The sequence below is a fragment of the Phragmites australis genome, chromosome 5 (genome assembly GCF_958298935.1).
Source record: "Phragmites australis chromosome 5, lpPhrAust1.1, whole genome shotgun sequence".
In the NCBI taxonomy this organism is placed as follows: Eukaryota; Viridiplantae; Streptophyta; class Magnoliopsida; order Poales; family Poaceae; genus Phragmites; species Phragmites australis.
The window spans coordinates 578,636-719,059 of record NC_084925.1 but is presented as its reverse complement, the minus strand read 5'-3'; the positions used below and the strand labels follow the sequence as shown (position 1 = coordinate 719,059).

At 47.1% G+C, this 140,424-nt stretch overlaps 13 protein-coding genes, 2 non-coding genes and 1 pseudogene across 24 annotated transcripts; 10 read left to right on the top strand and 6 right to left on the bottom strand.

Moving 5' to 3' along the window:
• Positions 1-8,465: 8,465 nt before the first annotated feature.
• LOC133917346 (high-affinity nitrate transporter 2.1) lies at positions 8,466-10,516 on the top strand. The gene is made up of 2 exons (XM_062361252.1): positions 8,466-9,145; positions 9,224-10,516. Exons 1-2 carry the CDS (start codon positions 8,682-8,684, stop codon positions 10,329-10,331), a joined length of 1,572 nt encoding a protein of 523 aa, XP_062217236.1. The 5' UTR covers positions 8,466-8,681; the 3' UTR covers positions 10,332-10,516.
• A 7,558-nt stretch (positions 10,517-18,074) lies between these two features.
• On the bottom strand, positions 18,075-19,955 carry LOC133918206 (high-affinity nitrate transporter 2.1-like). Its single transcript, XM_062361958.1, has 2 exons — positions 19,407-19,955; positions 18,075-19,328 (listed from the first exon to the last, which is right to left on the bottom strand). Exons 1-2 carry the CDS (start codon positions 19,868-19,870, stop codon positions 18,221-18,223), a joined length of 1,572 nt encoding a protein of 523 aa, XP_062217942.1. The 5' UTR covers positions 19,871-19,955; the 3' UTR covers positions 18,075-18,220.
• A 9,732-nt stretch (positions 19,956-29,687) lies between these two features.
• LOC133917345 (uncharacterized) lies at positions 29,688-30,995 on the top strand. 2 transcript variants are annotated; one of them, XM_062361251.1, is made up of 3 exons: positions 29,689-30,213; positions 30,349-30,700; positions 30,784-30,995. In XM_062361251.1, exons 1-3 carry the CDS (start codon positions 29,974-29,976, stop codon positions 30,801-30,803), a joined length of 612 nt encoding a protein of 203 aa, XP_062217235.1. In that variant the 5' UTR covers positions 29,689-29,973; the 3' UTR covers positions 30,804-30,995. The 2 variants fall into 2 exon arrangements, with proteins under 2 accessions (XP_062217234.1, XP_062217235.1); XM_062361250.1 differs by having other exon boundaries at positions 29,688-30,213; positions 30,349-30,995.
• A 14,282-nt stretch (positions 30,996-45,277) lies between these two features.
• LOC133917285 (CASP-like protein 4A2) lies at positions 45,278-45,955 on the top strand. The gene has a single exon (XM_062361197.1). The coding sequence runs from the start codon at positions 45,278-45,280 to the stop codon at positions 45,953-45,955; it is 678 nt and encodes a 225-aa protein (XP_062217181.1).
• A 10,934-nt stretch (positions 45,956-56,889) lies between these two features.
• On the bottom strand, positions 56,890-59,118 carry LOC133918205 (high-affinity nitrate transporter 2.1-like). Its single transcript, XM_062361957.1, has 2 exons — positions 58,543-59,118; positions 56,890-58,412 (listed from the first exon to the last, which is right to left on the bottom strand). Exons 1-2 carry the CDS (start codon positions 59,007-59,009, stop codon positions 57,293-57,295), a joined length of 1,587 nt encoding a protein of 528 aa, XP_062217941.1. The 5' UTR covers positions 59,010-59,118; the 3' UTR covers positions 56,890-57,292.
• Positions 59,119-81,523: 22,405 nt separating this feature from the next.
• On the top strand, positions 81,524-87,355 carry LOC133918202 (MDIS1-interacting receptor like kinase 1-like). Its single transcript, XM_062361955.1, has 2 exons — positions 81,524-86,628; positions 86,733-87,355. The coding sequence occupies exons 1-2, from the start codon at positions 83,961-83,963 to the stop codon at positions 87,164-87,166; spliced, it is 3,102 nt and encodes a 1,033-aa protein (XP_062217939.1). The 5' UTR covers positions 81,524-83,960; the 3' UTR covers positions 87,167-87,355.
• A 1,438-nt stretch (positions 87,356-88,793) lies between these two features.
• On the bottom strand, positions 88,794-90,708 carry LOC133918204 (large ribosomal subunit protein eL37z-like). The gene is made up of 4 exons (XM_062361956.1): positions 90,584-90,708; positions 90,329-90,464; positions 89,118-89,219; positions 88,794-88,998 (listed from the first exon to the last, which is right to left on the bottom strand). The coding sequence occupies exons 1-4, from the start codon at positions 90,584-90,586 to the stop codon at positions 88,955-88,957; spliced, it is 285 nt and encodes a 94-aa protein (XP_062217940.1). The 5' UTR covers positions 90,587-90,708; the 3' UTR covers positions 88,794-88,954.
• Positions 89,626-89,706, bottom strand: LOC133920236 (small nucleolar RNA Z199). Its single transcript, XR_009910050.1, has one exon. It is a non-coding gene; the product is annotated as a small nucleolar RNA Z199 (small nucleolar RNA).
• On the bottom strand, positions 89,913-90,004 carry LOC133920258 (small nucleolar RNA R64/Z200 family). The gene has a single exon (XR_009910072.1). It is a non-coding gene; the product is annotated as a small nucleolar RNA R64/Z200 family (small nucleolar RNA).
• An 8,125-nt stretch (positions 90,709-98,833) lies between the features above and the next one.
• Positions 98,834-107,715, top strand: LOC133918201 (receptor-like serine/threonine-protein kinase NCRK). 8 transcript variants are annotated; one of them, XM_062361952.1, is made up of 11 exons: positions 98,836-99,108; positions 102,051-102,627; positions 104,562-104,691; positions 104,825-104,950; positions 105,034-105,153; positions 105,261-105,518; positions 105,690-105,931; positions 106,131-106,430; positions 106,526-106,765; positions 106,848-107,093; positions 107,177-107,715. In XM_062361952.1, the coding sequence occupies exons 3-11, from the start codon at positions 104,622-104,624 to the stop codon at positions 107,474-107,476; spliced, it is 1,902 nt and encodes a 633-aa protein (XP_062217936.1). In that variant the 5' UTR covers positions 98,836-99,108; positions 102,051-102,627; positions 104,562-104,621; the 3' UTR covers positions 107,477-107,715. The 8 variants fall into 8 exon arrangements, with proteins under 8 accessions (XP_062217931.1, XP_062217936.1, XP_062217933.1 ...); XM_062361947.1 differs by lacking the exon at positions 102,051-102,627 and having other exon boundaries at positions 98,834-99,108; positions 104,619-104,691; XM_062361949.1 differs by lacking the exon at positions 102,051-102,627.
• Positions 107,716-108,634: 919 nt separating this feature from the next.
• LOC133918199 (large ribosomal subunit protein mL102 (rPPR5)-like) lies at positions 108,635-111,189 on the top strand. Its single transcript, XM_062361944.1, has one exon. The coding sequence runs from the start codon at positions 108,728-108,730 to the stop codon at positions 110,957-110,959; it is 2,232 nt and encodes a 743-aa protein (XP_062217928.1). The 5' UTR covers positions 108,635-108,727; the 3' UTR covers positions 110,960-111,189.
• A 1,654-nt stretch (positions 111,190-112,843) lies between these two features.
• LOC133918200 (probable inactive linolenate hydroperoxide lyase) lies at positions 112,844-114,581 on the bottom strand. The gene has a single exon (XM_062361945.1). It carries the CDS (start codon positions 114,415-114,417, stop codon positions 112,951-112,953), a length of 1,467 nt encoding a protein of 488 aa, XP_062217929.1. The 5' UTR covers positions 114,418-114,581; the 3' UTR covers positions 112,844-112,950.
• Positions 114,582-120,915: 6,334 nt separating this feature from the next.
• LOC133917344 (putative zinc finger protein CONSTANS-LIKE 11) lies at positions 120,916-121,582 on the top strand. Its single transcript, XM_062361249.1, has one exon. The coding sequence runs from the start codon at positions 121,060-121,062 to the stop codon at positions 121,567-121,569; it is 510 nt and encodes a 169-aa protein (XP_062217233.1). The 5' UTR covers positions 120,916-121,059; the 3' UTR covers positions 121,570-121,582.
• A 78-nt stretch (positions 121,583-121,660) lies between these two features.
• Positions 121,661-123,427, top strand: LOC133917343 (zinc finger protein CONSTANS-LIKE 3-like). 2 transcript variants are annotated; one of them, XM_062361247.1, is made up of 3 exons: positions 121,661-121,957; positions 122,296-122,624; positions 122,895-123,427. In XM_062361247.1, exons 1-3 carry the CDS (start codon positions 121,799-121,801, stop codon positions 123,016-123,018), a joined length of 612 nt encoding a protein of 203 aa, XP_062217231.1. In that variant the 5' UTR covers positions 121,661-121,798; the 3' UTR covers positions 123,019-123,427. The 2 variants fall into 2 exon arrangements, with proteins under 2 accessions (XP_062217231.1, XP_062217232.1); XM_062361248.1 differs by having other exon boundaries at positions 121,706-121,957; positions 122,394-122,624.
• Positions 123,428-123,959: 532 nt separating this feature from the next.
• Positions 123,960-128,164, top strand: LOC133917284 (GDSL esterase/lipase At5g45950-like; annotated as a pseudogene).
• Positions 128,165-130,275: 2,111 nt separating this feature from the next.
• LOC133918198 (protein KINESIN LIGHT CHAIN-RELATED 1-like) lies at positions 130,276-133,631 on the top strand. Its single transcript, XM_062361943.1, has 3 exons — positions 130,276-131,166; positions 131,423-132,331; positions 133,122-133,631. Exons 1-3 carry the CDS (start codon positions 130,532-130,534, stop codon positions 133,354-133,356), a joined length of 1,779 nt encoding a protein of 592 aa, XP_062217927.1. The 5' UTR covers positions 130,276-130,531; the 3' UTR covers positions 133,357-133,631.
• The last annotated feature ends 6,793 nt before the right edge of the window (positions 133,632-140,424 follow it).

The following is a 140,424-nucleotide window of genomic DNA, read 5'->3' as shown; positions in this document are numbered from 1 at the left end:
AGCTTATAAAGGTCTCAAGCCTTTCTGAACATCCATCTTATGGGTTGATATTGTCATTCATGTGGTTCATTTCTTTGTGAAACTGCACAAGCAAGATATCAATATTGTACAAATAGATCAAATCACCCTATTTTTGTACTTCCATGTGGCTGCGATTCCCATAATATATAACAATATATCAAATGTTCTACCACGTAATAACATAGCACAGTAGATTCCTATACTACATATATACATCTCATTATCTTTTTTATCTTCTTTCTGAGATTGATACGCATTCTATTGCCACATATATATATTCTAAGCTTCCGAAATGTCAATTTGGGCTAGTTAATGGATTGTTAGCAGATTTTTACTAAGTTCAAAAAATCTGAATTAGTAAATGAGCATATTTGTAATAAGTTCATGGATTGTTAGATGATTTGAGCTAATTGGCAATCTTTCAACCATATTGAATCAAAAGCTAATTGGCAGGAACTTTTTTTTTCACAACATCTTCTACCATTATAACAAATTTCTAATAAACATGTGACTTTTCCTATTTTGAAGATAGCGTGTGGAGATGAACTTGAACTGTCTCAGACCTCTTCTCCTCAACAACAAGAGGGGGTCACTTTTCAACAAGATGTGGAGGCCACTTCTCAGGAGCAAACATAAGAAACTCAGGCACATAAGCGAAAGCAAGGTGACGGAAGCAAAAACCAAATGCCCATGGGTCACTACACCATAACTCACGTCAATGAGGCAGGCGTGCCAACACAGCCTTAGCAAGCTCAGGAGACATTCCATAGAGCATGCACCTCACTTGGAAGGACAAGGGTCAGGATAACCTATCCAAACTGGAAGGTCGAGCTGCAGAGCGACAAAAACTTCTTATGGGAGACAATTAAAATCCAATTTGACTTCCCTGAAGGATGCTCCTTGAAGGACGTGGGAAGACAGGCAATAGACAAGATGGGCAAGGCGTGGAATTCCTTAAAGAGCGAGCTGTATAATATATATGTGAAACAAGATCTCGTCCCCAATAATATTTCACAGTGATGGATCAATGGTCAGAGTTTGTGGCGAGGTGCCAGTCTAAGGAATTTCAGCAGCAGACTTAGGCTAACAAGACACGCCAGTCACGCAACATGCACCCCCACAGGCTCGACACCGATGGGTACGCACGCAAAGAGTTGGACTGGGACAAGGAGGATAAGCAGGCAGCTCAGGAGAACCGCTCCACATTATTTTCCCAGATCTCAGAGAGGTGGGCCTAGAACTAGTTTTGAGGAAAGGCCGTACGCTCGACCGATGGTTCTGGCACCTTCAGGAAGCCAGAAACCAACAAGTGGCTCAAAGGATCCTATAACTTCTGAAAGAATCCACTTAAGGATCATTTCAGCTATCTCGGGAAGAAGACATACTAACCTCGGCTCTGGGGAACAAAGAGCACCCAGGTCGCACGCGTGGCATAGGTGTTTCTGTTCCATGTAAGTTAGGATTCTCTTACAGCACCGATTCATATAGGAGCCGAAGGAGAAACAAAGCTGAGCGCGAAGCAGCCGAATGTGAATGGAGATTGTCGCTAAGGTTGAAGCAAGGATGAAAGAATAGATGGATATGCTTGCAGAAAGAATAGAACAACAGGTCGAGGAGTGGGTACGGGCTATGGGGTAGCAGCAGCCACAACACTTGAATCTCCACCGGCTCGACACCGGAGCAACTACACATCTACACCAAATAATGCTCCAGAAAACATGCTCGATCAACATGACTTCCCTATCGGCGGATTTGAAGGTGACCCCCCATTGATGACATTTCAAAAGAGGTCCCTGACGAGAGATACCTCATCGATGACATAGAGGCAACCACCAAGGGCAAGCTCGTACTGCTCACCACTGTTGGCTTCGATAACATCATTGAGATTGGCACAGGCTTGGCATTCCCATGTGGTGGGGAATAGACAATTCACGGAGTCTTGCTACAGCCTGGTTACGCTAGGGTGTTAATGGACATGGTATATAGGAATTGCACATTCCTCTCACTTTCTATTCCCTCAGAGGGCGACACCAGGACATTTGGGGGGGGGGGGGGTCGTCTACTCCTTCATCCAGTGGCTGAAGAAGTTCATAACACTGGTTGCCCCTCCACTGCGTCCACAGCCTCTGTCTCCAGTACGTCACGGTAGCGACTTCTCTTTACATCATGCTCCACTGAAGGTCAAATATCCTTCTACACCACATGAGCAACAACAATTGTCCAGCAAAATTGACCAATAGTCCGCTAATATGGCACCTCCTAAGAAGCGCAGAGCCATCAAACAGATGGACAAGAGCAAGGAGGTAGACGAAGAACCTCTGTCAAACACCTATGTGGCAGACCAACCATCACTGAGCAAGAAAGCGTTAGAGCAATTGAGTTAGGCAAGTATGATTCTGCAAGACCTATACATGGAGAGGATCCATGAGGAGAAACATCTTTCTCCTTATTTCAGCGCCAAGCACCAGTGGCAACATTTCTTGAAACCAGCTGGAACCTTCCTCGTGATATTCAAGGATTTATTCCTCCTCTACTATCATGACAAGCTAGATGTTGGTCTAATGAGATGTTGGACACTATAAGGGTTATTAATCGTGGTCTATGCTTAATGAACTATCTAACTCATTGATACACTCATTCATCTACATTACTCTTATGTGTAGACTTATGTTTCAAGAAGCCATGAGAGAGAATCCGAGAATTGGATTCCTCGACCCAACAGGTCGTATGTGGGTAAAGGACCACTTGGTCTCTAGGGGAGGTCGAGAAATACATCATTGAAGCCATGGTCACTCTCTATGGATCAAAGGACCTTATTATTCTATTGTACAACTACCAAGACCAGTGGATGCTAGTTTGTATCTATACACACAATCAACACTGCATATATCTTGACTTGATGTACTACGACGCAGAGAGGTATTCAGATCTGACAGACTTGTTGACAAGGGCGTTCGCGAAGTATGTTTCGATGAGCGGGATTGTACAGAGAGATGAACCCTTAGCGACCCACCAACATTAGTTCCCAATAATAATTCCTCTATTGCGCATCAATTTACCGTTACAATATGCATTTCATAGAACTAAATGTACCGGGCATAAATTTCTGCAGTGTCACAGACAGCTGTAAGGCACCAACCTCTGTGGGTTCTATGTTGCCCAGTATATGCTGCAAATTGTTGGCTCTAGTCCACCATTATATCCGTCGGTTAGTGTAATTATAGTATATTAAAATATATTTTTCATTGTTGTGCCTAACTATTTTAATTTTCTTCTACATGCATATAAATTTCCTATAAATAATCTCGTGAAGTACATCCTCATTTATGTTCAAAAATGGCTCATCCATTTCATAGATGTGGAGATCATAAAGGAGAGCGACGAATTTCATGATCGTGACAACTTTAGGAGCCAAGGTTTGTAATATCAACAAAAGCTGGTCATTTCAATATATTGAAAATACTTGCATCTTGTAGTCTATTGATGCATTAAACCTTTATGGCTAATGATATAGCAAATGAAGGAAATGAACTCATTACTTTCTTTTAATTTAGTGTGCTAAAGCTAATTTGTTGGTTTATATAGTTAGGCACGGGGTTGACTCAACAATGAAGAATGAAGAATGCTTTGAAAATGTTGTGAGGCTTTGTAATATTGACATTTTACTTCTGTTTATGTGTATGACTTTGCATGATATGTGTGACTTTGTGACATTGAATGAAGATGTTCGATTTACTGTGTGCATGACCTATTGTGTCCATGGAGTTTGAATGAAAATGATATGTTGTGTGTATGACATTTTGCTGCTGTGTGTATGATATGTTGGTGATCTATTAGTTTACATTCGTTAAAATATGAATTCATACAGACGGTTCTAGGCCTACAACCATTGTACGAATGCACAATAGACAGACGGCTCATATCTAGACCCGTCTGTACTGCCCCATAGTACAGACATTGGAGCCGTTTGTACTGTCCTATAGTATAGATGACTTGTTATTGGAGCCATCTGTACTGTTATTATAATACAGATGGCTCAAAACTTCGAGCCGTCTGTGATATTCTATAGTATAGATGACTCGTTATTGGAGCTATCTATAAAATCTTTTGTACAGACGGTTCAAAACCTATATGTACAAATCTGATTTGTACATACTCTTTTCCACACACGGTTAAAAAAATCATCCCGCATGGGGGTTCCGAACAGTCTGTGCAAATGTTTTCTCTAGTAGTATTGTTGGACCGAGAAAGACGACTAGTGAGGGGGGAGGGTAAATAGGTATCTTACCAATTTCTTACGAAATAGATGACCTTCTCCTTTTATCACCCAACACACCTCAAAAACCAATAGCGGAAGTAAAACTGGAGAGAGTCACGTTGCTAAGAAAATATCCAGAAAAATATATGGCTCTTGTGGATGTATATGAACCCTAGGTTTTATTGAAACTCATCTCACGAGTCGTTGCCACAAAGCATAGCAACTTGAGGAAAGAAACCTTCGAAGCAAAGAAATGCGTGTAGAAGAAATTCTCCAAATTTATTATCTAAAGGCAAGAGAATTTAAGACCCATTTGTATACATATGTATGTTAATCTCATACCTCTAGTAATAAGAAGACTAACTTCCCAAGGTGGAAAAATTTCAGCCTAAAAACCAAAATAAAAATCTCATCCAAAAAGAAATGCACACAATGAAGCAAGGATCCAATAGAAGGAGACTACAAGGAGGTGAACATGATCACATGAAAAAAAAACAAACCTCATTACTAGCAGAGGTCAACCCTATTTTATGTGGATTACAAAGATTTTTCACTCTCAAGGCTCTCACCTATATATAGGCCAAGCACTCATCTCTCCTCCTCAAAAAACTCAACCACACAACTCTCTAATGGCTGACTCAAGGCTCTCCTATAACTCTACCTCTCTATTTATAGGCCTAGGTAGGTACCTTAGCTCTTAAGTTTCCTTGTTCCCAAAATACCCCTCGTTTACAGTGGTCTACTACCGACCACCAGAGTATTTTTGTCTATTTTCTGCTCCATCTATCAAACAGCCGTGACACCTTCACAACTTAGCTTTGCCTTGATGCTAGCTTCACGATAATGTCACATGCACTCCATCCCTCCAAGGTTTTGAGGTCAAACCGTCTCACATGCTTCTCAAAGCATGACTCACTGTTGCTTGCTTTGACCCCAAGCAAGCATCCTGATATCGACACGTGTACTCCATCTTGCGATCTTAATCATCGGTAAGTCTCTCCCGCTCCTAATCCCTCGAACCATCTTGTCACTTGCGCCGGTATCCCCTTTACTTGACTTTGTCACCACGTCGTCTTCATCCTTCCTTTCTTGCTTTGCTTGACCTCCATGGACACAACTAGGATCACCATTTACTCCGCTCAACCTCCTTGATCATTCGGCACCAAACTCCCCGTTTGGCTCTAATCATTTCGCTGTTGATCGCTAAGTTGCATCTATCACCTACATATCATGAGACAAGTAAACATGCATCTTCAACAATATATAACTCCACCTACAGTTAGTCCAAATCGTATACTCTGCAGAAATAGCACATCTCAAAAAAATCGTGAACACCGGATGTTCCGGTGTGTACCCATCTTTGAACACTGGATTATCCATTGCGTGTAATGATTTCTCCGCTGAAACATCTTCTGGAAAACCCTTCGGTGAAGCCTCCGGTGTGTACCAAGCCCATCACCGGATTATCCGCTGAATACATCTGCATCAGACCCCATTCTGCAACCTCTCTGATAAATGGCCCGGTGTATCCTCTGGTGTTCACTCTGCTTATCGCCGGACTATCCGGTGTGCATCTTCTCTTTGGCACCAAAAACAAATTTCTCTGGAAAATTGCCCGGTGTGTACTGAGCTCTATCGCCAGACCATCCGGTGGGTTGACTCTACCTGGCACACAAAACATACCTTTCTGGAAAATGCTCATGTGTTTATATCCCTTGAACACTGAGCCATCCGGTACATAGTCCAAGTTTTGCCTCTGTATAGAAAAAACTCTGGTGTACACTGCCTCTGAACATCGGACTATCCAGTGTGTAGAATTTTCTATGCACCGGACCATCCGGTGAGTACAATTTTTATGGATTCAAACAAAAAAACATATACTCCATTTTCTTTTCACTTTTGATCAGATATGATTATATTTGCAACATATAGACATGCTCATGTAATTCAAAACTCATCAAACAAGACTACAATCTTGTCGATCACTCATCACAAATAAACCAAAGCACATTTTTACTTGGTTCCTCAGTAACTTCTTCCTTCCTAATGCAAGTCTAATTTCCCACACAATAAATAATATAAAAAGAGAGTAACATGATAATATTATCTTTCATCTTAATATTTATGCTCAGCTTTAAAATGTTATCTATTTTGAGATGGATGAAGTATAAACTAGCAAGGTGACCGGAGCAATTTGCAATGTCGAGACCGTGTCACCGCATCGCATCACCAATGATCAAGACGAAGAATGTCGATGCAGCAAAAGACTAGATAAATATGGCCTACCGGAGGGAGTTAATTCTACTCTTTTTTCTTTATTTTTCACCTATACTCGACTCCGTTAATTATATTATATGAAGAAAATGAATTAGTCCACGCCGTGATTCGGGACCTCAAGAGGTCTAATGGTCATCTGTCAGTGTCGTTGACATACATATGAACCTCTGCAGGTGGTTCAAGTTGCAGATGAAGTCGATCGTCAGACATGTTTCTCAAAAAAAAAAAAAAAAAAAAAAAGAGGGAGTCGACCAACATAATGCAGTGCATGCATGCGTAAGCCTATGTTGTTCTGGCCGGCCGTTCGGTTGCTGCAAAAGATGCAAGCACGTACTCTTGGTGAAGGCACCACGTCGTATCCTTCACATCAGATGTTGTTGCTTTCCCTGCCTTCCTAGCTACCTTCCGTCTCAAATTAATTAAACCTGCTTAACTAGGTGAAAAAAATAAGCAACACATCAAATATTAACAAGGTCAAGTAATTGGCTAGTCAGATAATGTTAGTACACAGATGGAGTACAAGTCTACAACAAGATGACTACTCCTGTATATCTCTCTGCTTGCTGCATGATATATATAGAGTGCCGACTTCGAAGCTTCATGTCTTTCACACAATCACGTACATACATATATGCGCTACATTGTCTTCATACTGTAAGTAACAAAAGAATAATTTTTTTCGAAGAATCAACGACAAGAGTAAATGTGAGAGAGAAAATGACTAGTTATCTGAAGTGAAACTGCGAGCAGTGCAATGTTAGACCAGAATTATATTATCTCTACTACTTAAAAAGAAAGTAGTGCTACTTTCACGCAGTTTGCCTCCACGTCCTGCAGACTAGTCTTAAATTTTACAGAAATTGCTCATCTCATACCACTCGATAAATACTCGATTTCCTTCACCCGTTCGGCCCTGCGTCCCCCTCATCGCCTGGGCCATCACCACGCTCGCCTTTGGGCTGCCGTGCAAGGAGATCCACATCGACGAGCACCACGGGGGTGGTAAGGACGAGAACGCCCAATAACCTATATTATTTGCTGTAAATGTTATGCTCCTGTTGCAACTCACGTACATTGAACTAGTAGCAAACAGACTTACGTACGGGCAGCAAACATATTAATATAGGTGAGTGAACCATGTGTAGCGTCTTTAGAGTTAAACTGTTTCGATCTACTCACACGTCGGCATTTACACAATATCCCGTTTATATATTTGTTCTCGCTTCGTGCAAAAAGTTTGAATTGATAAGCTATTTAAATTGGTTTAACTCTTCTTCAACTTACGGATTAAAATCGTGACACCACAGTGTCACGATGCATGCTAAAGTACTCTCGCGCGGCACAACCCGCTCGGCCACTCTATATGTTAGGCTGGGATATCACACCATGCATAGGCAAGTTAATTTTTGTTTTGTCATCATAAGAAAAACAAAGGATTGCTGATTTGCAGCAAATTAAACACTGCAGAATGAGGATAGTTTCATCGAAAGAGAAGACTTTAGGAGCTTACCTTACAGTTGCTGGTACAGATGAATGAAACTTGGCAAGTTTTTCTCGTCCCCTACATCGGGAGAGGGAAAAAACAACAAACAAGAATGCAGCGGCGTTTGCAGCATGTAGGGCCAAATTTTTTTTCTGCCTTCTGCCAAGGGCATCTGCTGCTCGACGATTCTGGACAGACGCCCTGTGGGCCCCGCAGATTGTGATCCTTGGCTGATCCCATGGGGCAAAGGTCATTCCAGTTCCAGTGATGCGGCGCCGAGGAATCCAATTTTCTGCTCATTCTTTTTGCCATTCTCCTCCTTGAGCTTTCCTCAGATGATCGAGCTGACTTCAGAGTTTTAGACTACTCTTCCTTTCTTAACTAATGAATCCGGCCACGATTCCGTCAGATCCAATAATCGACTGACCGTTTAATTGTGGCGGCACGAATTTTCATAGTTGCGTTGCTCCAGCACGAATTTTCAGACGTCAAACTCCATCCCCTGGCTCGCTATAAATACCCCACGGATGTGGGATCCCAAGCACAACAGCTCAGATCAAGCACCTGCATTTGCATAAGAGCTAGCAAGCAAGTTCAAGAAGCTAGCTAGCTTGTATCAGATCGAGACTCGAGAGGCCAGCTATGGAGGTCGGCGCGCCGGGGAGCTCGCTGCACGGCGTCACGGGGCGCGAGCCGGCGTTCGCCTTCTCGACGTCTGCGGTGCCCGACGATGTTGCAGCGAGCAAGTTCGACCTGCCGGTGGACTCGGAGCACAAGGCCAAGAGCATCCGGCTCTTCTCCTTCGCCAACCCGCACATGCGCACCTTCCATCTCTCGTGGATCTCCTTCTTCACCTGCTTCGTCTCCACCTTCGCCGCCGCGCCGCTCGTCCCCATCATCCGCGACAACCTCAACCTCACCAAGGCCGACATCGGCAACGCCGGCGTGGCCTCCGTCTCGGGATCCATCTTCTCCCGTCTCGCCATGGGCGCCATCTGCGACCTCCTCGGCCCGCGCTACGGCTGCGCCTTCCTCATCATGCTCACGGCGCCCACCGTCTTCTGCATGTCCCTCATCGACGACGCAGCCGGCTACATCGTCGTCAGGTACGTCTCATGTGCCCGATGAAATATGTACATTGCAACATAATTACTGAACGTTGCCGCCATGTTGCATGCATGCAGGTTCTTGATCGGCTTCTCTCTGGCCACGTTCGTGTCGTGCCAGTACTGGATGAGCACCATGTTCAATAGCAAGATCATCGGGACGGTGAACGGGCTGGCGGCCGGGTGGGGGAACATGGGCGGCGGCGCCACGCAGCTCCTCATGCCGCTCGTCTACGACGTCATCCGCAAGTGCGGCGCGACGCCCTTCACGGCGTGGCGCATCGCCTACTTCGTGCCGGGGCTAATGCACGTGGTGATGGGCATCCTGGTGCTCACGCTGGGGCAGGACCTCCCCGACGGCAACCTCAGGAGCCTCCAGAAGAAGGGCGACGCCAACAAGGACAAGTTCTCCAAGGTGCTCTGGTACGCCGTCACCAACTATCGCACCTGGATCTTCGTGCTGCTCTACGGCTACTGCATGGGCGTGGAGCTGACCACCGACAACGTCATCGCCGAGTACTACTACGACCACTTCGACCTAGACCTCCGCGTCGCCGGCATCATCGCCGCTTGCTTCGGAATGGCCAACATCGTGGCACGGCCCTTGGGCGGCATCCTCTCCGACATCGGCGCGCGCTACTGGGGCATGCGCGCGCGCCTCTGGAACATCTGGATCCTCCAGACTGCTGGCGGCGCCTTCTGCCTCTGGCTCGGCCGCGCCAGCACGCTTCCTGCCTCCATTACCGCCATGGTGCTCTTCTCCTTCTGCGCCCAGGCCGCCTGCGGCGCCATTTTCGGCGTCACCCCTTTCGTCACCCGCCGCTCCCTCGGCATCATGTCCGGGATGACGGGGGCTGGCGGCAACTTCGGCGCGGGGCTCACGCAGCTGCTCTTCTTCACCTCGTCCAAGTACTCCACGGGCACGGGGCTGGAGTACATGGGCATCATGATCATGGCGTGCACGCTGCCCGTGGTGTTCGTGCACTTCCCGCAGTGGGGATCCATGCTCCTCCCGCCCAGCGCCGACGCCGTCGAGGAGCACTACTACAGCTCGGAGTGGAGTGAGGAGGAGAAGAGCAAGGGGCTCCACAGCGCCAGCCTCAAGTTTTCAGAGAACTGCCGTTCAGAGCGCGGCAACCGCAACGTCATCCTCGCGGCACCAAACAGCACGCCCGAGCACGTATAAGACGCACGTATATGTCCGCATTCGTACCCCTGTGCGCGTATACGCATACGCCAGCGGTTTGTTTAATAAGGTGCGCATATATATATATGTAACTAGCTATAATGCGTATCACCGTTATGCGCACGCACACGAAATATATATAATTCAATGTTGACGTATATATATATATGCGCTTGCATATGCATGGCAACTGCATCTCCTTTAATTGTATGATCGACCATTGATAGTCTGATACTATACATACGTACGCAATAATCCAAGTGCACATTAATTTAATCTGGTCCTCTTGGTTAGTCTTTCTCTCACTAAACTTAACAAAGTAGCAAGTACATAATAAAAAACTTAAAAATCGAATATAAAGTAAAACTCATTATGTATGAACTGATAAGAGTATAAGATAACCATCTGATGATCATGGATAAGGTTTATGCGCTGTATGAACTGATAAGAGTATAAGACTACCGTATAAATACCAGTTGCAATTGGGAGCTGCTAATTTCCTCTACAACTTGCAGAAACAAAACTTTTCTTGTACTCGATTATCAAAATCCATGTTAAACAAGCATTTGCTACCATCTCTTGATTATTTTTTATACCGTTATGGGAAAAAAATAAGTCTTTTTTATACCGTTATGGGAAAAAAATAAGTCTCTTGTGTATAAACACGGCCACGTACCAGTGCTCCCCATACGGATGAGGCATCTACTTACTAAGGTCTCTCCCAGTCTCTAGCGTGGCTGATTTCTTAGATATTAATTAGATATATAGGTAAGTAAAAAACAAAGCGGCAAGCTATTTAAAGAAGAGATAAGTGAGCTGGTTTCTTATGCAAAGCAATTCTACATAGGAGACATCATAATGTGAGACAATTAATTGTCTTGAAAGACCTCAAGGAACTAATAGCACACATGTATTCATTGGAAGAGACGCATTGGCACCGGGGAGGTGGCAGCATGGTGAGGAGGAGGCGGGTCGGAGTCATGGATGGTGACGGGGCGAGAGGGGCGTGTGGAAATAGCTAAGTGTGGAAGGATCATTGTCGGTTTTAGGGATGCTAGGGATGGCAACTGGGTGGGGCCGGGAGGGGGTGCCTCTGTCCCCGTCCTCACCCCTCGAACTCTAAGCCTTGCTCCGACCTTGAAACGCCTATAGGGGTAAAATCCGGCCCTGTCGGATCCCTAAACTCCGCCGGGGCCCGTGGGTGAGTCTGGCGGTAGAGAACGATGGGTTGACGGCCAAGGCTTTGGCTTCAGTGGGGGCAGACCGAGGCGGTCATCGGCGTCGCAGAGGTCAGTGGGGACAGGCTGATGTTGCAGCTTCGGTGGGAGTGAGGCAGAGACAGAGGTGGTGGCGGAGGCTGCGACTTCGGTGGGGGTAAACGGAGGTGGTCGGCGGCATTGCAGAGGTTGACGGGGCTAGACAGATGTTGCGGCTTCTGTGGGCGCGAGGCTGCGGCTGACTGCTTCGCCCTCAGATCCACGATCGCCACCATGGTCATCGTCAACCCGCAGTCTTCCACGGCGGCAAGGAAACTCAAGGCCCCATGGAGCCCCACGGGGGATAAATCGTCCCCATCCCCGCCCTGACCTCAACTCGGGGTGCTGCTCCTTGGACCCCGTGGGGGAAAATTGTCCCCATCCCTACCCTGTTCGGGGCGGATCCCCTCCTCCACGGGAAAACTGTCAACCCTAATCGGTTCACCATTACAACCAGTTGTGATAGTATATCACTACCGGGCACCTGATAGTGATATACTATCATTGTCGGTTCTAATTGTGAATGGACAACGATCCTTGGACCATCACTGTTGATTCTTTGTCCTATTTGACAATGATAAAGTTTCTCTATTTTCTGTTAACATTAAATTATTTACAGTACATTATTGATAATATATTCATAAGTACAATGTCTTGGAGCTAAATCCTTCTCTTTTGTTATGTCAAAAGCTATCTTATTACTCTGTGTCGAGACTAGACAAAGAAACAATCTAATCCCTACTATGTGCTAAACTCATGAATCAATCCCAACACATAGTGACTTTATTCATGATAACATAACAATATCAAACTTAATCGAATTAAATCGTCTTACAAAAGAGACCTTCGAGGGTCAAAGAATCAAATAAACTGCAGCGGATCTGAGCATAGTCTTTATTCCTCTTCATGACTCCAATAAATTGATAGATATCCGCCTTAGAATGCACCATCTTCCATAAACTCCACAAGGTCTTCTCCAACTGAGTGAGTTTGGGTATAGCAAGTGTGAGCACATATCGTACTCCGCAAGTTGTGAGGAAAATTATGTATACGAAGGCTTAACAAGAATAAAGATTGACATGACATGTTTTGCATAAAATATCATTTACTTTTAAAATAGTTAACTGCGAGGAAGTAATCAAGTGGATCACAGAAGCAAACATCAACCTCAGGATTCAAACCATCTTTACTTTGCCAAAGATTCGAACACCTCAACCAAGGTTCTCACCACCAATGTTTACCAAAACCAACACCTTAATCACAGTCCCCACCACCGTGATTGACTAAATCATCCAAACCATCAAGTTGTTTCTAATCATGTATGGCTTTCTTCGCTGCTCTTGACTATGAGCATGTACAACCGAGTAACTAGTTTTACACTCTACAGGAGTTATACACTTTACCCACAAGACATGTCATCCATTTATGTTGGGTATACGTTAGCCAACGAAAAACTCTTACACATTTTCAAGGTGTGCACTAGGAATACATTGCAAAACTTTTACAAAGCGTTTCCCAACATATACACGCCCACTAAATTTTCACTGGTGTGGGAGTACACCCTCCACTATGGTAGCCACCTCTTGCGCCAAATAGTTTCAGGAGGTACACCCTACCGTCCCTATACCACCAACTGGCCTACACTAGAAAAACAACTGTTAATTAAAATTGGCTAGGCATATCCCATACCGGACTTTTGGTTATACTATAAAGCTCAGTCTAAATGCATCACAAACCGGTCCTTATGATTTGAGCAAGACTACCAACAACCCATCCATGCAACTTGCACATGTCTTATCCAAACCACTTTCTCAAATTATAATATCATGTTACTAACAAAATATTATTCTCTCACTTTTATGATAGTTGTATAAGACTATTAGCCAGTATAGTTGAACAATTATCATTATCACCATCTCAAAGCAAGGCTAAACATGAACTACCCTTCCATAAACCAACCAAAAACTATTGTGACAAGTATGTTAAAGGAAAACTAGGGTATAGCCTAACTTATGATTCCCAGCAGTATTATTAGCATGCAATTTTGTAAAACAAAATATTTGAAGACATAGGATCAATATGGTCATGGACATAACTTGCCTTCCTAATACTTAGTTGTATCTTCAAAGTCTTGGTACTACAATCCTTCTTGCTCCTCTAAAACGTTGGTGTCTACTCGTGAAAGCAAGTGAAAAAGGCAACAAATAAACGCCAGGAACCAAAGAGCACACAACAAGCAACTTAACTAGATGGATTAGGATTTTCTAAGAATTTTGGCAAAAGAACAGATCAAATCAGAGCTACGATTGACAATTTAAGCTTTCCAAAAGATTGAAACAAGACTTAAAGATTAATTACATGTGAAATTAAGTGATTAGGAATTTTCTAGAATTTTTCGGAGTGATCTAAGATTTTGTAGGATTTTTCTAGGATTATTAGAATTATTCTTCTAAAGAAAAACATGAAATGTAATTATTAAATATTTATTTACTGAAGGAAACATTATTAAAATATTATTAGATTAAAACTAATTGAAGGAATCATTTTTAAACTAAAAATTGTATTTATTGCATCATATTCACTTATTATAACAAAAGGAAAAGAAAAAGAAAAGTTTATTGTACTTTCTACTAGGCTTGTCATGTCAGCAACTATGCTGATGTGGCTCCGAGGTGGTGGTGACGTGGTGTTGGTAGGACTACGAGGTGACATGCTGACTAAGAGATGGCGGGGCGATACGTATTCTCTAGGGCTAATGTGGCAGATGACATGAATGACCATGTGGCATGTTGTGGCTTCAATAAATCTAGACCATTAGATGAATCTACAACTGTGATCTAATCTAGGCAAAAGGGTATTTCATGATCTAATCCTAGTCCTTGGTGACAGATCGAACGACACATAGCTTACCTCCTTGAACTCTGATCGGACAAAGATGATGGCGATCTTCTCCATGACGGCCCTCCACTGGAGACCCATCGAAATCACGTTGTGCCTCACGATCTGCTCCCATGAGTGGCAAACATGATCAACAGTTGATGGCAGACTCAACTGAGAAACAAGTTGATGATGACAAGGTTCGATGAAGGATAACGATGATGAGTGGTGGCGAAATCCTTCGGAGCTTGGTGTAGATGGGTCTTCAAGGTCGTTATCGCTTCAATGAGTTGGGCAGAAGATGCGGGGTGCTCTGGGGTGGGCGTAGGGCTAGGTATATATACCCAAGGAGTTGTATAGGGGCGAGATCAAATCGGTTATGGTTCAGCAGAGCCCAGTGGTAGTACGACTCAATCCTAAGCTCATGTCCAATTTGAAGCGTGCTTAGTTAGAGATAAGATGGGCAAAAGGGTCATGGGGATCACACGAACTTGCCTAGTAACCTTCTAGACGATTTCTCTCATTGATTCGCTTGGATTTGATCCAATTTGGCACGACCGACAAAGTCATCCCGAGTTTATCCTCCACATTTGAATCACGCTCATATGAAGAGAAGGCAGGTTATCCCTTGCGGAGATCATGTGGAGCCAGTTTGAACAACTTCTATAAAATCCATGGCTCGATACACTCGAATTTGTACACATAAGATCTTGTTGCAGAGGGCATCAATAGAAGGTAGGAGATGAAGACATAGTTGGTTGTGACGCATTGAGAGATGGGCCGAGGATGGCGTCATGGCCCAAAACGAGAGCGAGTGCGGCCAGAGAGGAGAAGAGAGAGATAGAGCAGGTCAGTTGGGTTGAGAAGGAAAAGAGAGGGAGAGAGTGATTTAGCCCAGAAGGTAATTAGGATTTTCTCTTTTTATTTTCTAACCTATTTTTCTATTTCTTTTCATTTCTCTTTTCTCTTTTCTCTAATATTATGTATTTATATAATATTTATCAATTAACAAAAAATCAAACAGCACACTAGCCAAACATTTAGCAAATAATTTAGGAAATTTTAAATTTGAAATTTTTATTTGGTTCATTTTATTTAATTTCCTTTGCAACATTTAATTCCTAGGGTTTCTAGATTTGGGTGTTACACTCAGGAATGGGTGATTCTTGCAAAGAAACCTATGGTGATGCATGCACGCCATTTTTGGCAGTTCTTTAACCACATGCTTGTTATTTCATCCAAGCACTGGACGTAGGCTTTGCCTCCTATAGTCTGTCCCGATAGGTTACCAAGGACATGTCAGTCATTGATAGTTATGAAGAACATTGCATGTAGGATGTAGTTCCCTTGTTTGTACTCATTAAATACTTGTATACCATCGTTCCACATCATTACAAGATTTTACACCAATTGTTTGAGGTACACATCAATATCATTGCCAAGTTGTGGATACATAGAGTCACATGCCAAGTGCTATGATGACTGCTCATATTGCCAAAAGGATTAATCCTATGTATACTCAACCCAAACCTTATATTCCTAATATCATATGCAAAGCGTTTCATGTATTTCTATTGATGCTCCACTAAGACCCATCAACAAGGTGTCTTAGTGTTCCATCTCTTTTACGCTCTTCGGCATGACAACACATCATTTTGACATGCCTTTTGTTCACAAGTAAACACTTCAACTAGGGGATTATAGGAAAATATCACACCACCTTAGATTAGGGTCGTTTCTTATTACGCTTCACCGTGACATCATTGTTGTGCTTATATTGTGATGTTTTGCACACCTGACACACATCCAAGTCCGAATACTCTTTTTGATACATGATACAATCATTTTTACATGCATGTGATTTTTGTAATTCCAATCTCAATAGGCAAACAATCTGCTTGGCTTAGTACATGGTTTTAGACAACATATTCCTCTTTGAAAGCACGTCCCATAAGAGATATAACAACTATGTGAAGCTCCTACCAGACTAACCATTGCTTGCCATCAATTCCAGTAGTGAAAGCATTGTATATACTATCACAACCGGTTGTAATGGTGAACCGATTAGGGTTGACAGTTTTCCCGTGGAGGCGGGGATCCGCCCCGAACAGGGTAGGGATGGGGACAATTTTCCCCCACGGGGTCCAAGGAGCAGCACCCCGAGTTGAGGTCAGGGCGGGGATGGGGACGATTTATCCCCCGTGGGGCTCCATGGGGCCTTGAGTTTCCTTGCCGCCGTGGAAGACTGCGGGTTGACGATGACCATGGTGGCGATCGTGGATCTGAGGGCGAAGCAGTCAGCCGCAGCCTCGCGCCCACAGAAGCCGCAACATCTGTCTAGCCCCGCCAACCTCTGCAATGCCGCCGACCACCTCCGTTTACCCCCACCGAAGTCGCAGCCTCCGCCACCACCTCTGTCTCTGCCTCACTCCCACCGAAGCTGCAACATCAGCCTGTCCCCACTGACCTCTGCGACGCCGATGACCGCCTCGGTCTGCCCCCACTGAAGCCAAAGCCTTGGCCGTCAACCCATCGTTCTCTACCGCCAGACTCACCCACGGGCCCCGGCGGAGTTTAGGGATCCGACAGGGCCGGATTTTACCCCTATAGGCGTTTCAAGGTCGGAGCAAGGCTTAGAGTTCGAGGGGTGAGGACGGGGACAGAGGCACCCCCTCCCGGCCCCACCCAGTTGCCATCCCTAGCATCCCTAAAACCGACAATGATCCTTCCACACTTAGCTATTTCCACACGCCCCTCTCGCCCCGTCACCATCCATGACTCCGACCCGCCTCCTCCTCACCATGCTGCCACCTCCCCGGTGCCAATGCGTCTCTTCCAATGAATACATGTGTGCTATTAGTTCCTTGAGGTCTTTCAAGACAATTAATTGTCTCACATTATGATGTCTCCTATGTAGAATTGCTTTGCATAAGAAACCAGCTCACTTATCTCTTCTTTAAATAGCTTGCCGCTTTGTTTTTTACTTACCTATATATCTAATTAATATCTAAGAAATCAGCCACGCTAGAGACTGGGAGAGACCTTAGTAAGTAGATGCCTCATCCGTATGGGGAGCACTGGTACGTGGCCGTGTTTATACACAAGAGACTTATTTTTTTCCCATAACGGTATAAAAAAGACTTATTTTTTTCCCATAACGGTATAAAAAATAATCAAGAGATGGTAGCAAATGCTTGTTTAACATGGATTTTGATAATCGAGTACAAGAAAAGTTTTGTTTCTGCAAGTTGTAGAGGAAATTAGCAGCTCCCAATTGCAACTGGTATTTATACGGTAGTCTTATACTCTTATCAGTTCATACAGCGCATAAACCTTATCCATGATCATCAGATGGTTGTCTTATACTCTTATCAGTTCATACATAATGAGTTTTACTTTATATTCGATTTTTAAGTTTTTTATTATGTACTTGCTACTTTGTTAAGTTTAGTGAGAGAAAGACTAACCAAGAGGACCAGATTAAATTAATGTGCACTTGGATTATTGCGTACGTATGTATAGTATCAGACTATCAATGGTCGATCATACAATTAAAGGAGATGCAGTTGCCATGCATATGCAAGCGCATATATATATATACGTCAACATTGAATTATATATATTTCGTGTGCGTGCGCATAACGGTGATACGCATTATAGCTAGTTACATATATATATATGCGCACCTTATTAAACAAACCGCTGGCGTATGCGTATACGCGCACAGGGGTACGAATGCGGACATATACGTGCGTCTTATACGTGCTCGGGCGTGCTGTTTGGTGCCGCGAGGATGACGTTGCGGTTGCCGCGCTCTGAACGGCAGTTCTCTGAAAACTTGAGGCTGGCGCTGTGGAGCCCCTTGCTCTTCTCCTCCTCACTCCACTCCGAGCTGTAGTAGTGCTCCTCGACGGCGTCGGCGCTGGGCGGGAGGAGCATGGATCCCCACTGCGGGAAGTGCACGAACACCACGGGCAGCGTGCACGCCATGATCATGATGCCCATGTACTCCAGCCCCGTGCCCGTGGAGTACTTGGACGAGGTGAAGAAGAGCAGCTGCGTGAGCCCCGCGCCGAAGTTGCCGCCAGCCCCCGTCATCCCGGACATGATGCCGAGGGAGCGGCGGGTGACGAAAGGGGTGACGCCGAAAATGGCGCCGCAGGCGGCCTGGGCGCAGAAGGAGAAGAGCACCATGGCGGTAATGGAGGCAGGAAGCGTGCTGGCGCGGCCGAGCCAGAGGCAGAAGGCGCCGCCAGCAGTCTGGAGGATCCAGATGTTCCAGAGGCGCGCGCGCATGCCCCAGTAGCGCGCGCCGATGTCGGAGAGGATGCCGCCCAAGGGCCGTGCCACGATGTTGGCCATTCCGAAGCAAGCGGCGATGATGCCGGCGACGCGGAGGTCTAGGTCGAAGTGGTCGTAGTAGTACTCGGCGATGACGTTGTCGGTGGTCAGCTCCACGCCCATGCAGTAGCCGTAGAGCAGCACGAAGATCCAGGTGCGATAGTTGGTGACGGCGTACCAGAGCACCTTGGAGAACTTGTCCTTGTTGGCGTCGCCCTTCTTCTGGAGGCTCCTGAGGTTGCCGTCGGGGAGGTCCTGCCCCAGCGTGAGCACCAGGATGCCCATCACCACGTGCATTAGCCCCGGCACGAAGTAGGCGATGCGCCACGCCGTGAAGGGCGTCGCGCCGCACTTGCGGATGACGTCGTAGACGAGCGGCATGAGGAGCTGCGTGGCGCCGCCGCCCATGTTTCCCCACCCGGCCGCCAGCCCGTTCACCGTCCCGATGATCTTGCTATTGAACATGGTGCTCATCCAGTACTGGCACGACACGAACGTGGCCAGAGAGAAGCCGATCAAGAACCTGCATGCATGCAGCATGGCGGCAGCGTTCAGTAATTATGTTGCAATGTACATATTTCATCGGGCACGTGAGACGTACCTGACGACGATGTAGCCGGCTGCGTCGTCGATGAGGGACATGCAGAAGACGGTGGGCGCCGTGAGCATGATGAGGAAGGCGCAGCCGTAGCGCGGGCCGAGGAGGTCGCAGATGGCGCCCATGGCGAGACGGGAGAAGATGGATCCCGAGACGGAGGCCACGCCGGCGTTGCCGATGTCGGCCTTGGTGAGGTTGAGGTTGTCGCGGATGATGGGAACGAGCGGCGCGGCGGCGAAGGTGGAGACGAAGCAGGTGAAGAAGGAGATCCACGAGAGATGGAAGGTGCGCATGTGCGGGTTGGCGAAGGAGAAGAGCCGGATGCTCTTGGCCTTGTGCTCCGAGTCCACCGGCAGGTCGAACTTGCTCGCTGCATCGTCGTCGGGCACCGCAGACGTCGAGAAGGCGAACGCCGGCTCGCGCCCCGTGACGCCGTGCAGCGAGCTCCCCGGCGCGCCAACCTCCATAGCTGGCCTCTCAGTCTCGATCTGATACAAGCTAGCTAGCTTCTTTCTTCAACTTGCTTGCTAGCTCTTATGCAAATGCAGGTGCTTGATCTGAGCTGTTGTGCTTGGGATCCCACATCCGTGGGGTATTTATAGCGAGCCAGGGGATGGAGTTTGAGCATCCCAACGCCTGAAAATTCGTGCTGGAGCAACGCAACTATGATCGGCTTTGGAGTTTTGTGTAATTAACTTGGTCGATTATTGGATCTGACGGAATCGTGGCGGGATTCATTAGTTAAGAAACTAAGGGAAGAGTAGTCTGAAACTCTGAAGTCAGCTCGATCATCTGAGGAAAGCTCAAGGAGGAGAATGGCAAAAAGAATGAGCAGAAAATTGGATTCCTCGGCGCCGCATCCCTGGAACTGGAATGACCTTTGCCCCATGGGATCAGCCAAGGATCACAATCTGCGGGGCCCACAGGGCGTTTGTCCAGAATCGTCGAGCAGCAGATGCCCTTGGCAGAAGGCAGAAAATTTTTTTGGCCCTACATGCTGCAAACGCCGCCTCCATTCTTGTTTGTTGTTTTTTCCCTCTCCCGATGGAGGTGACGAGAAAAACTTGCCCAAGTTTCGTTCATCTGTACCAGCAACTCTAAGGTAAGCTCCTAAAGTCTTCTCTTTCGATGAAACTATCCTTATTCTGCAGTGTTTAATTTGCTGCAAATCAGCAATCCTTTGTTTTTCTTATGATGACAAAACAAAAATTAACTTGCCTATGCATGGTGTGATATCCCAGCCTAACATATAGAGTGGCCGAGCGGGTTGTGCCGCGCGAGAGTACTTTAGCATGCATCGTGACACTGTTGTGTCACGATTTTAATCCGTAAGTTGAAGAAGAGTTAAACCAATTTAAATAGCTTATCAATTCAAACTTTTTGCACGAAGCGAGAACAAATATATAAACGGGATATTGTGTAAATGCCGACGTGTGAGTAGATCGAAACAGTTTAACTCTAAAGACGCTACACATGGTTCACTCACCTATATTAATATGTTTGCTGCCCGTATGTAAGTCTGTTTGCTACTAGTTCAATGTACGTGAGTTGCAACAGGAGCATAACATTTACAGCAAATAATATAGGTTATTGGGCGTTCTCGTCCTTACCACCCCCGTGGTGCTCGTCGATGTGGATCTCCTTGCACGGCAGCCCAAAGGCGAGCGTGGTGATGGCCCAGGCGATGAGGGGGACGCAGGGCCGAACGGGTGAAGGAAATCGAGTATTTATCGAGTGGTATGAGATGAGTAATTTCTGTAAAATTTAAGACTAGTCTGCAGGACGTGGAGGCAAACTGCGTGAAAGTAGCACTACTTTCTTTTTAAGTAGTAGAGATAATATAATTCTGGTCTAACATTGCACTGCTCGCAGTTTCACTTCAGATAACTAGTCATTTTCTCTCTCACATTTACTCTTGTCGTTGATTCTTCGAAAAAAATTATTCTTTTGTTACTTACAGTATGAAGACAATGTAGCGCATATATGTATGTACGTGATTGTGTGAAAGACATGAAGCTTCGAAGTCGGCACTCTATATATATCATGCAGCAAGCAGAGAGATATACAGGAGTAGTCATCTTGTTGTAGACTTGTACTCCATCTGTGTACTAACATTATCTGACTAGCCAATTACTTGACCTTGTTAATATTTGATGTGTTGCTTATTTTTTTCACCTAGTTAAGCAGGTTTAATTAATTTGAGACGGAAGGTAGCTAGGAAGGCAGGGAAAGCAACAACATCTGATGTGAAGGATACGACGTGGTGCCTTCACCAAGAGTACGTGCTTGCATCTTTTGCAGCAACCGAACGGCCGGCCAGAACAACATAGGCTTACGCATGCATGCACTGCATTATGTTGGTCGACTCCCTCTTTTTTTTTTTTTTTTTTTTTTTTGAGAAACATGTCTGACGATCGACTTCATCTGCAACTTGAACCACCTGCAGAGGTTCATATGTATGTCAACGACACTGACAGATGACCATTAGACCTTTTGAGGTCCCGAATCACGGTGTGGACTAATTCATTTTCTTGATATAATATAATTAACGGAGTCGAGTATACGTGTTTCAGCGGAGAAATCATTACACTTTGGATGATTCAGTGTTCAGAGATAGATACACACTGGAATATTCGGTGTTCACGATTTTTTTAGATGTGCTATTTTTGCAAAGTATTCGATTTGGACTAACTACGTGTGGAGTTATATATTGTTGGAGATGCATGTTTATTTGTCTCATAATATGTAGCTGATAGATGCAACTTAGCGATCAACAGCGGGATGATTAGGGCCAAACGGGAAGTTTGGTGCCGAATGATGAAGGAGGCCGAGCAGAGTCAAGGGTGATCCTAGTTGTATATATGGGCGTCAAGCAAAGCATGAAAAGAAGCATGAAGACGACATGGTGATAAAGTCAAACGAAGAGGATGCCGGCGCAAGTGACAAGATGGTCCAAGGGATTAGAAGCGGGAGAGACTTGTCGACGATTAAGATCGCAAAATGAAGTACACATGTCCACATCGGGATGTTTGCTTGGGGTCAAAGCAAGCGGCAGTGAGTTACGCTTTGAGAAGCATGTGAGACGGTTTGGCCTCAAAACTATGGAGGGATGGAGTGCATGTGATATTATCGCGAAGCTAGCATCGATGCAATGCTAAGTCGTGATACACGCTTTTCTTTGCTTCGAAGGTTTCTTTTCTCAAGTTGCTATGCTTTGTGGCGATGACTCGTGAGATGAGTTTCAATAAAACCTAGGGTTCATATACATCCACTAGAGCCATATGTTTTTCTGGATATTTTCTTAGCAACATGACTCTCTCCAGTTTTACTTCCGCTATTAGTTTTTGGGGTGTGTTGGGTGATAAAATGAGAAGGTCATCCATTTCGTAAGAAATTGGTAAGATACCTATTTACCCTCCCCCTTCACTAGTCGCCTTTCTCAGTCCAATAATCACTACTAGAGAAAACATTTGTATAGATGGTTCAGAACCCCCGTACGGGATGCTTTTTTGAACCGTGTGTGGAAAAGTCTGTACAAATCATATTTGTACAGACGGGTTTTGAACCGTCTATAAATTTTTTTTTGTAAAGATAGCTCTAATAACGAGCCATCTATACTATGGATTATCACAGATGGCTCAAAGTTTTGAATCATCTGTGATATAATAATAGTATAGATACCTCCAATAATGAGCCATCTGTACTATAGGATAGTACAGATGGCTCCAATGTCTGTACTGTGGGACAGTAAATGGCTATACAATACATATTTCATTTTTTTTAAGACTTGGCAAGATTTAGGTCATTTCGACCTGTATTTTTTCCCTTTATCATTAGGCATAGATGGCATTTCGAGGCACTAGCTGGTATGGACATGTCCATGAAAAATGCAAAGAAGCTCGGATGTGCATGGTTCAAACCTCAGAGACAAGGAAAAACATGCAACTGATGTTGGTGCGCATGTCTGGTAGGAACGAGATTGGCAACTAAAGGGGGTGAATATATGTCTCAACAATTTTTTATGAAATTGATGGCTTTCTCTTATTTAGATCATCCAACGTACCTCAAAACTCAAGCGAAAGTAAAAATAGAGAAAATTTTTAACAAGAGACAATCTAGGCAAAACGACTCCACGGATGGTATAGGAACCATATGTTTCATTTAAGATCAATCCATGTGCCTTAGCACTTGAAAGGTCATAACTAGCAAACAAACAAAAAAAAAATTGAACACTGAATAACGAAACTCTCCAAGTTGATTATCTAGAGAAAAGAGAATTCAAGACCCCATCACATAAGTGTGTATGTAAATTTTATGCCTCTAGCAAAAAGAAGAATGACCTCACAAGGTGCTAAAATTTTAGCCCAAAAACTAAAATGAAAATCAAATCCGGAAAGGAAAAAACTTACACACAAGGCAAGAGAACTAAGAGAGGAAACTAGAAGGAGGGGAATTTAAGCATATGAAACAAAGTAAACTTCATTACCCAAAGTGGTTAGTTCTATTTTAGGCGGATTACAAATATTTTCCTCTAAAACACTCTCACATATTACATAGTCTAAGCACTCATCCTCATCTGCTTTAAAATCCTAGTACAATACTCTTATATGGGTGACACAAGGGGCTCAAAATGTTGGTTTATCCTCTCCCATAGCTCTATCCCTCTATTTATAGACTAGAAAACTTAACCCTTAAGTTTCATAGCTTTTTCCCAAAGTACCACTCTCTTATAGTATACTCGTACCTACCACTGAAGGTATTGTGATCTATTTTTTCTTCATTCATTAAATGACTGTACGCCTTTACGACTTAGCTTCGTCTCGATACAAGCTTCGCGATGGTGCCACGTACTCCTCCAGTCCTCCCACGATTTTTAAGCCAAACCGCGAAATCCTAGCATGCTTCTCAAACCATGACTAACCACCACTTGCTTCCACCTGAAGCAAGTGCTTCGATGATGATGCGTATCCTCCGTCTTGTGATCTTGACCATCGACAAATCTCTCCCGTTTCCGATCTCTCGGGTCACCTTGCTACTTGCACTGGCATCCCCTTCGCTTGACTTTGTCAACACGCCATCTTTATCCTCCATTTCATGCTTTGTTTGGCCTTCATATGTACAACGATGATCAACCTTTACTCCGGCCGACCCTCCTTGATCGTTCGGCACCAAGCATGCGCTTAGCCCCGATCACCCGTCGTCGATCGTCAAGTTGCATCCATCACCTACACACCTTGAAACAAGCAAACACATTTCTTCACACTCCAAAACATCTCCAGGTTAGCACAAAATCAAAAACTTCAACTCAGAGCACATACTGCAAAAAAAACATGAATACCGGATGTTCCGGTGTGTTCTGCTCTTTAACACCAGACCATCAAGTGAGTGTAACACTATCTGTTCTAGGAAAATTTTGCTCTCTAACAAAAAGGTCCGGTGAAAGATTTCGATGATCTCATGTCCATCACGGGATAATCCAGTGTGTGCTAATCCACCGAACCACACTTCTGCAACCTCTCTGCAACAAAAGATCTAGTGCATTCTCCGGTGTTCACAATCTCAGCACCAGACTATTCGACGTACGTAATCAAACTTGGCACCAAAAATCTCCTCTCTGCATAAAATACTTCGGCGCTCTCAAAGTCTATCACCAAACCATCCGGTGTTTGCTTTTATTTTTGCTTTAGCACTGAAAATGCTCCAGTGATACCCTCTGATGTAGCCATCACACTCATTAGACCTTCCGGTGCATTGATCTCTAATTTCGTTCAAAAAATTGCTCTCTAAAAGAAACAATCCGGCGAGTATACACTGCCCACACCGGAACTTTTGGTGAACACTAGAACATTCGATGTTAACACTGGAACTTCTGATATGTGTAATTTTTCTGCGTACAGAAGAATTCATCAATTCCAAACACTGCTAAATCGAGTTAGTCATAAATAAGAACAAGCATCCACAAATACGTGTTAACCAAGTTCAAGATAAATTAATTATTATTAATATTTCATCATATACAAATTAAGACACTTCTTCACTTGGTTTTTCAATCTTATTTGTTTAACCCATACAGCACACCGACTCATCGTCGTTGTAATCAACGAGCGCGTGCAGACGTATTGTGAGGCGTAGAAAAACATCTTTTGCAGCAATCAATCGAACGGCCGCGATAAGTAATAACGACAACAGCAGCAACAAGATGACGACGACGAAGGAGATGGTGATGGTGATGGTGATGCTTGCAATATTGGTCTGACTTTGCACGCAGTTCTGATCGATATGCATTGCGGGTGCAGAGCCTATCCAACATACACACATAGCGCCGTGCCTGCATTGCATGCGCGACAAGTGATATCTAGCACATAGCAATGCAAGCTGCTACTACGCATACATAGTTAACTCGTTTAATTTGTTCCGAGCCTTGTGTGACGACAGGAAGGGAAGAACAAACAAGAAGCTAGCTGCAGCAGTTGGTCTCGGAGATCTATCAGTTGGTGAGCTTCAAGAATGAGTGATTTTTCATAGTAACCAATTGCAGCAGCATCAGGCCCGGGAAAAGAACATCCATCGATCCATCCAGTTCTCTCCATTGAAAAATTCAAAGGGGACATACAAAACAAGATGTGGCCCTTAGAACTTATCAGGGCTGCTGACCCTGCCATTTGCATAATGACTTATGCTAATTAAGATAGTCAAAAGTACACGGAAGATTACAGATCGATAGCTTTTCAGGTCTGGCGCTTCAGTCCGAATTCTTGCTCTCAACATCATATCCACGCATATACACGTATACTCTTGCTTGTATATTAATCTGAATTGGGAGTAGGTCTTTGACTTAAGCGAACAAATAATTGCATCTAATTAAACAAATTCGTCTGATACAGTTGCTACAGCAGCCGTACATGGACCCACGATATGCAAAAGTCTGCTTAATCATCTTTTAAAAGTTTGATTCAAGGAAGCTTTTTTTTTCCTCCATTGTACGGTCATCAGCTTGATTGATCTTTGGTTCCTACTACCAGACTAGCAGCAATGCCCAAATCAACGGAGGGCAAAGCGTGTTGGAATCAGCAGCTCACGTAGTCGCGCGGAGCTTGCAATCGCTCGGTCTTGCTTCTGACGAAAAACAGCGAGTTGCCGGAAATGCTACAGTTTCTGACGAAACTGAAGGAGTTTTTCAGGCAGTGAAGCTATTGGTTTTGGTGCTGCAATGATCGCAGCTTTAATTTTCGATATTCTCCTGACCCTTTTATTAAAAAAATAGATGAAGGTGCTAGACCACATCCCGGTGTCCTCGTGCCATCCCACGAGCAAAGATCGTGCGCACATCCAAGGCGCATAACCTAGCCCACACGTCACAGTTTATGCTCAACGTGCATAACAAATTCTGAAACTGAAAGAACTGAACTAATAGACTGAACCGAAACAACCTGAACACTAATGCTATCATAACAAAGTAACCGATTAAACCGAGCAGCAGACTTGATTATATTTCAACAAAGCGACCACCTGAAGGTCAGGTCGTGTTAATTAAGCCCGAGCGGGGCGAGCTTTGGACATGTGTGGAGCAAGTGCGAGTGAGACCAAGCGAGCAAGGGGCTGGCGTCAAGATTCCCCAGAGACGGAGGTGTCTGTGGAGAAGGGGCAAGGAGCCCCCTTGTGTCCAAACGGTCACCGTCCAGATCACCTAGAGGAGGAGGGGAACAGTGTGGCATAGGCCCATGTATGTTTTGTTTTAAACGAACTAGCAGAAAAGCTGCCAATTGTATTAATAAGAAAAAAGCACGACGGGCCGAGTTGCTCGGTTAATTAAGAGAAAACCGAGCAAAAACCATAAACACAACGAGCAAAACTACCTAGCTAGAACTAGGTCTAGAGCATCGCAAAAACGACCCAGACCCATGTATGTAGCCTGCTTAAAATAAAATCTGGTGACCCACACCCGCGCTATGGCCGGCATTTGGAACCAAAGATGAGATGCCCTCACCGGCGACTGACCGTGCCCTGAACAACAAACTTTCAGTTGTGTGAAGCTAGAGCTAAACGCTCACGTTGTCCTCAGTCCGTGCAGCCACTAAAACATACTTGTGCTATCGAACACAAGGAGAAAGACAAACAGCTTCATATGAACAGGAAGAAGGATAGGCGGCCAGCAGGCCACGCCGGTCGCCAGTGATGGGGGCGGCGCTCCGGCGAGGCAGCGACCCTGGCCTGGTCGGGAAACTCTAATCCCACAATTTCAGGAGCCATTGTTCTGATGCAGTTGCATTGTACTGTACTGTGCAGTCGTGAAGTTTCAAGTTTGCGTTGTCAAATATTTTCGACGCGTGTCCATGTATCAGTCAAAATTACCACTGAAACGTAGTATGTACTATGTAAGCAAAAAAACCTTGGGAGGTCTTGGAATTTCGGAGCTACATAAAATTTGCGAGAGCATTACCCTTACAGTGGCTGTGGTACAAATGGAAAGATGAAGAACAACTATGTACAGAGATGACAATACCTTGCGATCAAGGAGATCGAGACCTTTTCAATGCTTCAACTATGGTGACCTTAGGGGTTGGAAGAAAGGCCTCCTTCTGGCACTCTAGCTGATTGCATGGTCAGGCCCAGAAACATTGCGCCAGCCCTATATCAAAAGGCTCGCAGGAAAAATCAAAGTCTTGCCAAATCATAGTTGGATCAACAGTCTGGGAAAATAAGGACACGTCAAGAGTTAGACTAACTCATGAGATTATAGGAAGAGCTGCAGGAGTCCTCTTTGAATCCAAACACCCAGGACACTATTACTTGGCGCTCGACAACCAATGAGGAATACACCACAGTCTCCATACCGTGTAGAATTTAAAGGAACAGTTAAATGCCACAATATGAAGCTTGTTTGGACTGCAAAAACTGAACCCAAATGTAAATTCTTCACTTGGCTGCTCCTGCAAAACAAGATCCTGACTGCCGATAACCTTGCACGGCACTGTTGACCCAATCATCAAACATGCAAGATCTATTGTCAGACGGATGACACGCCGACCCATCTTTGCAAGGACCGCGGCTTCACATCTGATGTATGGAACGAGATTGTTAATTGGCTTCACATTACAGGGCTCCCAAGCTTGAGGGATCATTCAACGATTAAGAGATGGTGGCAGGCCGCAAACAAAGAGGTTCACAAGAACATGTGAAAAGAATTCAACGGAACAGCGATCTACTTTTAGTGGAATGTTTGGAAGGAGCGCAACCATAGGGTCTTCCTAAATGGAACTTTGTCACCCACACAAGTAGCGATCAAAATCAAGGAGGACATCGACCAAAAAAGAAGAGCTTTCGGCGAGGATTTGGGGTTCACGTTGGTGAGAGCACCAACGATGTTTTGGGCTCTTAGAGGGTTTAGTAGTTTTAGTTTTTTATCCCCTGCTTGTTAGTGCTTCCCTATTTTCTTTTTCACCTTTCAGCAATGGGGCTAGCTAATTCACTGAACCTAAGAGGGTAGTTGTCTGGTGCCAGAGCACTCTCGTTCTAGTTTTCGTTTTTGAAAAAACTCTGACTGAAACTTTCGAACATTCATCGATCAGCATCAGTGTTCGCTAAGTCTGCTAACACACCCTCCTCATCTGCTTACTGCTTCAGTTCATGACGATTTGATTGCTTTAAAAAATTCCAAACCTCGAAAAAGATTACAAATCTGCATGTTGAGCTTGAATTGCGAGTGTACATGTTTATCCCATCTGTGGCAAGGCCCGATCCAACCCAACGCTTTCTTTTTTTTTTACATTACCCAGAATGGCTCAAAAGTCATCAGCAAGCTGGACCTGCAGTCCTTTCAGCCCACTACCACGGTCCTTTCAAGCAGGAAACTCCTGTTAGTTGTCAGACGAGAATTCGACGTCTCGTGCAACGTCTTCCACCTCCCACTTGTCTTCCACCTTGCGATTCTATTTCCTTCTCTCGATGTCGCATAACAGGCGCCCTCCGCTACCTTCTCCGGCGGCTGGTACCGCCAGAACTGCACCCACGGACCCCGCCACGCTAACCACCCTAGCTATTTTCGATTAGTAGCTTGACGTGTATTACCAACTTAAGATTCCTACTCGATTAAGCTCGCTCGCAAGCAGATGGAACATGGGTGCAAATGATGGATGCATCGCCCTCACATGCAGCGATCCATCTATCTTGATGTGGTGGCGCCAAGTGTAAACTGTGCCATATATAGATTCCTGCTTAGCTAGCAAGATCCTTATCCCTCCAAGTTGGCATCGCTTTTATTTATATATAGAGAGAGAGGAATCATCCATCTCGTCGTCGGCGGTGTTCCGAAAAATAATTTATTTTTTTTCTGTTTCATCACATATAATTTCTTTTGTTTTTATCATAAATTTTATGATAATTTTTACCATGTGTCATACTATAAATTAGCTCCATACCCTAAATATATTAGACAAGGTCCTATATGATTATTTCCCATGGCGTTCGTGGCTCTAGTGTGCAGAGTTGCATGCATGCATGTGTTATCTTGAAACATTGCTTGGACCATTTGCCTTTTCATTCAGAGATCAGTAGTTAAGGATCGATCAGTATGGGGCACAGCAGTGGCGCTGTTGAGTCTGCTGCGTGCAGAGTTCTTGCCGCCATCGATGAGGATCCGGAGGCGGAGGGCTCGGGCTCGGGCTCGGGCTCGCCGGAGACGACGAGGATGGCGGAGCGCAGGAAGGCCATTGTGTCCAGGATGCGGGAGCTCCTCCAGCGGGCTGCCGCCGCGCAGTCAGCTCACTCCAAGCTCCGCCGCTCCACCGTGGCCACCGCCAAGAAATGGAAGGTACAGTATATATTGATCGAAATTCAGACGCCTGCGCACAATCGTCTGAATCATATCCTGCGTGTTACTCTAGTGAATTAGTTGCATCGTTCCTGCTCGCTCACTCACGCTAGCTCCTGTTTCCATGTTAATCAGAGGGTGGTGGGCCGGATCCAGAACAGGGGAGCAAGCGCAACAGCCTGCAAGGATCATCAGCGAACAACTCTGCAGGACCAGGGCGACGGCATGATGATGAGCTCCTCGTCGTCCTTCTCCAGCAACAGCAGCTTCAGCTGGGACGCCGCTGCAGAGAGCAGCTGCCCGTCGGCGATGTCGCCTGCCAGTTACTCACCCGTGCTATGGCCAGCATTTGGAACCAAAGATCAGATGCCCTCGCCTGCGACGACCGTGCTCCGGCTCTCCTGTACCAGCAGCAACCGGAGCTCGGTGTTTGAAGGCGAGATGGAGATGGTCAGAATGGCTCAGTGGATTACCACGGATTCAGACTGTGAGTTATCCAGCCCTCATCACTGCTCCATGCACAAATCTGAAGAAACATATAACATCTGGTTCTGAACAACAAACTTTCAGTTGTCGTGTTGGAGCTCTAGCTAGCGAGATGACGGATCGAGGCAGCACACCAAGATGATTTCCCCGGAAACTTGTGCGTGTGTGTTGGACTATAGAGAACTACATGGGCCGGAATCAAGAAAGCCATCGTCTCATCTGGGCCGGCAACGTTGGAGCAAGTGGGCTGGTTGCCTTTTCCGGCCATCTGTGTGCGGATTTTTTTTTCTTTTAACCTTTTTATTCTAATATTTTATATTAATCATTGCGAGACTATATTTTCAAGAACTAATCCTTTTAGTAGCGTTAGTCACAGTGATGTGACAAATATCTATTTTCACGTCATCCATTCAAAAGATCTGCTCGTCACGCCACCCTGATGGCATGACAAAGTTGTCTTATCGTAACAGAAATGTGTCGTGTCGTGTTTTTCTCTAGCGAGACAATATTATGTTGTCACACCAACCATGATGACATGATCAAAGGTTGGTTCATCCAAAGTTATCCCGCGCTGTAAACGAGTGATTGACTTGGGTCACGCACGAATGGTTCCCACCACAGCACCTCCCAACCTCGTTCGTCTGAAATCTGTAGCTTGCCACCTCTCGCCAGCGAGCGTCTCCCATGGAATACAAGTTCCAAAGGACTGTGGGCTCCTGTCAGATCTGGGCGAGCAGGACGGCGGCGGGAACCTGTCGGAGACAGGCATGGTGACGAGAGGAAGACGATCGAGCTGAACAAGGACTCGTGGCCCGCGAATAGGAAAGAAAAAGGCCCAACTCGCTACAGAGAAGAATCTCGTGGTAGACTCATAATGCAGTCTTTTCGGATTTGTTGTAACTTTGGACTGACCTTAAAGCGTAGCTTGACGTCGTGAGAGTGACTGATCTTATACTACTTAAGACTCCATCCTAGTCCAAAGACGAGCTGAACAAGGACTGATCTTATACTACTGAAGATTTCATCTCCTTTTCGCCACGAACAGAAGAGGTAGCTAGAGACGACCCAAGCAATAGCGAGCGGGAGATGAAGGCAACAAGGAGGATGCATGGCAATCCTCTCGCCCCGGTCAAGCTCCAACAAGTCCTTCAACTCCCTCCCCCTCCTGTGGGTGCTGGATCGCAGAGAGGAAGAACTAATTTGTTTTCCAAGACGAGTCACACTTGGACTTAGGAGGTGATGGAGATTGCCCTGGAATTAGAGTGCGCCTGTATGTAAGCCCACGGGCGATATCATCTGCTTCCGAATTACTCCACCTAGCTAATGATCGACTGAAGCATATACATTATGCTGCCAAGCAAAGAATTCATATTATTAAGGTAAACTATGTACACATACCTCAACAAGTGTGAGGCCTCAAACTCTGCCATCTAAATTATTCAATTTTTCACAAGCAAAATTTGTGCGCTGGGTTAATCAGTGCCATTGTTCAGAGCCAAAACCAGAGCGTACTGCTTTCCAGCTGACAGATGCCAGGCCATTATTAGAGAACCTTTACAGTACACCATGATACTAGATGATGGAGAGTATTATTGTTGTGATCCAACCGTCCATTTTAGTATGTATTATTGTAATTATCTTGATACCCTTAGGGGTAATTACATCATTGACTGACCGGACTTCGGACTTTCGCCATTCATCATCGACCGACCGACGGAGGGTGGAAACCCTAATAAATGAAATGAACATAATAAGTGAAAGTTTATCCGAAGAATAAATTAACATTTTGATCTTCCCTAATTTAACATATAATTTACAAGTTTATCATAGTTTTTTTTTCCAATCCTACTTTTATGATACCTATGATACTCTTTAATGATACCCATAATACTGATGGGCGATAGAGTATCATTGGACCAATCTAAACCATCGGATGAAGAAAATAAACGGTATACACTCATTTAGGTGTACTGTAAAAGTCCTCTATTATTATACTATGCAAGATAGATGAAGCAAACATCAAACAAAATTATAAGGTAGATGAAGATGTTACAACAGAAATTTTGTTACAACAAACTTTTTAGCAAAGGCAAGGCAAGCTAGGTGCACCATTTTACTTGACAAGTGAATCTAGTGGTGTGGTTGACCTGGTTGCTTAAAATAAGAGAAGAGCACTGATTTTCCGTTCTTCTATATATGATGTACTAACTGTTGTTATACTACTTGCTCTTGGTGAAGCTGTTGTGCCTACTGCCTACTGCCAAAATTTAATTCCTTCTCAAGGCAAGCCGCGAAGGATCCGATATATGCGCCGAAAAATACCATGACCCCTGGATGAATGTGGACGGGATACAGGCCATGCGTGTATATTACAACAAGCCCTAAACACACCAGCCCATGCACGCTCTCTGCGCACGCCATGTGTCCCCACACACCCTAACGCTCGCCTGCTAGCACAATAGTTAGGATCTATTTGGCAGAGCTCTCAAACAATTTTCCAGCTAGAATCAGTGGAGCTCTGCCAAACAGCAGCTTTCAGCTTTTAACTCCTTAAGTGGAATCCGTGGGAGTGATTCTCTGAAATGAACTAAAAGTTAAGAAGCTGAAAAAAGCAATTTCCCCTAATTCACTTTCCACAGAGAATCAATTCCTCTATATATTTTATTTTAGAGAATCACTTTCAGCCACAGAATCATTTCCTCCAGAGAATCACTCCCCGTAGAGAATTTGAATTAGAGAGTGCTCTACCAAACGGGCCCTTATTCAATAGTTTTCATTCAGTAATTCTTGAAAAAAATGGAAAAATATATAATTTTGTGAAGTAACATTAGGATGATACAAATTTGAATTTATTAAATAATAATAGTTGTGAAGTACAATTATTATATAATTCGATACAGAGGTTACATATAATAATTAACAAATATTGGTATGTATGGTACGCCTAATGACTAACTTAATAGCGCATCGTCGCTAAACCTAATATGCCTTAAGAAATAAAAATAGACCGAGTTATCTCAAATGGCACGATAGGTAGGTTTGTGTAAAAAATAGTTTCATAATAATATACTTTTACTATATTTTATTAATATATTATATAAAAAATAGTAGTCAAAGTTATATTTTGAAAACTATATCGATAACCAAAATAATATTTATTTTGAACATAAATAAGTATATGGATATGACAGATAGTTTTAATTAGTTTTCTCGATCCGCTGCTTCAGCCCGAATATCCGTTCTCAACGTCCACGCGTAGGCATTGCGTGTTTATTAAGTATTGTTGAGTGCTCCTGCTCCTTGACTTGAGCAGGCAAATAAATGCTTCTGATGAAAGTCGCATTTCTATTGGGTCCCATTGTTTCATACGGCCAAAGCGCTTTCGTCCATCAACGCTACATACATGATACTACCTCCTGAATCAATAACTACATAACAATTAAAAGTGTGTCTAGGGCCTTACACAAGAGTAACACGCTGCCCTTCTCTTCAAGTTCAATATCTCAAAAGCGTTTGACTTGGTGCCCTCACCAATACAGGGTTCCATAAAAAATGGAGGCAGGCCCGATCCTGACATTTCAGTGGATCGGGGTGAGATTAAAAATGGAGCCCTATTATTAAATATAAATCAACCAGATCTAATTTTTTCAGTTTACTTTTGGATCGATATACACAGTATACATATACATATGAGATCTTTAGATTTTGGGGACTCGGGGCGGTCGCACCGCTCGACCCCCCCCCCCCCTCCGGACCGGCCCTGGATGGAGGGACTTTATCTCCGCCTTTCTTGCCACTTCAAATTCCAGAATTTTGCTAAATGGTGTCCCTTACGAGCTGATCTTCTATGACAGATCTTCTATGACAGGGGCACCAAGTCAAACACTTTTGAGAGGGTCCTATACTACTTCAGAGGTTTAATAGATGCATAAAGGATAACTAAAGATAAGACTTTATAGTTTAGTTTTAATCGTAAAGCAGTTTATACGGATATCCATTTATATTATCTATTGTTAACTTTGAAACAGATTAAATGAGGTAACAAGGTATATCTAAGGTTTCTGATCCTTAGAGGGGCTATACCACACTCCGTAGTCCCTATAAACATGTCTAATGTACATACAATATCACTCAGCTCCTAACAGATCGAGCCAGCAACCTCAATCATATGGACATCTAGTACACACTCACCCGTTAAGGATACACACACCCCGAGCCTAACCAAATGAGGTTATTGCTTTGCATGTCCATGATCATGGACACAGCTATTTGAATAGATTTACACTCTGCAAAGATTATACATTGTACCAAACAATATACTCAGCCTTCAACCGTTGCAAGCGGAGGAGCGAATCATACTAAGACTCTTCAATCAACCTTCTTTACCAAACTATACTACAAGACAACCCATTGAACAGTACTCTGCGGGTCCCACTGGTTCAAGCTGGGCTGGACTATACAGGGTTTGGGCCTAGGCTATTACAGAAATGGCCCATGGTTAATGTGGATGGACTGAGTTAAGGCATATGGTCTGTTTAGGCTTGGCCCAAGAAGGAAATAGGCTTGGGCTTGGTTTTTGCTTGGGGTGCAGGAACAAAAGATAGGTCAGTCCGTCAACAACTTGGCCTGGCCTTGCCAACGTGGCTAGAGGCCACGCGGGGCTCGACCAACCGGAGGAGGGAGGTGCACAGAGCTCTCGGCCTGCTCACGGCGGCGCTATGCTAGAGCTTCGCCAGAACGGCGAAAGGGGCAACGATTGGGTCATGAAATAGGTGTCCAGGATCTATGCTTTACGACGAATCCATTTTGCTTGCTCACGATGTTGGCTGGCTGTCAAAGCGAGTGCAGACCAGCACTAGAGGTCATGGTGGTGGCACGGAATTTTCGCAACATTTTTCTTAGGCTAGAGGCTTTGGATACCTGCAACAAAAGAGGCCTAGCACCTCCTTGAGGATCTCGGCTAGAAGACTGGCACACAGGAGGGGCAAGGGCGGCAGACGGCGAGCTCATTGTCCCCGCGGAGGCCTTCTGCACATATACAGAGCAACGAGCATGCGGGCATGCTCCGACTAACACAAAGCACAGATGAGAGGTGGGATGGAGAAGCGGTCGGGGCTTATTGGTGTTCTGCAGGGACAGATCGAGATGACTGGCAACGACCGTGTTCCTCAAGATCCACGGTGTCAGCGATTCTAGGGAAGTGCTGGGGATGGGGTGGCGATGAAGTTCTCAGGCGACGACAATGAGCTCTCCGTGGTGCGGTGATAGCGAGGGCAACAAAAGCGGCAACACTATAGGATTTGGTGGGCAGATTTGGGGGGAAAGGGAATAGAGCTCCAGTGGTTTGAGCGAGGAGCAAGGAGAAAGATGAGGGGTTTTGGGGTCCTCTTAGTAGAGCGGTCAAGCGCTTCGTCGACTTGAGGCAGCGTGGCCACGGTCAAGCCTGATGTCCAATAGTCGACACCATATGACACTCCTATTTAACAAATTTCCGATCCGACCACAGCCTCCACGAACGATCTGATTCAATGAACAAGCTATCATTCTATCAACACACGGATCATCATCCGAGGTCTAGTCAGCGGGAAGGATGTCGTCATTGTCAATGCCCTTCGATCTCAAAGGTTCCTCCTCAATGGGCACACTGCTATTGTCGGCCAAACCAACTTGGTTGCCCACGACACCAACCCGCATAGCATCCCCAACTTGGAAAACAAGCTGCTCCAAGTCCGCTGCAATGGACTCGACCTCCAGAAGTGCTCTGTTGAACTCCGCGGCAGCAGGGGTGCTGTCCAGACTCAAGTTGTCGTTGGCCACCTTCTTCAACGCGGATGCCGCCTCCGGCACATGGTCATGTAGGTTAGACACAAACGCGGCAAGCATGGTGGCGTCCATCTACAACCACGGAGGAGGGAGTCTATGAGCACGCAAGTCGCCAGAAGCCCTACCGAGGCCGACGTCGCACTGTGACGATGCAGATCCAGCCACCCAGTGCCGCCCAACCGGCCCTACCTGTAACACCCTGTGTTTAGCATGTTGTATAATTACAGAATTAGCTCCAAATTAAAACTTTTTAAGGATGACTAAGTAAGCTAGTACATGTACAGGGATGTGTATGTATGTCAGTGCATACACCTTCATACATGTTGGAGGTATTGAGTTGACTAGTTGTTCCAAAGTTTACCAGTGCAAATTCTAGTATGATCACTGCATTAGGTTGACTGTCATGCATTATTGGATTTTATGATTCTTTGTGTGGAGGTTTGAATTAAATGTCTCTCAATTCAAACCTACTCTTAGACTCTAATCAGCTTAAATCAAATTATCTCCAAGCTCAGAGATCCAGATTAAATCAACTCCAAATAAATAATTGAAGTTGATCTTAATCCAAAGTCAAGTTCCAAATTCAAATTTCCAAATTGAATTATTCCAAAGATATGTTTGATTCTCTTTCTCTTTTTCTCTCTTTCTTTTTCTCCTCCAAATTCTCAGTGGGCCGGTTCTCTTTTCTTTCTTTCCACAGCCTAAACCGGCCTCTTTTCCTCTTTCTTTTGGGTGCGGCCCACGCCGGCGCCCGCGGCCCACCCGACCGCCCTCCTCCCCTCCCGCGCACCTGGGCCGTCTCACGGCCCAGCTTCGCGCGCGCCCAGCCGAAGGCGCCTCTGGCCATGCCGCCTTCTCTGATGCCGACCCCGCTGCCGCGCGTCAATCATCGCCGCACGCCCCTCTTCCCTCTCCTCTCTCCCTTCTCTCCCCGCCAATGCTGCAGGCCACGTCGCCGGCCGCCGCTCTTCGCGGGACAGCTCCGCCCCGAGCCCATGCCTCTCCCTTCTCTCTGCCCCTGCCCCGGCCACTGCGCTGGCGCCGCAGTACGCGTGCTGGCGGTAGCCTGCCGCGCGTCGGCCGACCACAGGCCACCGCCACCGCGTCGCGTGCCTCGCTGCACTCCACTGCTCGCCGTCGACCCACGGTGGACACCCGCGCCCGCTCACATGTCCCTCGCCCTCGCCTTAGTGCCGCCTCCCCTCCCAGCTATAAATAGCAGGCCAGCGCTCCCTCCTTATCCCTTTCACCACAATCGCCACCGCCGCCCCGTTTCTCACCTCGCCACTGCTCTCCGTCGACCATACGCCATCGCCGACGAGCTGCCGAGGAGGACCTTAAGCCGACGCTGCCCGTGTGCCACCATCCGTTGGCCCGGAAAGCTCGACGGGAGCTGCCTTCGCGCGAAGCCCGAGCCGCCGTCATTCGTCGTCCCCACCGCCGACCGCAGCCGCCGCTTGCCGCCGTCCGACCTCACTGGTGAGCCCCCTAGCCTCCCTAGAGTCCCTAGGCTAGCTAAGTAGGTCACCCCATGCGCCAATTTGGCTGATAGCCGCACGCCGACGCGTTTGTGGTTCCGCCACCGCGTCTGGTCGCCGCCGGCGCGTGCGTATGAGTAGTGTGGTCACCGACCATCGTGCCGTGTGTTAAAGAGGCTCCATGCCTCTTTTTCTTGCAGGTTGGCCCCTTTCCCGTACAGGGGAGGTGCCGCCCGTTTCTCTGCTTGTGGCTTGGGTAGTCTAAGCGTCGTGTTCGCACCCTCGCTGCTTGTGGCTTGGGTCCTTTTTCCGCTGTGCTTTTCATGAAGGCCGCTAGGCCATATTTGTAAGAGATAATATGGTTTGTAGCTTAAAGTACACTGTACGTTAATGTATTGTGCGAAGTTTGACTGTGATACTACAACTGTTGTACTGTGCGTATCAGCTACGTAATCCAGGGACTGATACAGGAGGCACAGGAGATCCCGGCAACACGGGTCTTACAGGAGTGGTATCAGAGCCACGCTTGGCTGTAGGATGTGACCTTAGGATAGTCTTGCCGTGTCGGTGTGCTTGTCAAAAACTATGTTATAAAACTTCCTTCTCCGATACTTTCTGGCTGTTTAGTTGGAGTTGTTATTCTGGTTCTGATCTGCCCTTTTTCCTGGCAGATGGAGGACGAGGACTGGACGACAGTCCGTTGTGAGCGGGTGCCGTACTTCCCCAAGATGTTGTGGGAAGCCTGCATGCGCTTGGGGTACACCAAACACCCCGAGTACACTGGGCGCGAGTACGAGGAGTGTGGCTCCCAGATGTGTGAGGTGTACCTACAGGTGTTCGACTGCTCGAGAGACGTCAGTTTGCAGCCGTGGCGCGTCCACACCGTAGGCGTCCGGTTCACTGACACCTACCAGTTGGCGGCCAGTCAGGCCCTTCAGCACCTTTGTGGGATTCACGTGCGGGAGGTGACTCGCGGACCTATGAGGCACCTTCCAGCGAGTGCTGGCCAGTACGCTGCCTGGTGCGCGCGTATGTCAGCGATGGAGGACTCCGGACGTGGAGACGTTGAGGACGACACCACTACAGTAGTTACAGCCCAGTACGTCCACGCTCAGGAGCACCTGTACGACGACTACTACCGGCTGTTTGAGAGGGCCCGTCAGAGGGCAGTGGAGTCAGAGATACGGGAGCGAGCTCTCCGTATCTTGCTAGACGAGGCCAGAGTCCAGGCAGCCACCGCAGAGGACACCGTAGTGAGATACCGCGAGGGTTGGCAGAGAGCAGTGAGGACCCACACACGGGACCTCAACAGAGGGCACGCCATGAGTGGCTCCCGGACCAGGACTACCGCAAGGAAGAGTACCTACCGTCTACCGGTGAGTCGGACTCAGGACGTCTTCATCACAGGTGTTCCCCTCTTACCGGCTCGCATAGCAGAGGCCATAGCAGATGGCCGGGTCGGACCCTTCCCAGTCCCAGCAGCCACTGGAGGTTTAGCGCCTGCAGAGCCGATCCAGGATGGTGACGTAGAGTTACCAGTCGACGGCTCCGAGGAGGAGGACCCCAGCGAGCGTGAGCTCGTTGATGACGACTTCGACATAGACGGGGGCACCGGCCTTGCCACCACTCCGACACCAGCCAGGACTTACTCACCTACTGAGTCAGCCGTCGGCAGTACCGCTGACAGGTCCCCAAGCGACACTTGAGGACGTCGCATAACGTGTAGCTAGCAGTAGGAATAGGCCCTGATATAGCTTTTGTTGTAGATAACCATGTAGTCAGATGCTCTGCGAAGCACGCTTTTACCGTTGTAGATCAAGAGCTTTTGTACTAGGGACCTAGTTGAGATGGTCCTAGGTTTGTTTAGAACATGTTGCTTGTATATGATATATGGTGTTGCTTCTTGTTGTATCTTTGATTGTGTGATTAGCAAGGATGTCCTTGCTACTACCTTACTTGCCCCTACCTTATAGCTGTATCTCAGCTTTTGCTCCCTCTCTTATCACAGAAACAGATGGACTCGTCTGAGGGATCTGCCCGTCATCGTGCGGAGCGCCAGATAGTACCTGTTGGTGAAGTCCATAGGAGAGGGTCTCGCTCGGGTAGTACTGATGGATCCCAAGGGAGGAATTCAGGAGAACAGTACAGAAGGAGAGATAGGAGTGCTGGTCCACAGCCCAGTCATGAAGTTCTCCAGAGCCACCACAGCAGTCAGAGGACCCAGCTGCCCCCACCACCGGAGAATGATCTGGTGGCAGTAATGGCAAATCAGACCCGTCTGATGGAGGCAATCGCGCAAGCGGGATTCAATAACAGAGGTTATGGACCTCAGAGTAAGATAGGAGAATTCATGAGAGTTAGACCTCCAAGCTTCGACAGTACTGATGATCCCCTTGAGGCTGATGATTGGCTCAGGGCAATCACTAGGAAGCTGCAGGTTATCAATTGTGAAGGCCAGGACAGAGTGAAGCTTGCCGCTCACCAACTCATTGGGTCAGCAGCAGAATGGTGGGAAAATTACTGCGAGGCATCAGCAGATGCCGAGGCCATCACTTGGGAGGAATTCTGTGAGGAGTTCAGGAGGTATCATGTGCCAACTGGGATTATGGAGATGAAGGCTAACGAGTTCCGTGAGCTGAAACAAGGGCCAATGACTGTCAATCAGTATATTCGGAAGTTCATCCGCCTTTCCCGATATGCGCCGGAGGAGATATCGACTGATAAGAAGAAACAAGATCGGTTCAAAAAGGGGTTGCGGCACAGCTTGTATGTGCAGCTTTTGCCAATGTTCTATACTGACTTTAATGCATTAATGAACAAAGCTCTCCTATTAGAGGAGGCTTGCGCGCCTCTCGAGGCGGAAAAGAAGAGAAAGTTTGCTGACCGGAAACAACAGGGCAATAAATCCCAAGGAACCAAATTTGGCCAGAGGCAGAGAGTCCAGTATCAACAACAGCCGACCATGCAGTATCCAGCTTCAGGATCCATATCCCGTACAGCAGCATCAGGTTCTCGCAGCTCCAATACAGGAAGGTCTCAACAGAGCAGTGCTCAGACGCCAGCGGCTACGCAGAGGACTTGTTTCATCTGCCACCAGCCAGGGCACTATATGAGGGACTGCCCCCAGGCTAACCCGAACAATGCACCAGCCCGTTCAGCCCCAGCAGCAGGAGCAGGACGAGGAGGAAATCGATCAGCGGGTCAATCCAGGAATGTTGGACAAGGCCGCGTCAATCATATTGACGCTCGAGAAGCTCAGGAAGCACCGGAAGTTGTACTCGGTGAGTTTCCCATTAACTCAACCCTTGCAACGGTTTTGTTTGATTCTGGGGCTTCGCATTCGTTTGTCTCTTCAAAGTTTGCTACACTGCATAAGTTGCCTACTGTGGTTCTTAAGAACCCTAAGATGGTTCAATCCCCTACGGGAAATATCCTGTGTCGTTTCGGATGCCCCCGGGTTAGACTCCAGTTAAGTGGGGTAGAGTTTCTAGCAAACCTGGTAATTCTAGATTCAAGTGGAATAGATGTCATTATGGGAATGAATTGGTTGACCAAGCACCAGGGCAATATAGCCTGTGCAAGCAGAAAGGTTACACTGGTCAATCACAAAGGGGTCAAAGTAGAGTTTGAGCCCAAGAATCCCCGGACTGATCCAATGGCATACAGTATGGCCGAGCAGTTAATTGAAGATGTGCCAGTAATATGCGAGTATCTAGATGTGTTTCCTGATGAATTACCTGGTATGCCACCGGATCGAGAGGTGGAGTTTGTGATTGATCTCTTACCAGGGACAGCCCCAATTGCCAAGAGACCTTATAGGATGCCAGTTAATGAACTGGAGTTGTTGAAGGAACAGATTAGAGAGTTGCTAGCAATTGGCTTCATTAGACCAAGTTCTTCACCTTGGGGTTCACCAGTTCTTTTCGTAGAAAAGAAGGATGGGAGTCAAAGGATGTGTGTGGATTATCGCTCCCTGAATGAAGTAACCATCAAGAATAAATATCCACTCCCAAGAATTGATGATCTATTTGATCAGCTCCGAGGAGCTATATATTTCTCGAACATAGATTTGAGATCTGGGTACTATCAAATGAAGATCAGGAAAAGTGATATCCAGAAAACCGCCTTTGTGACGAGGTATGGATTATATGAGTTTACAGTTATGTCGTTTGGACTAACCAATGCCCCGGCATATTTCATGAATCTGATGAATAAAGTATTCATGGATGAATTGGATAACTTCGTAATAGTATTCATTGATGATATTCTGATCTATTCAAGGAGTGCAGAGGAGCACAAAAAACATCTGAGAGTGGTTATGGAAAGACTAAGAGCACACCAACTTTATGCCAAATCCAGTAAATGTAAGTTCTGGCTTCAAGAAGTGGCATTTCTCGGACATGTTTTGACGGCTCAAGGAGTCTCAGTGGATCCTTCCAAGGTTGAGACAGTAGTTGACTGGATTCAACCAATCAATGTCTCGGAAATTAGAAGCTTCTTAGGAATGGCAGGTTATTACCGCAAGTTCATTGAGGGATTCTCGAAGATAGCCAAACCAATGACGAAGCTTCTCCAAAAAGATGCCACATTTGAATGGGATGAAGCCTGTGAAGAAAGTTTCCAAGAGCTCAAGATGAGGCTGACTACAGCCCCAGTATTGAAGTTACCGGATATCCAGAGGGATTTTGTGGTCTATTGTGATGCCTCACGCCAAGGACTGGGTTGTGTGCTGATGCAAGACGGCAAGGTTGTGGCTTATGCCTCTAGACAGCTAAAGACGCATGAAGAAAATTACCCAACCCATGACTTGGAATTGGCAGCAGTAGTACATGCACTTAAGATATGGAGACATTACCTTCTCGGGAATAAGTGCGAGATCTATACTGATCACAAGAGCCTAAAGTACATTTTCACTCAGTCAGAGTTAAATCTGAGGCAACGGAGGTGGTTGGAGTTGATAAAGGATTACGATCTAAGTATCCAATATCATCCAGGCAAGGCTAATGTGGTGGCTGATGCCTTAAGTAGGAAAGTCTATAGTCATGGCCTACAAATGCAGGAGATAAGGCCAGAGCTTTTTGCGGAAATTCAGCATTTAGATCTACATATAGTACAAGGGCAAGCCCACACTCTAGTGGTGCGTCCAACATTAGAGGAAAAGATTCGTGAAGCTCAAATAGGAGATAGTGAAATTCTGAAGGTCAAGAAGAATCTTGGGTTGAATAAAGCACCTGGTTTCAGAATAGATCGACAAGGTACTGTTTGGTACAAAGATAGGATATGTGTGCCAGATAAAGATGATCTTAGGGAGTTGATTATGGATGAAGCCCACAACTCTCCCTATTCCATTCATCCCGGATGCACCAAAATGTTCACAGATTTGAGAGTCAAGTATTGGTGGACAGGGATGAAGTTTGATATAGCAGGGTTCGTTGCTCGGTGTGACACCTGTCAAAGGGTCAAGGCAGAACACCAAAGGCCGGCAGGATTACTGCAACCACTACAGGTTCCGATATGGAAATGGGATGAAATCGGCATGGATTTCATAGTCGGGTTACCCCGAACTCATAAGGGTAATGATTCTATATGGGTTATCGTGGATCGTCTGACTAAAGTGGCCCACTTTATACCCGTCAAGACAACCTATAGTGGAGACAAGTTGGCACATTTGTATATTGATAATATCCTGAGGCTACATGGGATACCAAGCAGGATCGTTTCTGATAGGGGTCCCCAATTTACATCAAGATTCTGGAAGAGTCTGCATTCTGCCTTGGGAACTAAATTGGACTTTAGTTCTGCCTACCACCCACAGACTGACGGTCAGACAGAAAGAGTAAACCAAATCTTGGAAGATTTTCTGAGAGCTTGTGTAATCACCTATGGCAAGGACTGGGAGAAAAGCCTGTCATATGCAGAGTTCTCATACAATAACAGTTATCAAGCCAGTTTGAAGATGTCACCCTTTGAGGCATTATATGGGAGGAAGTGCCGAACACCCCTTCTGTGGTCAGAAGTAGGAGAGCGTTCACTCTTCGGACCTGCATTAATTAAGGATGCTAAAGAACAGGTTGCCAAGGTCAGGGAGAATCTTAAGACGGCTCAAAACAGACAGAAAGGTTATGCAGACAACCGAAGGAGGGACCTGACCTTCGAAGTAGGAGACTACGTCTACCTCAAGGTGTCCCCGATAAGAGGTACTCGGAGGTTCCAAGTTCATGGTAAACTAGCACCGCGATATGTGGGACCCTATAAGATACTGAGTAGGGTTGGTACAGTGGCTTACAAGTTGGCACTTCCTGCAGAAATGTCAGATATACATGACATATTTCATATTTCACAGTTAAGGAAATGCTTGAGAGTACCAGAAGAACAGATTCCCTTGGAAGTTGAGGGTCTCCAGCAAAATCTCCAATATAAGGAAAAACCCATCCGAATCTTGGATGTGACAACCCGTCAAACCAGGAGGACAGCTGTCAGGTTCTGTAGAGTACAATGGAGTAATCATACAGAAGCTGAGGCAACTTGGGAACGTGAAGATGAACTGAAGAAGGAGTTCCCGGATCTATTTAAGGGACTTTCTGAATCTCGGGGTCGAGATTCCATTTAAGTGGGGTAGATCTGTAACACCCTGTGTTTAGCATGTTGTATAATTACAGAATTAGCTCCAAATTAAAACTTTTTAAGGATGACTAAGTAAGCTAGTACATGTACAGGGATGTGTATGTATGCCAGTGCATACACCTTCATACATGTTGGAGGTATTGAGTTGACTAGTTGTTCCAAAGTTTACCAGTGCAAATTCTAGTATGATCACTGCATTAGGTTGACTGTCATGCATTATTGGATTTTATGATTCTTTGTGTGGAGGTTTGAATTAAATGTCTCTCAATTCAAACCTACTCTTAGACTCTAATCAGCTTAAATCAAATTATCTCCAAGCTCAGAGATCCAGATTAAATCAACTCCAAATAAATAATTGAAGTTGATCTTAATCCAAAGTCAAGTTCCAAATTCAAATTTCCAAATTGAATTATTCCAAAGATATGTTTGATTCTCTTTCTCTTTTTCTCTCTTTCTTTTTCTCCTCCAAATTCTCAGTGGGCCGGTTCTCTTTTCTTTCTTTCCACAGCCTAAACCGGCCTCTTTTCCTCTTTCTTTTGGGTGCGGCCCACGCCGGCGCCCACGGCCCACCCGACCGCCCTCCTCCCCTCCCGCGCACCTGGGCCGTCTCACGGCCCAGCTTCGCGCGCGCCCAGCCGAAGGCGCCTCTGGCCATGCCGCCTTCTCTGATGCCGACCCCGCTGCCGCGCGTCGATCATCGCCGCACGCCCCTCTTCCCTCTCCTCTCTCCCTTCTCTCCCCGCCAACGCTGCAGGCCACGTCGCCGGCCGCCGCTCTTCGCGGGACAGCTCCGCCCCGAGCCCATGCCTCTCCCTTCTCTCTGCCCCTGCCCCGGCCACTGCGCTGGCGCCGCAGTACGCGTGCTGGCGGTAGCCTGCCGCGCGTCGGCCGACCACAGGCCACCGCCACCGCGTCGCGTGCCTCGCTGCACTCCACTGCTCGCCGTCGACCCACGGTGGACACCCGCGCCTGCTCACATGTCCCTCGCCCTCGCCTTAGTGCCGCCTCCCCTCCCAGCTATAAATAGCAGGCCAGCGCTCCCTCCTTATCCCTTTCACCACAATCGCCACCGCCGCCCCGTTTCTCACCTCGCCACTGCTCGCCGTCGACCATACGCCATCGCCGACGAGCTGCCGAGGAGGACCTTAAGCCGACGCTGCCCGTGTGCCACCATCCGTTGGCCCGGAAAGCTCGACGGGAGCTGCCTTCGCGCGAAGCCCGAGCCGCCGTCATTCGTCGTCCCCACCGCCGACCGCAGCCGCCGCTTGCCGCCGTCCGACCTCACTGGTGAGCCCCCTAGCCTCCCTAGAGTCCCTAGGCTAGCTAAGTAGGTCACCCCATGCGCCAATTTGGCTGATAGCCGCACGCCGACGCGTTTGTGGTTCCGCCACCGCGTCTGGTCGCCGCCGGCGCGTGCGTATGAGTAGTGTGGTCACCGGCCATCGTGCCGTGTGTTAAAGAGGCTCCATGCCTCTTTTTCTTGCAGGTTGGCCCCTTTCCCGTACAGGGGAGGTGCCGCCCGTTTCTCTCCGCGTCTTGTTCCCCCTCCGGCGACGAACTGGCGTCGTTTCCGCCACCGGCTGCCGTCGAGGTGCCCCCTGCCGAGTCCGCCAGTTCTCAAGGTTGGCCGGCGTGCCTTCGTCGTCGTGAAGCTTTGGCCGAAACACTTTTCCGGTGAGCTCTCTGGTGCGCACCGCCGCAAGATTTCTCGCCGCCGGCCAAACTTCTCCCTCTCCACCGTCCGCTCGCGTAGGCACGCGCGCACGCCCGCGCGCCCGCCAAACTGGCCAACGGGCCGTGGCCTGGCTTGGCCAGACCGGCCTCGGCTCGGCCCAACGGCCGTCTCGGCCCGTGCACCGCTAGCTCGGCCCAAGCAGCCAACCGCCAGCGGGCCAGGCCTCAGCAGGCCGGCCCAGCTCCAGTAGCCCATTCAGCAGCCAGCCCAAATACTATGTAGGCCGCACTGTGCAAGCCCATTACTGTAGATCCAGGCCCGACCCATCCAGGCCCAGGTGGAGCCCAAGTGGGCCCCACCTGGTCACTGTTCATATGGGCCCCTTTCAATGTTCGGTGGGCCCCACCCATGAATAGTGTATTTCCATATTTTTTTTAGATTTAAATATTCTCAGAACCGTAACTTCTCCGTTCTGGCTCCGATTTCGGCGATTCTTTCGCCGAAATTCATCAAAAATCAAGATCTACTCATTGGTCACCTCGTGGTGTTCGTTAAGACTTGTTTGGCTTTTCAATGGGTGTTGATCGGTTTTTCTTTAGTTTAGCCGTATTGATAGTAGTTGTGAATTACAGAGGAGCAAGAGCAAGAACAAGGACATTTGTTTTGCGAGATCTGTGCTGGGATTATTCGGGCTGAGGAGGATCCTGACTTTGACCAAAATCAAGAGGAGAACTCCGGAGAAGGCAAGTCCTATTTTCCTTGATCATATTGAACCTATGTTTTCCGATAATCTACATGCTCAACTAAAACTGGGAATACTACTGCATGTGCTATGTATTACGCTTTTTGCAAATATTGTAGTAGTTAATCCTATAAACACTTGCCATGCCATAACTAACTTCACCCAGAATACATATCACCCTAGGATTACCTATTGTTATCTATATTAACGATGGAAAACGTCTTGACATCTAGCATGCTTAGGATTGAATACGTCTCCTCAGAGGCGTTGCTTTTAAACTGCATCTCCTCGGAGGTGACAAATTACCATTATCCAGTATTAAAGTCATATGCCATGAATCTTGATGGATATGAATTCTGTGACAGATGTGAGATCCTTGATAGTGTGTGGGATACGGTGGGAGATGTGTGAAAACTGGTGAAAACTGTTTTGGCAGGGGCAGGTAGAGTAGTCCTCTGTGGGAGGGGATGCTCTTGGGGGCATGTGGTATTGTAGGAATACTCGTGCTGGGAGATGCCCACCCCGGCCGCTTAAGGACCGAGTCATTGCGGCCCGTCTAGCCTAGCCACTACGTACAACCATGCGTCCTGTATGGGCAGGACTTGACTTTCCTTTCACTGGACTGGGTCGGACATCATACCAGGAGGCTGAGAGCAACGAGCAGGCAAGTACTATCCTGTCCCGCATGCTTGGGGGTTTCTAGTACCGGCCAAGGCTTAAAAAGAGATGCTGGCCTTCGGAAGCATGCAGCTCTGGTACTTGGGCGTGTCTAGTGGAAAAGCCCGGCAGGAAAGGTGTTATGGAGGGTCTCGGTATGATTCGCTCCCCTGCATGCAACAGTGGGAGGCTGAGCATATCGCATGGGTAAAGTTGTGCAACCTCTGCAGAGTGTAAAACTATTCGAATAGCCGTGTCCACGGTCATGGACATGCGAAAGCAGCAATCGCGTTGACTAGACTCAAGGTGCGTGTGTCTTGATGAGTGAGTGTGTGGACTAGATGTCCGTATGTTAATGTTCCTGGCTCGATTCCGCCAGAAGCTGTGTGGTACTAGAGGTACACCAGTTGTGATAAAAGGGACTGCGGAGTGAGGTATAGCCCCTCTCAGGACCGAAAACCCCCAGATAAAGCTTGTTACTGGTTTTGAACTATTAAAACAGTTTTAAAGATAATCATTGATGATACAACTAATACCTGCATAGATTGCTTTACGCTAAAACTATTCCGTAAAGCCTTATCCTTGAAATACTTCATTATGCATCTATGAAACTCTTGAAAGTAGTATAGGGCTTGCTGAGTACCTTTTGTACTCACTCTTGCTGTCCTTCAGATGAAGAAGATAACGCCGACTTTGCCGGGGGCAAAGCCGGAGACGAAGAGTAGTCTAAGCGTCGTGTTCGCACCCTCGCTGCTTGTGGCTTGGGTCCTTTTTCCGCTGTGCTTTTCATGAAGGCCGCTAGGCCATATTTGTAAGAGACAATATGGTTTGTAGCTTAAAGTACACTGTACGTTAATGTATTGTACGAAGTTTGACTGTGATACTACAACTGTTGTACTGTGCGTATCAGCTACGTAATCCAGGGACTGATACAGGAGGCACAGGAGATCCCGGCAACAAGGGTCTTACACTACCCGAGACACCGTCCAAACCAAGACGGCGCCCGAGGCCACAGGTCCCCTCCCGGTCGCTCACCCTCCGGCTGCGCTGCTCGATGCCACGATCGAACAACCCCACTACCCGAACCGGCGCTCCTCCCCTACTGACCTACTCCGCACGACAAGCTACACCCCTACTTCAGCCCTTTCGCGATTCAACTCACAAATACCTCAGATCCGAATTAGTTTGAGAGAAATGTGTTCCTCTTGTCGCCGCTCGTCGTCGCCGCAGCGCTCCAGACAAGTCGACGCTTCCATCCACACCAAAGCGCGGATCTATCCTCCGGGAGACCGTCTCCATCAGCGCCAACCTTCTGCTGCCCTCCTCGTGTGCGTCGTCGTCGGCTCCCCTCGCTTCGCCCCTTCCGCCCAAGCGCACGAGCCTAACCTCCACCCACTTCCTCGCACAGCATCTCTGCGAAGGGATAGGAGAGAGGTTCCCACAGGCGTGGGAACCTCTCTCCTATCCCATCCCACACCGGCCTGTGACGGGAGTCCATTGGAGGTCACGAGCGCTTCCCGTCACGCTCGTTTTCCCATCGGGAAGGGAATGGGAACAATCACGAGAACGCGTCGGGGATGGTCTAAGGAGCGGGTTCCCAAGTTGTATAGACCATCATTAATAAATAAAGTGGAACGGTACTAGACTATATTTTATATCTTATGTGTGTTATTCCTGCAAATTCTTATTTGAATAGTGTATGGTAACATGATTATTATAACACGTTATCACCACAAGAGTGCTCGCTAATAAGATATGTCTCCGTGTACTAATTTCTTTTTAATTTAATATTTTTTATTAAAGTTTTTAGAAAATAAAATACGGAGATGCCTTGGCAAGGCAACATACCGATTATATATGCTGAAGGCAGGCCGACGCCACCTCCATCAATAGCCTTGTAGGGAAGGAAGGTCGGCACCACCGGCGACAACACCATCTGTCTTTACTAGGATACATATCAAACTCTATCTCACTACTATAGAAATGATCATCAATGTAGGCTTAAAAACACCATTAATGGTGGTTTTTGAACTGGCACAGATTATTCGGCACTGATAGTCATAGACTATCGGTGCTGATTTATGAACCGACACTGATACTGAGTATCAGTGCCGGCTCATGACATGGAACCGACACTGATAGCCCCTCTAATACTACAAAACCAAATTCATTCTGAAAATATAAAAACCAGGTTTCCAACCACAAATCTCAATTGTCTAGTACCAGATACATATAAAAATTACATTCCTGCACACGTACAACACAGATCTCATTCCAGCACAAGTATAACATTGACTTTAGTGAAGCCATCCATTACATATACATAAATATCACTCTCTCTCTCTCATCTCCCTCTCTTTCTCTCGCTGACGCGTCGGGCCCGCTTGTCATCCCCATCGTCACAACCGTCATTCGCAACCGCCACCGCATGATCTCCACGCCACGCCCATGTCGCCACCTCCTCTCCCCTCTATTTAAGCCACAGTTGACCCCTTCCCAAGCTTCTTCGCACTCCACCGCGCCCAACCCCCTCTTCCCTTCAGTTTTCCTCCACCCGAGAGCTCTTGCGTCACCGCCGAACCTCCGCCGGATCCCCTCACCGTCGTCGTGTCGCTCCGTAGCTTCCTGACGCCGACCGAGCTCAGGACACTATTTGCCATCCACATCTCGACATCCCCAACTGATCCCCGTTGAGTTCTAGCCATCGCCGAACCATCCTCAAAGGTCGCCGCCGTCGCTGAGCCATTGGAGACCGCCCCGATGCAAACTTGCCCTTCAAACGGGTTCACCGTCATCTCCTCTCCGCGTTCCGCCGCTCGCCGTCGAAGATCAACCACCGGAGCTCAACTCCGGCAACTTTCCGACCGAGCGCTGCCGCACCGAGCCTCGCACCGCCGGTCGCATCACCCAGAGGAAGAAGACTCAAGGTGAGTCGTCCGATCTTGCAGCAACGACCACGATTAGATTGCAAAATACCCCTTCGCTAGCCAATAGGACTGCGCACACATGTCTCCCACGTCATCTTCCCGAGCCGAGTCAGCGTCCCGGCCAGTGCTGATGTCATTGCTTGTGCAATAAATCGGGTTTTCCTTTAGAAAAATAATTCCAAAATTCTAATAAATTCTAAGAATAGGTTTCTTTTAAGTGGAAAAAATCCAGAAAATACTTTATGTTTTAAATAAACATTTTTACTAGGTTTTAATTCACTTTTAATTCTGCAAATAGTTTTAATGATTCAAATAAATGTTTTTATTTTTGGAAAATAGTTTAGAAAATCTAGAATAATTCTAATAATGTTATAAATATGTTTTCTTTAGTAAAATAAATGACTTTAGTGTGTTATGTTGCAAACAAAATTAGTTTTAATTTTAGAAAAAATGTAAATAAATTTTATAAACTTGTTTTAACTAGTTTTATGCTATAAAATAATTCTATTTTTTTAAAATAATTGTTTTAATCCTTTTAAAAATTTGGTTGAATTCCATGAAAATAGTTTTCATCATTTTCAACTGTTTGAAGATTCGTTTAACTGTAGCTTTCGCGTTGTAGCTTCGATTTGTGTGATTCTTGCACCTAAATCTTTATAAAATTATGCCCTAGCAAGCTTTAGCATTTGTTTGTTGTGTTAGCTTTTTTTTTGTGCTTGTTCTTAGCTTGGCGTTCTCTCCATGTGTAGATGATCATGTTCCGGAGCCGTTCGAGAATATTCAAGATCAAGACTTCAGTGATTTTGAGCAGCACTTCGGAGAAGGCAAGTGACCTTGATCACATTGACCCTATTATAGGAAGGTGTGTCTTTTACTTTCTAATTGCATGCTTTTGTCAATATGAATCCCATGTTTAGGGTTTATTAGTACTTTCCATGATTATCCTTGTCACCGGTATTGTAGCTGGGTGTCAATGGTAGAAATGCTTAGTTGTGATGTTAAGTCGGGTGGAATAAATGTTAATTTGATTAATTGTATATGCAACATGAACCAGTTTGGGTAATCTTTTATAGCAACATGGACTATAGGGATCTAAGCAGGTTGATTTGGTTGGTATGGCAGCTGTGTGCGCATTGGGTGATGTGCAAGTACCTGCTTTAGATCATAAGGACCAGTTTGTGGAGCATGTAACCCGGCTGAACAGCGTAACCACGAGGCTTATATTGGTACGGCCTGGCTAATTAATTAGATGACCTCCTTATTCTGTACGCACCAGTGGACGGTTGAGTGGCACAAGAGGGTGGCCTCTACAGTGGATGGAATCCCTGTTAGCGGTGAAACCTTAGTGGACGCATATGGATTTGGAGACACTTTGTAAAGGAATTGTAGTGAGACCTCGGCTCTACACCCCTGAAGTGTGAAGTAAAACGGAAATCACAACTCGTGGGTAAAGTGTACAACCTCTGCAGAGTATAAAACTGATGGACCAGCCGTGCTCACGGTCAAGAGCAAGCTTGGATTTCTTCATGATTAGTGGGGATCTTGGATGGTTGGTTCTGGTAGTCGGGTAGTGGCAACCCGATGAGTTGGTAGCCAGATATGGAATATCTGGTGAGTTTGGTAGTCGGATGGAATCTGATGAGCTATTTTTCTAAAGTATAGTCATCACACATAGTAAATAGGACTGTTAGGTCCTTTTGAATCCTAGGTTAGGATGTCATAGATGCAGTAAACCTGAGTCAAGCCTTTCTTGTCATAAGCTCTCATGTCATGTTTTTCCACACTTACGGAGTATGATATGTACTCACACTTGCTATTATGCTGCTCAGTTGGAGAAGACTACGCGAAGATCAAGAAAGCTGAAGACTACAATGAAGACAAAGCGTCCTAGGTCGTGTTGCCCCCAGTCGATTGTCTGTGGCGTGCCCTAAAGCTTTCGTTGGAGTTTTCTCGAGTTCTTCCGCTGCTGTTCAAAACTCTGGTATTTCTTTCAATAAAGTTGTTTTTGTTCCATATAGAACTGTATATCACTGATAATATCACCGCATGTATGAAGAACTGATCCTGGCATACATGTGGAATGCATCTGGTTATTCTTTTAAAAAACCAGGCGCGACAACAAGTATACACACAAGCATACACAACACTGTGCTGCCGCGACCAACACCAATGGCTCAACCGTCGGCACTGATGATCTGGCTCGAATAACTGTTTCTGTTATAGTGTCTCCATCTATACAAATTCTATCGCTATCTGTAACCCAAACTCCAACACTCCCCCTCAATCATAACTTATCTAAGTTAAGATTGCGTCAAAATCCTTGTAGCTGCCACACAGTCAATGGTTTAGTAAAACCATATGCAATCTAATCTCTGGATGATATGAACCATATATCAAGAAGTTTTTCTACCACTCGTTCTCTTACAAAATTGTTGGGACCTAAATTACAAGTTCACAACACAATGGACAGATATTTGGTGGGGTAACTAGTTATATCCAATCACATCAAAGGGTGAGGTATATTATTACAGGTTGTACCCTCGCGGGATATTACATATACAAGTCAGCCCTTCAGCGACTTAGGGCATCTACTTTCAAGCCTTCCTCTGACTTTTGTTCCTTCGAGCTCTTCACTTTGCACCAAATGGCTCTTCGGGCTTCACTGACGTCTATGGCGATCCTCAACCCCGTGATCTAGGTTCTGGCCTTTGGGCTTCTTGCTTTGCATCGGATGTCCGCATGATCCAAAACATCTCAAAGTTTTTTACCTCCGGGATCCTCACTTCGTATCGGCTATCCCTTTAGCGTGATCCAAAACCTCTCGAAGGATTTGACCTTCAGGCTCCTCATTTTGCATTGGTTGTTCTTTTGGATTTGTACCTACGACCAAAGTAGCTCTTCTAGTATGTTAGCATCATTGATCGCTTCATATCTCTAGAGTTGGCTGAGACTGGCCGAAGTCAATGAGGGGGCTAAGGTGGTACCATTGCACCAACAATGACCCCTCACAGTTGAGATTTTGGGGGCGGGGGGGGGGGGGGGCTGAAGCCAAGAATCTTTAGATGATGGTAGCACTTGGGCTTTCCAAAGGATGAAGTTGTCCCTTGTCAGCTTCTCCGTAACTGGAAGCCCAAGAGAGCTCGTCATGGAGATTGGTGCCGAAGAAAAGGAAGAAGAGCTCGACATATTAGATGTGTTTTTGGTGGAGATGGATGACTCTGATGCCATGTGAAATATGGAAGTGTATCACCCTTGCAGATTGCGTCTTGTATATTTACAGAGCCGGGAAAACCCCAGCGTGCAGTGTTTGTTACACGATGTTACAAAGATTGTTTGAGTTACAGATAAAGTGTATCTCTCCTGGGATACTTAACAAACTCTATATCCATCTATACAAATTATATCTCTGTCTGTAACTAAACTCCAACAGGGAGCATCTCAGGGAGCAGGAAGAGCTGACTTTTAGGGCAAAGCTTGGCTTCCGTACAAGTAACGTGGGAATCCCCACCGCCCGCCGTAGCATGTGCTTGTGGTCCTTTTGACTTGTTGTCCTTGCATGCAAACCGAAGCATGCAGGTATCTGCATCTGCATGCATGCACCATAGGTTCCTATCATATGTAGCTTATGTTTTAGTGCTTCTTCTACTCTTCTTCCCCAGTCCGACTCCGTCCTATCGATAGTTTTCTCGATTGAAAATCCTAAAAGATAACTTATCTGGGCCGCCAACCCAAAAAGATAAGTTATATATGCATGCACGGTAGGCTATCGTCAAGATAGTCAAAGTAGTAAGTACGTGGAAGCTTCAGTTTTTGTCGATCCGATGCTTCAGCTATCCGGCCTGAATATCCATCCGTTCTCAACATTGATCGACGCGTAGGCATTGCGTGTTTGTGTTTATTAATGTTGAGTAATACGCTGCCTTTGACTTGAACTGCAAATAAATGCATCTGATGAACACAAAGTCGCCTTGTGTAGTTGGTACAGGGTACAACGACCTCCGTACGTACAAGGTCGACCCACGATCTACCCAAGAAAAAGATGCTTACTTATACGTAGTATTATGATGAAGAGGAAAAAAGGTACTGTTAGTCTTAATAAAGATATTGTTGGTTAGGTTAGATGCACCAAATACAGAGATTTATTTAAATCTCTGCCAAGCCTCAAGATATATAGATGATTAGATGTGGGCCGGGGGTCATAAACTTTGGAGGAAAATATAAAGTACTCCCACTCAGCTCCCACATTATAGGCATCTCCCTATCTTTTTCTCGACAACACGCGAAGCTCGCGCATCTTTTCTTTCCTTTTCTTTTGTTGTTTTGTAGATAAATAAAGAAAAAAAGCTCATGGCCAACTAATCCGCATGCAGCGTTTCATGAGTTTTCTTAATCTCTCGTGTCAGAAGACGATCTTAATTCGATATATGGCATGCACCCTAGTAGCTAATGTGTCATCCTTGATTAATTATTAATCGATTGATTAATACTAGCAACCATGCACATATTACAGGTGAAATCAATAACATTATAATGGGTCAAAAAAATTTATAAAAATAATAACTGAAAATAAAAAATAAAGATGCATCCCTAAAGCTTCCCAATAGCAAAAATATATCCATCTTTACATACGGAAAAAGAAATATCACTTAAAGGAAAGGAAATGACAAGAGGTCGAGCTAACCTTGGATGCGCAGTATGGCGAAGTAGGCTCGAGGTTGGATGCGATTATACGAGGCATGGGAAGTGAATGATTGTTGCATAAAGGAGTGGATCAAGTAATTTTATTACGTTATGTAATTAGTGGAGTCCACATACAAATTTGAGCCGTGTGATTAAGACTAATGAATAGGGGTGAAGTCGGATTGGATACGGATAGATATAGCTCATCATGTATTATATCCCATATTTTTTTCTCGGAGTCAAAGTCGGACACGGATAGTGCCGGATAATTATTTCTTCATCTTGTATCTTATCCTACATTTTTTTTCTTAGAGTCAGAGTCGAAGTGGATAGAGTCGCAAGCTTTCAGTTAGTCGGATAGATAGAAATTTTTCACATCATTTGCATCCCAACACAACACATTAAACAGTATATGAGTGTAATCAAAATGAGCACAGAGAGAGTGATTGCTGAGATATGAAAATAAGAGCATTCAGTAATTAGTCTACAAATGCTAGCACTGTTCACTATGTTGTGATTGATATACCAACACTTTAAATTCTTATTTGATTAGTGTATACCACCAAATACTAATCCACTACCATGTGACTGCTCACTGTCCACTGTATTGTGATTGAGATCCCAACACTTTAAATTCTTATTTGATTAGTGCACGGTAATATGATTATTATAACATGTTAAGCAAAGAGTGCTTATCATGTATGTTCCCGCCTACTAATTTCTTTTTTATTAGTGCTAGCTAATCATGTACGTTATCATGCATCGGACGGTTGTCCAAATGGTGGTTGGACCTCCCACTTGTGGAAGAAAATATACGTGTGTGTAGCATATCCAATGTAAAGTGGAAACTTATACTTTGTAATTATGGATGGAATTAATAAAGAAGTAGTGTTTTCTTTACCTTGTTGTCTCTTTTACTTTGTATAGTATGTATACTGACACATCCTTTATTCTAAGCGATATGCTATCGAGAGCAACTCGATATGGTAGGTTTCACAACTATCATGGGGAAATAAGACATGCCGATATTCCTAGTAGTTTATTTTGTTCTATATAGAAACCATTCATATATTAAGAATCTTCCATATATTCAAAAGTAATACAATCTAGAAAAGGTTGGCTTATAAGTGTGATATGACTCCTCTACCCTGACTATATAATGAGGGGGAGGGGATATGTCAAGGAAATCAGATCTGAGACTCTGTCCAAATCCAGAGCCAAAGCTAGAAAGCTAGAGATCCCAAACTAGAGATCTCAAGCCAGATCAAATTTTTAGTAAGGAGCCAGATAAGCAATAAAAAAAAAGTCTAGTCGAATAGGAGAACATATAACTTATTGATATACATATAGAGTCATACCACAATAAGATTCATCCTATAAGTGCATAAAAGAGCTCGCTGAAAACCTTATGACTAGATCTAGATAAATCTCAATTGTAATTGTTTTTTTTTAAATTAATTAAGATAAAATATGATATATGACTATTATCCCAAGAGAGACATAAACTTTATAAAATCTTACGTCTCTTTCTTAAATACACACTTTAAGAAGAGCTAGCATAATCGACTTTATATCTCGTGTGTCGTGTCTCTTTGTAGAGGATTAGCTATCCCTATTTTACTCGTACAATCGATTTTACCTATCGTCGACTATGGAAAAGTGCATTTTTCGACTAGTAGGAGCTCCCACCACGTGCAAAGCCATTTGATGTACATCGTGATTAGTACACTGCACGCAAATATGCATCGGATGGTTGTGCAATGATGGTTGGAGCTCTCACTAGTGAAAGAAAATGCCTTTTCAAGTAAAGGTTCCCTATTGAACTCTCTCGAAATGACATGGATCGATCATATTATACACAGCACTTGTCTTACCTGTTGTACATACCCTAACTAATACATATTATTTGTGCCTCTCGAGACCTTACTAAATCGGTAGGAGCATTCGTACACACTGCATGTGTGTCTGTGTGTATACATTAGGTACATTAGACGTGCTGCGGCGTGTTGTTCGGCGGCGTGGCTGCGGCAGCGAGGACGACGTTGCGTCTGCCGCGTTCTGATCGGCAGTTCTCGGCAAACTTGAGGCTGGTGCTGTGACGCCCCATGCTCTTCTCCTCCTCGCTCCACTCAGAGGTGTAGTAGCGCTCCTCGTCGGCGCCGGTGCTGGGCGGGAGGAGCATGGAACCCCACTGCGGGAAGTGCACGAGCACAAGGGGCAGCGTGCACACCATGGCCATGATGCCCATGTACTGGAGCCCCTTGCTCATGGAGTAGCTGGACGAGGTGAAGAAGAGCAGCTGCGTGATGCCCGCCCCTACGTTGCCGCCGGCCCCCGTCATGCCAGAGATGATGCCGAGTGAGCGGCGGGAGACGAAGGGGATGACGCCGAAGGTGGCGCCGCAAGCGGCCTGGGCGCAGAAGGAGAAGAGCACCATGGCGGTGATGGAGGTGGGGAGCGCGCTGGCATGGCCGAGCCAAAGGCAGAAGGCGCCGCCGGCGGTCTGGAGGATCCAGATGTTCCAGAGGCGCGCGCGCATGCCCCAGTAACGAGCGCCGACGTCGGAGAGGACACCTCCCAAGGGCCGCGATGCGAAGTTGGTCATCCCGAAGCAGGCGGCGATGATGCCGGCGGAGCGGAGGTCGAGGTTGAAGTGGTCGTAGTAGTATTCGGCGATGACATTGTTGGTGGTCAGCTGCACACCCATGCTGTACCCGTAGACAAAGACGAAGATCCAGGTCCTGTAGTTGGTGACCGCGTATCGGAGCACCTTGGAGAACTTGTCCTTGTCGGCGTCTCCATTCTTCTGGAGGTTGCGGAGGTTGCCGTCGGGGAGGTCCTGCCCCAACGTGAGCACCAGGATGCCCATCACCACGTGCATTATCCCCGGCACGAAGTAGGCGATGCGCCAGGCCGCGAACGGCGTCGCGCCGCACTTGCAGATGGCATCGTAGACGAGCGGCATGAGGAGCTGCGTGGCACCGCCGCCCATGTCTCCCCACCCGGACGCCAGCGCGTTCACCGTCCCCAAGATCTTGATGTTGAACATGGTGCTCGTCCAGTACTGGCACGACACGAACGTCGCCAGGGAGAAGCCGATCAAGAACCTGCACATGCATGCATCGGCAGTACACGAATTCATCATGCGTGGTACTGTAGTAGATACGTAGTGGTAGTGTAGTACAAGACAGTTTGATATATAATACATTATTCGTGGTAGTAAGCAATAGGACGTACCTGAGGACGATGTAGCCGGCCGCGCTGTCGATGATTGCCATGCAGAACACGCAGGGCGCCGCGAGCATGATGACGAAGGCGCAGCCGTAGCGCGGGCCGAGGAGGTCACAGACGGCGCCCATGGCGAGACGCGAGAAGATGGCCCCCGAGACGGAGGCCACGCCGGCGTTGCCGATGTCGGCCTTGGTGAGGTTGAGGTTGTCGCGGATGATGGGGATGAGTGGCGCGGCAGCGAAGGTGGAGACGACGCAGGTGAAGAAGGAGATCCACGAGAGGTGGAAGGTGCGCATGTGCGGGTTGGCGAAGGAGAAGAGCCGGATGCTCTTGGCCTTGTGCTCTGAGTCCACCGGCAGGTCGAACTTGCTCGCTGCATCGTCGTCGGACACCGCAGATGTCGAGAAGGCGAACACGGGCTCGCTCCCTGTCATGCCGTGCAGCGAGCTACCCGGCGCCGCGCCACCCGCCATGGCCTCTTCTTTCTTCAACCTAGAACTCACTTGCTAGCTTAGCTAGTGGTACAGAGAGAGCTAAGTGCTTGCTCGTGCTTGGAATGGATTGGGATCCCGGGTCGATCGATTGGGTTTTATAGCAAGCGGGGGAGGGGGGGGGGCGGAGTTGGCGTTTAGATTTAGGGCATCCTAAGAACTGACACTCCATACTCCCGTGGAGAGCGAGCAGGAAGAGACTAGAGAGAGTTGACATTTAGGGCCCTTTGACGCGCGCGCTTTCGGTACGGGCAACGCGGGAACACCGGGATTGGATGGGATCCGTACCATGTGGCTGTGGTCCCCACAGTTCGTTTTGACTTGTCGACCTTGCATGCAAAGCGAAGCTTCCAGGTCCAGGTGAAAGCGACGTTCCAACGTCAAGGCCTTGTGCTGGATTTTTCTGTTTGACGGCTGTGTTGTGTACAAACATTAGTGTTGAAAAGTCGAAATTTATCTCCAGGTTCGTTCGAGTATAAATCTACACTATACTGGTTCAAAATTGTTACTACTATTAACCTGGGTACGTACAAAGCTACATTACACAAGCTCAAAGTTGTTATTTACAGTATACCTCGGTATACAAAGTTAAACTATAAAAGTTCAAAGTTGTTACATAGTATTGTTCATGTCCTAAGGCAGCACTTCCTCCTAATAAGTGGGGAGCATCTCGGTACAAAAATCATATGTAGAAACTGGATGGGCATGGAGTAGTTGTGAAAGATGGAAAGCATATAACAAACAAATTTGAGAGGTAAGTTGCATTAAAATAGCTAGCCACCGAAATGGCCCGGCTATTTTACTATATTAGTAGAAAAATAATTTGTACCGCTCGTTATTGGAACCGTCTGTACTAAGTTTTCTGGAACTAAAAAAATCTAAAAATATATTTTTCCTATCCACACCAACCCCTATATTATTATATAAGTGCAGTCGCAAGTCACACAATTTTTCACGCGAAATATCACGAGTGTGTTTTCTAGGAGTTGGACCCGCAACCTCTAATTTCGCGTGAACATTCCTTACTGTCTCACCTGTCATTCATTACTGACTATTGTATAAAAATAATCTATATAAGATATACGCTCAAAATGAGTGGGACACTATTAATAGAGACGATTCTAAACTTAGAAACATCTATACTAATTAGTACATATGGTTCTATGTTTAGAACCGTCTATATTGTTCTTTTTTACAGATGGTTCTAAATTAGAACTGTTTGGACAAAAAAGATCAGTAAGTTTAGAACCGTCTGTACTGTTATTTTTTTTATAGACGGTTCTAATTTGTAATCATCTGTACTATTATTGACAATAGTATAGACGGTTCAAAATTAGAATTGTTTGGAAAAAAGAAACAGTACAGATGGTTACAAACTATAATTATCTATATTAATAGTATAGACGGTTCTAGCTTAGAACAATATGTACTGTAGTGTTCCGCTTTGTTGTAACTGTTCATTGTTATTTTCTTATATGATTCTAATTTAAAACTATCTGTGATATTTCGTCTGTCCTGCTAGATGGATTCTATAATAGTGCTAGTTGTTACGTACCCGGTACTCATATGCATGTATAAAAAACTTGGAGGCCGCACGGTACTAATCCTCCTCCTGTCGGTGCATGCTACTCTAATCTAAGTAGTTTTCTCGATTGAAAAACTAAAAGATAACTTATCTGGGCTGCCAACCCTGTTATATGCATGCACGATAGGTTATCGTCAAGATAGTCAAAGTAGTACATGGATGATAGATAGCTCTTGTTTTCTCGATCCGATGCTTGAGCTATCCCGAATATCCGTCCGTTCTCAACGTCGACGCGTAGGCATTACGGGTGTTTGTGTTTATTAATGTTGAGTACTCCGATGCCTTTGACTTAAGCTGCATCTGATGAAACAAAGTCGCCTTGTGTACGTAGCAGAAAAAAAGTTAGCTGGCTTACTTATATTTATAAAATAAAGGTACTGGTAGTCCAAAGAAAGAGATTGTTGGTTAATTAGATGCCCCAAATATCAGAGATTTAAATATCTGCCAAGCCTCAAGATATATGTGGGCCGGGGGTCATAAACTTTAAAGGAAAATAAATAGTACTCCCAGATTATGCATCTCACTAGCTTTTTCTCGAGAAAACACGAAGCTCGCGCATCTTTAATTTATTTTCTTAATTTGTAGATAAATAAAGAAAAATCTCAGCCAATTACATTAGTTGCGTGCATCGATCTGCATTGACCTTATTTCCATGGCTGCATCGATCACATGGCCAGCTAATCCGCATGCAGCGTTTCATGAGTTTTCTTAATCTCTCGTGTCAGACGACCATCTTAATTAATTCGATAGCACGCACCCTATACTAGTAGCTCGATCGTGTCATCCTACATTGATTAATTGATTGATCAATAAATTGAACGACAAAAGACTGCGATATATAATATGGTTAGGTTGGAAAATTGAATGTAATACAAGCTTAAGATTCCTACCCAAGCTCATTGCAAGCGGAAGTCAACTATATATGCAAACAAGATTTGGAGACTTCTACCGTACACCTCATGACTCAATGCCGACGTTGTGGATCATGGCAGCCACCAGGCAACACCACCAAACCATCATGGTGGATCATGGCAACCGCGTCGCACCACGTCGTCGTGCCGTCGTTGCACTACGCCTCCGGGCAGGTGCTCGGGCCAGCCGACATGCGAGTGTGCGCATGAGCCACCGCTGTGCCACTCTCCACCTTGGCGGAACAGCCGACGACAAGTGATGTGCTGCCATCGCCACCACGCTAGCCCTCAGGCCAGTGGGTGTGTGCGCGTGCCGGTGCGCCGCTCCGCCACCATTGTGTCATGCCTTCAGGCCGGCTTGCGCACGGGTGGACTCACCTTACAGGTGAAGGATGCACAGGACACCTGATAATTTTTCATTTTTCAATGATCCATCATATGTACCAGATATAACAAGTGAGGTATCCGGTTATTTTTGTTCAAGGTCTGCCACTGGACCTGTGTGCACGTGAGCACACCCCACATTGCCACCACCGTATTGCACCCTTGTGTGGTTGGTGGCGACGCGGTGTCGGCCGTACGCTGCACGGTCCACACGCGTGCTATGCGCTCATCATCGGCGCTGTGCGCGGCAACCTTGTAGAGAATGGAGAGGTGTCAAAGTAGGCGAGGGCGGCACGATAACCTGCGAGGTGGCAGTGGCGCTCGGGCTCGGTGGGGTCCAGCACGTGAGCTCGGCGTGTGGGTGTGGGCGATCGGAGCGGGAGGATGAAGAAAGGAACATAGGCCAGGCTGGCGTGCGTGTAGGCCATGTGAGAGAAGGAGATGGGCCGGGAGAGCGAGCTGGGCCAAAGGGAAAAGAAAAGGAAGCCAAGCCGGTGGGGAAAAGAAAGAGAAAAGGAGAGAGGGTGGCCAGGCTGAGAGAGATTGATCCCAAGAGAAGAAAAAGAAAAAGGTTTTGAGATTTTGGTTTGAATTGATTTGAAATAGATTTGAACTGATTTCTTTTGAATTTTTTTGAAATTCTAGTTTTCGAAAGCTGAAATGTTACATACATCATGCCTCCCGCCGACGCTCACACTCAATACCGCCAATGCTTACTGGTGGCTAGGGTTGGAAACCCTAGCCAGCCATGCTAGATGGACCACACATATGGGCCTAGCCCACATGGACCATGTCCTATTGGGTTGAAGGCCCATTATGGTCAAATCAATTTGAATTGGAGGTTGCAACTAGCAATTTTTTTATAAAATACCCTTGGAATTTGAAAATAGGTCCTTCGGGACACAAAATTATTGTAGTTTTTATCTAGAATATATGAATAAGTCCTTGGAAATTGAAAATTAGGTCCTTTTAGATGTAATATTGCAAATAAAACTCTCGAATTTACAATCTTATGTTTTAAGGCTTTAACCATACTATAATTCACATGTTAAGCATGATTTAATTCTAGAAGTATGGTTTCATCTTTGGAAGTTATTGTCTACTACGTTTCAAGTGTAGAATTTATTTTCTATGCGTATTTAAATAGTAGAAATTCATGTTAAACATGCTCAGTCAAATTTACCATTATGATTTGACCGTTTAATCTAAATATGACTTTTGGGCACCTCAGTTTCATATATTACTACATGTAACTAAACTTGCTACATCTCACAACATGATCAAAATAAGTTGAGGCTTGCTCGACTTTGATCCGCCCAGGGATAGCAACTTCATATCTGGGAATGCGATGTTGAAACACATGTAGGCCAGCACGAGGATCAACTCGGGGTCTGAAGACGATGAGATGGACATGGCCAGGATGGGTCAACACGGATTCCAACTGTAAGTTGCTCGATCGTCTATCTGTCCGCTGTTTAATGATCTCATTTTTCTTTTAAATTTTTGAACAAACTTTCAGTTGTTGTGTTGGAGCTCTAGTGAGATGAGCGCGAAACTTGTGCATGGGCCATGGGCCAGCCGAATCCAGCCGCTCCAGTCTCGAAGCAGCGACCCGTCGTGTCCGCCTTTCCGGCCATCTGCGTCGTCGTGCGCGGTGCCGGGCCATCAGCTTCAGGCTACTAGGCTGCAAGCAATTATTTGTTGGCAGAAAGGAGAGAGTTTTTTTATTTTTATATTTTTTTAGTTAAAATTTAAATAAATAGATTCTTGACGAAAATATTTATAAAATTAGACGTCTGCAGCCTCTAAGAGAGCGGTTACAGATCCTAACCGCATTCTGAGAAGGCGGTAGGCCTAACCGCCCCCTCAGAGGGTGGGTGGGGCCTTCCCGCCCGGCCCAGAGGCTTACCGCCCCCTCCCCCTGAGGGGGCGGGTAGAGCTCCTTACCGCCCTCTCAGGAGACGGTAAGGGCTCCTCCCCGCTCGCCACGCCGCACCGCCCGTCCGCGCCCTGCAGGCTATAAAAAGGTCAAAAAAATGGCCAAAAAACCATAAAAATCGGGAAAAAAAAAAGGAAAAGTTGAGAAGAGAGAGGAGAAGAGAGGAGATGAGAGGGGAGGAAGAGAGGTCGGCGAAGCCCTGCTGCATTTGGGCCGCGGATTTGAAGAAAAATTTCGGGTAAATCTTTTTTCCTTTTTATTGTTGTTAATTAGTGCAGTAGTAGTGTATATGACATAGATTTTAGACATTTATGACCTAGGGTTTAGAAAATTGTCAAATTTAGTTAGAAAATGGTACGATAGCAGTTCAATATAGAATATTATTTTTAGTATATTATTTTCAGTATGTTATCTGTAGTACATTATTTTTAGTATGTTATTTGTAGTATATAATTTTTAGTATATTATTTGTACCTGCGGACGTAGGAGGCAACAGTAGATGATAATTTGCGAACCTAGGGTAGCATTTAAAAATTATTTTATCCGATAATCAGAAATATAGTTTGTTGTCTTAACATGGGTTATGTTTGCGGGTGTTTCCAGGGATGACAGATAAATTAATTTTTAAGATATATTATGGTGAGGGTGAAATTAGGTACGGTCCCAATGGTGTAGATCTGTCTGGATTTTGTCATGTCATGAAGGGGCTTAGTAAAGCTAATGAGAGGACTATTGTGGGTGTGTGCAAATGGCTCATGCAGTTTTTCCAACTGGATCCGTAGCAATATGAGCTGAAGTTGAAAGCTGTCCTGAGCCGTGCTAGTCATGGATACTTTGGTGAGCTTGTTCCCATCGAAGCCACATCAACTTGGAGGCAGTATGTAGATATATGCTGTGAACGTGGCATGCCGCTTGTTTTGTTAGCTGAGGCGTACCTGAAAGATCAAAATAAGGTGAACTCTGCAGAAGCAGTAGCAGGACCAAGTGAGGCAGTGGAAGATGAGTCAGAGGCGGCTAATGTAGGGTCCAGGGAGGAGGTTGGTGATGTTTCAGAGCTGCAGCTGATGGGTGTAGCTGATGAAGGGGAGCACATCCCTAGCATCATTGAAGATATGGATTTGGAGGATGAAGAGTTGGAGGAAGGCCTTGCCGATGGGGATTCTTCTGATGGGGAGGGTAATGCTCCAGTTCCTGCAGAGTGGCGGGATCAAGAATTTTCGAAGTTGGTGGTTAGCAAGGCTGACCAGACACCGTGGCAGTACCATGAGAATGAGGTGTCACAGGGTGCTATGTACCCTACAAAAGAGGCAGTTATTGATGCAGTGAAATTCTGGTCGTTGTCTCTTCGTAGGCAATTCAAGGTTGTTAAATCAAGTAAAAGAGAGTATGATGTGAAGTGCTTGGTGCCTCAATGCCCTTGGCGGGTGCACGCATTCAGAGGGAAATGGGCAGACTACTAACAATGCTCAATAGTTAAGGAACATAATTGTCACATTGAGGAAATAGAGTTCGCCCACCGGAACCTGTCTTCTGCTTTCATTGCAAATGTTATGTACGGAGAGATTGTGGACAACCTAAGGTATGAGCCACGATCAATAATCCATGCTATTGAGCAAAGGTTCCAGTACACAATAAACTATGTGAAGGCATGGAGGGCGAAACAAAAGGCTATTGAGATGAGGTTCGGTACATATGAAGATTCGTATCACAATCTACCTCGTCAATTAGCCACAATTTGTGCAAGAAATCCAGACAGCTACTATGATATCAAGCATTACCCCTCTACTGTGTGGAGTACAGCAGAAAAAGAGTGTTACAGCGTGCTTTCTTTGCATTCGCTGCAACTATCAAAGCATTTAGATATTACCGACCCACCATATGCCTAGATGGAACATTCCTGACTGGGAAGTACAAATGGCAGATTTTGTCTGCAATAGGGGTTGACGGTAACAACCAAGTCCTGCCACTAGGGTTTGCGTTCGTGGAGAGTGAGAACAGGGACAGCTGGTATTGGTTCCTAGAGTAGATTAAGCATGCAATTGTTCTTGACCGACCAGATGTGTGTCTCATTCATGATATACATGCAAGATTGTTGCAGGTTTTCCTGGATATGCAACATGGTAGCGTGCGACGGGGTGTACCAGTACAGTGGGCAGATCTCAAAAGCAGGTGGTGCATGCACCATATGGGTGCGAACTTCTACAGACAGTTTAAAAACAAAAAGTTAATGAAGCTTTTTAAGAAGTTGTGCAGTCAGAACCAGCAACGTAAGTTCAATGCATTATGGGCAAGACTTGAAGTCCGTACTCCATATTGAATGAACATAACCGTATACTTCAAAAGACAATTTAAAAACAAAGGGTAACTTTTTGAAGTCCGTACTCCATATTGAATTAACATAACCGTATACTTTAATTGTTCACTTTTGTTCGTATCCGCAGACAGATATCATTTATGACGTAAATAGGGATGCAGCTGCTGCCATGGACCGCGTCCGGCAAGGGCATCACCTAAGTGTGTCGGATGTTGCAAGCTTCATTAGACGGGTTTTCGACAAGACGACGCGCGCCTTGAAGCTCACATCCTGCCGATCTACCACAGATGTAGCAGGGCCGCCTCCCAGGACGAGTGGTGTACACGCCGAGTCGTCTCGGCCGTCAGACGTGCACCGACGTTCTTCGGTGTCGGCACCCACACGACCCCTTTTACCACGTCATGTAGGGTCGAAGCAACATGGTACGAATTATACTTTTGAATAATGTTGAACAATATCCTTTACTTATTGTTATTAAACATCCATTAGGTCCGTCTGCACAAGTCTCGACGCAGCCTCGTAGATCGAGCCCTGTGCGTCCACAGTCAGGTACTCCGGGAACCCTTCTTCCTAGTTTCTAATACTTTCACCAAAATAAGTTAGTATTGTGCTCAGGTTACTTCGGTGACGAGGCCGGTCTGTCTTCGACAACCCCACGCCCTACCTCGCCCGTAACGTACTATGGCACGTCAGCGTGGCCTTCTTCTGCTGCACCGTCGTACCACGCAGGTACAATTATATATTTTTCCGATGCCCTCACTCCTTTCTTCAAGGGCGAATCCAATGCTCCTGCCTCCCCCAACTATAAATAGTCGAACCTCCTTACGATGAAGCATCGCTCATTTCTCATATCTCTCAAGTGCAATGTCTTCCTCAGCTCCATCGAGCCCACCAAAAAAACATTGGGGGACTACCATACCTGAAGGTCTCGAACCACCAATGTGCTTCTGTGGTGACCTTTGTAAGCTCTGCGAGTCGCAGGACATCTTATACACCTATGGATTGCGCTTCTTCATGTGTGCCAACTACGAGTATGACAAGCCTCGCCATGCAACAACTAGTTATCGACCGGTATGGTAACAGATATCCACCTCATCTCTTCCGATTACGCACCCTCTTTTACTAACCGCTCATCTTGTTCTATTTGTTCAGTCCCCTCCACCGCTCTGTGATTTTATTCAGTGGCTCGACAATGAGCAAAATGACTCACAAAAGTTGTGGGTCGACATGAACATGAGGTGGAGAAGGGAAGCGTACGCACATCGAGAGTACGAGCAACAGTAAGAGGAACTTCGCCTCAAGCGGGAGGAAGAAGAGCGTATGAGGAAGGTGGCGCACGACCGTACCGTGGCTCAGGCTCGAGAGGCTGAGAGGGAAAGGAAGCGGGAGAGAGCCCGCCGTGCTAAGGCGGCAGGTCCCGATGCCCTCCGAAAGGGAAAGTATCCTAGATGCACGCAGTAGAGAGTACCTAATGTAACCCGACATACTTTCCCTCCCTAAGGCATGTTATGATTAGGATCGGTGCACTAATAAGTAGGTCTTAGTGCGAATCGTACATGCCACCTTTGTTTCTTCATCGTGTCGTCGCGGTTACAGTGTATTGTAATGTTTTCACACTGTGTTTAATACTATGTTTGTCCTCGTTCGCACCCCATACCCACGTAAAATGCTGCAACTACTAATTACTGATTTTTTCTCCCGTTATTACATAACTGTCGGCGTATCAGGAACCGGGGTCCCCGAATCCCGAGGTCAGGCCAGCCATCTGCCACATTGCGCCATCCCGCGAGGTCTCTCCTGCAAGATGAGAAAAGATCATGTCCCGAGAGAAGACGCTCGGGGCCACAGTCGGTGGCCCCCGAGTACCCCAGTTCCCCGATGATCCACGGAATCCAAGTACCGGGAAGAAAGTGATCGGGGAAGTGTACGGTCACCCCCGAGCACCCTAGTCGCCCGACGACCAGGAGAGCTAAGTTCCGGGAGAGAGTGCTCGGGGCTGCGTGCGGCAACCCCCGAGCACTCGGTTCCCCGAGGATCCGTACAAGTGTGCCCGGGAGAGAGTGCTCGGGGGAGGTGAACCGTACCCCCGAGCACTCGGTTCCCCGAGGACAAGGAAAGGCATTCTCGGGAGAGAGTGCTCGGGGAGGTGAACAGTACCCCCGAGCACTCGGTACCGCGACGACCCAGAAAGGCCCCCGAGGGACCCACCGATGAGGTGTCAACCAGTCAAAGGCCCGAGGCCGCATTTAATGAGCGTGCATGGCCTGTCACCTCCAACTGCTCCCGCCGCCCTCAGCGTCAATTCCTGTCACGTTCTGGCAGAGAGGCGTGGGGTTATTAATTGCACGGGTCCCGTCCCGTGCCATCCGGCCTGTCTCAGGATAACATCGTAAGGATCAAGGCGTTTCGTCTGCCGCGCTGCTGTGGCAGGGGAACAAGACAGGGCGGGCATGCCGAGCTGCTCTGCTGCTGCCCGGTGGACCCTCTCCACGGCGCCCGTTGCCTGGGCATTTATTGTGACGGATGACCGGGCGTGTGCCGTATTTTCCACCCCCGGTCACTTCGCCCAGAGGAAATGATGACGCCCTTTCCATTTATGGTATCTCGGAACTCGTGCCCCCCTTCCGTTCGGGGCACGTTGCTGCCGGTGGGTACTTAAAGCAGCCGGCAGCACAAGAGAAAAAGAACGGTATGCAAAGAGAGAGTATAGCTGAAGAAGACGGTTAGAGGCAACGGATAGACAAGAACACAGCGCAAGAGAAACACTGTAAGGAAGGCTGAGCTCAGTCCCAGCCGAAGAACAAGGAGTCCCAGACTCTTAATAGATCAAGATTCTTGTAACCAGCAATATCCTTGAGGGACTTCCTCAGGACAGTTATAGTATTCATATAGGAGTAGGGTATTACGCCCCCGTGCGGCCCGAACCTGTCTAAATTCCGGTGCATTTACTTCTTCTTGCACTAGGTCAGCGCCCCCACCACCGGCCGTTGCATTCATTCCCATTTATTTCTCCGACGAACGTATTCAGGATCATCCCCCTGGTCGAATCTCTAAAAAGGGGTCTCTCGGGATCCCTGCGACTGGAGTTAATCCTCCGACAATAACCTACTTCAAATTTAATTTCTTAATTTCCTTACACCCCTTCCTTTTTTATTTCTTTAATTATAAAAATAATACATTTTTAGAGGAAAAAATGGAAAAAAAAATATTTTTAAAGGAAAAAATGCTTTCTTCAGGGCTAACCGCCCCTTGAAGAAACAAAACCAACCCCATCCATGCCAAGGGGGCGGTTAGTCCTACCGCCCTCCCAGGGGGCAGTTAGGAACCGTAACCGCCCTCTCAGAGGACTGTAGGCGTCTAGTTTTGCAAATACCTTCACCGAGAATCTATTTATTTAAATTTTAACTAAAAAAATATATAAAAAAAACTCGAAAGGAGAGGTCGAGCAAAGCCTGCCCGGTCCGGCTGATCTGTTCTCAGTCACCTCATGGGCTGTTCAATACCTACGACTTGTTGACAACCCAAATTGGCAACAGTAGAATGAATCAAGATTGAGTGTCCACATTTGTAAGGTAACATATGTATAAGATATTTCTCTCCTTCTATCATCATCTGCCATAAATCTAATCTAATATAATACAAGAAAATAGTTTATGTGGATTACGTCAAAAGGAAATTAGAGATGGCCGTATCTTGTTCCAAAAACAAAATGGACGCAGATACTTATTGAGATAATCAACCGCTACCATATCACCTTGTGCTTTTGCAATATCAAAATTTCTCTTGTGGACAAGCTGCCAAACACACACACAAGAGAAGAAACATGTAATGTAATGTAAAACGGCATCGGATAAGGTTCAGAAAACTGTGATCCTTAGGATTTGAGCAGATGAGATTCCATTACTCTTGCACACTAAGCTTTTATTTCAAATTATATAGCTTCGCAAGCTAATAGTAAGTGTTACATCACTTATGCATCGATTGAGAAAGCCTTCTGAAGAAAGAATTTTATAGCTGCCCCATGATATCTTGTAGCTCTCTTGCACATCAACTCTGATGAGAACCATCTCTGCCATGAAAAAACAACCTTTCATTTTCAGTTACCCCTTTGAGAATCAAAACTGCCGGCCGCCTCCTTACACAAATTCTTGTTATATCCACCACATGCAAATGACTGGATGCAATTTGAACAACCATCCAAGTTGGTGCAGCTGCAAGTTGAAACAAGTTCTAAAGCGGCAATCAGCAGCTCCCCAAAGAGCAGCTTGGCATGTGGTGCTAAGCCGATGCCACCGGGGATTTTTTTCTTTGAGCAGAATTCTATCAGGAGTTTGACACGTTTGCTGAGGGCCTGCACATTATGTTCCACGATCAGAAGCACTGCACATCATATGCAGATGCAGTGGTACTATACTAAGGAGCTATGGACTGCTTTGATCTCCTTCCAGATCGCCCTGCTTGCTGCCGGAAGCTACAACATAGGCACCACAGTACGCACAGATGGAATCCGCCAACTCCATCGGAGTCTCCCCAAGAATCTCACGCGTTCACGCGAGTTGAAATATAAATGAATTATCTATCTCTTCTTTTCAGTTTAGATTTTTGGTAAACTAATTGATGTATATAGTTTAATCTAGTATTAGACCAGATGTCTCGGGTAGACCAGATGTCTCGGGTTCGAGTCCTGACGAACGCAATTAAATAAAAAATTATAGCCAACTCTTATTTTCATGTGACAAAGCGTAGCAAGAGTCCTTCCCAACAATAGAGACTCAAACTTGGAGAAGAAAACTGAGCTAAGAGGGGGAGAGAGAGAGAGTGAGAGGAAGGGAGTATGTGGAATGAGTGAAAAAAATCCCGTTGTCCCTACTTGCCCCTTGAGGGCTCATTTTATAGGGATACGGGGCAGGAAAAATTATCATCGTACTCTTAAGATTATGTTATAATCATGTACATATAAGGCTATTTTTGACATGTTACTTTTACTTGCACTATACTAATTTAGGAATTATAGTCATCATAGTATGTTATCGTACATCGTCGGGGTATCAATGGGTTGGGGTATTTTCCCCATTAGCACCCCCTCATCCACTGGCTATAAGGTCCCGAGGAGTAAGCGGATCCACAGAGAACTAGCTCCAGCCCCGCCTCAGAGTCAGGATATCCCAAACAGCTTTTCATCCTTGTAGATCCTCCTAGCGGTGGCCACAAGCAGCGGCGACAAGGCTCGATGGGGGTGTGGTTCTGAGCCCTGTGGTGGGGGCCAGAGGCAAAGTCGATGGCAGAGCCGAGGGGCGGCGAGACTCGGTGGAGACGATGTGGTCCGGAGCCCCTCGGTCGTGGCTGAAGGCAGAGTCAATGGATCCACCGGAGGTGAGGTCAACGTCAGAGCCAAGGGGCAACGTGGCATCGTGACCTCCTTGGTGGTTGTCGCGTGTGGCAGCGGTGAGGCTCAACGGACATGGTGTGGTCTAGAGCCCTGTGACAGTGACCGGAGGCGAAGTCGATGGCTCCACTAGAGGTAAGGTCCACGTTGGAGCTGAGAGACAGCGTGTCATCGTGACCCCCTTGGTGGTTGCCGCGTGCGGTGACAACGAGGCTCAATGGAGATGGTGTGGTCCGGAGCCCCGCAACGATGGCTAGAGGTGGAGTCAACAGCTCCACCAGAGGTAAGGTCGATGTCTGAGCTATGGGGCAATGAGGCTTGATGGAAACGATGTTGTCTGGAGCCCTACGACGGTGGTCGGAGACGAAGTCGATGGCTCTAGAATGACGCAAATAGTGTGGTCCAGAGCCCTGAGTTCATCTCCGACTTCAGAGCGACGGGGACAGTGTGGTCCGAAGCCCCGCAGCGATGGCCAAAGGGGGAGTAGATGACTCCACCGGAGGTGAGGTCGACGTTAGATCCGAGGGGTGGTGTGGAACCGTGACCCCCTTGGCGGTTGTCGTGTGCGGCTATGGCGAGGCTCTATGGAGATGGTGTGGTACAGAGCCCCGCGATGGTGGCAGGAGGCGGAGTTAACGGCTCCACCAGAGGTTAGGTCGATATCATAGCCATGGAGCGGCGAGGATCGATGGAGACGGTGTGGTCTAGAGCCGCGCGGTGATAGCCAGAGACAAAGTCGATGGCTCCGGAGTGACAAGGATGATGTGGTTCTGATCCCCGCGACTGTGGTTGAAGGAGAAGTCGACGGCTCCACCAGAGGTGAGGTCGACATTGGAGCTGTGACCCACTTGGTAGTTGCCACGTGCAGCGGTAGCAAGGCTCGATGGAGACGGTGTAGTCTGAAGCCCCACGACGGTGGTCGTGGGTGGAGTTGACAGCTCCACCGGAGGTAAGGTTGACGTCAGAGCTAAGGGGTGGCGTGGTGCCGCGACCCCCTTGACGGTTGCCACATGCAGCGACGGCGAGGCTTGACACAAATGGTGTGGTTAGGAGCCCTATGGCAGTCGTCGAAGCTAGAGTTTACGGCTCCACCAAAGGTAAGGACGATGTCGGAGCCATGGGGCGGTGAGGCTCGATGGAGACGGTGTGGTTCGGAGCCCCAAGGTGGTGGCCAGAGGCAGAGTCGACGGCTCCACTGAAGGTAAGTCGACGTTGGAGCCAAGGAGCGGCGAGGCAGTCCGAGCAAGCTCTCTGACGACAAGTCTTTCAAAATTTGAACCATTACAGCAGAGATTTTGTGTGGTGGTAAGATATTCTCCTCTTTTTCTGGCGCAAGTACATGATGATGCAAGGTAACGGTAGCACGTCTGATGGGGTAATACGCGTGTTCTCTTGGGGTCCTACGCCAACTGTCCTCGCATGCACAGAAAGGAATTTGAACATTAAATACGATGATACATTTGTGCAAAAGACCAAGGCAACAAGTGAAACTCAGAAATGTTGCGGGGCTAACCAGGGTGTCGCCACGTGCCCCGGAGTAGTAATCAGAAAAGTCGCAAAACTAGCATCGTGACAACCCCGTTTCTTTCTCGAAGCATATGCCTACAACTGACAGAGCTTTATAAATAGGGATTTACCTCGCAATCCATCTATTGTTGAGCAAGAGAGAGAAATCCTACCTCATTGATCATGGCATCTTCTCTCACTCTAGGTTCGAGTGATCCGGTTGGGTCTCCTCTGACGCCAGCGACAGTTCCGCTGGCCATAGTGCTACTGAGTGTGGGCGATCCAAGGGGGCCATTCCTAAGGCTGGAGTTGGTTCCATAGCTGGAGCCAATTCCAACCGTCATTCTCCCACCATCGCCAAAAGTGTCATCGCTGGTCATCCTATCCCCTTCTCTGGCCCGAGCATGCTCCCCGGTCGAAGTCATCGATGTTTCCTCAGATGATGAGGGGGGAAATTGACTGGGACTTTCTCAAGAAGGAGATTGAGGAGGAGGAGAAGGAAGAGGAGGAGGATATCGATGTGGCAAAAAGGAAGACCACAAAGTCCCCTAACTCCTCTCTGTCCGATGGCTATGGTTGTTCGGGGGCCAACTTCTACCTCGGCCCTCGTGGTGGGAGACACCTGAAGCGTAGGTGCCGCCATTAGGGACTTTTAGCGTCATTTTTCTTTGTGCCTTCTTCTTCTGAGTTTCTCAAAAATCTAGGAACTCAGAGAGGAGACCTATGCATCTAAGCGTATTTTGGATGTAAAAAACCATCGGTTTGATTATTTTTATGAATCATTGGCCATCTCCTTCCAATCATCCTTTTCTATTCTCATGACGGGTTACCCTTAATTGAAACATTGGTGAGTTTCCGGGTAAGACTTCCATCCAACCAGGGTCCTGGTAGCCCCTAGGTCACCTAATCGGGGTACCGAGTTTTCTCCGAGTAGCTCTGTGAGCCACCCGAGAAATATCATCTTCCGAGTAGGAGAATCCGGGTTAACTGGAAAGATATCATCCCAAAACCTTAGGATGGGGAAGGTTGGCTCTCCGGAGGAAAAGTCGATGCCAGAACCGAGGCACGACGTGATGATGGCGAGACCTCAAAACCAATCACACTCTCATGTGCCATTCGATTTTATTAGGATCTCGACCATTGCATTGGCCCTTTTTGGTTCTTGTGACTGCTTGAAGGTAACGTAACACGTTTTGACAGGGTTAGCGAAATCCTACAATTATGTAGGACTGTGTAAGCCAACTATGATTGGTTGGCTTAACATGCAACCCAATTCATCGTTGCACAGTGCCTGCCATTTTGACTTCTAGAACCCCCATCCTCCTCGCGTCTTTCGGTCGCAAGCGAGTGGTGGGCACGTCCTGCATCATACATGTAGCACGCATCACACGGAGCATCATCCCCCAACCCCCTCGCATCTTTTGATCACAAGCGAGCGGAGGGTGCATCTCGCACAGTGGGGAGGTGCGGAGGGTTACTCTCGACACGATCGAGGCATGTGGTCTTCGAAGTGTTGAGGGTTTAGGACTCAACGCGACCAAGGCCACAGTGGCCTTCGAGGTGCGGAGGGTTTAGGACTCGACACGACTGATCCATGTGGCCTTCGAGGTGACAGATGATCTATTTCTCGATGCGGCCGGGGCCTATGGCCTACGAGGTGTGGAGGGTTTAGGATTCAACATGACCGAAGGCTTACGGCCTTCGAGGTGGCAGAGGATCTATTTCTTGACACGATTGAGGAATGTGGCCTTCGAGGTGCATGGTGCAGAGTCATACGGTGTGGAGCAAGTGCTGCTGTGATGGACTTATGCCATCATCATGGGCTTTTCCCGTGGCATGGGGCCGTCGGGGTAGTGTGTCGCGCGACCGAGGCTTATAGCCTATGAGGTGTAGAGCAAGTGCAATTGTGATAGAATTACTCACACCATCATCGTGAGTTTTTGCCGAGGCACAGGGCCATCAGGACAGTGCATAGTAAGTGCCACTGTGATGGGATTACTCACACTATCGTTGTGGGTTTTTGCCGAGGCACAGGGCTATCAGGGTAGTGCGTTGTGCGATCGAGGCTTATAGCCTACGAGGTGCAGAGCAAGTGCCACTGTGATAGGATTACTCACGCCATCGTCATGGGTTTTGCCGAGGAACGAGGCCATAGAGGAAATGTGTCACACGATCGAGGCTTATAGCTTATGAGGTGAGGAGCAAGTGCCATTGTGATGGGCTTATACTATCGTTGTGGGATTTTGCTGAGACACGGGGCCGTCGAGGCAATGTGTCACATGCTGAGGCCTATGGCCTTCAAGGTGTGGAGCTAGTGCCACTGTGATGGGCTTATGCCATCGACGTGGGCTTTTGCCAAGGCACGGGGCAGTCGAGGAAGTGCGTCACACGAACGAGGTATATGGCCTTTGGGGTGCAGAGCTAGTGCCACTATGATGGGCTTATGTCATCGTCACGGGCTTTTACCAAGGCACGAGGCCGTCGGGGTAGTGCATTGTGTGACTGAGGCTTATAGCCTCCGAGGTACATAGCAAGTGCCATTATGATGGGATTAATCATGACATCGTCATGGGCTTTTGCTGAGAAATGGCGCCGTCGAGGAAGTGCGTCATGCGATCGAGGCCTATGACCTTCGATGTACAGAGCTAGTGCCACTATGATGGGCTTATGCTATTGTTGTAGGTTTTTGCCAAGGCACGGGGCCGTCGAGGCAGTGCATTACGTGATCGAGGCCTATGGCCTTCGAGGTGCGAAGCTAGTGTGGATACCACCGATGTAAGCATGCATGATTAATATTCATGTGCACGTAGAGGCCACTCCTTTGCATCATGAAAACGTGTATGAAATTGCATGTATGTGCAACCGTGATCTCACCTCCATATGGCTGACCTCTGTGGCCCAAAGTTGAATTGGCTTACAGGGCAAATTGGGTCGAACGGGGTATGCGTGGGCCAACCTATGTTTAGCCTCACAGAGCTTTTTACTGGAGATAGCTGGGACCCAGCACCTGACATCTACCGCATGCTCCAAATGGCCTCACTGAAGTAAATAAATACCCCAGTGACATGGTCTGACCATGCGAGGATTTTAGTCAAGTATTATGGCACCATGCCCTGCTGTGGATAGGAAGGTGACATGCTGCCCTGCCACGACATGCATAAAGTTGTGCTGTCAAAGGTATGCAGCTGACACGGGTCCAACTCGGAGGCTTGCGAGGCCAAAGCAGGGTCTCGCAAAACCATCATGGCGAGAAGGCCCGACACGCCTTCGCTGCCAGAGTCTGGGGAGCCGTACGCATTAGAGCAGATGGTTGCATGCCTGCACATGTTGTCAGCACACAAGTACATCTCTAGTGGGGGGCAAGATCATGACTACATTAAATTTATTAAAAGTGATCTGTGTCAGTAGGAGTAGGTAAAAGTACTTTTACTCCCCCTTAAAGCACCTTTTGATTGTGCACACATGGCCCTGGAATGTGCATAGTATGCCTACCAATACTTGGATTGGGCCTAGTGGTTGCTGGCAGGTGGTGTGGCACTCTCACACCGCTCAGAGTGTGCATGGACTGACAAGTCTTGTTCTCCTTTTTAGCACTAGCTGTGCAAGCTAGCGACAGCGTGCATATATAAACACAGGCACCAACATATGAATTTTTTGCGGGCAACTTTTACTGATGAGCATCTTCTTGCTGATTATCTATTTGGCTACATAGGGGTAGCACACTTATCTGTAGCTTTGTGAACCCCATGGTCCGAACACCAATGAGCCTGCAAAAGCAAGAGCACTCCTTGGGGTCGTCTGCCCGGGCTGGCCACTCACTACACGGTTGGCCACCCCCTCATGTCCACCGGTAGGGATGGTGAGGACGAGCAACAGGGCCCCTTGCCGCCGTATGTGCAACACAGTGCGCTCGCAACGTAGTTGCCATAGGTTGTTTCAAGCTGCATCCCCCCAGTCTCCTCCCTACCTTTTTGACATATCGATTTGCTCAGAGATCTCTACAGACGACGTCATCTGTTGGTGCATGAAACGTGCCCCAGACAGAGCGCGGCGAGAGTCCTTCCCAACAAGGGAGGCTCAAGCTTAGAGAAGAACACTGAACCAATAGGAGGGAGAGAGTGGGATGAAGAGAGTCTGTGGAATGAGTAAAAAAGTCATGTCATCCCTACCTACCCCTTGGGAGCTCATTTTATAGGGAGATGGGGCAGGAAAAATTATCATCCTATCCCTGAGATTATGTTACAATCATGTACATATGAGGCTATTTTTGACCCGTTGTTATTTTTACTTGAGCTATACTAGCTTGGAAATTATAGTCGTCATAGTATGTTGTCGTACATCATCGGATTATACATGGGTTGGGGCGTTTCCCCAACCACTACTACAGAACATGCCATAAGTAGCGCTCTATCAGTGCCGGTTATGTAAAATCATGACTCAAGATATATCAGTGCCGGTTGTTAAACTCCCGCGCATGAACAATGGCTGAGGCGTTAAGAACCGACACTAAAAAGGACTATCAGTGTCGGTTCATGGCTGGAACCGGCACTGATACATCAATGCTGGTTCTAGCCATAAACCGGTACCGTTGGTGCTTTTTCAGTGTCAGTTCTATCTACAACCGGCACCGATACTGTACGGACCCGAATTCATAATCCAAATGGATTTTGACTCAATCTCTCTCCCGTCCAGCTCTCTCTTTCGTCCGGCTCTCTCACTCGCTTATCTCTTCGCTTCACACACGCCACCCAGATCCGGCTCCCGCCGTCTCATCCGTTGTTGCCCTCCCATGACGGTGCCATTCTCCTCCTCCACCCCACTCCACACCACACCCTCCGCCTCTACCTTCCACGCTGCTGCCCACACCGAACGTGCCCTAGATGCGGCTCGGTGTCCGCGACCAGCTGCGTCGATGACCAACAGGTCGACCACTGGGCTGAGAATTGGTGGCGGCGTGCTCAGGACATTAGCCGTGAGATGGCGCTAGCACTAGAGGAGCAGAGGCGCGAGATGCTCAGGACATCTACCTTCGATTTTGTTTTGATTTTGTGGTTTTGATTTGTGTATGTGGAGCTCGGTGTATGTTGATGCCAGCAAAGAAGGGGGCATAGGGAGGTACGGAGGAGGGTGGTGAGGAAAAAGGGGAGAGGTGGCGGGAGCGACAGCGGGAGTCGGCTCAATTTAAGGTTTTTTTTATTATCGAGTCGCTCGGATGCTGCTCCCGTCCGCTTTTTTTATTATCTGGAAATAGTAATAGTGTCGGGTGGGCAACCGACACTGATGAGGCTTTTTATAGTAGTGAACAAAGGATGAGTGAATTGCCTATCTTTCCTCATTAGCTTAGTTTTTTGGATAAACTGATTAATGCATGCACCTCAATATGTTATCAAGGTAAGAGATCTCGAGTTCAAATCCTAGCGGGCGTAATTAAATATAAAATTATAGTCAACACCTATTTTCACGTCTAAGGCCTGAAGGAGTCTTCACATAAGGAGAAGTATTTAAGTATGAATTATCCACCTTTTCTAATCAACTTAGACTTTTAAATAAACTAATTATTTTTTTTGAACGAAGGCAAGAGGTTGCCTCATTCATTAATAGAGAAGGAGAAAAGGGAAAAGAAAACCAAGATATTCATCCTAGTTGGAGTCCCAGAGAGGATTACAAGGAGCCTGGAGATCACTTAAACATAAACACAAAGAAAGGTTTTTAAGTAAATTGATTGATACGTGTAGCTCAATAGTGCGAGCGCCATCTTACCGAGCTTCCTTGTCTTGCAGAACGCAATGCATGGCAGCCCATGCTGAACCATCTCGGAGCGCCGATTTGAGGTCACGCGCGGAGGCCGTGGCGGGACGCTCTTGCCCCGCCATTGTCGCTGCCGTCGCCGAAGAGCTGAGGCTGCGAGGAAGGAAAGTCGAGCGCCGCGGCGTGGTCTCCTTTGATCCGGTTTCCGTCGTCGGCTTCAGAATTTGTTTTGGAAGGAGGCGGTGGTGTGTTCGTTTTCGACTCGGAGCAAGCGTGCGGCGTATGAGACGGGCCGATTTTTCTGGGCAGAAAGAATTTGGCAGTAACAGTGACTCTAGTTTACGTCTGAATTCTGATGCAGCTTATTAACTGCTTAAGCCTCAAGAGTATTCTTTCTTTTTTGCATTGACGACCAAGTAGAATGGACCAGATTTTCAGCCGTCTGGTTTTCGGGATGAATACAATGTTATTAATATATGCACACTTGCTCGACAGAATATCGCTCGCAGGTTTGCTCCATCTCTCGTCGTGACGGGCTGTTGGTTGCATGCATCAATGCATGTTGCCGACACCTGCCTGGCGCTGATGAATGATTGATTGGGTTCCAACTCGATCCCAACTTCCAAAAGGTACCATGCATCATGCAGAACGGTAGAAGCCTCACGATGCCAAAGTCCGACCCATCGATCGATCCACAGGTCACTCGATCACATGCCTCTCACCAATGCAAACGCGTCACTAGCTAGGAAATCATACAAAAGAAAAGATGGTAAGATTTTATTGTATCATATACTTATTAGGGAAGATGAGCAAGGGAATATAATATCAATTGGTATCGTTTCGTTTGCATGATTAATTCTTGAGCTCGATCCAACAGTTTCATGTCCACCCAAGCTCATGCCCAACAATGGTGAAAGATCGAGAGACGACTATCTCCATTCCGGAATAATCGATCCCACCTCACTGACAAGCAAGGGCCCAGCCTAATTGGCCCACATGGAAGTGGGTGACATTCAGGTGAGGTACTGGAACAAATGCTTAATTAGCTGCATTGATTAAAGATATGATCACACACACACACACATATACATATGGTACTTTGGAAGCTGCTTAGCAAGAGGGTCTCACATGGCCAGCCTCATCCTCGATCAGTTTAGTCGATGGTGTTGGTGTCTGTCTGTCTATCGATAATCGATGTGGGATGGGCCACATGTGCGCATGTGGCTTACCTAGCCAAGTAGCCAACTGAACGAATATTATTCCCCTGCATGTTTCTCTCCATGATTACCTTACTTCTGCATGTTCATTGATTCCTTGTATTACTTCAACTAATTGTGCAATCAAGCTACTAATTCATTCTCATGATTAACCTCCCATGTTCTCTGTTCCTTAACAATCTGTACCTTCTAATTTACCTTGCTAAGTTCCTTTTAGATTCTCCTAAGGAAAAGTTATCTTCGATATATTTGGGGAGTATTAAAATGAAGCATATAATCTGATCTCATATGCTCTCAGTGTTGAGTTTTAGTTTTACTATATGCATGACTGCTAAATAAGCATTCGGTGGCTGAAATGCATCTCAATTCTCAAGCTATCCTTCAAAACCAAATTTGCACAATGCACTACATATATATTCAAGTTATATGTGTGCTGCAACTATATACATTACTTACATGGTATACAATGTCAACTTAATAACCAACTTTTTGTTTACTCATCACCATACACCCAGATTTCAACTATGATACGAGTGAACCTGAACCTGAAATTAAAGGCAGACACCAAAGGTGAGATGTTATGTTCCATCCATCCAACTAACTAACCCTGCCTTCTCCTGCATGGAGCTAGTGGCAACAAACATAACATGGGAAGATTCTTCATGGCAAGGCTGGGATGGGAAAATGCCACTAAGATTAGTGATCACCCATTGGCGACATGCAACCCAACCTACCAATAATATTCATCAGAGTTTTTGTTTATTACCTTTAAGTTACGCCGTTAGGGCTGGCATGCTCTGTCTTTGATAGTGCTTATGAATGATTGGAGAGATTGGAAAAGGAGATCGAGAAGGTAGAAATTAAGTAGAGAAAGGTTAAGGAATTCTTCTGGTTAATTATCTTGAGGTTTTGACTTCTGTATATCCAAGCTAGGATAGGACAGGAATCACCGATGGTATGGTAGCTTTGTACTGTGGAAAACTCCTCGAGTTGCGGTGAAGACAGTGGCATCTTGATGTTAATCAAGACATTGTTTATTGCCCTTTTGTCGAGTTAAAATTTATCCATTTAGAAGCTTAAGACTCAGTAATTGAATATTGCTCATGTTAAAACAATCCCATCTAATTTGTACTTGTGACTGCTATAGCTGTCCATAGAAGGGTGCTAAACTTACATTACAGAGACGACATGACAAGTCGATCATAGCCTAAACATGCATGAAACTTAACTGAAAGAGATGATTCCACAGGAGAGGAAGCCGGTGCAAAATGATTGAATGCTACATGCATTCATGCATGGATTACATGGAAGCAAAAGAAGGCTAATGACGAGAGAATGTCACAGGCTAGCATGGCTCACTTTAATTTGGGGATGTTTTCTTTTTAAAAAAAAAATCTCCAACACCAAGCAAACTCATGGCTGCATGATTAAGTTCGGTTGGTGCCAACAGTTCCTTAAATAGCACCGCACGCCATTGTATGTATCATCATCCCGATCTTGAGTACGTTAGCCTGCACCCTGCAAAGTCTCCTAGCTAGTGAAAAACCGACACCTTGATTAGGGCATGCATTAGGCCCTATGAATTGGTTTGGTTTGGGTTTCTAGCTAGCTAGTTAGGCTTTTCTATCAATTACACTGAGTGATCAACATGTGTTCCTAGCCATTTTGGTGTGCTGTGGCACTTTAATTTGGAGATTGTCATTCTGATTTGTGCCACATGCATCAAATTAGCTAGAAACGCATATTCAGATACCTTCAGCGCCTTTCAAGTCATAATACTTCAGTGCTTTCGTAATCGTTTGATGGAGTGGTTGGCATTTGGCAATCGATCTGCATTGTTCTATGGTGCAAAATCAGATATATTGTTCGGAATATCGAAGGCCCCAAATCAGGTGCAAACGTAACTGTTCGATTGAGCTGTTGGCAATTCTTAAGGCTAGCTAGCTTACTTTCTTTTTCCCCTATCGTTTGCTTCCTGTAATGCTCGTGATTCTCAACAATACATTGGCACCACTTGCAGTCTAATTTTGTAGTCACTGAAATAGTGAACGCAATCAGTTTCTATAGTCTTACCTTTTTCTATAAAAGCAGCAAATATTTCAATATGCTCATACAATTTACATCCTGAATGACCTAATATACATAGCTCCAAAACTACAAGATTGACAGGTTTTGTACAATACCAACTAGGGCTTCAATCCTATACTAGACTTTCAGTAGAGGAAGCTAGATGATACCCAGATAGAAATTGTTACCATCCCTAGTCCCGTCTCCTAGGACAAGGACTATGAAATCAACTGGGTATAGAGCACTTGCTTACTTTGCTGTGGTCTTCTTCTGCTCGTTGTGAGAATTTCTCATTTGCGCTTTTGCAATGATGAGCATATGAACCAACAGACCTCTTTGCAGTAGGGTTTCTGTTACTAACGCGAAAAAAGCAAAATAATTTGTTGTTACCAATTATTTTCTTCAAAACATGCCTAGTACTACTATTCCCCTTTTTCTAATAATAAGGAATCCGTTGCTGAATGATTTTCTGTCAGTTCCTTCTTTTCTTTTCTGGAAGAAGAACTCTAGAGATGCAGTGCTTCTTTCCCTTGCTACTGTTGTAAATACTTGATCAGATACTGAGAATTGCATATGGCAGGTAGCCTTGCAGGCCAATTTTACTAATCACCACTTCTGATTTCTTTCTCTGACAGTTTTAGCAGCTTTCTGGTTGTGTCAACTCTGCTTGCTAATTAACCGATTTGATTACATTGCTGGTACTTCTGTTGCCGTTGATTCTGATGCAGTAGTGGTGACATTCTACTGGGGACATGTGCCAGGCAATGCAGCCACCAACAATCCCCTTGTCAGCACACAGCAGTAACAGCAGCAGCTACTGCATGCCCACTGTCACAGGAATGATTAGCTCGATTTTTTATTTTAACAAGGTCAACTACACATGCACCACTGTACATATGCCTCAGGCAGGGTAAAACTTTCTTTAATTTTTATGCAGGACATGTGTTCAAATCTTAGCTAGGGTGCTTGCATCGGGAGTTCGGGACACCATTAAGAACATACCCTTTTTTCTCTCTTTGGGTTAACTTTTAGTCCTATTCTCCTGCAAAGGAAGAATATCCTGTTCTGCTGACTGGTAAATGACATAGGATTAGTAGTATTTCTTCTGCTTAAAATTACTGTAGCTGTTCTTTATCCTAGTAGCTCCTCTGTGTACCATGGAGAGAAGCAACTAGCTTGTACATGGTACTCTTGGATCAGTTCAGATGCTAGACTTGCATCTACACAAAATGCAGGAGAATATCTGTTTCAAAGAATAGCTTCATAAGCAGAAGCTTCCAAAGAATAGACCAGTTACAGCAGGTCTCTGATTAGTACCTGTAATCAGAGCCTAAAAGCTACTGTCTGCAATGACAGGGAATGTAAATTAAGCATGTAATTAATCTACTCTAATCTAATGGGAGCAGGCACAAAGTAAAAGATTAAACAATGCCACATTGCCCAAAAGCAGGTTGGAAAAGCCATGACTTCAAAACACATTCCCTCCATGTTCCATGTTCTCATGCCCCCTCCTCTTCGTCGCCTGTTAGCCCTTAATCTACTCATCAAAACACCTCACACTTGTTCACTAGGTGAGGTGTACAGGAACTAAACAAACAGCATGGTGGCATGTTAAGAAATGCCAGGAAGATTCATTATATTAGTAGTACATGATTAAATCAACTTATCCTCTAGTGATATAAAGCTTTTTTCTGCCACTTCCTTCTATCTGCAGCCTCTGCTCTTCTTGCAGATGCAGTGTCAGTAAACTAGGCAAGACACACACTGTCTCTGACATGGCGCAGCACTAGAAGCAGCAGAGGCACAGGCAGAGTAGGTTTGCTAGGAGCTGATTGAGCTAGCAAAAGTGCTTCCAGGAAAGTACTAGAACATTCTGATGGAAGCAAGAGTGTCAGTGCTGGTCCTAGCAGTGACACTGTCTTTGATCTTGTCCACCGGCATTGGCGCGGCCGGCGGCGATGAGCGGGCGGCGCTGCTTGCGCTGAAGGCCGGCTTCGTTGACCCGCTGGGCGCCCTCGCCGACTGGAAGGATGGCGCCAAGGCCTCGTGGCATTGCAGCTGGACCGGCGTCCGTTGCAACGCCGCCGGCCTCGTCGATAGGCTCGATGTCTCGGGCAAGAACCTGAGCGGCAAGTTCTCCGACGACGTGCTCCGGTTGCCGTCACTCACCATCCTCAACCTCTCCTCCAACGCCTTCGACACCGCGCTGCCCAAGTCCTTCGCCCCGCTGTCCGATCTCCAGGTGTTCGACGTCAGCCAGAACTCCTTCGAGGGCGCGTTCCCGGCCGGGCTCGGCTCCTGCGCTGACCTTGCCGCCGTCAATGCCTCCGGCAACAACTTCGTCGGCTCCCTGCCCGCGGACCTCGCCAATGCCACATCCCTCGAGACTATCGACCTGCGGGGCTGTTTCTTCGGCGGTGCCATCCCGGCGGCTTACCGGAGACTCACCAAGCTCAAGTTTTTGGGCCTCTCCGGCAACGACATCACCGGCAAGATCCCACCGGAGCTCGGCGAGCTCGAGTCGCTCCAGAGCCTCATAATCGGGTACAATGTGCTCGAGGGAGGTATCCCGCCGGAGCTCGGCAACCTCGGCAACCTCCAGTACCTCGACATCGCCGTCGGCAACCTCGACGGGGCCATCCCGCCAGAGCTCAGCAAGCTTCCGGCGCTCACCGCGCTTTACCTATACAAGAACAACCTCGAAGGCAAGGTTCCGCCGGAGCTCGGCAACATCTCGTCACTGGTCTTTCTCGACCTGTCCGATAACTTACTCACGGGCCCGATCCCCAACGAGGTAGCGCAGTTGAGCCACCTCCGGCTGCTCAACCTCATGTGCAACCACCTCGACGGCACCGTGCCGGCGGCTATCGGAGACATGCCGAGCCTGGAGGTGCTCGAGCTGTGGAACAACTCCTTGACGGGACCGCTTCCCGCATCGCTCGGCCGGAGCTCGCCGCTGCAGTGGGTGGACGTGTCGTCCAACTCCTTCACCGGCCCCGTGCCGACCGGGATCTGCGACGGCAAGGCGCTCGCCAAGCTGGTCATGTTCAACAACGGCTTCACCGGCGGCATCCCGGCCGGCCTCACGTCGTGCGCGTCCCTAGTGCGCGTACGCATGCAGAGCAACCGGCTCAACGGCACGGTGCCCGTTGGGTTCGGCAAGCTGCCGCTGCTGCAGCGCCTCGAGCTCGCCGGCAACGACCTGTCCGGGGAGATACCCGGCGACCTCGCGTCGTCGACGTCGCTGTCGTTCATCGACCTGTCGCATAACCACCTCCAGTATTCGCTGCCGTCGAACCTCTTCACGATCCCGAGCTTGCAGAGCTTCTTGGCGTCAGACAACATCATCTCCGGCGAGCTTCCTGACCAGTTCCAAGACTGCCCGGCACTGGCAGCGTTGGACCTGTCGAACAATCGGCTCGCCGGCACGATACCGTCCAGCCTCGCCTCGTGCCAGAGGCTAGTCAAGCTCAACCTCAGGCACAATCGGCTCACCGGCGAGATACCCAAGGCGCTAGCCATGATGCCGGCGATGGCCATTCTTGATTTGTCGAGCAACTCCTTGACCGGCGGCATACCGGAGAATTTCGGGAGCTCGCCGGCGCTCGAGACGCTCAACCTGGCGTACAACAACCTCACAGGGCCTGTGCCGGGGAACGGTTTCCTGCGATCGATCAACCCCGATGAGTTGGCCGGCAATGCAGGGCTGTGCGGTGGCGTGCTCCCGCCATGCTTCGGGAGCCGTGACACGGGCGTAGCGGCGCGCCTTCGTGGCAGCGCGCGCCTGAAGCACATTGCAATGGGGTGGCTCGTGGGGATACTCGCTGTTGTCGCCGTGTTCACGGCTCTGTTCGGCGGGCGCTACGCGTACCTTCGGTGGTACGTGGACGGCGCAGGGTGCTGCAACGACGAGAACCATGGCGGGGAGTTGGGGGCGTGGCCGTGGCGGCTGACGGCGTTCCAGCGGCTCGGGTTCACAAGCCCCGACGTGCTGGCGTGCGTCAAGGAGGCGAACGTGGTCGGCATGGGCGCGACAGGGGTGGTGTACAAGGCCGAGCTCCCGCGCGCGCGCGCCGTGATCGCCGTGAAGAAGCTCTGGCGTCCGGCGCCAATGGACGGCGACGCGGCAGCCGCGACGGAGCTGACCGCAGACGTGCTCAAGGAGGTGAGCCTCCTCGGCCGGCTTCGGCACCGGAACATCGTGCGGCTGCTCGGATACATGCACAGCGACACGGACGCGATGATGCTGTACGAGTTCATGCCCAACGGCAGCCTGTGGGAGGCGCTGCACGGTCCGTCGGAGTGGCGCACGCTGGTGGACTGGGTGTCGCGCTACGACGTCGCGGCCGGCGTGGCGCAGGGCCTGGCGTACCTGCACCATGACTGCCACCCTCCCGTGATCCACCGCGACATCAAGTCGAACAACATCCTCCTCGACGCCAACATGGAGGCCCGCATCGCCGACTTCGGCCTCGCCCGAGTCCTGGCGCGCACCAACGAGTCCGTCTCCGTCGTCGTCGGCTCCTACGGCTACATCGCCCCAGGTATCACAAGTGACAAAGCTAGCATCTTGCTACAGCTCGAGAATTAATCTTGAATTGTTGATTGCGATCAGAAGCAAATTATTTGATGCAATTCAATTATGCAGAGTACGGGTACACGCTCAAGGTGGATCAGAAGAGCGACATCTACAGCTTCGGTGTGGTGCTGATGGAGCTGATCACGGGGCGGCGAGCGGTGGAGGCGGAGTTCGGGGAGGGGCAGGACATCGTGGGGTGGGTGCGGGACAAGATCCGTAGCAACACGGTGGAGGAGTACCTGGACCCGCACGTCGGCGGGCGGTGCGCGCACGTCCGGGAGGAGATGCTGCTGGTGCTGCGCATCGCCGTGCTCTGCACCGCGAGGGCGCCGCGGGACAGGCCGTCCATGCGCGACGTGATCACCATGCTCGGCGAGGCCAAGCCGCGGCGCAAGAGCGGGAGCAGCGCCACCACCAACGTCAAGGACAACGCTGCAGTCGCCGCCGTGGTGGACAAGGACAAGCCGGCGTTCAGCACCACGCCAGACACCGACTACGCGTAGCTAGCTGCATGTTTTTCCTTCTCTTCGTTTGAGTTTCAGTTCCTGTTAATGATGACTTCATGTACGTAGATTTTACTGCAGGGTTTGGAGCCTGTAACCAAACATTTACCATCAACATTAATTAGTTGTACATTAATGTAAAAAATCATTTTTTATGATGACGACGACGACGAGGATGACTCTCCAAACTGAGACAAGGGGTGCAATGTCTCCGTTTGCGTTGTCCGGCCATGATCAAATTAGGCATTCCCTATTTAATCTCGAGAGGTGAAGTACTCAAGCAAGCAATCTGTCTTCTATCTTAGACAGGACAGCTACAAGCAGAGCGGCAACGTCAGGCCGGCAAGGTTCAAGCCGAGGCCGAGGTGAGCCACCTCCTTTCAGTTTCAGTCTTAGCTCGCATGCATGCATGCGTGGTAACCGTGCTTGGGTTTTCATGTGTGCAATGCCAGCCGGACCGCGAGGTCCAGTCCGTCAAGGCCGCCGCCGGCGCCACCGCGCCGCTGGCACCGTTCAGCAGGTACCACCAACATGCAACACCGCATCTCCTCACCGAGCAAGCGCAACTCAGTATCAGTCATTTGAGTACAACCCAGGATCATCTTTTTCTTGTGCCTAGGCTGGTGAGCAGGCGGCGCAGATGGCCCAGGGCGCGGTGGCGGCCGTCAAGAAGCGGTGTCCGGCGAACACTGATGGATCAACCTCCCCTACGCATGGGATGGGAGGATCAGAATGCTGCGTTCCTGGAACGCAATAAAAGGAAGTACCAGCTTGTGGACCTTGATGTTCCTAGCTGTAGCATGACAATTGCATTGGAAATGTTTATGTTTATGTATTTACTACGGTGCACTAGACTGAAATCATGCGATTTTTCACTCTACCGTGTGTACGTGCGCACTGCCCCCGGGTTAGGGGAGGGGGTTTATGGGGGGCTCTAATGGCCGGTGGACATAAAAATGGGTTCGAGGGAGGGTGACCAGCTAGGCAGAGGAGGTGGGAGCGGGGGCGGTACGGCGAGACGATCTGAGCTGATGGGTTAACGTAGTGGCGGCGGCGAGGACAACCGAAGGAGGACGGGAGGCAAGGACGAGCACACGAGAGAACGCGATTGAATCGGTTCGGTCAGGAGGATGAAGAGTAGATGGCCGTCCAATCTCAATCCAGATCCAGCGGTTACTATGCATCGACCGAAGGAAATCGAAAATCCAGTTGACTGAATTTTAGTGTGACCCTTGTGTTTATCTGTGGAAGAATACAGAGATTTACTGTTATTGTTTCCTGAAAGACTTGTTTACACCGATCCGATCCAGATGTTCAAGGCTGCTGACCTACAATGGACCAAATAGCGTAGCATAATTTGATATGCTTCAGAGGTCAGACCTAATCGACGCCAGAAAGAATTGATATCCCAACTTACATGTGGCTTACCCGCTATAAACGAAATGAAATTCTTTTGCAAGAAATGACCACATCAATTGCAAGTCTGTTTAGAGACAAGGAACGAACAAAGAAGGTACAACTGATCGCGAGGTTAGTCGCACCACATTGCAAAACAATGGCAGACTAACGCATCGTCCAGGCCAGCCAAATAAACCACACACACTAAAAAGAAATGTGCCAAAGCACAGCGCGAGGAAATTCTGATGTTCATCTGACTTAAATTCGAAGTTGCGTGATATAGTACCATCAGTACTTCATAGTATTATGACTAATAGTTCAGACAGTACAATCCAAGGAAAAAAGTTTCCAAATTCTAGCGTCTAAGGTTCTTGATGGCAACATCCAGACTTAGTTGGCAGTAGCAGCACTCTTCTTTGGGGTAGCCTCAGTCCCTGAATTGAAAGGAGTACAGAAAAAGAATTAAATTAGAATCGCTTCAAATGTAAGTGTAACACATAAAGGTGAGATTTCATATGTTAACTCGCAATGATCAACAACTAATGGCAGGTACCTTCTCTGAAGTTGCTCTTGAACCTGCGAGGCACATGTCGCAGGTACCTCATCCTTCCGGTTCCAGTGGTCTTGCGCCTGATAGCCTTCACACTCCAGTTATCTGAAATGATCAATCACTACATTAACACTATGTCACAAAATTCATCAAGGTTAGAAGTGAAACAGATGTCATCCCAAACCAGATAGAAAACTCAAACAGCTTAAGCCTGAAGGAAGCTTAAAGATATAGGTTTACCAATCAATAAACAATGAGCAGACATATAGCAAGTGTTGGGTTTATAATACTTACCAATCATATTACCATAGCATAATCTTAAAACGCTCTACCATTCCAGTATTGTAGAGCACATTAGAAGGGAGTATGTCTAATAACATCTAGACAAACAAATCAAGAAGATCATGGCATGATGCATGTGAAGCTACTGGTGGAGTGACGGGAAAAGCCACGGGGAAAACAAGCTCTGTTCCAGATATACAAGGCAAAGAAAACCGTAAAAAAGATGAGGGATCATCAGAGACTTAAATACCTAGGAATCATGAGGACAACCCCATCATATTGTTGCAGTTAATGCCTCATCAATTGACCCTCAACAATGGCAGCATGGAAGAAAAACATAAATATGTATGCAAACTCATATAGCAGGTATGGATATATTCTAAGCAAGGCTATGAGAATCAAATAACGAGTGCTAGAAATGTCCAAAAAAGTCAAACAGATGGAGTCTCCACAACATATTATATTTGGCTGGAAGACATGACACTACAGAAACGAGAATCAAAATGAAGTAGTGCAGTGCTGCTCAGAATATGAAATATCTTCTCATTAATGCCATGGCGTCTCTGAAGTCTGACATGCGAATGTAATTTCATTATTCGTCGTAGCATTTTCTAGGAGAGATAAAACAGATGGAACCAAACGCAAAAAAAGGTTCTGCTTTTGCCACAATATTATTGACGATTGACACAGCGGGATCAGTTTGGAAAACATGGTTGTCAGCCACGGATTATCAGAAACACGGACCAATGTTTTCTTCATCATTCCCCTCAAAAGTTAGAATTCAGCCTGTTACAAACTGAATGCAAATAAGCAGGCAGAAAAAGTAGAAACATATATGCACACGATTTAGCATCCTATTATCATAACAGCCACCAACAGATCAGATCTAGAGGGGGAGGCGGAGGAAGAGAAAGTATGACGTCGAATCTTACACTTGCGGATGCGGGCTGCGGGGTAACCGCAGGAGGAGCAGGTGCTCTTCTGGAGGTGGAAGCTGCGGCGGCCGCACCGCACGCACAGCGTGTGCGTCTTGTTCCGGCGCTTGCCGAAGCTGCCGGTACCCTTCCCCTGCGAGCCACAACCACCGCAACACCAAGAACACGTCAGCGCAAGGAGAAGACGACATGGAAGGCGAAGGGCGAGGAGGCGGCTAGGCTTCGGCGGCGGCGGCGGCGTCGCGCACGTACCATTCCTTGCTCCTCTCGGTTAGGGTTTGGAGGCGACGACGACGAATTGGGGATGGCGGCGGCGGCGGGTGGCGTACCAAAACCCTAGGTCTTTATAGCGGCCAACGCGGCGCTAATGAATGGGCTTTTGCTGGATAAATGGGCCAACCCTACCCTGAGTTTGTGGGCCTTCTAGCACCACTGTCTGGGCCTATCTTGCTGCCCTGAATGAGCTTTTGCTCTATAAATGAGGCCCGATTTCTATGGTCATCCATGAAGGGATTCTCTAGCGTTGTTTATCCTCAGTCGTCGATCTCTCTTAGATTTTTTATAAAATACTAAAATATCCTTTGCATCATATTTTCAAAAAATATAAAATAATAAAAATACTAAAAACAATTCTAAGACCTTATGTTAATTTTTTTCCAAAATAATGTCCTTTGCATCATATTTCATGGAGAAGAAGTTTGGAAGAAAAAAAAAAGAAAAAGCATGCTTTAAAAAGCGTACAACTCATTTATACCTCACGTTAAAAAAATATTAATATAAAAACACATATGTTTTTGTGTGTAGGGTGTACTTAAGAGATCTATAAAATTAGTTTCACTTCATTTAGAGTTTTATTAATTTCTTCATGATTTTTAAAAAGTTCACAAGCATAAAGTGAACATGTTAAGAAAAATCAATGTAATTAACTTTTTCATTTCTACCATTATTTTTCCTGCACAAAGCATTGTTTAAGTAAACTAATAAAAGTGGTTTCACTAATTTGGGGGTGATGGATTAGTTATGAATTAATCTAGTTGTAACAAATTTACTCAATTATGCATGTTACAATAACTATTTCATGTATTCTTTTTACAATAACTATTTCATGTATTTTTAGAAGATATAGGATCGTGTAAGAAGATAAAAAATTGGTTTCATGATTTTTGGATTAGCAACTAATTAACTATGCATTTAACTATGTTTAGCAATAAATTTTCTCACAAAGATATACAACTTTTTCATGAGTATAAATATTTTTATCATGTAGATCATGTTACGAGGAAACCAACAAAATTAGTTATCGATTTTACAAAATTGAGGTATTTTTTTGTTTTTCTTGAACTTTACTGAAATTCGATAAAACCGAACGATTTTGGATGAAATTCGAGCGGTGTTTTAAGAAAATCGAGCAGTTTTCAAGAACAGATGATATGCGGTCGGTTTTTGATAGAATTCGGTCAGTTTTTAGTTGAATTTGATCAGTTACCAAATTATCGATTCAACTGAATTATCGCCAAATTTTGACCGTATTTTCCAATATTCACGAAAATCGTGAATTTTCCAACTAGCAAACTCTAAGCCTCCACTGAGTTTGTGAACCCTGGGTAGGACTAGCTGACCTGCTGGAACAGAGAGGCCTAGCCAATGGTGGAGCTTGGGCCAAAATTCAGAGAGGGTCGATGATGCTAATGAGTTCCAATTGGATCATAGGGAGCCGAATTAATAAAATATAAGAGATTGAACCCAAAATACATTACAAAATGCAAAAAAATATACTATAAAATATAGAAAAATTGTTGAGCCAGTGAAGCCATAGCCTACCCTGACCATAATAATGCTCCGCCCCTGGGCCAGCGAGCTGCCCACGGCGAAACCGTGTGCCTATTAGACGATGAATACTAGTTGTGAGGTTACTGTTGTAATATAATATGCGTGTTTGAATTAGACCTGATCTAACATTGCCTGATCAGGCATTGTGAGAGCAAGAGATGGGTATTTTGGGGGACAGCAAATGCTAAGAGCATCATCAGTCTTGTATGGTGGCGGTTTTCTTGTTTTGCCTGCGGGGCTCCCTGGACATCAATCCAGGCCCTGGTCTTGCTGAACAGACTAAATACCGTACTATGCTCTATGGAGCTGACATGCTCTTGTGACTAGTAAGTATATGCATGGGTGGGTCTGAGAACTTGTTATCAATTAGATAGGCTATGTCGTCTTCAACTTACATGTGTTGCTCTTGTTAGTTGTAAGTATCACCCACCTTTGTTGCTCGGTCCTTTGCTGCTAAAGGTTGAGGCAATTGAGTTGACCAGATGCTGCCTCGGATCCGATCCGATCCAATCTGGTAACCTCCTGTTGTTGTTTATATAGAGAGAGAGAGTGGGGGGAGAGAGAGCATGTGTTTGCATTTTGTAAGAGAATTTTTATGCTGCATGCATCTCTCAACTTTTTTGTCCTGTCTCCTGTGTGAGATTGACTGGTGGACGTTGTTGGAGCCTTTTTTTAATATTATACTTTTGTACGAAAATTTCAAAAATAATACAGAAATATCAAATTTTACAAAAAAATAATAACTATTCGTGGTCTGGTTCCACGAAAAACGAGTTTTCGTGTCTTTAGCACGCGAAATCTTGGTTTTCACGGTTTGGATATTCGAAAACCAGTTTCCGTGGCCTAAAAACTCAAAAAATTATTTTTCAGGCCTGAAAATGCGAAAATAAGTTGTCGCGGCTTGAGGGAGTGAAAATAGGTCTTCACGTGCTGAGGACATGAAAAAAGATTGTCGCTGCCTGCGGGAGCGAAAAATGGTAAGACAAGTATCATAGATACTTGGTATGGAGATTATATACGCTGATAAACATTGCATGTGATATCATTGATGAACCATAAAGAGCTAACGACGACAAACGTTGGCCCGTACGGTACATCTAAAGATTAACTTAATAGCGTGTCGCTGCTAAACCTAATATGTCTTAGGAAAAGAAAATATGTTGTTTTACAATAGATGCTCTCTATTGAGTGCACCTATAATATTTGCCCTTTCTCAGGTATCGAGGCCCTCTGCCTTAGCGCGACGGGCTCTCTCCCACTTTCTTTCTCTTTCTGCTTCACTTGCTTCAGTTGTGGCGCGTTCCTTCGTGACGTTCCTGATGCGTTCCTCCTCCTGTCGCTTCATCCGTAGTTCCTCCTGATGTCGCTCGTACTCACGGTGTTCGTAAGTTTCCCTCCTCCACCGCATCTTCATGTCCACCCACTGCTTTTGGTGCTTATTTTGCTCCATATCTAGCGATTATATAAAGTCATAGATATGTGGAGAAGACTGAACAAATAAAACAAGAGTGGTGATTAGTAAGATAGTGCATGGAATCGTATAGAAAGTGTCACATGAGTGATCTATGTTGCTATACCGGTGGGTACTCATGCGGTCCATGTTGAGGTTTGTTGTACTGGAAGTTGACACACATGAAGAAGCGTATACCATAGGTATAAGAGATGTCTTGTAACTTATGAAACCTACAAGGGTCACCATAGAAGCACATCGATAGTTTGATCTTTTGGAGGATGAAAATCCTCTAATGTTTCTTGGGTGGGTTTGATGGAGCTGAGGAAGACATTTTAGACAAGGGAGCTGAGGAAGGAGTGGTGTATCCATGGATGAGGGTAGGGTATTTATGGTGGCTGGGGGCTAGTACATGGACTGAGTGCATGGACTGAGCTATGGACTAGAGCATAGGATTCCTCGTGAAAGCTAAAAATATTGTGGCATTGATGTTTGGTGTGGTCATTTCATTATGCAAAAGTTCAGCAATAAGTTATTGTTGCCTCTGCAATGAGGCATGGAATCCTCCTGCAGCGAGGGGTCAGTGGACGCAGAGTAGTTGGCAGCGTGCGATCACATCTCATAAAAGGTGGCAGCATGCGGTCACATCGCTCACAAAAGGTGGCAGTGTGTGGTGTCGTAGCGATCATGGGATCCGAGACCTCCTCCTGGGTCTGGTATGTGGGTCATGTGAGTGGGCAGTCTCTTCAACTCGGAAGCACCTTCAATGTCTTCGGACATTACACGTTTTCTAGACATGTTGCTTTTTTATAGCAATGCTGATAAGTTGCCTTCGACGGCGATGCATTTTTATTCAATGATAAATGATATTTACAGAAAGTTTAGTATACATCTGCTTGCATCTAATTTGCAAACCAATGTAAAGAAAGAACCTATGTTACCCCAACAAGGCTAGGTTTACTTAGAGAGTTGATTCTTCAGGTCGATTTATCACTTTGCATTTGACCTCGCTGAAGGACTTCAATGGTGCCACCATCCATTACTAGTGGTAGGGTTTATATTGCGAATAGTTTTGATGTGGAAAGTTGCACGCAGATAAGTTCGAAAGCGCTAAGATTGCATGATGCTACGCTTTGTGATGCTACGAGAACACAAGTAATAAAAATATGGATGATAACATAGTACGAAATAAACATCCTACATGATATGACAACCACACAATAGAAATAACATAAACATGTCAAAGTACAATCCGAACTAATGAAATGGAAAGTTAAATAAATTACTTTTATTAAACATAAAAGCAACACAATCTACTCCTAACCCCTCCCCGCACCCCTACCCTAGGCCCTACATCTGGCATGCTTTCTCCTATGTGCTGACGCTGGAACGTCTATGTCCTCCATCTCTCGAGGATGCAACTCTAATCAATACAAAGCTAATACACAGAGAATAATAGGATAATCTAGTGAAGCTAGGTTAAGCTGTTAACTTAGTTGTTTTATCAACATAAGAGAAGCCTAAACTAGCACGATCAACTGGGTGAGCATTTATTAGATTAACTGCCGAAAGACGACAGATAGGGATTCTACGTGTAGGTGAGTGCATGTGTACCGACATAAACGTATGTGCGATACTTACGTCGATATGTATGTGAGCATGTATACATATATACGTAAGTACAACTCTAGGTGATTAAAATTATAAGTGCTTAAGTGTTAGATTAAATATTTTAATCTATATCAATAAACATGGTCATTTAGTAATTAATCTTAATTACCTAGTGTTGTTTAATTTCCACAGAAATTAAGCTATATACTATAGCCAATGCACGACCGAGCTGCTGCGCGGGCTGTGCAGTAGCTGGGCCGACCGAGCAGCGCGACGGCGGTCGGGACGGCTATCGAGAAGAGGAGGAAGGGAGCAAAGGTGGGTGACAGTGGTGCTCACTGTGGACGGGCGGCGTGGGCGGTGACGACCAAGCGTGGCAGGGCAGCAGTGTGCACAGGTCGGCGCATGGCGCGGTGCGGCTGAGCGACGGCTGGCACCGTGGCAAAGTTTGGCTCTGCGGCGAAGATGGTCGAAGCTCACGGCAACGGGAAGCGGGGCGGTGGAGGCTCGGCAACGGCAGAGCTGCTGTGGTGACTTCGCGGCGGGATAACGCGGCGGCAACGGTGATGCGCTGGAGCGCGACCGAGTGGCTGGCATGGCGTCGGCGACACTGGCCAACTGTGCTCAAGGCGGCCCACGGTGGCTCAGCGGAGTAGAGTGCGGCACAGCGGCACGCTCAGTGGTGGTTGTGCGTGGTCGAGCGGCGAAATAGCGGCGCGGGCATGACCTGCAGCGAAAGGCCACCACCAACGATGCAGGAGGACGTGCGAGCGCGGTTGTGCTGCTTGCAGGGGCGCGCTGTGATGTGAATGCTTGTGTGAGAGAGAGGAGCAAGGGGAGAAGGTGATGATGTTGTTATGGTGTGGAGTTGGGAGCCTTGCAGGTGAAGGAACAGAGGAGAAGAGCAAAACAACTTTGGCTTGCTCGGGTGAAAGATCAGAGGGAGGCATGGGCATGGTGTGAACGCAAGAGGAAGAAGGTGGCGGTGAGAGGACTTTTGGGCTAGTTATGAGAGAGAGGGAAAGACTAGCGTCAGTGCTTTTGGCCAATGACCAGAGAGAGGGAGAGCAGGGTGTGGGCATGAGAGAGAATAGAGAGAGTGAGATGTGTGTAATAAATCAGTTGATGTATTTGAGTTTGCAATGATTCAATTTGAATAGGTTAAATCGAATCGAATTGGCATAATTCAAATGAGTTTGAATTAGAAATTGAAATGACTTGAATTGAATTGGATTGGAAATTCAATCTAGATTTGAATTGGAAATGGATTTATAGCAATTCAATTTGAATAGCTTGAATTGAATTGGATTGGATTGAAATTGGATTTGAATTAGAAATCGAAATGACCTTAGAAAGAGAATTTGAATTAAGAGATTCGAACTCGAATTTAGAAATTGAATCGTATGGAAATGAACTAGATTGAATTGGCGATGTGATTGAACTGGAAAGTATTCGAATATAACTCGAATGATTCGAACTGCATTTGAATACGAAATCGATGATGATTTGAATGAGTCGGAATTTGAGATATTTTGGATTAGGAAGAATTACCGAAAGGAGCTAAAATGGATTCGAATTTGAGATAACTTCAAATTCGAATTGCCACACAAAGAACCATAAGAATCGCTAAACTAAAAATGCATATGCTCAATTTATTGCAACGATTAATTTAGAAATTAATTTAGTGATCCTTGGAATACTTAGCCAAAGTAATATATTTGAATGCACACATACAAGTATATACATATTCAAATATATATTTCCTCAATTTTATACTAGTTTAATAATTAGAAAAAGTTTTAATTTGAAGCGAATTTTGCTATTTGCTAAAATGCTAAAACTCAGGGTGTTACATTGGGGAAGTCCTTCGGAAGCTTGGGGAGGTTCCCACCGTCGATCTCCAGTTGTCGTGGACGTTGAGGTGGTGTTCTCCTTCTCTCTCTAAGGTGGAGTTGGAAAGAGAGTAAGAGAGTGAGTATGAGAGAGCAAGAGAGAGTGATCGATTCACTTAAGTCGAGCCTATGTACTCTGGCGGTCAAACCGCCAATGCTCCTGATCAGACCACGGTAAGTCCACGTGGCAAGTCCACGTGACAAGTCCACATGGCAAGCCCACATGGCTACACACCTGGCGGTCAAACAGTGGGTAAGCCCAGTCAAACCGTGAGGGCTATTTCTGCTAAAATTTTCTAAGTATCCCCTTATCTTCAATCTTCACATTTTTCTAAGTATTTGGGGTTTCTGTAAAGTGTGCTAAACCATCTCTAAAATATTTAAAACACATTTCGACTCAATTCGATAAACAATTACGTATAATTACATGAGATTACATGCGACGATGATCATACATGCTTAATTACGTAATTAGTATTTTGGGACGCGACATATATATAACATCCAATAAATACCTCTAATTCAATTGCACATCTATAATATCATTGCTACTTCTATAATTAACTTCCTGAGTCATATATCCTAAAGTAAATATTACATACATATAATAATTACAACTTAATTTTTATTATTTCTATGGACATCTACAGCTATCAAATACCTCAAATTAAATTATACACCTATAATAACATTACAAAATCTATATTTTATTTCCCAACTCATTTATCATATAGTAAATATTACATCCATCTAATAATTATAACCTAATATTAATTATTTCACACCGATGCTACAATTTCTACAATAAAACTACATTTTCTAAACTATTTCCTAACTCTATTTTTACATCTCACTATAATTTCTACAACTAAACTAAATTTTCTAATCTATACTAAAATTACATCTAAATTTTCTTAACTACTTTACATTATTTATATGAACAAGAAAACATAAAAAAAATACCTTCCAACAAAGATGTTTCTCCTTCCTTCTCCTCTCCTGCTTCCTCTGGCCCCTCTCACTCCATCTCTTTCCTCTCCTTTCTTCTTACTCCTTTCTCCCCTCCTTTCTCGGTCTTTTCTCTCTCGATCCGCTTGGGCGAACACAAATGGCTGTGAGAGGAGAGTGGCCACGCGCCGCACGTATAAGGGCGAAGAGTTTTCGCGCCCCCAGGAAGCAAAAACCTCTGATTTTCGAGCATCCAGACTATGACAACTCTAACATGTGAGTATTTTTTGTATGTCAAAGCCGCAAAAACCACCTTAATGCACCCACGTAGGGATTCTATAAGGGTTTTTGAATATCGAGACCGCGAAAACCCAGATTTTATATGATAAGGTAGTGAACATGCTGATGACATGAAAACTCGTTTTTCTGGAATCAGGCGACGGATAGGTATTATTTTTTAAATTTTGATATTTTTATATTAATTTTAAAATTTCCGTACAAAATTATTATATTAAAAAAACTTGATGTTGTTGCTGCACCAGTCTTGTATTGGTTCATCCATCCATCCATCCATCACTTCATCACTTGAATGTGGTGTGGTGTGATGTAGTGTAGTGCGGTGCGGTGTTAAAATTTGTGCCGGTGCCGCACCGACGAGTACACACATGCGATGCGGATGCTGGATGGATTGATCTGGAGTTAGTCGTGCGTTAGTGCGGACAAAATAGAAGGAGGGGCCTGACTTTTTGTCTCTCCTACTGTAATATCTATCTATCATGATGATGGTCACCTCCTTCGCCCCTCCCTCGCTATTATTATTATTATCATCGATTCTACAGTGCATTCAAAGCACTGCTCTCTCTCCTCCCAACGAACGAAACAAAAACAAGACAGACGCTCCTCCAAAGCAATCCGTCTCCCTCTCCACACACGACGACGCAAATAGACAGAGCCAAGGAGATGAATCCACCATGGAGATACCTTCTTCTTCTCCAATCTACTAGTAGATGACATGAAAGAAGAAGAACAAGTGGATGGATCAAGAGGTACCTTCTTCTCCACTCGCCTGTCTCTCGCCCTCTACTAGTAGTGGTTTCTTTTGCTTCTTCCCCATTTTGGGGCCACTGAACCTCGCGAATTGTCTATGCTGAAACATCGCCTCCTCAAACAGAGTCAGTCACCCTCTACTACTAGTGGCGTATTTCTTACTAGATCAGGCGTGGGGTTTGGAGTTCTGCTCAAGTGCCTGTGCTAGTGTTTGTTTTGTGAACAATACAATTGTACTTCGGACACGCTGCCTGCAACAGCAAATCTGCAATCCACGCTCTTCCAGTAGCTATCACCTCTCATCTGGTTGGTGAGCCGTAGAACCCGCTCCACTAGCCATCACTCATGTCTGCCTCATCATCAATATTTCTTCGATTTCCCAAGAGGATAATAGTGTTTGCTGTTGGATTATTCCATGCTTCTAGATTCTATCTTGTCCACAGATTTAGAAATGAGCGGACGGACAGAGTCATTAAGGTAGTGTTTGGCTGGAGAGCGAGGTTTTGGATGAGATGTTTATATTCATATATTTGATGATACGATGATTTCATTTATATATAGATGATTGTCTGTTTGGTGGGATAGAACGAGTCTATTTTAGTACCTTAGACCTATCGTTAGTGTCACATTCGAAGTGGGCTGTGTTCCACTATTTTTTTGGAACGACGCTGTTCCGAATCTTTGAAGATATTCCTTGATTCTGAATCATTTCATCTCACTGTTCTTCATCTAAATAGCTTAAAAACAGTATGGATCCGCTCCGTCCCATCCCGTCTGTTAAAATAGATAGATTCGTGTATAGATAAACATGTATGTAAATCAGTAGTTTGTTTAGATTGACAACAAACTAACTGAAAGTCGTTGTAATCGTGATATTGTCGCCTATCCGACGTCCTCTATATAAACATGATCATACCCCCCCCAATTGGTTGTGTGCTCCTACCCTCCATCTGTGAGTTTCTTTATGGTATCAGGGCCATTCGATCCAATCACCAATCCGCCACCATGTCAACTGAGTCCAGTGTCGATCTTACCAAGACCGGAGAGAACTACCTGCTATGAAGAGCCCAGTTCATGCCTTACCTCAGAAGCAATCAGCTTCTTGGCATCGTCGATGGAACGATCAGCGCAACATCGAGGTTCGTCTCAAAAACAACGAGCGGCGACGTGACACAAAAACCCAACCCAGAGTATACCACCTGGATGCAGCAGGACCAGGCCATTCACGGTGCACTTCTCTCTTCCCTATCAGAGAGCATGTTGAGCCAAGTATTCCTTCTCAACACATCGCATGAGGTATGGGTATGATTATGCAGATACCTTCAGTCCAGTCATAAAACCCACTACAATTCTGACTTGTGCTGTCATTGGCTGTGATGAGAGGATGGGAGCTTAAGCAGCTTGATATCCCGAATGCATTCTTGCATGGAACTCTTGAGGAGACAACCTCCATGAGACAGCCTCCAACATATGAAAATGTCCAGCATCCACAGTATCTATGCAAACTGAACAAGGCTCTATATGGACTAAAACAAGCCAAGAGCTTGGTATTCAACACTGAGTACAAAAGTACAGCAGCTGGGATTCTTGGCATCAAAGGCAGACACATCCTTGTTTATTTACAAAAATTCAAGTATTACAGTTTATGTTCTAGTCTATATTGATGACATTATTGTGGCCAGTTACTCAATTCAAGCTACTGCTGCTCTGATCAAGCAACTTCGTGATGAGTTTACAGCAAAAGATCTAAAAAATCTGCACTATTTTCTTGCATTGAGGTAATGCAGAAGAAAGAAGAAGAAGTATTGTTGCAAAGGAAATATATTATAGAATTGCTGCAGAGAGCAAATATGCTGAATTGTAAGCCGGCTACAACTCCAGTGACTAGTTCTAAAAAACTCTCAAGAGAAGGAGAGTGTCTGTATTCTGAAGAGGCAACAAAATACCAAAGTATTGTGGGAGGCCTTCAATATTTGACGATCACTCATCCTAACATATCATTTGCAGTAAACAAGGTGTGTCAGTTTATGCAATCGCCTACTAATGTTCACTGGATGGCAGTAAAATGGATTCTCCGTTATCTTAAGCTTACCATGACTGTCGGGCTAAAGTTCAGTAAGTCGAACTCTGAAACCTTCGGTGCCTTTTCCAGCACAGATTGGGCTGGTTCACTTGATGACCAGAGGTCCACGGGAGGATATGCAATTTTTTTCTGTTCCAACTTCGTCTCTTGGAGCTCTAGAAAACAATCTACAGTGTCCAAATCAAGCACCGAGTCAGAATACAAAGCACTTGGACATGCCACTGCTGAGGTAGTTTGGTTGCAATCTTTGTTACAAGAACGTGGTATCTTTCAGCGACATCCTCCTCGGCTATGGTGTGACAATCTTGGAGCGACATATTTGACTGTCAATCCAGTGTTACATGCTCACACAAAACACATAGAAGTAGATTTCCATTTTGTACGGGAAATAGTTGCTCGGAAGATGCTTGATGTCAGATTCATATCGTCACAAGATCAAGTTGTTGATATCTTCACAAAGCCTTTGCCATACAGGACGTTCATATCATTGTGATACAATCTCAACCTTGAAGTTAAAAGTTAAGATTGAGGGAGATTGTTGAAATAGATAGATTCGTGTATAGATAAAGATATATATAAATCAGTAGTTTGTTTAGATTGACAACAAACTAATTGAAAGCTGTTGTAATCATGATACTGTCGCCTACCTGGCATCCTCTGTATAAACATGATCACGCCACCTAATTAGATATATACTCCTACTTCCCTCAGTTTTTTACTGTTCCACAAATCAAATACTACCTAACTTTGCGTGGGAAGGAGGGTACCAGGAGATGCCTTTTCTTCCCTCTCCTTTTCGGCGTTTTGTTTCTCTCTGACAGAATGATGCCATCTGCCTTGGCCTCTTCCTTGCTGCAGAATCATTCGACCTCTGCAACGTCCACTAGTTTACTTTCTTCGAGGAGAAGTGGCACAGTAGCTTTTTTTGACCTAGAGAATGATTCTTTCACCGGGACCTAAACCATGGCCATTTCTTTAATGGAAACGAGGACTGGACAACTGAGGTCTCCAATGTGGTCGCATACTCACAAGTGGCTCTGCATTTTCTTCCACATGGTTCCCTGTCCAATGCAGATTAGAATGAATACAATGGTCTAGATTGGGGAATTCTCTGTCATCGATACACTTCAGCTTCAGCCATGGATGAGTTTTCAGCAGTCTACCTGTCATGTCACTGATAGCACTACTCAGAGAAAGGGAAACAAGACGTTCTCTCTTTTTTCCTTCAATTTACCAAATTTTGGTGGCAATGGGCAAGGCGTTAACCATGCCAGCCACACTTCATGCTGCTATTTCATTCCCAAAAGAAAAGGAAAAAACTTCATGCTGCCATGGGTCCAGTTCTATCAAGTTGAATATACATGCCGTAGCTGATCTTCAGTTCTGTTGTTGATTTGAAGATTACACAAATTCTGATGTTACATGTACATGTCAGGTAGTAAATTTCCTTTTTGCAATGAAAAACTGAACGGTTTTCCCCTAGTTTGAGAAAAAAATGTCAGGTAGTGGCACATACCAGCAATGCCATTGTTACTTTATCATATTTTTTTTCTGCACTGCTGATATTCACCTACCGTGCTTAACCGTCACGGCCAAATAAATAAACTGTTATTTTTGTTATATTGTTTGCCATGTCGATGGTGAGAAAAAAATAACTTTAAATTTTGTTGGATCTGAAGATCAGGTCTTCATACTGCTTGAAGATGTTTGCAGGTCTACATTCGGATGTAGCATTGCTTTCTGAAAAGAGGGAAACAATTTTGGGCATAGAGATTATGGAGGGCCAACTAGTTGGTCAATTTACTAACCCAAGAAAATATTTTTTTAAGTATTTGATACATGGGAAATCTTATTATTATGTGTCTAAGATACAATGCCATTGATGTGTATCTTGTAACTAATTTAGCCATTCAATGATCCTTTCGATGGATCACGCCACCAAAAGAATTTAAAACTACAAACAAAGATCAAGGCACTTCCAAGACAATGGCATATTTTAAGCACTAAATTTTAAGCACTAAGCTGCGGTGGTAGTTGCAGAGGGCACATCCATTGGCGTGTAGTAGTGTTGGGATGTAAGCATCAGATTAAGCAGACTTTGAAATGAGCAATTGATCGATGCAAGAAATCCTTGTGTTGTCCTTGGCCGACAAAATCCAGTCGCTGAAGTTGATATTATATATGATGATTATGATTATTAGTCCCACTCGTTATTGGTTGCAGAGTTGTAGTTGTAGGTTACTATCAAGCCAATCGGATTTTCAAGATCTGTATTGTTTTGATTGATTCCCTTGGGCATTTGGTAAGATGGCATGTTCAAATTTTGCATTTTTGGATAATGCTCTAAAACATCGTGTTGGAAAACATAAGATAACTTGAACCTCGGGCATAATCTGTGCGCACCATTCATAACTTAGTGTGAACACCCAACCATCTTCTCGCACCGGGTGCTTTCAGAAATCTGATCCAGCCTGAGATCTCTGATCACCTCTAGATTTGGCATCTGTCACATCCGACATCACAGGCCAGATTTAGCTTTAATTCAGTGTTTAATTCCCCTATTAGAACACCGCACCTAAGTACAGGCAATCTCGTTTTAGGCCTACATCTTCTTCTTTCCTAGTGTGTAGTGCTGTAGGTTGAGATGTCTCCTATCTTGCAAGGTGCTGCCCTGAGTGCGCTATTTTTTTTTTTTTTTCAAAAGCAGTCGTACATTTGTGAAACTATTGCTGTTAGCTTCTGCCACTATTAGAATTTCTTTTATTGCATATAAGCTGCCCTCTTTGTCGATCAGGACTCAGAACTCCATCTCTCCCCACCTTTCATCTTTGCTGCCTCTTTGGTTGTTCTTTCAGATCAGGGTACTGTCCGAGGAAATTCAATTAGGTCTTTTCTTATACTTTCAGCTGTTTTTGGTGTTAATATCATCTGTCTGTGACCTTTCAAAGAGATCATGTTGGATTTGATTAGCATTAATATAGTCGATTCAAAGCAAAAGTTCTGCCTCCATTTGCCTTGCAGTTGTCACTTGTTAATCATGATTGGGCATCTAATAGGACTTGCTATTTTGTTAACGATGAGTTGCACATACTTGTGGAGTTGTGGTAATGTATTACTTTATCGCAAATAAAGCTTCCACGTTATTCCAATTTTGTACTTACTGTTTTCTGTTTTATCTATTCTCCTGGACATGTAATGGCATAAATTGATATAGTCAGTCAACAGTGTACTGTTTTACAATATCAAAATGCGATGGGACTTGTTCGTGGTGCTCTGCATGTCTGTAGATGATGTTTTCCATTCCGTTTTGGTCAACAAGCAATGTTTCAAAACATGTCAATACTTATTTTTCGCATCATTATTTTTCAGAGCTTGCACTGGATGGAACTTATTTGATGTTTTCCCCATTCTCTACAAGTGCACCAGCTGATGGATCTCCACATGAAACTTCTCCTGGCCTCCCTCAGCTGTGTTCTTCTGATCCAGGCAGCATCATGTGGTAAGCTCTACATTCTCATGAATGTACTTGTATTTTCACAGCTGTTGAGCACAATGCTTGCAAAATGAACTGAATATGGGAATGGCTGATAAAAGGAGATGAAAGGAGACTATCTGATACACTTGTTGGACAGATGGAACCTCAGGAGAAACTGAAACGACAAACTGGACATGTGTATGCATAGCTCAACCACTAGGTGAAACAAACTCTAACAGCAGTCTGTTGTCCAATTGCTCGTCGTCCTGCCATTGCCAACAGGGTAAGGGTAATCGAGCATATAGATTCTCAAAATTTCAACATACCATTACACCACAATGGTACCTGAATTGGGAATATCGGCAGATGAAAACGGTGGCACGGGGTCATGGAACTGCACATGCACCTCCGATAAGGCCCTTCGGAAAGAAGAAGACGCTGTGTTGGGTGATACGAGTTGCTTCACTTCCTGTAACTGCACATCTGGTATGCGATGTTTTCTTGTTTACTGATTCAGATATATAAACCCTATTATGGACTGGATGTTCAAGTGAAATTGGGGTCACTGAATGATGTCTGCTTAATATCTTCAGGAAGTTCTGTGGAGGGAAAAAAGCATGTCTCCAACAAAGCAGTCATAGTGACACTCCTAGTGTGTGTGATTCTCACCACTACTTTTTTCCTTGTCACCACTGTATACTACTTTCGCCGCAAGGATGTTCTCTGTCCACGTTCCCAGATACACTCCTTCGATAAGTACACTAGCTGGAGCAGCAGATCAAATCTTGTCAGCCATCGATCGTCTCCTTGGCCCCAACCGAAACCGAAACCGAGGCTCGGTGTTCTAAAAGGCAAGCTTAATTATATGTTTTTTCCCTGTCTGGAATTTCTTTTTTGACGATTATTCCCTGTCTGGAATTTGGACGCTGCACTTGACTGAATTCCTTCAAAACTCACACCCTGTGTTTATCGCGGTAGTGCACGAACCACACCCTGACTCTTGTTTCTACTTCCTGCTGCAGAGTTTCTATGTAGCTGCCCTCTCATTTGTGGGGGTGAAGGCGGCACGTTCCCCGGTGTTATCGTCCGATTTTCGTATGCAGAGTTGGAGCAAGCGACAGGGAAATTCTCAGACGAGCATCTTATCGGAGTCGGCGGATCAAGCAAGGTGTACCGAGGCCAGCTTAGCGATGGCAAAATTGTTGCCGTGAAGAAGCTTAGGCCCCTGGGAGGTGCAGATGAAGACTATGAGTTCCTATCCGAGGTATGTTTGTATTGTAACCACCAAAAACCATTTACAATTTTTTCATTCGCACTGGTCTTACGTATCATTGAAAGAAAATTCCGGAATTATATATTTCGTTTCCGTCCGAAATTTTGCGAATTTTTAATCCCTGCCAAAAAACAGCAATCCCATTTCATCTTCTTTCTCCATTTCTCCTACTAATTCACAATGGTCACAGATCGAGCTGCTGTCGAGGCTGAACCACTGCCACGTGGTGCCATTGCTGGGATACTGCTCGGAGAGCCAGGGCCGGCAGCTGGAGAGGCTGCTGGTGTTCGAGTGCATGTCCAATGGCAACCTGAGGGACTGCCTGGACCTGAAGCAAGGGAGGAAGCCGATGGACTGGCAGACCAGGGTGGGTGTCGCGCTCGGCGTTGCGAGGGGGCTGGAGTACCTGCACGAGGCGGCCGCGCCGCGCATCCTCCACCGCGACATCAAGTCCACCAACATCCTGCTGGACGACAAGTTCAGAGCCAAGGTTAGCAGCGATTCAGTGACCTCATTACTTGTTCCTGGATGCTGCAAACTCGAAGCACTAAAACTAGTGCTGAGTTTTAATTTGTTTGAGTGCAGATCACTGATCTAGGCATGGCCAAGTGCCTGATGAACGACGGCGTGACGAGCTGCTCGAGCTCCCCGGCGCGGATGCTGGGCACGTTCGGGTACTTTGCGCCGGAGTACGCCATCGTGGGCAAGGCCTCGCTCAAGTCAGACGTGTTCAGCTTCGGCGTCGTCGTCCTGGAGCTCATCACCGGCCGGCCGCCCATCCACAAGTCGCCCTCCACCGGGGCCGACGAGAGCCTCGTCATCTGGGTACGTGGCCAACCACAAGAAGCACAAGTCTTGCAAGTTTACATGAGAATGAAATGATAAAGATGGCAATGGCATGACGCAGGCGACGTCGCGGCTGCGGGACAGCAGGCTGGTGGTGACGGAGCTGCCGGACCCGGCGCTGCAGGGCAGGTTCCCGGCTGAGGAGATCCAGATAATGGCGCACCTGGCGAGGGAGTGCCTGCAGTGGGACCCCGAGGCCAGGCCCACCATGACCGAAGCGGTCCACATCCTCTCCACCATCGCCCCCCTCCACGGCGCCAAGCGCCGGAACCTCCCCATCCCCATGGCCGCCGCCTTCAACCTCGCGGTCAGTACTCTACTCTGCTCATACACGAACGAAGATCCATCCATGCACGGGACCTGAAACATATATTACGCTTGATTCTGCAGACGTCGCCTCACGTCGGGAGATGTGAGCCCGAGGCCGACGACATCGAGAGGCAACAGGAATACTCGTCGTCCGTCCAGTGGCAAGCACCGCCGGGCCGAGCGTCCTGGCCCGGCGACAGGGGGAATGTTATTAACAAGGGCGGCTGCGCGGTAGTGTCGGGCGAGCTGGTGAACGGGATGCTACTGATGAGCCCCCACGGTCGGAGCAGCTGGCGGCGGAGGGCGGCGGACGAGGAGGAGGCGGTGGACCTGACGGAGCCCCGGCTGGAGACGTTCACGCAGCCGGCAATGTTCAGATGAATGAATGTATTTATTTATTAGAGGCTTTATATTAATTTAATTAGAGAGTGTTAGATGGGAGTAGCGGTTCTGATCAGTGGTGCCATTAGCAATAAGCGCGAGGAGAGGAGAGGGGAGGGAAGCTGGACCTGCTTCTTGTTCTTCTTCTTCTTCACTACTCTTGATGTCTGCATGCATGAATGTACATTACAGGCGAACCTGATTAGTTGAAGAAGAAGAAACGTTATTGATATCTATCTACACATTGAAGCCTTGTTCGGGTGGTGTAAGAAGAAGAAGCGTCGTCAAGATTGCACTCAAGGTCCAGACGGGTCCAGAGGGCGAGGCTGTCCACCATGCCATCATGCTCTAGAACCGGCTGATCACCATGAAGATAATGTCATGGAGGTAGAAGCCGGTGTACACAGTGCCTGCACCAGGAAGCGGTTCACCACATGTGGTGTCACGGGGTGACATGTCACTTCTTCTTTAATTCAGCTATTAAATAATAAAATAGGTGATATAGATGAGATCTCCTAATGATCTTTCTGAATAAAATCGCATAAAATTTACTTCCCCGATAAGAGCACTGACTGGGAGAAATTTCAGTATTTGCCACCCAATTCGCGTGCCTCTCTGGAATTGCCATCCAATTCGCGTGCATTTCAGAATATAACACCGGGTACGCGAATTTTTTCAGAATATGACATCCGCGCCAACATCTTTGGCGCGGAGGTGCTCTCTCTACCGGGTCAGACCATTATACCCCTGTGTACTGTGTAATACCCGCGCCAATGACGTTGGCGCGGACCCTCCCGCGCCAAACTGCTTGGCGCGGAACATTCTCTATAGGAACAAGTTCTTCACAGCATTCTCGAACACATAGAGGTTCCGCGCTAAGCAGTTTGGCGCGGGAGGGTCCGCGCCAATGCCATTGGCGCGGGTATTACACAGTACACAGGGGCATAATGGTCTGGCCCGGTGGAGAGAGCACCTCCGCGCCAAAGGTGTTGACGCGGATGTCATATTCTGAAAAAATTCACGTGCCTGGTGTTATATTCTAAAAGGCACGCGAATTGGATGGCAATTCCAGAGAGGCACACGAATTGAGTGGTAAATACTGAAATTATTTGCCCTATTTTTGGTGGGTCCATTGAAACAGACAGGAACGCCGGCCCATCCATGACACACTGCTCCACTCCACTCCACTCCTAAACCCTCCGTCGTCTCCTCCACCCCCGCGCCGCACCCAAACCTCCCACCTCCACAGCCATGGCGCGCCGCCACCTCCGCCTCCCCCTCCTCTCCCGCAATCCCCACGCGCCTGTCCCTCTCGCCCGCCGTGCTCTATGCGCTTCCACCACCCTCGAGACCCCCGCCTCCGCCGTCGACACGCCGGAGGAACCCACTGAGGGGGCGACGCTGGCGCCGGCCCCCGCCCCGCCGAGCCGCGAGGAGCCCATCCACGAGACGATCCTGCACATGATCCGTCTCCGCCCGTGGACGACGCGCCTCGAGAACTCCGTCCGGCTGCTCTCGCCAACCCTCAGCGCCCCGCTCGTCCACGGCGTCATCTCCGGCGCCGGCGCCACCGGACGCGCGGACCTCGCACTCCAGTTCTTCCGCTTCGCCTACCGACGCGCGGGGTTCCGCCCGGAGCCCGCCACATTCGCGCTCCTCGTCCCGATCCTCGCCTCCCGTCGCATGCTCAACCACGCGCGCTGCCTCCTCCTCGACACCATGCCGTCCTTCTCCATCGCGCCCGACGAGGCCGCCCTCGCCGCCCTCATCGCCGCCTACGGCAAGTCCGGCATCCCCCAGGAGGCCGTCAAGCTGTTCCGGATGATGCCCGACCTCGGCATACCCCGCACCGCACTCTCCTACAACGCTGTCCTCAAGGCCATACTCTGCCGCGGCCGTGAGGCCATGGCCAGGCGGATCTACAACGCCATGATCGCGGATGGCGTCGCCCCGGACGTGTCCACCTACAACACATTAATCTGGGGATTCGGCCTGTGCAAGAAGATGGAGGCCGCCGTTATGGTGTTTAGGGACATGAAGGGTCATGGGGTCACACCTGATGTGATGACTTATAACACCCTGCTCAATGCTTGGGTGCGGGCAGGTGACCTGGAGAGTGCACGCAAGGTGTTTGACGAAATGACAGGGGAGGGGATTGAAAGGAACTCAGTCTCATACAATGTCATGATCAAGGGATATGTGGCAGCAGGAAAGGTGGAGCAGGCAGTGGGGTTGTTCACGGAGATGGGCGAGAAGGGTGTGAGGTTGAGCGAGAAAACGTTTGCTGCGTTGATGCCGGGACTTTGCGATGATGAGGGGAAGGTAGCGGAGGCCCGGAAAGCAGTGGATGACATGGCAGAGCGCCGGCTCACTCCAAAGGACAAGTCGGTGTTTTTCAGGCTTGTGAAGACGCTGTGCAAAGCTGGGGACTTGGATGGGGCGTTGGAGGTGCACCGGAAGAGCGGGCAGTTCAAGCATGTTCTGGTGGATCCGAGGCAGTATGGAGTGTTGATGGAAGGCCTGTGTAAAGGTGGCAAGCCCGATAGTGCTGTTGAGGTGCTAGATGAGCTTATGGAGAAGGGGACGCTGACGCTGCTGAGCCCAAAGAGTCCTGTGCTGGAAGCATCGGCTTATAACCCAGTGATTGAGTATTTGTGCAACAATGGAAGCACTAGCAAGGCTGAGACATTCTTCAGGCAGCTGATGAAGAAAGGTGTGGATGACAAGGCTGCATTCAATAGTCTTATCTGTGGACATGCAAAGGAAGGCGTTCCAGAGGCAGCACGGGAGATTCTCGCCATTATGACACGCCGCGGTGTCCGAACTGACCCTGAATCACATGCACTGCTCGTTGATAGCTTCCTGAAGAAGAACGAGCCAGCTGATGCAAAGACAGCATTGGACAGCATGATGGAGCAGGGTCACCTGCCGAGCCCAGCTCTGTTCAAGTCTGTCATGGTGACCCTCTTCAATGCTGGTCGGGTTCAGTCTGCAAGCAGGGTCATGAAAAGCATGATCGAGAAGGGGGTTACAGAGAACATGGACATGGCACATAAGATCTTGGAAGCTCTCTTCGCAAGGGGCCATGTGGAGGAGGCGATCGGCCGTGTCAATCTGATGGTGGAAAATGGATGTATGCCTGATCTAGATAAGATGCTGGTCGGACTCTGTGAGAATGACAGAGTGATGGAGGCCCAGAAGCTGGCTGATTTTGCGTTGGACAGGGACTTTGATGTTAGCTTCTCGACCTATGACAGAGTTCTGGAGGCCCTGTACACTGAGGAAAAGACATTGCCTGCATACTCCATGCTTTGCAAGATCAAGAACAAAGGAGGTGTTGTGGACCAGAAAGGCTGCGATGCTTTGATGGAGAGCTTAAAATCTGAAGGGTACTCAAAGCAAGCAGATATATTGTCTAGGATCTTGATGGAGAATGCACCATCAACGTCCAAGAGGGGCAAAAGGGTTGCCATGGGTGCGTAGTGAGTTCTGCCATCTCACAGTAACAATCCATCTTTTTTTTTACTTGAAGAAAGATATTACGCCTTTCTTTTCATCAATGCTTCTTGAGCTATTGATCTAGTGGGATTTTTATCCTATGAGACAAGAAGCAGGTACATTTACTTTCTCTTTGCAGAATCCCTGATTTATTCTGTACCATGTCTTAGTGAGGAAAACATATGCAATAATCGACAAAGATGTACTTCCAGTTATGAATTTTGTTGCAAAATTTAGCATTATAACTAACATACTGTACTGCAATGTTTTTCAGTGGCTCTGCCAAAGACTCATCCTTAAAGATTTAGTTTTCGCATGAGGCTAAGTAAGGAGTTACTCTGTGCTTTTCATTCTTTTGAGGGTTGAAGTATTGATCCCATTAGCTACATAGGGACTGCTAAGAGATAATATGCGTATCTGCATCTGTTTTGTTCAGTTACATGCCTATACGGTTTGCTGGACTGGTGAACTGTCATTTTTTGTTGCTATAAATTTGGGTGGTGTGTTTTCTTTGTTCCTGTTCTGTTGACGAATTAATCTTCAATTCTCGATTTGCCACTTGACTCCATAGTACCAAATGGTAAGGATTGCACTTGAAGGTGTATTTTCTGCACAACATTTTTTTACGTGTTCTGGTTGTATTCCAATTTGATAACATTGCCTTGAACATCTGTATATCAAAGCAACTTGTGGGATCATTATTTGCTGTTGATCATTTCAAGTTTTGACCATTTATTCTTGTTTGTTGGTAATACTAGTACACAAGTATAAATGCTCGGATTGTTGTCGTGTTGTGTGTTAGAAAGTGTAGCTACAGTTGTGATTGCAAAGAAGGGGACTTTCATTCGTACAGTTTTTGATGATGCGGTTTGACCCATGTTTGTTTCAATATCCTTTCTTTAAATTGTGTATGATGTCTACCTGTTATGTTGTGCATATCATCCTTTTGTCTATTCTTTTTCTGGTCATGTGAGTGTGGAATAGCCAACAAAGTATGAACCATACTTGCCAATTACAATAAAATTTCATAGCCATTTCAAGATTGAATTTCTGGCAGGTTTGGTTTTCATTTTTCCTAGTCATGTTTTGCATGCAAAAGTTTGAAGTGGTGTTTTCCTCACTTATTATTATTGTATCCTTTTAAACACCATTTCCATTGTCATTTTCAGATTGTAGTCTTCTAGTGCCACTGTTAGTTTCTTCTTTCAGCTCTCAGTTTTGCTGCACCTGAAATTTGCATGATGTTGGTTTTGCTCCTCACCTCTGTAGGCCCATTTTTCATCTACATCCCTTGCATCTGGATGAGAACTCTAGTACCTTATCACTGCTCTCATTCATCTCCATTTACCTGTGGGAGGAGATTTGGCCTTTTCCGTTATCGAAGATGATAGGGCATTCTCCTAATTGAATTTGGACCTTACATCTTGATGCTGCCACGAGATATTTCTTGCAGCCACAGTGCTGCTGCGGGCCTCTCACAACAGCAGTATGGGCTGGACACATCCAAGAGAAATTTGTCGCACACATGCCATGTCGATGAGCCTTGGATGATCACAGATGGATCCGACTGAAAGGGGCCGAGCAGTAGTCCTTGTCCATGCCTGATGCATCCCTCTCCTCTCATGTCGACACTAGATGGTCGACTGTTCGTCTGTTGCTTTTTTTTTTTGGTTCTTTCTTCCCTCGTGCATCATGCCTTCTCTTCAACACCTCCAATGCAGGTTTTTTTCTTCTGCTAAATGCTAAATGTATATATGTATTCACGCCTAAAAAACCCGTAATTCCAGACTCATTTGCCAAATGCATCTCGTTGAAACGCACGTGTTTTTTTTACGAACGTATTGATACCCACACAAATGACAAATCCAATGGTCACAGAAATTGAATGAAGAGCAAAAATTCAGGTGGCTTACGGACAGCGAATACGGATTTTTATTTACCAGATGAGAATGAGAATGTAACTAGTGCTCCTCTTCCTAGGCGCTCAGCTCGGCCGCTTTCACGAGCTTGGTGAACGACGTGCCGTCGATTTCGAAGTCGTCGTACCGCCGGAACAGCTCGGCGATGAGCATGCAGGCGGTGTCCACGACGGCCTCCTTGGCGGCGCACTGCTTGTTCCCGGTTGCCGGCTGCGCGGTCTCCGGCCCGTTGGACCAATACACGTACCGCAGCAGCGCCTCGCCCTTGTCGCCGAGGAACCTGTCCGGCACGAACTCCTCGGGCCGGTCGAACACCTCCGGGTCACGCATCGCCAGCGGCTGGTACCCGCACAGCAGGTCTCCCTTGGCCACCGAGAACGCCGCGCCGTGCGACCGGAGCACGAAGTCCTTGCGCGCGCGGCCGAACTGCAGCGGCACCGGCGGTTGCATCCGGAGCATCTCGTACACCGTTGACCGCACCAGCGGCATCTCCCTCACGGCGGCGAACCCGACCTCGCCGTTGTCGCGGGAGCCCAGCACCCGACGCACCTCCTCCCTCAGCCGCGGCCGCAGCCCGGCGGGGTCCTCGGGCTCGCCGACCTTGCCCATCAGGAACGGCAGGAAGACCGAGAAGCCGCCGAACGCGTTGAAGCCCAGCACGAAGAGGACGTTGTTGATGGCGTCCTTCTTTGTGATGCCGTGCTTCTCCTCCGCGAGGGAGATGGCGTCGGCTCCGTTCTTCTCGATGAAGCGGTAGAGCAAGTTATAGCCGGGACTGATGATGAAGGACGGCAGGGGGAAGGAGTGGATGAGCAGCTCCTCCAGCGGCTGCGGGATGACGCCGAGCTTCTGCGTGGGCACGATCTGCAGGCCCAGCCATATGTCGAGGATGAGGTAGCCGAACCTGTCCACGAGCGAGTCGGCTGCCGGGTCGGCGCCGACGAGCGCCTTGCAGAGGAAACTGAAGATGCATTGCTGCAAAGGGGAGACGAAGTTGGCGGAGCGGTTGTCGCCGTTGGCCTTGGCGAGGTCGGCCTCGACAGTGTCGAGCATGCCGCCGACGCCGGCGCGGAACTCGGCGGCCCAGGTGCGGGCGCTGCGGTGGAGGAGGTCCATGGCAAAGGCCTTGATGCGCTCGTGCTCGGGCTCCTCGGTGTCGAGGAAGACACCGACGCGGGTGCCGCCGGTGAAGCCGACGCCGGGGTTGTAGGGCCCGATGAGGATGTCACGCTTGTCGACGAGGGCGGGGTCGAAGAGCGCGGTGAAGGCGGCGGCGTCGACGACGGCGACGACGCGCGGGTCGACGCCGAGGAAGAAGGGGAAGGTGGGCGGGATGTTGGCGCGGAAGACGGTGCTGCGGTGCGCGGCGGCGCGGCGGCGGAAGAACTCCTCGGGCCCTTGGAACCAGAAGTAGTCGAGGCGGTCACGGAGGGGCCCGAGCACCGGCAGGCCGTAGCTGCCAGGTATCGGGCGCGGCGGGGGCGTGGCCGAGGCTGTGGCCGCAGGAGAGAAGGACGGCAGCATGGCGTCGTCCTATATCCCGTGTGTGGCGGAGATGTGGGAGCTGCGGCTGGCTCACTTGACACTGGTCAGTGAGCTAGTAGGGACTGGAGTGAGGCTGCACGTAGTACGTACTTGTAGCCGGTGCTGCAGTTGTAGCGCGCGCGGAACTGCAAAACAATGCAACAAGGAATGGGCACGTTAGCATTGCGTTGTGCCGACGATAACAGTCTACCGATCATGTGGGCCCGCCCAAGATCCTAGTGAGCATTGTGATTGGCTTACATTTGCTTTCTTCTTGGCAATTTCTTTTGTTTTTTTCTCATTTGATGCAAGTGTTTATAATATAGGCTCATACAAGAGGTATATCTATGGACACTTAACCTAAACTAGGCAATAGGGGTATGCACTTTTTATGCATATTTAAACAATCTCTATCATATATCTTACATGATCAAACGATTTATGATCAAGGTTAATCTCATGTCTCCATTCCTTCATCCCTGCTTCTTTCCTTCTCTGCTCATCAAATTAATTAGCACTAATTTAGAAACCTCAATCAATGTACACGCTAAACTGGAAAGTTGTGCCGGTTTAAGGTAATATTATTTTATTCTCGTGAAAATTGTTTTCTCCTGTCACAATATTATTGATTTTCACATACGTGGTTGCTAGTTAGTGGTAGAAAGTTTAGTCATATATTATTTATCTAGGTATAAGGGTTCCTCCTTATCGAGGGTTAATTCCTGACAATGATTCTGGAATATACCGGTTGATACCCGCGTGAACGACACTTGCGGTATGCGTGTGTTTGTGATGAACTTAAGAACACAGTGATTATACAGGTTCAAACCTCCCTAAGAATAATAGGCTTACATCATGTGTATTTTGTTATCACTGTTTATGAACTAGTTACAGATGAATTTTTTCACCCCTCCCCCTTATAGACCTGATCCTCCTCTCTTTATATATTAGAAAAAATAAGAATTTATAAGTAGGTCCTTTTCTGCTGACCCATACATTCGCCAACCTTTCCACCCCTAGACCCATTTAAAATGGGCAGCACGTGTGCCCCTTTTTGCTCTAATTGTGACGCCCGTTCAAATTGTTGAGCAGCCCAGCCCAAACCTCGGTCCCGGCCCAGCGCAGCCCAGCCCGACTTCACCCTCGCTCTCTAGCTGACAGCCGGGCCCCACCCGTCAGCGTTTTCTTCTCCACGCCGCGCCGCGCCCGCGCCTGCGCTCGCTCTCGCAACCGTCGCGCGCACACCGTCCGCTTTCGCCAGCACGCCCCGCCCCTCACGCCCACGTATCCGCAACGGTAGCGCTTCCCCCTCGCCTATAAAACCCCCCTGCTGCGCGCCGCCGCCCCACCTCCCCAATTCGCCGAAAGACCGAGCACCATAGCCGTCGTCGCCGAGCTCGCCGAGCAAATCCACCGTGCCCGAGCTTTCCCCTCCGCGTCTGAGCGCGCCGCCGGTTTCGCCGAAGCCCGTGGATTCCGTTTCACCGCTCGCCGAAGCCTCCCCGTCGCTGGAACCGAGCTCTCGTCGAACACCGGTAAGCACCGCCGCCCCCTCGCCGTCATCAGCATTGCCCGGAGCCGCATTCAGTTGATTGACCCCTTCTCCGGCACCACGTGCTTCCCAGGAACTTTTCCCGACCGTTGATTTCAACTCTCCGTCGCCGCAGTCGCGAGTTCACCGAGCTCCGACCTCCGCCGTCCGCTTTTGCCGTCGTCGACCACCGTCAGGACCTCCCCGGCCGTCGACAAGCCCTCGGTGAGAACCCCCGCTCCCTTCCCATTCGTTTGCGCCGTTTCCCGTAGCATTTGGTAGTTCGTAGCGCGTTTTAGTGTGTCGCCGGCGAAGCTCCGGCCATGTCCGCGGCGGCGCCGCCGTCTCTCTGTCGCCGTTGGTCATCGGGTTCCCCCAACCCCTCTGAGCCGTTGGATCTCATATCAGCCTAGTCAGCAGACTCGTAGGCGCCATGTCAGCCCTCCGAGCCCATTCAGCTTGCTGACGCATTAAATAGATTTTTCAGTACAAAAATAATTCATTAATTCCCAGAAAATAGGTAAACTTACATTTAGGCCCCTAGACTTTTCTGTTTTCACAAAAATACCCCTGGATAGTTCTGTTTTATGCTCTTAGGCCCCTAAACTTTTGGATAATTGCATATAGGTCCCTGAACTTTACATATAAATCCCTAGTGCCCTTTATTTTTACAAATTAGTCCCCGTAATCTTTCAGAAAAGCCCATGTAAAGTAAAACTAGCATAACTTTTTCATACGAGCTCCGATTTAGGTGATTTTCGCGCTCCCGAGATCGTGGCAACGTGTACTGTCATTTAGTAGCCTTTTTAGAGTTATTTGCCCCTATTTTGTATGCTGTACTTAGCTGTTATGTTTGTTTGCTTTTCGGTGTGCGCTTTGGCTTTAGGAGACGAGCAGTGTGTCAGCTTTCAAGACCAAGCATTCGAAGACTTTGAGCAACCTGCATTTGAAGGCAAGTGTTCTTGACCAATTTGATACCATTGTAGGATATTATAGTTTTACTTTCCTTAGTTGTATGCTTGTTTAAATATGGAATCCCATGAGTAGGGTTTTACTAGAATTTGTGTGATAATTCCTTGTAGCCTCTGTTGGGTCATGGGACATGAAATGGGTAGCTATGCTAGTGTAGTCAGGGTTGGAGTAAATATTAATTTTGAATAATGTCTATGTAATAAAAATTTGGGGTATGGTAATCTTGTAGTAACTTGGAATAGGGATCCTAACTGGATGGCTAGTATGAGGTGGATCTACACAGCAGGGATTGTGTATGTTCCTGTGTGGGATCCTAAGGACCGGTTTGTGAAGCCTGTTACCCGGCATAACAGCACAACCATGAGGCCTACATGGGTACAGCTTGGCCAAGTAATTAGTTCCCTTCATATTCTGTACGCACCAATGGTCCGTTAAGTGGCACAAGAGGGGGCCTCTGCAGTGGATGAAATCCTTGTTAGCGGTGAAACCTTAGTGGATGCTTATAGATTTGGAGACGCTTTGTAACGGTCTTTTAGTGAGACTCCGGCTCTACACCCCGGAAGTGTAAAGCAAAACGGGAATCACGACTCGTGGGTAAAGTGTGTAAACTCTGCAGAGTAATAAAACTGATTGATCAGCCGTGCTCGCAATTACGAGTGGGCTTGTACTTCTTCATAATTAGTGGGGTTTCTGAAGGGTTGGTTTGGGTAGTCGGGTGGTGGAACTCCCGATGAGTCGGTAGCCGGATATGGGACATCTGGTGAGTCTGGTAGTCGGATGGAATCCGGTGAGCTGTGTTCTTCATTTGTTGGAGTTATAATCTAGTAATTGGGTTGCTAAGTCATTTGAGTCTTGTTTAGTTAGGCTTAGTCGCAGTTATCCCGAGTTAAGCTTTTCCTTGTTATAAGCCTGCATGTCATACTTTTTCCCTCACTTGCTGAGTACTCTGTGTACTCACGCTTGCCTTCTCCCAAACTTCTGGATAATGCTCAAAAGGTGAAGCGTTCGAAGACTTCCTGGACGATGGTGCTGAATTCTAGAAGGAGGAAGGCGTCGCTCTGAAGACCATGTCATAGGCTGGTGTTTTCCTCGGACAACGCCTGTGGATGGATGGGAGTCCTGCTGTAGCTTGAAGATCTTTTAGTGTTTTCTTTTAGACCTGCGGGTCCTTTTGTAAGGAATGTTTTCGTTGTTAATGACATAGTTTATGTTATCACTGATGATGTCACTACATGTATGTAAACTTGATCCTGGCATACATGTGGAATACATCTGGTTTATTTTCTTGAAAATCAGGTGTGACACTAATGAAGCTACCAAGCTCATCTCATCTGTTGGACACCTTCACGCCTACGTCCTCCCGGTCAGCTGGTCCATCCCGTCCCATCATCGTTCACGCACGCGCGCCTGTGAAGCAGTCTGACACGCCTGCGAGCCTGTACCATGACGATTAATGCTACGGGATAAGGCATGGCACCACTACGCCGGCCACAACCTATCCATCGGGGAGGAGTGTTTGTCATGTGACCAGCGAAGGCTGGTCGTGGGAATCCCTTATATCCTGATCACGAAGATATAGACTGGTCATGCGGTGGGACCTTGGTCCGAGAAAGAATCCCTGGCCAACTGGTATTAGCCGGTGTGAGTTCTCAGACCAGGAGACCCTTATTCTATACACCGACACTCCTCCTCCCTTGTATAAAGAGAGGAGGGATTCCCAAGTTGTATACATTATGATCAATAAAGTTGATGAGAATTTAATAATTAAGAATTTACAAAAAGTATGTTACATACTAAGGATATAGTACCATCGTATATGTATATGCTATCTTGTGCAGTAGTTTTTGCCTGTTTTAGAGAGCTTCGGTTCCAAACTTCACTGTGGATCTAGGCGGAGCCCTTCCAAATACCCCAGCTCTACCAATTCATAGATCAATCAACTCCACGAAGTAAGCCGAGTTACAATTCATTTTGATAGAGCAACTAAAAAGCTCTATAAAATCTTTTTTCTAATCTCCTCGTAGAGTTAAGATAAATCAATTGCAATTGACACGAAGTAATACCCGTTACCAAGATGTCGTCCCCGAGCAAGCACCGCGAGAAGAGGCGGATGGTGTTCTTGTTCTTGGTCCCCTTTCCAAGATGTCGTCCCCGAGCAAGCACCGCGAGATGGACCTCATGATGCTGTGAGGATTTTGGAATGGTTCCTTGCTTTTGATTCTTGTTTTGTGATGGGTTCTCCTTTTGATCTGGTCTTTCTTGGGGGTTTCTTGGTGTCACAGGATGATGAGCGACAATAAGGTGGAGACAGTGAAGGAACTGACCCTAGGTCAGTTGGTAAAGCTCCAAGGGTGGAGCCAGCCGGCCAGGGATCGATCACTGGTCCCTGCAGGCCTCCAAAGAAGGTTGGAGATGTTTGCCCCTTTTTTTCTAAAAAAAAAGGTGGAGACAGTGAACAACGGGATGCAGGAATTCTTCGTCGAATTCAAGGGTCCTACCGAAAGTGCGAACCCTCTCGCGAAATCCGGTTTCGTCCCTGATGATCTGCGTTCCTGATTCTGATCTAGGTGTAGGGGGTCAAGCAAGTAACCGCGAATTTTGCCTGTTAATAAGTGTGCTGCAATTCTATGCTGATTTTGCTGTATGCTGGGTGGATTGGGGATTGCTCAGTTGTTCAGTTGACCTGAAGCATCCCATCGTTTCAGTGAATTTGAGTATTTTTTTTGGGTGTTATGGGGAGAGAAGCTGTGTTGTTTGTCTAATGAATGTGTGCTCAATTTGGTAAGTTTTTATCAAGATAATGCAGTTCATTTTGGTGATAAAGTTTTTTGTGGACAGAAGCTGCTGCATAATTTATCATCTCCTGTTTATTTCTTTGAGACCTATAGAAACCAGGAAGAGTTTTTGCCGGTCCAGCAAAGAAGAAAGATCTGGAAGAGCTTCTTGCTGAAAAGACAAGTAAATACATAGTAATTGAAGTGAACAAATATTTGGTCTTAATATTCTTGATCCTTTGGAAATTGACAAAATATCCATGTTTGATGCTCATCATATAACTTCACTTTTACCATGTCTTCGATGCTATTTGGTATCACATTATCAGTATTGATACGAGGAGTTAACTTTTATTAATAAAACTAAGATATGTTGAATCAAATGGGGCAATATTATTCCCACTTGTATATTTCTGACTTGGACTTCAATTCTCTAATGTTCTGTCTTGTGAATGCAGATTGCAGAAGCAAGCCTTCAGTATGAGCAAGACAATTTTCTGGGTTTTAGTCATTATTCTTGATTTTTTTTTTCCTTTCACAATAAGTTATTGTTACCAATTTTGCCGGCTTCCAACGAGATTTGTATATAACTTGAAACGTGAGAATGAAAAGCGAATTTGTACTGGGTACCTTTCAGTATTTTTAGCTAGTACAGAATTGCCTTGCTCTTTTTTTTTAAAAAAAAAAGAGAGTCACTGTTCTCCTCTCCTGGTGGTTTCCTCCACATGTTCCATTGGCTTATTTGTCAACATTTCAGTGCGCTGCAAGCTAATATTTTGCTACGTTGAAAACACTGGCAAAAATTTTCATCGTGATGCGTGGAGGCCCAAAAATACGTGGAAGGGGCCACTTGTAGAGTTCAAATTAAGATGATCATTGAAAAACTACGCTTTCAATGAGCTTGAGAACCAAGCAACAGTACTTGAGCGAGTACGTGTTGTGTAGATAAGTAGATTGGAGTAGTGGATTTAAACTAACCGCAGCTGCTGGCAGTAACCGCCATGTCCACGAAGCCCTAAAACACGTAAGCGTGTGGTTACTAATACTTGGCCATAAGAGCACGTTGACAAGAAGTTAGTGATGATCCCTGCAATGGTGCTAACCGCGCCTACTATTCCGGCGTGCTTTGACCGCAAAAAATGCATCGTTTCTATTTGCGGCGACCTATATATATGTATATACGGCACCGCAGCCACGGCCTACAGCGAAGGCGGCGTCGATCACACCCACTGCATCATCCATCCACCGACCCATCACGGTGAACGCCTCGCCTCGCTCATTAGTGTGACGACAGGCCCGAACAGCTCCAGCTTCGCCGCCGGCCGGCCGGCTGGCGGCGCGCCGACGCATGTCCAGCCGCCGTCCATGGACGACGCCTCGTGCGGCTACTGCGGTGAGCTGCGCGCGCTCCTGCACTGCGCCCAGCACGCGGCGCGCCTCTGCCTGCCCTGCGACGTGACCGTGCACGCCGCCTCGCGAAGCCACGAGCGCGCCCCGCTCTGCGACGGCTGCCACGCCGCACCCGCCGCCACGCGCTGCATCGACCACGAGGCCGCGCTCTGCACTGCATGTGCCACCGCTGCCTCGTGCGACGCCGAGCGCCACCGCCGACGCCCGACACGCACGTACACGGGGTTCCCCGAGCCGGCCGACCTCGCGCGCATCCTCTCCTTAGGCACCCTGCCGCCGTCGCCGCTCCCGGAGCCTAACACATGGGTCCCCGATTTAGTCAACATCGAACTACCCGCAGAACTGTCGAACAGCGCTTGGGGCAATGGTAATACCATTATCACTGAGGTTCGTAGTTCTAATCTAATCTTGGTCTTTGATAAACTGAACATATGCATCCTTGCGGCACTCAAAATCATCCTCTGAAGAATGGCCAATTGAGATGCTTGCGATGATGCTAACTAACCCATCAATAATAACAGCTGATACATGTTTCTTTTTTGTTGTTTTTTTGCCGTTTCTTTTGGTTCGATCAACGCCTAACTTTAGGCACAGATCCTACAATTTTTTCTTTTCATTTCCGTTTGATACATAGTTACCATCAGATAGCTTCATAGGAGACGGAGGCAACTTGGACGATCAGATCAGTGCAGAGATGGCTGGATCAGCAGCGTTACTGAGCGGCCATGGCGACGAGTTCTTCGCGCAAGAAGACTGGCCGATCCTCCACGATGTGGGGCTCGACGATTTCAACTTCGACTCGAACTTGTCAAACTCCGTCAATCCGATCGGTCGCACGGAAGGCGTTTTCGAGGTATAGGCAACAATTGCATATTTGCCCATCTGTGCATGCATCAGTCAAGTTCGTCTGAATGTTCTTGTTTTTCTTTTGCATCAGTCAAGTTCATCTGAATGTTCCTTTTTTTTGTGTGTGCGTCAGTCAAAGTTCATCTGAATGTTCTTATTTCTTTGCATCAATTCTCATCTGAATGTTCCTTTTTTTTCTTTTCTTGCATCAGTCAAGTTCATCTGAATGTTCTTTTTTTTCTTTTGAATCACTCAAGTTCATCTGAATGTTCGATGAGTCGTAGTAAAGATTTACTAGCTAGCGCACTGCTACTCATACATTTGTTCGGTACCATTTTTTGTCAGCCACAGGCATCTGCTTCGTTGGGTTATGATCGCCCGTCAATCTCATCGTGTTCGGAAACCATTATGCCGTCTGATGCATTTCTGCAATCTCTGACCAGTAACAGTGCAGCTTGTCAGTTCAGTTCAGTCGGCACAAACACCAGCAGCAATGTGATGCTGCCGCGGGACGAGCTCCCGAGTAGGCATTTCGGTTTCGAAGTGCCGTCGGCGGCCAGTCAGGAGGCGCCGCCGCCGGAGAAATCAAGCCAGGACATGGAGGCAAGAACGAAGCAGCGGGAGAAGCGGCAGCAGGCTAAGCAGAGATACAACGACAAGAAGAAGAACAGGAGGTAGGTCACTCTCACTGACATCCATCGATTCAGTTCATCGATTTGTGGCATCAAGTTCTAGAGAAATTAACGGATCAAATTCAAATGCAAATCCACCGTACATAGCTATCATTTAGTAGCTAGGTGTTTAATTAGCAAAAAAAGATGCTGATGCTGCTATTGACAGAACCATGCATTTAGCTGTTTTTCGTAAAAGTAAACAAATAGTAACAAGTTGTTGATGCCTCTTTGGTGATTACAGTTTACAAGCCCTTTCGATTGCATTTGCAGGTTTGGCAAGCAGATAATGTACGTATCCCGGAAGGCAAGAGCAGACACACGGAACCGTGTCAAAGGCAGATTTGCAAAGGCTTCGAGCAGTGCTCATGGCGACAATCCAGATATGCAGCCCTAGCTGAATTACATATATAACAGTGCATTGGGGGTAGGAAGAAGCAAAACATTTTTTCCAGTCTTTTTAAGCCAAAAACATTTTTCCAGTATAGATAGGTCATACATCAGGTACTGAGGAATAAGTGTAGGATCATAGGTTGTTTATTCCATCAAATATTTATCTTTCTTCATTTCCTCAGTTATTTTTTTAGCATAGGATAGTTTTAGATGAGGTAATCTTTTTTGAGGGAATTTTTTTTTACGGCATAAACCAAGGGCTCCTGTTTGTAAATCATTACAATTTTGCAGGATGAGCCCTAGGAGGTCTAGTCTGTTTCCTTTTGAGATTTTGACAATCACTGTCATATGATGTAATAAATGGAATCTTGTATGTTATGTGTTCTTCGTATACGGATTTATTGAGATTACTATATTCCAAGCAAGTCATTGTGAGCGAAGTCACACCTACAATATCCTATACTACCTTAGGTTTTCAAAGAATTGGTTAGTTCAAAGCAAAATGTACTTGATTAGTACAAACAGTCAAACCAAAGCATCACGTAATTCGACAGTCATTGGCTAATAATTCATTCGTTTGTAACTTACATATTGCGAGCCCATAAAAGATCAGCAAAGTATAGTCTAAACCTGTGCAGTAGATTATCTCTCAAGTACTGCCACTGAACTTCACAGGTGTGTTGTTTCACTTACTTGAGTTTTGGGGTCACACATACTGCATTCATGCTTGCCTTCAGGAGGTAGTCATGTCACACAAAGCAACCTCAGACTTATCCAAAAGCATAGCACCTTGCAAATCGCAGGCCATTACGCTCAATTTGATCAGAGGCCCTAGAGCTTATCCAAAAGCATCCATTGTTATCCTAGTCCTTGACAAAGTAGAGATCCATTAGGAGGCTTACAGTGGCATTGCTCGTCATCGCATGGATGTTCTCCTTGACAAAGATGGCCGCGGGGCAGCCTTCACCGCCATGGCGGCCGGACCAACAGGATGATGGTCCACCCAAGCGTGGGCTTCCGTTATCACCGCCACCACCGGCAGCTCGCCAGCGGCGGCCATCATCGCCACCAGCTCCTTCGAGGGTGATCAACTACACTGCCACCGGCTGGACCAGCATGCTGGTGTTTGGGGACTCGACAGTGGATCCTGGGAACATCAACTGTATGTAGACGGCAGCCAAGGCCAACTTCTTGCCGTACGGCATGAGCTTCTATGGAGGCAAGCCCACCGGCCGGTTCAGCAATAGCCGCCTCATCGCTGACATGCTAGGTACCAAGCATCCGTTGACACCTTACAGCTGGTTTTTCCAATCACATTGTTGAATTAGTCCTACATCGAATATTGATGATAAGGAGCGTAACATAAAAGGCGAATGATCTCTCACCTATCAGACTAGTTTTTTAGGTTGAGTTGATCGATGACATTAATCGTGCACTACAACAGAATAGGTCATCTGTGCCGCTCTATCAGTGTCGGTTAGGTACAAACCGGCAGTGATGAAGTATTAGTATCGGTTCGTAACATTTTAAGCTCGATCAATGATTGAACCGGTTCGTAAACATGAACTAACACTGATATAGGGTTCGGATCCGAAAATTTACTTCAATAAAATTTTAGCTCGCAAGCCCTCACATCCGCTCTCTCCCATCTCCTCTGTGTCATGCGCCCCTCTCTCTTCACCCTCTCTCTCACTCTGATCCTCTTTCTCTCCTCCCTCTCTCGAACTCTCCTCTCTCACCGTGCGCCTCTCTCTCCTCCCTCTCTCGCTACCAGGCCTAGCACGCCGCCGTCAAGGCCGAGTTGGTGATGTTGTAGGAGTTAGAGCCAGAGCCGGCGCTGAACCTCAAGCTACATGCGCTCACCAGACTCAACTCCCTTGTCCACGCTTTCTGGCTGGAGATCTCCACCAGCGTCCACGCCTTTTGTTGTTGGTCCACGACAGGGCCGTGATTCGCTTAGATTTGGTAAGGGATTCAGGTTCTTGGAGGGTCAAAGATGGGTCTTTGGGTGGGATTTGTTGTTCTCGGGATGGAAATGTGGAATCTTGGTGTTGATTTAGCCGTTTCTTGGCACAAGATTTAGGGTTTTGAAGGTGGTTATGGTGGTGGGTTTGTGCCACCGAGAGGTATGGTGGCTGTGGCGTGCACAGAGAGGGCGATGAATGACATGCTGATCGGCCCAAATTGAGCTATGAACATTGAACTCTGCAATATCATCAACATGGAGTCGGGTCTGATCAAACTCTCTCTAACTTGTCTCTGATGTGTTTGTTCTTTAATATGTATGGATCAATGTTGATGTGCTTAGTGGTGCCTAAGCACAGCCAGCCTCATTTTAAGTTGCTTCACCGTAGTGAAGTAGCTAATGTCCATTACTCAACAAAGTACATCAGTCCAGTTTATTTAGAGAGTTTTGGAGACTTTTATTTTCTTTTATTTGTTTGTTTCTTTGTCCATTAGAGTGTTGTGTATGTGCTACATATGTGATGTCCCTTTAGCAAACATTGTGCTAAGACTACTACAACTATAATTGTTGGATGAGGAACATGCCAATGCAAGCGCTCGCTATACCCAAAAATATTGTATCATGTAAATACATGTATCAATAATGTAAATACTATGAGCAAGCTGCATATGTGCCGAAATCATTTTTATTTCTAGAATATGAGCTTATTTTTATCCATGTGATACGTATCAGTGCCGGTTCCTAATACCAACCGGCACTGATAGTACCTGTATCATTGTCGGTTCTCTGTTAGGAACCGGCACTAATAAAAAACCACAACTGATAATATTTTTGAGCCGACATTGATAACTATTTATACACTAATGGTGGCTTCAGTTGAACCTATGTGTATAACAATTTTATTGTGATTTAGGCTGAAGGCATCGGCTCAAGGGTATAGAGAGCTAGAAGAGGCTGCTAGTACTCTAACCCACATCACATAGATGGTCAAAATTGTGCATAAGTAGATTGTTCATGTTCTGCTTAGAATGTAAGTAATATGTGGCACACTATATGTTCCGTGGCTCTGCAGCGAAGAAACTAGGTATAGGAAGGAGTATTCCAGGTTCCCTTGACCCAAATTGAAGCCAGGGCAGCTCAGGACGGGTGTGAGCTTTGCATCAGCAGGCTCCGGATACGAGGATGCCACTGCCAAGAGATATGTAAGTCAGCACCATAACCTGTAAAAACTTTTCATCATAAAACTTAGAGTGAATTGCATAAAATTATAAATATTGTATCATACGTAATATAAAACTATTAATATTATACTTAGTAACACAAAACTACATATATCGTGCATTAATTTCATATAAAATATAATTTTAATTAGATTCATCTAAAAAATAGTCTTATATTTCTCTAAAAATCCTAAAACTTTTTTACGTGTTCTATAATACATGTGCAAACTATTTTAATTAGATTCAACCAAAAACCCTGTGTACAATTTTAAATAAAATTCTCAAAAAGACTATTTTTATAACTCCTAACAATTGTTAGGGTCTCAAATAAAATCCAAAAAATATGAGAAAATTGACTATTATTTTTCTTATATGATGAAATAATTTTTAAAAATATTTTCTGTCTTAGGTTATATGGTAAAAAAGTGAGTTCTCTGTAAGTATATAAATGGAGCATTATAAAGGACCTCATTTTTTTCACCATATAAAATATGGCTGAAAATAATTTTAGAAATTATTCTATCATATAAGAAGAATATTAGTAAATTTTCTCATATTTTTGAGATTTTATTTGAGACCCTAACAATTATTAGAAATTATAAAAATAGTCTTTTGGATAATTTTAGTTTAAATTCTATATAAGTTTTTTGGATGAATCTAGTTAAAATAGATTTCACATGGATTATGAAACACATATAAAAAGTTCTAGGATTTTTAAGAAAATAAGGAAAATGAGTGAATCTAATTAAAATCGAATTTTATACAAAATTAATACACAATACTTGTATTTTTATGTTAACAGACATAATACTTATAGTTTTCTACAATTCACTCTAAAACTTAAGTCAGGTGAGAAATGCTAAATTACATTGCCATAGGTCGGGTGTGCACAGAATTATCTTCGCCTCGTCTAAGAAAACATGGTAAAGCTACCACAAAAACTAGTGATTGAAACGAGCTGACAACTAACCAACTTGCCATTGAAAATAGGAAGGATAACATCAGCTAAGCAGACGGTATTTTTATGCCGAGTTACTCTTCCAAGTTAATTTTGGCTCTTCCAGGTCTGTATCTGGTAGTATTAACTAGCTATCTTTTCATCTTTGTCATGATAGAATGTACTTTCATTTTCTAATCAATTAGAAGACCTATGGCGTTACAAGAGAAATCTCAAGAAATTAGCAGGACCAAGAAGAGCAGAGCAACTTATCAGGAAGGCTACCTTCGTCGTGAGTGCTGGAACAACTGATCTGCTGTTTCACTATCTTCCCTCAAACCAGTCAGCAGAAGATAGCCAGCTGCAGTATGAGAACCAATTAATAGCTCGCCTTGCTAACTATACCCAGGTACGTGCTTGCCAAGCCGGAGTCTGATATTTTTCATATGTCGGCACAGTGCCAAGACCTAATCCTTACCATTTTCAGGTAATGAGAAAACTTGGAGGAAGGGGATTTATTTTTGTTAGAGTGTCCCCAATTGGCTGTTTACCTATTGTCAGAACTTTGCTAGGCACAGGTGCAGATAAATGCCATGGAAACATGAATTTGCTAGCAACTTCATCCAACGAGAAGCTAGTCGAACTGGTGCACCTTCTGAAGAATGAACCAGATACCAGAGCTACCTTCATTGATATTTATACAATCATAGCGAAAGCAACAATAGACCCCAATGGCTTTGGTATGTTTTGCTATAATCCGGAGGTTTTTTAATATAAAAAAGGGTGCACACCCCGTGGATTAACTGCTTATGGCACTAGTTTCTTTTAAACTACAGGACTGACAGAAACATCCAGAGGCTGCTGTGGAACAGGGGCGATTGAAGTTGGGCAAACACGCAGAGGCCGAAAAACCTGCACAGATCCCAGCAAGTATTTGTACCAGGACGCTGTCCACCAAACAGAGAGAGATAACCAAATAATCACGGATGATCTGATAATGAATTCAATTGGTGAAATCTATGTGTAGATAAAGATTGTGAATTCGGATTACATACCACAAATAAAATTTTATATTTTCTTCAGTGTAGTACATATGCAATTGGAGTTCAATAGAAGATATGGACTATGGAAGTTTTTGAGTTACCTCCATTATTGCCATGATTGCGATTCAACATGGCACAAATATTAGCATCAGGTTCGGGTACCGATTTATCTTCAACGAGACTTGAATTTCCTAGAAATATATGTAGTTCCCTCATAGGCCTAGAGCAATGATTCCAGACAAAAAGAAGAAAGGTAAATTTCGTAAAACTAACTATACTTTGATAAAATTATCGTAAAACTGCAGATTTAAAGAATAATTTCATAAAAATACATATTTAGTGCCAATTTTATCGTAAAACTATAGATACTTTGGTAAAATTATCACAAAACTATAGATTTAAGCAATAATTTTACAAAGCTACAGATTTAACGTCAATTTTATCGCAAAACTACATATTCTAGATGAGCTGTTCTCAGTCCTGTTACCATGACAATCGGAGCTCGCTTGTAGTTTTATAGTAGTTGCCAGCTCATGAAACGGATCATCTAAAAGCTCATGAAAGTACATATACTTTGGTAAAATTATCGAAAATCGTAAAATTACATATTTAATGAACAGTTTCACAAACCCACAAATTTAGCATCGATCTTATTGTAAAACTATAGATTTTATCGCAGACATGTTAACTTAACGGATGGACCCTGCTTGCAATCACATGAACTCTCGGATGATCCGTTTCATGAGCCGGCAGCTGCTATAGGACTGCAAGCGGGGTTCGGTCATCATGGTAATGGAACTGAGAACATCTCCCTAGAATCTATAGTTTTGTGATAAAATCGGCGTTGAATCTGTAGTTTTGTGCAATTATTACTTAAATATGTAATTTTACGATAATTTTATCAAAGTATCTATAGTTTTACGATAAAATTAACACTAAATTTATAATTTTATAAAACTATCATTTAAATCTATAGTTTTATGATAATTTTATCAAAGTATATGTAGTTTTATGAAATTTACTCAAAGAATAAACACCTAATGTGATCCAACTATTTTCATAACTTGTTTTTTATTTCTCATTATATAAGTTATATTATTTTCTAAATTTTTGGAGAGATAAATGATAGCATACTCTACACGATATATATATTTTAGAATTTTTAATGAATATTTTGATAATGTTTTAAATTTTGAGAGTATTGAAACACGATTTTTTTATTTTTAAATATGTTAACTGTTGAAAGGCAACGTGTAGATTTATAATTTTTTTAAAATAAATATATTTATAATTTTTAAAAAAATATATAAAAAAACTCCTCGCGGCCTTGGGGTTCTGCTACCCGTTGGATACGGAGCGGACCTGTCACTCACGTGCTGCTCGTGGCGCTTTGGAAATAGAAAGCTCTCTTTGTTGAAGACCTATGGCATAGCGGATACTCGAACGACGATGAAAATGTCGACCATTTCTCTTCTTCGCTCAAATTTCCATAATGAAATGAAAAGAAATATCAACCGAACAATCATTAATTTAGTAGGAACAGATTGTTTCGATGGATCAATGCAATGTGTTTCAAGTTTATCATCGAGGCAATGCAATGATTTGGATATGCAGCGACAGCATAAACCTATATGTAAGTGACAGGATGTCAGTTCATCCCTACTGCGTGCGTGATCTTCGCTGCCTAATAATACATGCGTGTCCTCCTTGCCATCTCAATTAGAGTATCAATCAAAATAAACCATCATGCAACGCAGCACAGCATAAACCATGATTCGTTCGACAAAACGATTATGCCTCATCAGAGCAATTATGAGGCAGACAAACATGAATGAGTAGCAAGGCAGAGAAAAGAGAAGAGAAATTGCGAACAAATGAATACTCCACTGTCATTTTTTGAACGGAATTACACATACTGCGCATACTCCACTGTCATTCACCAGCAAGTCAACTCATACGACGCTAATCGCTGACAAAAAAATAATAATCAGAAGCTGTATGCATTCTTGGAAGGCAAACATTGCAAGTACTCCTCCGTCCCTGCACCTTAATTGCGTGGCTCGGAATTTCACGAGCAATTATCGCTCGCTAATCAAGGTAGCTCTAGTGTAGTAGTGATTATGACGCCAGTTGCCATCACGAGAGATCACCTTGAAGAGCAAGCTGCTGCAGCACAAGCTTTCCTCAGCTGTAGGTCTTCCCTTGCAAGCAAGCTCGAGGAAGAGGCAGGCAGGCAGCCCCTCGCCCCCTTCCCTTCCCTTCCCCGAGTGGTAGCGCGTTCTAGTCGTCGCCAACGCTAAGGCCATCTCTCCTCCTACTTCGCCTCGCCTTGCCACCTAACTCTGCCTGCCATGCCGGGCCTCGCCGCGGCCGACAGCTCGCCCCCAGCGGCCGCCCCGCCTGCGCGGCGGCTCTCGTCGCCGCTGCCCAGGAGGGCGCCGCCGTCTCCCTCGCCATCCACCTCCTCGCGCGCCAAGCCGAGGAAGCCCGCGCCGGCGCCCGACGCGGACGAGTCCCTGGACAACCCGGATCTGGGGCCCTTCCTCCTCAAGCAGGCGCGAGACGCCATGGTCTCCGGGGAGGGCGGTGGCGCCGCGCGCGCGCTCGAGTTCGCTGAGCGGGCGGCCCGGGCGCTCGAGCGCCGCGAGGGCGCCGAGCTCGAGCTCGCCATGAGCCTCCACGTCGCCGCCGCGATCCACTGCGGACTCGGGCGACACGCCGACGCCATCCCCGTCCTCGAGCGCGCCGTCGTAGTCGTCACGACGCCGCCGGCCGAGGGCGACGGGGCCAACGACCAGCAGCAGGCCGAGGCCGATCAGAGGGGGGAGGAGTGGTCCCTGGCCGCCTTCTCCGGCTGGATGCAGCTCGGCGACACGCACGCCATGCTCGGCCGCATGGACGAGTCCATCGCCTGCTACGGCAAGGGCCTTGAGATCCAGATGGGCGCACTTGGCGAGCGCGATCCCCGCGTCGCCGAGACCTGCAGGTGATCATCCTCTGCTGTTTCTCGATCTAGATCTCATCTCTCCCAAAAGACGCCATTTTTTACTATCTCCCAACTCGTCAAAGCTAAAGGCGAGATTTTTTTTCCTCGTAACTGTTCGTTAGTCGTTACAGACAATTGCGGATCTTGATATAATTTGCGTTAATACTATTTCCTTGTATGCAAACACACACACACACACACCTAAGAAATCTAGAGAGGAGACATGACCATTGTGTTTCTTTTGGACAATGAGCAGGTATTTGGCAGAAGCGCATGTGCAAGCTCTGCAGTTTGATGAAGCAGAGAAGCTGTGCCGCAAAGCCCTCGAGATCCACCGAGAGCACAGCGCACCGGCATCTCTCGAGGAAGCCTCCGACCGCCGCCTGATGGCCCTTATCCTTGATGCCAAGGGTGACTACGACGGTGCCCTCGAGCACCTCGTGCTTGCTTCAATGACCATGGTCGCCAATGGCCGTGACATTGAGGTGGCGACAATTGATGTCGCGATAGGCAACACCTATCTTGCCCTCGCTCGCTTTGACGAGGCTGTCTTCTCCTACCAGAAGGCGCTGACTGTTCTCAAGTCTGCCCGTGGCGACGACCATCCTTCAGTTGCATCGGTCTATGTCCGCCTTGCAGATCTTTACCACCGAACAGGGAGGCTCCGTGAGTCTAAATCCTACTGCGAGAATGCCCTTCGTGTATATGCAAAGCCTGCGCCTGGTGCTGCCCCTGATGAGGTTGCTGGAGGCCTAATGGAGATTGCTGCCATCTATGAGGCACTTGGAGACCTCGACGAGGCCCTAAAGCTTCTTCAAAGGGCACTCAAGTTGCTCGAGGACTCACCAGGGCAGTGGAGCACTGTTGCTGGAATCGAGGCACAAATGGGTGTACTGCACTACATGGTAGGAAGGTATGCAGATTCAAGGAACTCATTTGAGAGTGCGGTTGCCAAATTGAGGGCTAGTGGTGAGAGGAAGTCGGCATTTTTCGGTGTTCTATTGAACCAGATGGGGCTAGCTTGCGTCCAGCTGTTCAAGATACACGAGGCTGCACAGTTGTTTGAAGAGGCAAGGGCAGTTCTGGAGCAGGAGTGTGGCGCTTCTCATCCAGATACTCTTGGTGTATACAGCAACCTTGCTGCAATCTATGATGCCATGGGAAGGTATGTGTTAATAGCACAAATTGGGTTCTTTTGCAACCTGCAGTCATTTTTAAATGGGTTCTTTTGCAACCTGCAGTCATTTTTAAAATCCAGTCCTATCATGGCTGCGAAATTCCATCTCGAATAATATAGACGGAGGCTGTAAAGCATCATGTGTTTAGGATCTCTAGATGGTTCTGATGTGGTCATAATGGTGTATATGCCTCATCATTTACAACTGCAAGAAGTAAATAAGTCATGCCTATGAGTTTTTCATGCTATCTGAAGGGGTGAACTTTTGTTAGGTTCCACTTCTAATGCTTGATGGAAATGGGCGGGTTTGCGTGTGTTTGTGCTTGGTGGGTGGGGTGGGCTGCTTCTTAAGATTATCCTATGTAACATTGCTTGATTTGAATTGGGAACAGCCTCATAAATTGCTTGATGATTTAGTTACCAGCTGATCATCTCTGCCATGTGATGGCATGATTAATTTCTTAGCGGTCATCTAGTTGCCCACATGTTGTTGCATCCTAATGAGTTATATGATACTCAACTTTTATGTGATTGCAAAAGTACCAAACCTGATGTATATTCATGACAAGTGGCCCATGCCCATCCATACCTGCTTTCCAAACTAACAAGCACATTAACTGTAGCAGGTCTCCGGAATTTAGGTATTTCCATGGGTTTATGTCGCTGTACACTTTATTTATGCCTAGGAAAATACCATCTACATTTCAACTTTGTTATTCTTGTTACATGATCCAACTTGATCAATTGATGTATGTATGCATTTCGCTTGTATCGTCAGAGTGGAGGATGCCATTGAAATCCTGGAACACGTGCTGAAGGTGAGGGAAGAGAAGCTCGGCACAGCAAACCCCGATGTGGAGGACGAGAAGAAGCGGCTTGCGGAGCTTCTGAAAGAGGCGGGGCGGTCCCGGAACAGGAAGCAGAAATCGCTCGAGAACCTGTTCGTGACCAACTCGCAGCGGGCTAAGAAAGACGCCGGGAGGAGGTGGTCCAACTTTGGGTTCAGAAGCTGAAGAGCTCCACGCTGCCTGAGCTCACCTCACCTGGTGCTGGCCTTTGTAACATAAAGGGGGCCAAAGAGCATGTGTAAAGAAGTTGTTGTAGGGTAGGAAGATGATGGTTGTGTTTGATGCTTGCTAAATGTCTTGTGGTCTATGACTGCCATTGTTATCCCGGGTTATCTCATTTTGTTTTCACGGTTATATTAAGTGGGTACTGTTGTACCTGGAGAGAATATTGTTTTGTGCTGGTGGGTGATGAATACCTGTGATTTATTTGTTACGTTCCATCCATTCATTTCTGCAGAATTGAAATGCTGTCCTGTGTTCCTTATCTTCTGAGGCATGTTTGTTTTCAGGTGTACCCTACCCTGCGAATGAATTAACACTGATGAAGAATGCAGGACTCCTACACGGCGTTGTGATCGTTTGTTTCTGTCCAAGGAATGTTCCCGGTTGCTGTTGGAGCAGGATGGGACCTCACCTCACGGCAACTCGCGTCTCAGCAGGTTGGAGCTGCATCGACATCGTTTGGTGACTTTGGTCCCATCCCATTCCCATGGAGGCATCATTCGGTTTTGTCGCTCAGGAAGAGAAGAGAAGAGAAAGAAGATACTACTTGAGCAATGCGTGCAACCCTGGGTAGCTGGCGATGACAATGTACCAAGGTGGCTTTGCTTGCTCCTCGCTCTCTAAAGAATAGTGTAATTTTTTTTATGAATCTGGAGCATGGCGCACACCACAAAAGGGATCCACATGTTCTCTCCGTAGATGATGATGATAGTACATTGCCCTACGTCGAACCTCTGTAAAGTTGATTATAAAAAAGAAGGTACAAAGTTATATATCGTTTTAGACTTATTTAGGATAATAATCTCACGTCCTGTTTTACCTTCATTATTCTCATAAAAAAATAATTACAATAGTGTATATCTAGATTTAGTACTGAAAAGCTCAACGAGTTATCTCATGATACAAGAAGATAGAAATGCAATCAACCAAGCCGATGGTGTCATCAAGTTCAACTAGGAGGATCGTGGTTGGTGGGCATCTCAGTGCAACAAGTCGGCTGGAGTCGTTTTTGATCGCGTTTAAGTGTCCTGCTACTTGTTTAGTTTTCTCCATCTGTACATTTTAATAGTGCCTGTCGGTGTATTCAGAACCAGGGGTCCCTAAGTCCCGAGGCCAGGCCGGCCATCCACCACATGTCACCACCCTGCAAGGTAAGAATAAGCTAAGTCCCGGGAGAAGGTGCTCGGGGCCGCCGCCTCTGGTTCCCGAGCACCCTAGTTCCCCGATGATCCGCAGAGCCCAAATACCAAGAAGGAAGTGCTCGGGAGAGAGTGCTCGGGGCTGCACGTGGCAGCCCCTGAGGACTCGGTGCCCCGAAGGCCCCACCGAAGTGCTCGGGAGAGAGTGCTCGGGGCTGCACGTGGCAGCCCCCGAGGACTCGGTGCCCCGAAGGTCCCACCGAAGTGCTCGGGAGAGAGTGCTCGGGGCTGCACGTGGCAGCCCCCGAGGACTCGGTTCCCCGAAGGTCTCACTCAAGTACTCGGAGGAGAGTGCTCGGGGCTGCACGTGGCAGCCCCCGAGGACTCGGTTCCCGAAGGTTCGCGCAAGATCATTCAACGAACCGAAGGGTCCCGTCGTCAGGGTGTCATCCAGTCAAAGGCCCAATGCCGCATTTAATAGGCACGCGCGGTCTGACATCCTGACATCCTGACATTCTCAGCTGCCCACGCCCCAGTGTCAGACCCTGTCATGCACTGGCAGGGGGGCGTGGGTCCATTAAATGCACGGGTCCCGTCCCGTTTCATCCAGGTGCCTCGGGATAACGTTGCCAGAATCGAAGCGCTCCGCCTGCCATCCTGCCCTGGCAGAAGAACAAGACAGGGTGGGCGCACCGGGCACCTCTGAGGCTACCCGGTGGGCCCCCTTTATGGCGCCCGAGGGCTTCCACAGTGGCGGGTGGTCGGATGCGCGCCGCATTTCTCCACCGCCCCTGTCACTTCGCCAAGACGAAATGATTGCGCCTTTCTCCGTGGCACCTTGGCATTCGCATCCCCTCTTTCCCATTCAGGATATGTTGAGGTCGGCGCGCCTATAAAAGGAAGGGATGGAGAACACGTAAAAAAGGACCCCCCGACGAACAAGACCGAAGAAACCGAAAGTGTGTGAAGAAGAGGACGCAGACGCTCGAACCAGCTCTAGCCAAGCTAGAACACGAGAGCCTCAAGCTCTTTGTAAACGGCTCTCCCCTTAGAACCAGATACATCCTTGAAGAATTCCCTTCAAGGATAAATATAGCGCTCACACAGGAGTAGGGTGTTACGCCTCCGTGCGGCCCGAACCTGTCTAAACCCCGGTGCACCCATCTTTTCCTCGCATTAGGGCAATCATCTCCCGCCAGCCATCGCATTTGTTTCCGTTCCCGCTTATTTCCCAAACAAGCTTTTCCAGGATCATCCCCCCGGCCGAATCTCTAAAAAGGGGTCTCTCGGGATCCCTGCGACAGGAGTTCACCCTCCGACAGCTGGCGCGCCAGGTAGGGGCCCGGTCTCTCGAGGTGGGGGACCTAGTTCTCCGACGCATCCAGTCGCGCGAAGGAATGAATAAGTTGTCCCCTGTGTGGGAAGGTCCCTTCACCGTGATCGCGGTCCCCCGGGCAAGTTCTTTCAGGTTGGCGACGGAGGAAGGACAGCCACTCCCGAATCCGTGGAACATCGAGCATCTCCGACGCTTCTACCCGTAGATGGTCGTGCTTGCGGCTCAGGTCAGCAAGGCTGGGGGTTTCTCCCCGCCCGAGCAGTCTGAAGGCTTCGCCCCGTGGGGTAAGTCGTTGTCGCCCAACCTTGTAAATATTGCACATTAAGTATTTCAATAAGCAATCGCTATGTCAAAATACTTTGTCTGGATTCCGTATGTTTAATCTGTCTAGTGAGGTGCTCGGTTGTGCGAGAAAAAGTTCACTCTCTCATTTTCCCCGCTGATAAAAGAATCCCAATCGGTATGCATGCGAGCAGTCGCCGCTGACTTACGTCCGGCATGGTAGGCTGTGGTGTTCGGTGTCGTGACAGGCTCCCGGGCACTACCGAGTTTCGGGGTGCTCCAGGTAATCCCATCACTCGAGCTGCTCGAGTAGTCCGGAGCTCGGGCCCCCGGAGCGGGCTGTCGGTGCTCGGTCTGGTCTGTCATACCCGGGCACCACCAAACCATAGGACCTCTGGGTTACGCCTTTGCCCGCTCTTGTCCGCCGGTTCGGGTATTCGAGAGGTCTCAGGTCGAAAACGAGAGCAGTCTATAGCAAGTACCGCACTGACAGAGCGCACCAGACAAAGAAATCCTATTTTTTCTCTTAAGTCACAGGCTGGCGATCACGAGCAGCTCGGCCGCGAGGGCTTCAATGCCCCGGTCTCAGGTCGGCTCCAGGGTCCTCGGGCGGTCCTACCACTTAGGCATGGGTGGTCGAGATCACCCGACCCTAGGAGCCTCGTATGCCTCTGGTCACTCAGTCGCTCCATTAAAAGAATCGAGTCCCCGGGCACCCGAGCTCGGAAGCACATCCCTCCTGGATCGATGAGCCGGAAGGCCGACAGCTGTCTGGTGAGTGGTTATATTCAGACAAGTCTGCTTTAAGTAAATTTATGTCCTCGAGTCACTCTCGGGGGCTCTCGCGGTTTAATCTGTTCGGCGAGGTGGCCTCCTCGCACGCAAAACCCTGCCGCGTGACTACTTTTTCCCAGAACGACAGAACGGTCTGCAGAAAAGAGTAGCGTGCTTGTGATAACGTCTGACCGAAGCCCTTCGTGGTGGTCGTGGTGTTCGGTCCGCTTTTAAGGACCCCGAGCACTACCGAGTCCTCGGGTGCCCTGGGTAATCCTATCGCTCGAGCTGCTCGGGTAGTCCGGAGCTCAGGTCTCGGGGGCGGGCTGTCAGTGCTCGGCCTGGCCCGTTTAAAGCCCGGGCACCACCGGACCGCGAGGACTCTTGGTCACATTCTCGCCTGCACGCGTCTCCCTTCTACTAACTGAGTGGTCGCAAAGTGAAAAAGTGTTCATCAGGCACGGCGTGTTCCGAGCGGGATCGATCCATCTCCCGGGCAAGGAAATCTCTGTCTTTGTTCTTAACTTAGGCGATGCGGATTCGTGAGAACTTGAAGGCCGACTGTGCCAGTAAACAGCGATCAAGACAACTTCATCCTCGGGGACGGGAAGGTCGGGAACGGCCCGACTGAGTACTCCCCGGGACTTCGAAGTAAAACATCGGAAGAAGCATCGAGCACGCAGAGAAACTGGAGTTGCGAGCCCAGGGAAAAACAGCCATTTAATATTCACAGGATATTTCCAAGGCATTTTCTAAGGGTTCACTCCTACATCTACAACAAAAGAAAAGAGGCTACAAAAGATCTAGTCGGCGGCAGAGGCGTCGGCTGAATCCTCTGAGTCATCCCCGGGGACTGGCGGTGGCGGCACCTCTCGCCTGAAGCCGGCCGCCACCTCGGCGGCGGTACTCCGGACCGCTGCCCGGGCAGCCTCCCCCTCAGCCTCGACCACTCCCTCCCGCACCGGCTCCAGTGGGAAGTTCGGGTCCCTGCTTCGGTAGCAGGCCAGGACGTGCTCGGCCACTGCATGCGCCAAGCCACGTCCCTCCCGGGCGGCGAGTTCCTGGACCGCCCAAGGCAGGGCCTCGAGGCGCTCGCAGACCTGCTGCAGCCCCAACACTTGTCGTGCGGGGCCGTCACCCTTCGTGTCATCGACAAGCCGTCCAAGACCACCCTTCTCCACGGCCCGTCGCATCCGCCGGAGTATGTCCTCCAGCATATGCTCAAGGTTGACCCGCGAAACAAAAGAGGTCTCGAGCTTCTCCTTGGCGGCCCGCAGCTGTGCCTCGAGTCCCTGGTCCCCGGCCGGACCGGAAGAACCGCCAGCCGCGGTGGGGGCGGCAGCCTGCTTCGCCTTGGCCACCATCTCGGACAAGGCGCGTTCGCGCGCGGCCAGTTCCGCCTCATGCTTCGCGTTCTCCTCCGCCCTGGTAGCCGCGGCGGCCAACGCAGCAGCAGCTTCGCCCTCTCGGCGACTCAGTTCGCCTTCTCGGCAACTCAGTTCGCCTTCTCGGCGACTCAGCTCATTCTCCCGCCGGGCCAACACATCCTCCTGCTGGGCCACCGAATCCTCCCGGGCACCGAGACCCGACGCCGATAGCTCATTGTCCACTTCCCGGATGGAGACGTCCTCCTCCCAGCGCTTGAATTCTTCTCTGATCTTCCGGAGATCGTCTTCCCAGCGCTGGAGGTCGGCGCGCGTCTTCTCGGCCGCGCCCTCCCGGCGGACCAGCTCGGCTTGCCGCTCCTCCGCAGCCCGCTCCCGGGCTGCGACAGCCACCTCCCTCTCCTGCGCCTGCCCCATCCTGGCAAGGGCCTCGGCAGCTTGCTGCCTCGACGCCTCGGCCAAGCGGGCGACGTCTTCTCGTTCCCGCGCGGCCTCTGCCCGCGCGGTCTTCAGAGTTTCTCGTTCCCGCGCGGCTTCCACGCGGATGTCTTCTAGGAGCTTCTGCTCCCGCGCGGCTGCCGCACGGGCCTCCTCCTGGGCGCCCGCCAGCTGCGCCTTCTCCAGTGCCAGGCGGGCGCGCTCGACCTCGAGCTCCCCCTCCTTGGCGTTCACCATTGCGCCCAGCCGCCCAACCGCTACTTGGACACCTTCAATGGCGGCCAGGAAAGGATCGACGGGCTGCCCGAGCACCGGTGGGGCCCAGGCTTCTCCGCAGAGTGCCTCCAGGGGGGCCGAGCTCTCCGCAGGGCCTTGCACCGCCATCCGCCCCGGGCTCTGCCTGCCCGGGGTAGGCTCTGCCGGAGCCAAGGTCTCGGACGGCGGCCGCATTCCCGCATCGGTCGCCCTGTCCACCGGCCCCGGCAGAACATCCACCTCCACCGTTATCCGCCCCGGGCTCTCCGCGCCCGGGGTAGGTTCCGCCGGCGCCCTTCTCCTGGCCGCCGCCTCCACCTCTCTTCCAGGGGCCGCCACGTCAATTGGCGCCTCCGCCGTTCCTATGCCGGCCTCCGTCGGCGCAGTGGGCGGGCTCGGCTCTGGCCCCGGCGCCTGTTCTCTCTCCGTCGTAGCAGCGCCTGCGGCCGGCCTACGGGAGACAAGTGAAAATTGTCAAAACTTAGTTCGGGCCGAAAATGCCCATGAAAAAGCAAGAAAAAAGACTCACCGATACCGCCATTTGGCCGCTGGGAGCCTGATGTCCGGGTCCGGCGCCGTCGGTCCGGACTCCTCCCGCCGCCTCTTCCGCTGAGGGTTCGGCTGAGCCACTACGCGGGCCACGGGCGTCATCGTGCGGGCCTCGGGTGCCGCCGCACGGGTCTCGGTCTCCGCCGTGCAGGTCGCGGGCGCCGATGCAGGCCCCATCCGCACCAGGCACGGCTCCAGCACCGGAAATGCCGCCGCTGCCGTCGGCGACGGCGGAGAATCCGGCACTAGGATCAAGGCCCGGGGACGCTTTCCCCGATCTCCCGATGCCAACTCCTCAACAACTTCAGTGGCGCCCTCCTCTCTGGTACGGCGGCTGCCGCTTGCGGCGACCCCTTCACCATCCTGCGCCGAACTACCAGCAACCTCATCGCCAAGTAGTTCCTCCAGCCCGGGGAGTTCGGAGGCCTCAGGACTCCGGCTTCTTGGCCGGTCCACGGGCCCCTGGGCATCGAACTCCGGCAGCCCCGCCATAATGGCCACCCGGCTGGGGTTGGCACAGAGCGCCATCTCCGGCCACGGGAGTTCCGCCCGGCTCATATCCTCCGTTCCGGTGATCACCCTTGTCATCCCCCGCAGTTCCGCCGCCCCTAGATCCCAGCTCGCGCCAATCTGGGTCCTGGTGATGTCCTCCGGCCCGGTGTAGAACCAGCTCGTCCGGGCCCGTTCTCGCAGAGGCGCCAACCGACGACGCAGAAAATCCGCCACCACCATGACTGAGGTCAGCCCGCCCTCGCGCAGTTCCAGAATGCGCTCCAGCACCGGCTTCAGTCTCGCATCTTCTGGTGGCGGCGCCTCCCACGTTGATCGCCGAGGTTCCGCCGCCTTCTCTGGC

Bases quoted from the DNA above. Each gene is read 5' to 3' on its own strand.
- LOC133917346 (XM_062361252.1), top strand. From the start codon at position 8,682: ATGGAGGTCGGCGCGCCGGGGAGCTCGCTGCACGGCGTCACGGGGCGC. The intron at 9,146-9,223 runs GTACGTCTCATG...GCATGCATGCAG, and splicing joins GCCGGCTACATCGTCGTCAG to GTTCTTGATCGGCTTCTCTC.
- LOC133918206 (XM_062361958.1), bottom strand. From the start codon at position 19,870: ATGGAGGTTGGCGCGCCGGGGAGCTCGCTGCACGGCGTCACGGGGCGC. The intron at 19,329-19,406 runs GTACGTCTCACG...GCATGCATGCAG, and splicing joins GCCGGCTACATCGTCGTCAG to GTTCTTGATCGGCTTCTCTC.
- LOC133917345 (XM_062361250.1), top strand. From the start codon at position 29,974: ATGGGGCACAGCAGTGGCGCTGTTGAGTCTGCTGCGTGCAGAGTTCTT. The intron at 30,214-30,348 runs GTACAGTATATA...CATGTTAATCAG, and splicing joins CCACCGCCAAGAAATGGAAG to AGGGTGGTGGGCCGGATCCA.
- LOC133917285 (XM_062361197.1), top strand. From the start codon at position 45,278: ATGCCGCCTTCTCTGATGCCGACCCCGCTGCCGCGCGTCGATCATCGC.
- LOC133918205 (XM_062361957.1), bottom strand. From the start codon at position 59,009: ATGGCGGGTGGCGCGGCGCCGGGTAGCTCGCTGCACGGCATGACAGGG. The intron at 58,413-58,542 runs GTACGTCCTATT...ATGCATGTGCAG, and splicing joins GCCGGCTACATCGTCCTCAG to GTTCTTGATCGGCTTCTCCC.
- LOC133918202 (XM_062361955.1), top strand. From the start codon at position 83,961: ATGGAAGCAAGAGTGTCAGTGCTGGTCCTAGCAGTGACACTGTCTTTG. The intron at 86,629-86,732 runs GTATCACAAGTG...TCAATTATGCAG, and splicing joins CTACGGCTACATCGCCCCAG to AGTACGGGTACACGCTCAAG.
- LOC133918204 (XM_062361956.1), bottom strand. The intron at 89,220-90,328 runs GTAAGATTCGAC...TGATCATTTCAG, and splicing joins CGCAGCCCGCATCCGCAAGT to ATAACTGGAGTGTGAAGGCT. The intron at 88,999-89,117 runs GTACCTGCCATT...CTTTCAATTCAG, and splicing joins CAAGAGCAACTTCAGAGAAG to GGACTGAGGCTACCCCAAAG.
- LOC133918201 (XM_062361947.1), top strand. The intron at 106,766-106,847 runs GTACGTGGCCAA...GGCATGACGCAG, and splicing joins ACGAGAGCCTCGTCATCTGG to GCGACGTCGCGGCTGCGGGA. The intron at 107,094-107,176 runs GTCAGTACTCTA...TTGATTCTGCAG, and splicing joins CCGCCGCCTTCAACCTCGCG to ACGTCGCCTCACGTCGGGAG.
- LOC133918199 (XM_062361944.1), top strand. From the start codon at position 108,728: ATGGCGCGCCGCCACCTCCGCCTCCCCCTCCTCTCCCGCAATCCCCAC.
- LOC133918200 (XM_062361945.1), bottom strand. From the start codon at position 114,417: ATGCTGCCGTCCTTCTCTCCTGCGGCCACAGCCTCGGCCACGCCCCCG.
- LOC133917344 (XM_062361249.1), top strand. From the start codon at position 121,060: ATGGACGACGCCTCGTGCGGCTACTGCGGTGAGCTGCGCGCGCTCCTG.
- LOC133917343 (XM_062361247.1), top strand. From the start codon at position 121,799: ATGGCTGGATCAGCAGCGTTACTGAGCGGCCATGGCGACGAGTTCTTC. The intron at 121,958-122,295 runs GTATAGGCAACA...ATTTTTTGTCAG, and splicing joins GCACGGAAGGCGTTTTCGAG to CCACAGGCATCTGCTTCGTT. The intron at 122,625-122,894 runs GTAGGTCACTCT...TTGCATTTGCAG, and splicing joins GACAAGAAGAAGAACAGGAG to GTTTGGCAAGCAGATAATGT.
- LOC133918198 (XM_062361943.1), top strand. From the start codon at position 130,532: ATGCCGGGCCTCGCCGCGGCCGACAGCTCGCCCCCAGCGGCCGCCCCG. The intron at 131,167-131,422 runs GTGATCATCCTC...GACAATGAGCAG, and splicing joins CGCGTCGCCGAGACCTGCAG to GTATTTGGCAGAAGCGCATG. The intron at 132,332-133,121 runs GTATGTGTTAAT...TTGTATCGTCAG, and splicing joins ATCTATGATGCCATGGGAAG to AGTGGAGGATGCCATTGAAA.